This window comes from Nannobrachium achirus (genome assembly GCF_963921795.1).
Source record: "Nannobrachium achirus genome assembly, contig: SCAFFOLD_274, whole genome shotgun sequence".
In the NCBI taxonomy this organism is placed as follows: domain Eukaryota; kingdom Metazoa; phylum Chordata; class Actinopteri; order Myctophiformes; family Myctophidae; genus Nannobrachium; species Nannobrachium achirus.
Window position 1 is genome coordinate 1 of NW_027664879.1, and position 105,052 is coordinate 105,052.

The 105,052-nt window shown below is 41.8% G+C and overlaps 2 protein-coding genes across 2 annotated transcripts; both read left to right on the forward strand.

The window, feature by feature from the left end:
* Positions 1-4,592: 4,592 nt before the first annotated feature.
* LOC308280756 (NLR family CARD domain-containing protein 3-like) lies at positions 4,593-83,706 on the forward strand (the record flags this gene model as incomplete). Its single annotated transcript, XM_080755069.1, has 3 exons — positions 4,593-4,647; positions 5,679-7,431; positions 83,511-83,706. The coding sequence occupies 3 exons, from the start codon at positions 4,593-4,595 to the stop codon at positions 83,704-83,706; spliced, it is 2,004 nt and encodes a 667-aa protein (XP_080611195.1).
* LOC308280755 (NLR family CARD domain-containing protein 3-like) lies at positions 59,732-82,446 on the forward strand (the record flags this gene model as incomplete). The annotated part of the gene is made up of 4 exons (XM_080755068.1): positions 59,732-59,846; positions 60,973-61,038; positions 79,933-81,688; positions 82,248-82,446. The coding sequence occupies 4 exons, from the start codon at positions 59,732-59,734 to the stop codon at positions 82,444-82,446; spliced, it is 2,136 nt and encodes a 711-aa protein (XP_080611194.1).
* Positions 83,707-105,052: the final 21,346 nt, after the last annotated feature.

Below are 105,052 nucleotides of genomic sequence, written 5' to 3' on the forward strand. Positions count from 1 at the left end.
CTTTCCCTGTGGATCGTTAGGGTGAGGTTGCGCCACAGTGATGTGGACATCACGGATGTGGACATCAGGGATCTCCATATATGGGCATAAAAGGGATTTGTTCCCTTGGCATCACAGGGATCTCCATATCTCCATATGGGCATAAAAGGGATTTGTTTCCCCTGGCATCACAGGGATCTCTCTAACAGGGCATCATTAATATTGATGACATCAGGGAACTCCATATATGGGCATGAATGATGAAAGGGATTCTGTTAGTGTGACATCACAGCGAAGCCAGAACCTGATCAGATTCACAGCAGAAAACCCATAGTAAACGTGTACACGTCTACACGGACGCGAAGAAGCTATCACGTTTCTCATAGTAAACTGCAACCTTCGGTCGCTTATTTTGGGCGTGTTTAGCTATAGATTAAAAATCAAACCTCGGTTCGAAGTGAAGCGGTGAACTTTTATTCTATGTGTTCTAGAGTTATGAACTCTGTGATCTATACATCTACCGTATACAGTTATGGACTCTGTGATCTATTCATTCTTTATATATTCTGAATTCTACATTCTTTATATATTCTGAATGAATATATAAAGAATGGAGGGCTGAATTATCATGTGAAGCTTGACCAATCCTCAAAGTATCCATTCATCTGACCGGAAGGGACACTACACACATATTCTGGACGTACAGGACAGATAAAGCCTATTCATTCTAAACTGAAATGGCCATATATGGACATGGGACACACATTTTGCTTTTTGAAAAAGCCTATTCATTCTGGACTGATATTCTGGACGTACGGGACAGAAAAAAACCTGTTCATTCTGGCCTGGAGTGGACATACATTGTGGACATGAGGTGACATACATTGTGTTTTTGAAAAACCCTGTTCATTCTGGACTGAGATCACCATATATGGAAATTAAACACACATTTTGTTTTTGAAAAAACCTGTTCATTCTGAACTGAAATGACCATATATGGGCGTGGGACACACAAAGTCACTCATAGGAAGCAGCTTTCACCGCTTAAAACATGTAAAGCGAATCAAAATATAAAAAAGTGAAAATATATATAGGGCTGTGTGCTTGTAGATCTGCTATTTTCAACACTGTTGTGCGATGAAGTATAAAGTCATGGTTGTTAAAAAATATAATTTATATTTCAAAAATGCGCTTCTCAACTATTAAATTAAAAGAAATGTGATCGATAGAATAATAGAAATAATTTATAGTTGCAGCCCGAAAATGTTTAACGTTTGTAAGAATGTGAAATTAAATTAAACAGGACATTTCTCCATGACGAACAACATTTATTCTGTGCCTTTCTTTGTAAAATACTATTGTATATCTGTTGGATGCAGAGCTCTAATTTAGTATCACACCCAGAGAACTGCTTCTCAGTTGTTCATGGCAATTGCTGACTTGTGTTTTGTGTCTCTGTGTGGTTTGTATCTGTATGCGTGCGTGCGTGCGTACATGTACATGTACATGTACATGTTTGTATCCTAGGAATTCCACTAAGAACAAGAGTTGATCAGAAATCAAACGTGAACAGTGTTCTGGAACCTGGTATGTCTGTTTCTCTTCTGTTACAAGCTGTCTATTGTTAATTATGTTATTTTTACTATTTAAACACTTTCAGCAACCATTTTCAGTTTGCTTATCAATGTCCTACATTGAAACTTGTTTTATTTCAACTCCAAAATTATATGGGTTTTATTTAAATGTTTACAACCAAAAGTGTTATCTTATTTTGCTGTTATTATTTGATCAACAACATGTTAAACAGCAATATGTTAAACAAGGACACTGTACTACTGTCCTCTATGGTGTGAACAATAAACAATTCAGCAGTCATACAAACTCCTGACAACTCATGCAAGATACAGGCTAAACAAGACGTGTCATTTCATGATGATGACAATTGGAACTGGAACACTCTACAATTATAGATAAATGATCTTTGTGGGGTTCTCTCTTTTGTGTTACGACTGGTGTGAGTTGACCCAAACGCACAGCAAAGGAGGAGGCAGAAGGAGGTTGAAGCCCACCCGGGCGTGTTTATTAACAATGGAACACAGAGTTAATTCACAAGGGGGGCAAAAAGGGGAATTGGGCTCTGCGGCTGCTCCAACTCAGCACGGAACCCGGGAAACTGAGGAGGAGAGAAAAAGGCAGAGTCAATAATAATCCACAAGGAATAGCAGTGCACAGCAGCTACAAGGAGCAAAAACTGGCTATCTCTACTAAACTGGGAAAGCTAATAATGGCTGTCTACTTTACCAACCATGGACTGGTGAGGAACTGGCGCCGAGCTGCAAACAGGCCAGGCTCTTGTAGGCTCTGGAGGAGATGATTGCAGATGGCGACCAGGTGAGAAGATTGGCAACGGGAGACAGGTGTGCAGATGTCTGGGACTCAGAGGTCTGCTGTGACGTACTGTGCCACGAGAGGGTGCCACAGTGCCAAGTGAGGACCAGGACGTAACAGGACCCCCCCTCCAGGGATCGCCACCTGGCGATTGGCGAGGAACGTCGGGGTGTGCCCGGCGTTGGCGACGGCCCTTAGGACGGGAGGGAACCCGGGCAGGAGGATGCTCAGCCTGGGCGGAGATCGAGGCGGGCTGGAGGCAACAGACCTGGCAGGCGGCGCTCCAGCTGAGAATACGCCTAGAACTCCAGCAGACGTGGGGGGTGTGACGCTCCAACCAGGGTCTGCCCAGGATGAACGGAGTGCCCGGGGAGTGAGTGACGTAGGGGCGTATGGCCTCCACATGGTCTCCCGAGACAGTGAGGGTGAGGGGCTTGGTCCGGTGAGTGACAGGACCCATGGAGTGACCATTCAGCGCGAAGGCAGGGACAGGCCTCTGGAGCGCAGAGACAGGGATTCCCAACCTCAGAGCAAACTGGCGGTCAATAAAGCTCTCATCGGCCCCTGAGTCGATGAAAGCTGGAATAGTGAGCGACTGTCCCTCCCAGGTGAGTGTGGCAGGGAAACTGGCACGACTGGCAGTGAGGGGCTGGAGAGAAGTTAGGCGACTCACCCGAAAACCCCGACTGGGAGAAATTACGCCTCCTGGCGTCCAGGAAGGGGACACCTTGGAACGTAGAATTGGACAGGAGTGAACGGTGTGAGCTGAGTCAGCACAATACAAACAGAGCCTGTGTAGCCTGCGGTGCTTGCGCTCAGCCGGTGATAAGCGGCCCTTGGAAGTCACGCGGATTCGGCCCAGCTGCAGGCAGTCCTCTGTGGGACTGGAGACGGCAGATGGTTCTTGCTTGGGCCGAGTGAGACTGGTGGGGACTGAGGATATAGGCTTGGAAGCAACGTAATGCTGGGATGCCCTCTCACGCTTACGTTCACGGTGTCGCTCGTCAATGGAAATGGCGAGAGAGATGAGTTTGGACAGAGTGGGGGGTCTCTCTCTCTCGGCTAGGGCATCTTTCGTAGGCTCGCTCAAACCCCGGAGGAACGTGCTGAGAAGTGCAGGCTCGTTCCAATCACAACGGGCGGCGAGGATGCGGAACTCAGTGGCATAATCTGCTACAGAGCTGGAGCCCTGCTGAAGAGAAGAGAGAGCTGTGTCTGCGTCGTGCCCCTGGACGTCGTGGTCAAACACAGCCTTAAACTCCAAAACAAAGTCTTTGTAGTTCTGCATGTAGGCTGCAGACCCCTCTCGACTTGAAAAAACCCAGCGGCGCGCCCTACCGGTGGTCAGGTTTGTAATGTATGCTATGCGGGCGGGGGAGGTGGAATACATGCTAGGCTGGAGATCAAACACGTACTCACACTGCATGATGAACTCCCGGCAGAGAGAGAAAGTTCCGTCATAGGGAGCCGGGGCAGTAAGGTGGGGTTCCCGGCTGGGAGACGTAATCTGCACGGGAGCGGGACTCGGAGGAGGAGTGAGTTGAGCGTTGAGTGCGGCGACTCGTTTAGAGAGCTCCTCGACCAAGGAAGTGAGATGGTTAACCTGGGTGTGTTGTTGAGTGGCCTGGGACTGCTGGAATGTAGAAACCTCCCGGAGCTCCTGCTGTAGGCTCAAAACAGCAGCGGATGCCTCCGACAGCAGGCGGGAGTGTTGGTCCAAAACTTGTCCTTGGGCCTGAAGTGGAGTGAGAGATGGGCGCTTTTCCTCCATGCTGGCTGGGTCCAGGTGGCCAGTTCCTACTGTTACGACTGGTGTGAGTTGACCCAAACGCACAGCAAAGGAGGAGGCAGAAGGAGGTTGAAGCCCACCCGGGCGTGTTTATTAACAATGGAACACAGAGTTAATTCACAAGGGGGGCAAAAAGGGGAATTGGGCTCTGCGGCTGCTCCAACTCAGCACGGAACCCGGGAAACTGAGGAGGAGAGAAAAAGGCAGAGTCAATAATAATCCACAAGGAATAGCAGTGCACAGCAGCTACAAGGAGCAAAAACTGGCTATCTCTACTAAACTGGGAAAGCTAATAATGGCTGTCTACTTTACCAACCATGGACTGGTGAGGAACTGGCGCCGAGCTGCAAACAGGCCAGGCTCTTGTAGGCTCTGGAGGAGATGATTGCAGATGGCGACCAGGTGAGAAGATTGGCAACGGGAGACAGGTGTGCAGATGTCTGGGTCTCAGAGGTCTGCTGTGACGTACTGTGCCACGAGAGGGTGCCACAGTGCCAAGTGAGGACCAGGACGTAACATTTTGATTGGATAAAAGTACAATATTTTTTCTATTTTCAGTGGAAAATAGCAACTCTAAAAGCTCATAACACGTTGCCAAGAGACATGTTGTGAGCTTGTAGATCAGCTACTTTCTGTGAAGATATTTAGTTTAGAGTGAAAACGAGTGAGCCTACTATTGAGCCCTTGGGGAATCCCTAGTGATATTATAATATTAAATAATAATAATAATAATAATAATAGGAAGCCTGAATATTCAACTGTTGTTTAACTGTTGTTGTTTTTATTGTGAAAATACACAATCTACAAGCTCACAACGTGTAGCACTATGTTGTGAGCTTGCAGATACAGTATTTATATGAATTATAGGGCTCAAATGGTTCATCACTGTCAATTTATGATATAATCTGACATCAAATTGAAAACTTTAACATGGCTCTACAGCTATGGCAGCAGACACATGATACTCTTTAACATTTAAAGGACAACTTTAGGTTTTTTTTTACAACAAGGGTTCATATTTTAGATTGTAATTAAAGAATATAAAAGATGAGTGTTAAAATTATTTCATTTACTTCTTTCTATTGTTTTAGAGATTCTTATTTCAGTGGTTGGGGGCATGTGTACAAGTGGCTAAATATGTCATTTTACACAGAATAAGCCCATTCCCAAGATACAACGCAACCTTTCATGGTTGGATGTGACTTATGGGGGCTAGAAGTGTTACTGTAAATAGCAATAAAGAAACTGCTGGCTTATTGTGTCTAAAAAGACATATTTAGACAATTGTACGCATGCCCCCATGCGTATGCATGCCCCACATTTTAGCACGGTAAACACAATAAAACAATAGAACGAAGTAAATGAAAACACTCACTTTTTCTTTTCTCTAATTACAATCTAAAATATGAACCCTTGTAGTAAAAAAACTAAGTTGTCCTTTTATTGACCACTTCATCTCATTTGAGAAGCACATTTTCCATAACATGCACTTATTAATGGCCTCTGTTCTTTTGTCTTTTAGAAACTCCTGCAGCTCTGTGTCAACAACAACTTAAATCTGTTCTGAGGGAGAAGTTTCAGTATGTGATGGAGTGGATGACAAAAGGACAAACACTTCTGAATAACATCTTCACAGAGCTCGACATCACAGAGGGATGGACTGGACAGGTCAATCTGGAACATGAGGTCAGACAGATTGAAACACCATCCAGAACAGGAGAACTAATCAAATTAGAAGACATGTTTAAACCGTTACCTGGACAACATAAACCAATCAAAACAGTGATGACGAAGGGAGTGGCTGGCATTGGTAAAACAGTCTTAACTCAGAAGTACACTCTGGACTGGGCAGAAGACAAAGCCAACGAGAATATCCACTTCATCTTTCCATTCACTTTCCGAGAGCTGAATTTGATAATGAAGGAGAAGAAGGAATACAGCTTGGTGCAACTCATTCATCACTTTTTTGGTGAAACCAAGGAAGCAGGAATCTGCAATTTCCAAGAGTCTCAAGTTATGTTCATCTTTGATGGTCTGGATGAGATGAGGTTTCCTTTACACTTTGGGAACAATGAGATTTGGACTGATGAAACAAAGCCAACCTCAGTGGACGTGATACTGGCAAACCTCATCAGTGGACACCTGCTCCCCTCTGCTCGCATCTGGATAACCACACGACCTGCTGAAGCCACTCAGATCCCTAAGAAGTATGTTGACAAGGTGACAGAGGTGAGAGGATTTGCTGACTCCCAGAAAAAAGACTACTTCATGAAGAGATTCAGTAACAACAAAAACCAGGCCAGTACAATCTACTCGCACATTCAGACATCACGGAGCCTCCACATCATGTGCCACATCCCAGTCTTCTGTTTCATCATTGCTACAGTTCTGGAGGACATGTTGAAAACAGGGGTGAAAGAAACACTGCCAACGACCCTGACTAATATGTACCTCCAATTCATGTTGGTTCAGTTCAAACATACAAAGGACAAGTATCCTGGCAGTAGTCCAGCTAAGGTCATTCCGTCTCTGGCAAAACTAGCTTATAAACAACTGAAGAAAGGCAACCTGATCTTCTATGAAGCAGACCTGAAAGAGTGTGGCATTAATATCAGAGATGCAGCAGTGTACTCAGGAGTATTCACACAGATGTTTCAAGAGGTAAAGGGTGGGTGGGTCAAGGAAGAGGTGTTCTGCTTTGTCCATCTGAGCATTCAGGAGTTTCTGGCTGCTCTTTATGTCTTCATCAAAACTGGTGTCAACCATCTGTCAGAATCACCAACCACCATTCTGCCCAAACCTGGCACGAATAACTTCTACAAGAGTGCTGTAGACAAGGCCTCACAGAGTCCAGATGGACAATGGGACTTGTTCCTCCGTTTCCTGCTAGGCCTCTCAGTGGAAACCAATCAGACTCCCTTAAAAACACTGTTGGGACAAACCAGACGTATTCCACAGACCACACAGACCAATGAGAAAACAATCTCGTATATCAAGGAGAAGATCAGGGAGAATCCCTCTCCAGAGAGAAGCATCAATCTGTTCCACTGTCTGAATGAGATGAATGATCATTCTCTAGAGGAAGAAATCCAACAGTACCTGACCTCAGGAAGATTCTCTGAAGAACAACTCTCTCCTGCTCAGTGGTCAGCTCTGGTCTTCATATTGCTGTCATCAGGGAAGGAGCTGGACGTGTTTGACCTGAAGAAATACCAAGCTTCCGAGGAGGCTCTTCTTGGGCTGCTGCCAGTGATCAAAGCCTCCAAAAGAGCTCTGTAAGTAAACTGATAACTATAGATTTAATATAAGGCTGGGACTTTAACTGATTAATTGCCATTAATTAATTACAGAAAATTAACGCGATTAAAAAAATTACGCATTTTAATCGCACTTAGTTTTTGCACCCCAGAACCTTCAGTTTCGGGCATACCGATCACCAACCAAGAAGAGACAACAAATGCAAAGGGAGAAGTAGCCGATCAGAGCGCTTTGCATGGCCCAGTGGATGCGAAATTTAGATTAAAAAAACTCACTCGTTGATTCACTCGTACAACAAAATGTGTTTTACTTGAAAAAAATGCCATCAGGTATTATGATTATACTATAGTATATACTAATAGACACATGAAAACCAGAAAAAGTATAAAACTATGGCACCACCTCTTTAAGTCACATTGAATGTGACTATAACTAGATATGTATAACATATTCAGTGTCCGGGCATATCATACTATGCAAACATTCTATGGAAATAGCAGACCTCAGAAGTTTAACATACAGTATATTGATTTTATCTCTGATGTTTCTTCAGGCTGAGTGGCTGTAACCTGACAGAGAGATGTTGTGAGGACTTGTCATCAGCTCTCAGCTCCTCTGGTTTGAAAGAAATGGATCTAAGTAACAACGATCTGCACGATTCAGGCATTAAGAAACTCTGTGTTGGACTGGGGAGTCCACAACGTACACTGGAGACCCTCAGGTCAGTATTCATAAACCTGTTCAACAGATGACAGTTCTTCAGTAATTACACATGGAGCTTATAGCTGTATACATTTAATGTAGATAGATAGATACCTTTATTATCCCAAGGGGGAAAATCAGTTGCCCAGAGGCAGCACAGCAGTATAAGGTTATTTATAAAGTTACAGAGAAGTAGGAAGAAAAAAATTAAAGAAACAAGAACAGAGTACAGTAAAGAGCAAGGTACATCAAGAGAGTGAACGAATAATATATAAATATATATATACATAAAGTGTCCTAAGCACAACTATTAAAATAGTAGTGTCCAGTGACCATAGCAGTCAATGCTAGTTAGTGCAACTAGCAAAGACTAGTCTTTTGCATCAAAAAAGTACAGTTCCAAACAGGGCAGGAAATTCACGGCGGCCACGACGGCCATGGCCGTCGTTGCCCCTCTCTTTGGCCGTGTGCCCCTCGAAAAATGACATGCCCAAACGGCCACAGTGGCCGTGGTGCCCCGGCGCCCACAGCAGTCCATTAACTGCTTTTTACCGTTTTTTCCTCTGCGCGATTTTCCAGTCATTACGGTAACAGCAGTGCGTGGTTGGCTGAGCTCCTCACATGACCAGTAGTAGATTCCATTTACGCTCGTCGTAGCAGCATAATAGAGTAGCAGCCGCCGCATAGTGGAGCCGCCGGAGTCCCGCGACAGTGTTTATAACACAAAAACATCACCGGGCTAAACGGGAGTTACATCTAACGCAGCCTGTTGAATAAATCCGAATGTGCGAACGAATGCTTTCAAACGGAGCTCTGCTGAGCTCAGGACAACAACCAAAATGCAGCACTAAGGGAACCCAAAAGCTATTCTTTCCCCAAGAGGCTGAGCTGTCAGAAAGTACATTATTGTTGAGAAAGGATCACTCCGCGAACGGGAGGGAGGAGTTTGTGTGCGTGTGTGTGTGTGCGTGCGTGCGTGCGTGCACAACACATGGCCAGTGGTGGAAAAAGTACTCAAATGTTTTACTTAAGTAAAAGTATCAATAGCCTACTGCAATGTAGAAATACTCCGGTTGCAAGTAAAAGTCCTCAAATTCAAAATATACTTGAGTAAAAGTACAAAAGTATTGGTATCAAAATGTACTTAAAGTACCAAAAGTAAAAGTACAAAATGTTTGAAAATAGCAGATCTACAAGCTCACAACGCATAGTTATGCGACACATCTTGAGCTTATAGATCTGCTATTTTTTCTATAAGCTTGGTTATTTTCAAATAAGCCCCTAAATAGGGCTAAAGTGGTTCATGTATGTTTATTAATATTATAATTTATATATACAAAGTAACTGGCAGTGGTAACTAAAGGTTTCAAATAATTGTAGTGGAGTAAAAGTACAATATTTGGATCCGAGATGTAGTGGAGTAGAAGTAAGTGTTAGAAATACTCAAAATTACAATAAACAATGAAGTACAATACTTAAGTAAATGTACTTAGTTACTTTACACCACTGCACATGGCAAAACAGAAATAAACAGGTTCTTGATATTTATTTAATTGAAAGGTATTAAACCTTAACGTTTAAGCTAAATTAACTATGACTGTGGCGTGGACTTAAAATCATTGTTTTAATGATGGCCTTCCTGCCCTGGCACTTGGCCTTTGTGCCCTCAAAAATTTGACAACACCAAAGGCCAATTGGCCTTGCCCCTAAACTGACGAAATTCCAGGCCTGGTTCCAAAACAAAGTGCCCATAGCAGTCAATGTTAGTTAGTGCAACAAGTATCTCACTGTCATGAGCGCCGCTCCTACATCTGGCTTTGCCTGTATGTACGTATGTCCAGCCTCATCTCACATTGGCCAAGCTTCATGTGACGCTTAATGAAATGAACTAATAAATAGCCTTGTTCACTTCACACTGGGTGTGAATATTGTAGCCTCGGCAGGGAGACGAACCCTGACCCTGATATCCGATGGCATGTACGTTACCAGTCAGCCAAAGAACCAGGCTCACTAGCGAAGCAACGCACACACACACCATATAGCAGGGGTCGGCAATTAGCCCAATTCACGGCCCGCCCACTAAGCATCCCACGGGTGCTGAAGTCACATTTTGAAGGGGTAAATCCTACCATACCCTATGGAGTTAGCACAGAAATCGCAAATTTAATGCAATTTCCGAATAGTAAAGTATAAAATACGGCTAGCATGATCAAGAACACAAGATACTAAACGGCACAAAGCACTATAATTTACTTTACTGTTAGAAATAATGATTTGTTGGCTTTAAGTCCAGTATAGTTTCCCCTTCTAAATTGAAGTCAGCACCCGGGGAAAACTGAGAAACGGAAGTAGGTGGGCGGGCCGTGAATAAGGCTAATAGGCGGCCCGCAGGCCAAAATTGGCCCCCCAGTTTTTTTTTTTCTTTCTTTAACACATTGGCCGCCATTTTAACATTGACTGTATGGCTCTCCTGCCATTTTGTTTAATAAAAAAATTGATATATTTTTTTTATATTGACATTTTTCCTAAATTCTGTATTTTTTCGACAATGTCATACAGAACCTCAAATGAAACAGGACAAACTCTAGTCTCACCGAAAAATAAAATAAATAAATAAAAAGCTTTTTTTTCTATAGTTGCAGCCATCTCAAAATAGCCATTTTTGACCAAAATCCAGCTATAATTGAAAGAACTGGAGATATTGACCTTTTTGTGATTGATGGCTTTTCGAGCGAATAACTCAGTTGATATTTGTATTTATGGCGTCAGGCACTTATCAGATAAGTGTACTAATGTAATTATGTAATAGGAATTATTTGTAGAATTTTCTGTTTAGAAAAATGCAGAGAAAAATATTTTTATATGCTATGTCTGACCAAAAACAGCAAGTTCACATTGATATACTATTACTGCTACAGTATTCTACAAGTCTGCTACAAGTCACTTGGGGGCGCTGTCTCTCTGTTTCTGTGTGTAAATGCTAGTTGCGCTCTGTAGGCCTACAGGTGCACACACACACATTGACATCAAAGGGGGCATGAGTCTTTACAACCAGTAAGACTCCCTAATCGGGAGATAAGCGACCAACGGTCGCTTATCTCCACAAATATCACAACCTCCACCTCTCACGTCATACGGGTAGCCATAGTTACACCTGGAATGTTGAATCTCCATATATGGAGATAACCTACGCATCACACAAAGTCTGACCTCACCAGCCCATACTTGGGCATGGACGACTTATATCTCCATATACGGAGATGGCCATATATGGAGATACGATGACATCACAGAGTCCACAGCTGATGATGTGGCGTGATGTCATACAATACACAAACAAGCCCTATATAAAGGGGCAATTCTCACCAGGGAAGAGAGCATTGCCTGGAATGTTGAATCTCCATATATTGAGATAACCTACGCATCACACAAAGTCTGACCTCACCAGCCCATACTTGGGCATGGACGACTTATATCTCCATATACGGAGATGGCCATATATGGAGATACGATGACATCACAGAGTCCACAGCTGATGATGTGGCGTGATGTCATACAATAAACAAACAAGCCCTATATACTGATGCGATACGATGACATCACAGAGTCCACAGCTGATGATGTGGCGTGATGTCATACAATAAACAAACAAGCCCTATATACTGATGCGGAGATATGAGCAGGGCAAAGGTGTGACGTGTGACGTGTGACCGACCGACGGACGGCCGGTGGAGGTTTTCATAGTAAACTGCTCCCTGACGGTCGCAATAACACTTCTAGAATACACCTCTAGAATGGATTGCTATGACATTTGTTCAACAAGGTGATCAGCAATCTCTCAACACGTCGCTCTGCGACACTTTGAGAGCTTGTAGAGCTTGTAGATCTGCTATTTTCACATTCTAGCACATGTTAGAAAATGTCTCCCCCTGCCCCTAAAAAATCCTCTGCACTGCCCTGGCAAGAGCAGGGCAGACGCAGTTTGCTAACGAGGCGAGGCTGTAGTTGATCGATCGCTTGTTGGCTGTAGTTGATGCTTGTTTTGGTGGAGCGTGGGCCAGGGACCCCCACGCACACCTGGTTCCCTAAGTGTTGGCTGGAGACCAGGGGACCCCCTTTGTGAGACCCCATCGACAGGGACCACTTGTCCCAGCAACTGGATCATGTGAACTTTATGTAACAAATGATCGGCTTATTGATTGATTTTACAATGTTATGTAACTCCGCACTGCTCTGGGAGGTCGGCGAAGCGTTGGACCCGCGGACCCCTTATTGGTTCCGTTAGAAAGGCGACCAGGGACCCCCACCTTTGCAAAGGCGATCATGGCTTGTTTGTGGACTAAAGTTTGTGGACTAAATACCATTACAAAACTAATATTATAGCCTGGATATATGGATTATAACCCAGGGTGTGGATTCAAATCAACCATCATCATTATCAGGTACGTTTTAGAAGCATTTATATGGCGAATTGGCGATAATTGTGTGTTTTGTGTCTTGAGAGAGAGAGAGAGAGAGAGAGAGAGAGGCAGATCTCACTGATAGCACTGTTTTTTTATGGGACTGAACACCATCAGGGGTCCAACAGGGACCACTGAAACAGAGATATAGTGGTCCTGGAGGGAAGCACACACACACACACACACACACACACACACACACACACACACACACACACACACACACACACACACACACACACACACACACACACACACACACACAGCTGTTCTCACACTTTTTTTTCTTCTCTTTTTTTTTCCGGCAGCCAGCCTTTTGAGCTCAAATGCGTCTTTTGCCAGTTCACTGTGGGTTATGGGGAGATTTATACATTTGTATTGCAATTTATACATTATTACAGTATTTTTTTCAAACACACTTACTTTGATGTGTGATATTTTAGGTTCCCTTTAAGATAAAAGGCTCAGACTTTGTCACGGGCTGTGGAAGAATGTAATTAAACATTACATTATATAAAAGCAAATTCTCGGGACTATCGGGCCTGGCGGGGAACGACATTGGGATTTTCTCGGGACTATCGGGGGAGGCGGGGAATGAGTTAATACAACATCAGAGGGACAAGTCTCAGTCACATTATCACTATTATATCTGCTCCCTCTGCCCAACTAGAGAAACTATCCCCACTTAATGAAGAATAATTATTAGGCTACGTGTAGGCCTCCGCCTATTATCGTCCATGAAACATGACAGGCAGGCAGTATAACGGTTGGGAGGTGCGCTCGCTGCGCGCGCTCTCTCTTTCTTCCTCTCTCTCTCTCAAAAAGAAAAAGTCAGTGGACAGCACTAGTGCTGAAATAGCAAACAGGCAGTGTGGTATTAAATAAAAACACCAGTTCAGTAAATCAATCAAACGTTATCTTCACTTATATGAACTTCACTTAAAATGAAATAAAAAAAATAAAAGCTGAATCCACTTGATCATCGAGTGCTTGATCTCAGAAGCTCCTGAAACGACAGAGCACAGCATTGTGCGCAACATTAGGTATAAGAATTACTATGTGCTATTTATTAACTAAATTAAAACTACAATTAGGCTTTTTAATAACAGGTCAGGTTTAGTACTCACTTAGTGTGAAAAGTGGCATCTCCCGGCGGTCACGATTTTCATGTAATCTGGTGATATGGACGTCACTTTAATCCGCAGGCAGTTCTCCAGGTTTTTATCTGTCAATCGATTCCTCTCGTGCGTCTTTATTGCATTCATTGATGAAAAGGCCGACTCACAGACATAGGTGGAAGGGAACATTGTGAGCACATAAAATGCGAGTCTCTTGATGTTACTGTACTCTTTTGAGCATGCAACCCAAAATGCACTCTTGGACTCCGCATTCTTTAGTGCAGCGCTGACCAGGGAGCTTGTTTGGAAGTCAATTAATTCCATTTCCAATGCAGCCTCATCTAACGAGGGGATAATTTCTTTCACCTTGGAGGAGAAGTCGCCATCTGGTTTGTCGGTGAGCGGGTCACGTACAAAGGCAATGAGTTATTTTGGGATAAAGTAGTCATCAAACCTAGACGTGAAGTTGTCTCGTAGCTGCTTGATAAAGTCAGTCATCAGCTCTGTCACATGTCCCGGTCCCTGCTTTTTAAGTGTACTGAAATGAAGGAGCCTGCCAGAGGATATTTCTGTCTCTAACAACCCCAGCTTCGTCGTGAATGCCTCGAGCTTTTCAACCATATCCACGATGATTTTCTCCCTCCCCTGTAGCTGGAGGTTAAGCAGGTTTAGGTGGCCAAATATATCAGATAAGAATGCTACATTGGACATGACCGTTACGTCTCAGAGAAGGGCGAGGTGATCAGCTGCTGCTTTATTTTTGCTCAATTTAAGGAACGCTTTGACCTCTTCATTAAGTGAGCAGAAGCGCTCCAGTGCCTTTCCCTTGCTCAACCAGCGCACGTCATTGTGTATGAGCAGATCGTCGTGGGTGGCATCTTCGGACTCAGCCACTATAGTTTTCGGAAAAGGCGAGGCTGTGTGCTTGACGTGGCCCTGACAAAATTAATGACTTTCATCACTTTATCCATAACGCTCTTCAGCTCACCACTGAGCCTGGCACAGAGGACACTTTGGTGAATGAGACAATGCAGGGCATGCATCTTGGTGGCTTTCAACCTGCTAACTAGACCCCTGTGCCTTCCCACCATCGCGGGAGCTCCGTCGGTCACAATTAAGTTAACCCTCTCAAATGACAAAGAATGCAGCCTGAACAACTCCTCCAGTTTAGTAAATAAAACATCTGCAGTGGTGTGCCCTTCTAATGGGATGAGAGACAGCAGCTCTTCCTTGAACTCTTTTCCATCAAAATAGCGAACATAAACACACAACTGGGCTATATCTGTGTTGTCAGTGCTCTCATCAATAGCCATGGAAAAGTTATGCGCACGGCGGAGTCCATCGATAATTACATCCTCCACCGCGTCGGACAGAGCCTCGATGCGTCGCGTAGCGGACCTGGCAGACAGTGTCTGTCAGTTGTTTGACTGATGTAATGATACCATCCATAGACTTGTCGTCGGCAAGTTCTTCCAAAACTGTCACCATCATTTCCTTAAAAACCTCAGCGTCTGTGAAGGGCTTGTTGTGCTTGGCGAGCAACCACGACGCCTTTAGAGAAGCACTTGTGACTTTTTGTTGGGATGTGAGGCCTCGCACAAGGATCCTGGTGCTGTTTGCATATTCTTTTTTCAGTCTTTCAATTTCTTTCTTTCTTGCCTCGGTTTGTGGTGGGAAGCTGACTTTGAATGCGGCATGATTCCCATCGTGGTGCCGCCTAACATTAAATTCTTTGGAAACAGCTACTGTTCTTTTGCAGATCAGACACACAGGAGTTGCATTCACGAAAGCAGGTAAGATAAAAATATACTTTTCTGTCCATTCCTCTTTGAAAATGCGGTTTTCACTGTCCACTTTCCTCTTGAGACTTTTGGATAGGGCCATTGTTTCTCAGTCAGTGTGTTTGTTTTGCTTGACTAGCGGCAGGTGAAATGTTTCCTGCAATCAAGCAGACTGCAGCCCCCCATGTATTCTCACTCCAATACATACAGTTGTGTGTAACAATTAATCTAACTTGGTATAATTATTTGGCCTACATCTGGGCAGGCGTAATGTTAAACCATTAATAATGACACAGTAGCAAGTAGCCTAATATTAATGATTTTTTATTTTTTTGTAATCAAGTTTTTATCATAAATTTCGTTCTGGCCCCCCATGTAATGGCTTGGAAAAATATTGGCCCCAGGCCAAAATTAATTGCCGACCCCTGCCATATAGCATACAGTCGTCCCCTCTACCTGGAAGCGCGACCACGGCCAGGGGCTAAGCTCGACTGAAACCGGGGGGTCCGAGCGCGACTCATGGGGGGACTGTTGTTGACTACCAGGCTTAAGGTCTACAACGACCGAGGAACTGACAGAGCACCCGACAGTACCTATTTGTACCGCTGCCACCAATGTAGCCCTGGCCGGGAAGCCAGGGCGCTACCGGTCTGCCAAAGAGCCAGGCTCGCTAGGGAGCAACGCACATACCATATAGCGGCTATATGGTGTGAATGAATGAATGAATATTTTATTTCCGTGTCTGGACAATATTTGACCCATCCCATATGGGATTAACAGACACATCAAATACATACTGTACATGTAAACCAAAAACAGACATTCCAGTGCAAATTCCACCAACAGCTAAATACAAAGAATACAGTATCTCACAGAAATGAGTACCTTACAGAAGTGAGTACACCCCTCCCATCTCTGCAAACACTCAAACGTCTGCAGAGATGAGAGGGGTGCACCCACCCCTGCGATACACTACATCTCCATATGGCTGCACATAGCACAAAAGTCAACATTTAAATTCAACTATAGGTCAACCTTCTCCTCCTATCCCACGCTTTAAAGAGATATTCTGCAAAAGCAAATACATGATCAAAAAGAAATGTCATTAAGGCACCATTCTCATACTCTATTACGTTAATGGTGTGTGCGTTGCTGCTCCCTAGCAGCCCTAGTAGCTATATTATAGCCTACTAGGGCAGTCCCCGACTAAGAATTTGTATAGTCGACTATGATTGGCCGAAATTTGTTGATAGTCGAATGGTAGTCGAATAGCCCATTTTTTTTTTACTTTTTTTTTACAATGGCTTACAAACAACAGAAGTGAAACACTCATTTTAAATAGCATGTCTTCTTGACTTGACGTTCTTGTTTTAATAGATAACTCATTCATTATTTAAGCCAAAGGTTTATTATCATGGCTTTATATAAGAATAATAATCAGAATAATACAGCAATAACAACAATGAAATAATATCTCTAAAATAAATAAAGTAACAAAATAATATAAGGCTAATTAAAATCACCAAATACTAACATAAGTAGGCCTATAGCAGGTGTAAAGTTTATTCACTTTAAAATCAACCCGTGTGTCACACCAAAACACCCATGCAACTATTGGCGATATGCGGTGCGGTCACACATTTCTGAAGGCTCTGCCCGACACCAATATCTGTTTAACATCCATGCATGTGTAGTGATGCGCGGGAGCGGGGATTGAATCCGGGACTCCCACTCGCCAGTCCAACGCAAAACCAGTCGTGCTAATAGGGCTGAGCCCGATTAGCAGGGCTGTTGTCGCTGGTTCATGGCTGGTACTAACTGTGGGGGCTACAATCACCCCCCTGATCTTTTGGAGCGTGCCCTCGCGCTTCACACTTCACGCCGCGGACCGCCACACACGACGTGGACCTGTCCCTCACGCGAGGATATCACGCTCCTCATCCTGCCGACAACGCCAGATTGTAGTGATACGCGGAAGCGGGGATTGAACCCGGGACTCCCACTCGCCAGTCCAACGCACAACCAGTCGTGCTAATAGGGCTGAGCCCGATTAGCAGGACTGTTGTCGCTGGTTCATGGCTGTTACTAACTGTGGGGGCTACACATGCATCTGTCCACGAGACGCTGACAGAGAGACAAGCGTGTTTATCATCAGGAAACAATAGCGATTGGATTTTCAAAACCGTCACTCATCGGGGAGAAAGAGTTTCCGTGATGACAGTCAGTGATGTCAGTCATCTCCAAATTTGGTCACTGTTTCAGCATGCGGGTATTATCAGCGGGTATCATCAGTGACGTTTATTTTGGGCTCGCTGAAAGCTAGCACACGTATGTTATTGTCATTATTGTGGGCTCGCTGAAAGTCAGTCAGTCAGTCAGTGCAAGTTCTCCTCAAAACTTTGGCACCTTTCTACTCCTACACACTTACACCGAAAATCGATATTCAAACATCAATGTGTTCAGCTTACTATGGAGACGTTTGCTATTACTTTTTACAGCAATCGGCCAAAGGGTGGCGCTGTAGGAAGCCTTTGAAAGTACAAACTTTGAACAGGTATAGCTCATGCTCTGTTTGATGTACACTGTACAGCCATGAAACCTGGACACACACATGCGTCTCCTCATGCCAACATCTTTGACACTCTGGACTTTTGACCTATAGATTTCCAACCATTTTGAATTATATGAAATACAGTAAACATCTATCTCCTCCTGGGATTTTTTGCGTTACGCGCACGAAACCTTTTTCACATGAACTTTGGACCAATACGGTCAAACTGTCGGATTTCTTTTAAAGTGAAACGTTATTTTTATGAATATTGCAGTTTCATGCAAATTATTCATGCACTGTAAATCATCATAATGTGATGTTTCTTTAATAGAAACATAAAATGCAAACATTGATGTTATCACTACTGTTTCTTCAGGCTGAGTAGCTGTAACCTGACAGAGAGATGTTGTGAGGACTTATCATCAGTTCTCAGTTCCTCTGGTTTGAAAGAAATGGATCTAAGTAATAACGATCTGCATGATTCAGGCGTTAAGAAACTCTGTGTTGGACTGGGGAGTCCACACTGTACACTGGAAAACCTCAGGTGAGTATTCATGAACCTGTTCAATAGATCAGGGGTTCCCAAACTTTTTTGTCTCAGGGCACCGCATGAATATTTTTTTAATCCGAGGCACCCCTACATTATAATTCTCACTCCCAGCACCTTATATTTATAGCATATCGTCGTTGTCAGGTGGAAACCTTGTATGTCCAAAACCGTTTGTTTTGTATTTATCATCTATAAAATGTACTAAACTAGTGAAAACAGCAGATCTACAAGCACACAACGCCTTGCGATGTTGTGTGCTAGTAGATCTGCTGTTTTCACTAGTTTTGTGCGACAGTCTTGTATGATGAAGCAGGGCTTTGCTTTACCAAAAGACGTACACATGTGAAGACAATGGCTGTATTAATACACGACTAACGAGTTCGCACCATTTTTTTACATTATCATTAGATTTCTTTTTCATTAGCGTTAGCATTTTTAGCATTAGTTAGCATTAGTGTTTTTAGCATTAGCATTTCTAACATTAGCATTAAAATGTTTAGCATTAGCTAGCATTAGCATTTCTAAAATTTGCATTTTTAGCTTTAGCATTTTTGGCATTAGCTTTTTTAGCATTAACCTTTTTAGCATTAGCATTTGTTAGCATTATCATTAGCATTATCATTTTAAGCATTAGCACGTTTTAGCATTAGCATTTTTAGCATTAGCGTTTGTTAGCATTAACATGTGTTGACATTAGCATTAGCATTTTTAGCTTCACATTAGGGGAAGTAGCGGTTAGCATTAGCAGTTAGCCGTTAGGACTGTGGGACCACCCACCGAGTTTGAGACCAGTAACGTGTTGGGAAGTGGAGTTATAGTTGTTTAAAGCCCAGCCAATAGGAAGGCAGAGGGGGCAGGGTTAAACAATTACAGATCATTCCTATTGGCCATGTAATTACACACACCAAATTCCGAGACAGTACAATGCTGCAAACTGGCGTTATAGCTGTTTAAAGCTCAGCCAATAGGAAGACAGAGGGGGCGGGGCTTAATCAATTACAGCTCGTCTCTATTGGCCGGAAAAAGTCCAAAGTTGTGTGAGTGTTTTAAAGTTTAAATCACGTTGCTACTTGCTAAGCAAAAGTATGCCAGAGTAATGTGGCACCAAAGTTTTTTTTTCTTTTTTTTCTCTGAGTCCCCCATTCAAAGTAACTGCAATTTACGTCACCCCCGCAATATATATATAAAAACGTGCTGCTCGGTCAGGAATAGATTGCTATTACTTTTCTTGCCGAACCGTGTTACCATGGTGATGTAATCCGCAAAAAAACGACGCCCAAAAACCCCATTGACTTTGAATTGGGGAAAGCTGATACCTTGGCGCCACATAACTCTAGCATACTTTTGCCTAGCAACGTGATTTAAACTTTAAAACACTCACACAACTTTGGACTTTTTCCGGACAATAGGGATGAACTGTAATTGCTGAAGCCCCGCCCCCTCTGTCTTCCTATTTGCTGATCTTTATACAGCATAACTCCAGTTTGCAGCATGGTACCCTCTCGAAACTCTGTGTCTGGACTTATTACTTGAGCCCCGCCCCCTCTTATGCCCCACCCTGTTTTCCTATTGGCTGAGCTTTAAACAGCTATAACTCCTGTTTGCAGCATGGTAACGTCTCGAAACTTGGCGTGTGTACCTAGATGGCCAATAGAAATGATCTGTAATTGCTTAAGCCCCGCCCCTTCTGTCTTCCTATTGGCTGGGCTTTAAACATCCATAACTTTACTTCCCAACACGTTACTGGTCTCAAACTCGGTGGTTGGTCCCACAGTCCCAACGGCTAACCGCTAATGTTAACCGCTACTTCTGCTAATGCTAAAGCTAAAAATGCTAACGCTAATGAGAGAAATGCTGAAAATGCTAATGCTAATGTTAGAAATGTTAAAGTTATACCATGTAACTTTTTTTATAAAACAAATCTTAAAATTGTCCTAACTGTTAAATCGCTAAAGATTTAGAACACCCCCTCCGTTATTTTCAGCTTCTAAAGCCTTCTCTTTATATGTTTTCTATGATCCTGACCGGGCCCCGGTTTTCGCGGAAAAATTACGTCATCACACTACCGGCCAATCACAGCGAGGGTTATACACTGCCGGCCAATCACAGCGCATCTTGAAGTGTGGTCGCTATGGCGGCCATATTTGTAGTCGCCCGTGTGTCTCTATACTCAAAAGGTAACCTCGTCTACCAGGCAGGGTGAAGGAGTCCGTTTCTCCGGAATGCCTGAACGCACAGGAACCAGGGACCCCTCTAAAGATAGATCTCGGCGAGGTGGAGGCAGACGCGGGGCCCGCGGGGGCCGAAAAACGTCCGAAAGACGCGGACGCGACTGCGGTTTGCTATAGGGCTACTGACCACTAGTTGAGCATCTTACACAGTATAGCTTTAATGCTAATACTAAAAATGCTAATGCTAATGTTAGCTAATGTTAAAAATGCTAATGTTAAAAATGCTAATGCTAGCTAATGTTAAATATGCTAAAAATGCTAATGCTAGCTATGGGGTTGCACACACAGCGAGCTGCAGGCACACTTAAAATGTCTTCGATTTTTTCTTTTCTAGTTTAGTTTTATTCTTTTAAATAAAATTCCACTTAGTTTTAGTCACCATTTAGTCATCTGTTTTTAGTCGACTAAATATCATACGATATTAGTTAAATCTACAGTTGATTTAGACGACTAAAATGTATTTTGATGGCGCCATAATGACTGATTTTAGACTTGGTTGCATGCTTAAAATAGCCAATCTACAAGCTCCCAAAGTGTTGTGCTGGGACACGCGTGAGCTTGTAGATCTGCATTCCCACAACCTTTCTTGGTGTTGAGTTTCATAAGTTTAGACCATTGATTAATTAAAAAAAAAAAAAAGTATTTGTCTTGTTCCTGTATGAATTCCCCCTGTACTACAGACACTACCAATGGTACCATAACTCCTCCCAGCATCACCTTTGGGTGTAATTTGTATTGATCATGTTTTTGTATACATGTAGGCAGCAATGTAGTTCTAATTGCAAAAAGGAAAAGGTTGTTGGAGAATGTGTTTTTTCATTTAGTAATAATTCAAAAACATTGAATGGTTGGGAAGAAGGAAGCCCAATATTGGAAAAGTATTGTGCTCAGTCAGAACCTTGCCTACACAATATTACATGACAAAATATGTGTCATCAGTGAGTTATATTTGCTAGTTGTGATTACATCATCAACTAATTGCTATAATTTGATATGTAACCAAATGCGGTGCAATAGGCTGCCTACTGGGCAAAAGAAAAAACAATAACAATGTAAACAACTGTGTGTGTGTGTGTGTGTGTGTGTGTGTGTGTGTGTGTGTGTGTGTGTGTGTGTGTGTGTGTGTGGGTGTGTGTGTGTGTGTGTGTGTGTGTGTGTGTGTGTGTGTACACGCTAGGTTGTCAGGCTGCCTGATCACAGAGGAAGGCTGTTCGTATCTGGTCTCAGCTCTGAGATCCAACTCCCATCTCAAAGTATTGGACTTAGATTACAATCATCCAGGAGACACTGAGCAACTCTCTGCTCTACCACTGGAGACTCTCAGGTATGGAGAGAACTGCTGTCACTCAATGCAAATGTGTTCTAATTGCGATCGTAGGTCGCAGTTTAGTATGTGAACCGTCACAGCTTGACCGTATCTCTATATATGTGGATAAAAGGGATCTCCATTTATGGGCATAAAAGGCATTGTATCTATGATGTCAGACGACAGAATCCATACCGTTAAGACAGATGGCGCGACCTCGCTTTCCGCCCTTACTTAAAGCTCATCCGCACTGCACGCGAGTGACGCAACGTCCCGCGAAATACTGTCCACATATGGAGCGTCGGCCATTGCGTTGCGACGTAGCCTGAACCAATCAAATAAATAAATAATAATATAAAGTGTTTGGGGGGCAGGACATGGCCATTTACCTCTATGGACGTCGCCGCAAAACCTCGCTCTAATAGAGGCTCCGTGAGCCAAAAAACTGAGGGGTGGACGACATCGCTGCAGGACACGTTGTCGCTCGTGGTAGGTCAGGACGTCCTCATTGAAACACATGTATTTTAATGAGATTTCATCGCTCGCGTCGCATCGCGGGCAGTGCGGATGAACTGTTAGGCGTCTTACTGGTAGGTTTATAGTAGAGAAATCATACAGTGATGCTGTATAGCATTGTTTAATCTTTGATGGTGAAAATCATTATCAATTATTGTGCCATTAACAAATAGAATATGCAGGCCTCACATTGTCTCTCCTTCACCCCCAGTGTCAGCCATGGTGGAGAGAAGATGCTGAAACCAGGCTTGAGGAAGTGTAAGTGTGTATTCTGTTTTATTCATGAAATCAAAGCAGCACACATCCAGATATTTATTTTCATATACACAGCAGCATGTGATATTCTCTCATTGACATCCTACTGTGAATTAAGATGATAATAACCACAACTATGATACGTTGTTACTAACCAAAAATTATACAGAATCTTACTTCCTGAGTTTTTTTTTACAAATCACCAGCTTAGGATAGGACTTGCCTACTGTACCTGTGGTGTTCACATAGGAATCTAGAATTATACACTAAGGTTGATAATATATTCATCAAGATATTGACTACATACTGTAACCTCGCGTCACCAGGCTTTTCACTGCGGAGGAAAGGCTGGTATTCATTCTAAAAGTGAGCCATGTGATCTGGTTTAGAAAAAAATTAAAATAAAACAATTGTGTTGTGATGGTTGGTTCCAGTTGTCGTCACATTTCACTAGTGGTGCTACAAGTTAGAATAAAAGATGGACATATCAAACGATTATTATACTAAAAGAAACAATTATACCAAATTAACACTTTTGAACTAGGGGAATCATATTTTGAACTAGGGGAATCATAACATTTGTGCTGTGACTGTAAATAATATCACTGATGTAGTGGATGATAATTTGTCAAGTCATTGAGGGCAATAACCTAACTATTGTATTTCCCTCTAAATTTTATGTAGTATCTCTTTCCATCCAAGCTTTGTTGTAGGTGTTGAGTGCCTGCTAATATATCAAACAATCTGTAAATACTGTGGCTAACCAGAGCTGTTCTCAAACTAAAAAAATAAATGGAGTTATCTATCTGATCTATTATGCTCACATTTCGCATTGTGAAGCGTTGTGAGCTTGTAGATCTTTGGGGTCCAGCTTCTCCTTTTGACCCTTCATCCTGAAGTCAATGACCAACTCTTTGGTCTTGTCAACATTCAGGGATAGGTTATTCTTCTCGCACCACTGAGCCAGATTGTCTATTTCTCCCCTGTAGTCTGTCTCGTCGTTGTTCTTAATCAGGCCCAGCACAGTTGTATCATCCGCAAACTTAATCACCATGTTCGAACCATACTTGGCCTCACAATCCAGTGTGTAGAGGGAGTAGAGGAGGGGGCTCAGGACACAACCCTGGGGGGCTCCGGTGTTGATGGTCAGAGAAGTGGAGGTCATGGCACCCATCCTTACCACCTGACGTCGGTTCCTCAGGAAATCCAAAATCAGGTTACGTAGGAGGGGGTTAAGGTTTAATGTCCTGAGTTTTGTGTCCAGTATGGTGGGGACAATGGTGTTGAATGCAGAACTATAATCTATAAACAACATCCTCAGGTAGGAGTTTTTATTTTCCAGGCGAGTGACAGCTGTATGGAGAGTTGTGGCTATTGCATTCTCTGTTGATCTGTTCTTACGATGCGTATTGGTGCTTATCCAGGCCTGGCATCAAGCTGTCTTGAATTCGTTTTTGTATTAGCTTCTCATAACATTTGCTCACAATAGATGTGAGAGCCACAGGTCGCCAATCATTTAAGCTCAATATTTTGGACTTTTTTGGCACTGGTACAATAACAGCTGATTTAAAACAGGAGGGATAGACACCCGTGGCAAGAGAGAGGTTGAATATGTCCTTAAAGGTGATACACCATGAAATTTCACTTTTCCTATTTTAAAACCTTTTTTTGGTGTCCCACTAGCACCTTCTATCCTCACAAAGTCCCATTTCTGACCGTTGTGTCTTTCTCTGGTTTTGGGAAGGCGAAGGTTAAAAGCATCCCACGGGTTCTCAAAACAGGCTATCCAGATTTGCTGCCGTCGATGACGTCATCGACGTTTTTGGGACATAAACAATATGACATAAATACTTTTTAAATGCATGGTGTATCACCTTTAAAGACACCAGCCAATTGCTCTGCACACGTTTTAATCACTCTACCTGAAATATCATCTGGACCTGCTGCTTTCTTAATATTAATTATTTTAAACTCTTTACACACATCCCCTTCTGTGATGACCAGAGCACTGGGCAGGGCAACGGTGGTGGGGGCTCTTTGGGGCGGGGGGTCTGCATTTACCACATCAAAGCGTGCATAGAATTTATTTAACTCCTCCGGGAGGGATGCAGGGACATTGGCTGCATTTTTGGGCTTGCTTTTATAGTCTGTTATATTGTGCAGCCCCTGCCAGACACTGCGCGAGTTATTGTCGCTTAGCTGTGTCTCAATCTTATCTCTGTATTCATTTTTAGCCGCTCTAATCACGCAGCGCAAGTTATGCAGCTTTGCTCTTTTAATTTCGTCCTTGTCACCTGTAGCAAAAGCTGCGTCTCTTTCTACAAGTGGTGTGCGCACTTGGCTATTTAGCCATGGCTTTTGATTCGGGAATATTTCAATCGTGCATTTACTGACATAGCTTGTCACGGTGTCGCAAATTCATCAACATTGTTACCTGCTGATTCGCTGAACATCTTCCAGTCCATCTGTTCCAGACAGCTCTGGAGCTGTGCGCTCAATTCACACAGCAGAGTACGGACTTCACGGTGGGCGAAGTTCGTTTAAGCTTCTGTGTGTAGTTTGGCACCAGCAGTATAGCAGAGTGATCAGACCTTCCAAAGGGAGCGTGCAGTATGGACTTGTATGCCCCCCGGTGGGCCGTGTAATGCAATGATCCAACGTATTATTCGCTCTTGTTTTAACATCGATATGTTGATACAATTTGGGGAGTGTTTTACGCAAGGAAGCCTGGTTAAAATCTCCGGTTATAATTATAAGCCCCTCGGGCTGTTGATTCTCTGCATTGTTTATTATTTCATGCAGTACTCTGAGGGCTTTGTCTTTATCCGCGCTGGGCGGTATATAGACAGACATCATGGAGTTGGAACAACCTAAGTTCGGGAGGAGATATGGCCAAGCAGAGGACAATCAACCACTCTAACCAGCCACCGGTAACTCCACCCATGCCACCCTGTGCCAACCACTCACCCATCTCCTATCAGGCTGACAACTCCTCCTCCACCAATCACGGTGGTATATAAACCCAACTTGAAAAAATGGCGGCGTGCATAGTTTCCAGTAAACGCTGCACTACGTTCGTTTCAAGTTAAGCTCCACAGACAAACTTTTGAACACTCCCTTTCCCAAACAACACATTCTACACCTTCTATCGCGGAAACGTGTCGCGTCGGGCCGCTCAGTCGCGCGGCCGTGACGTCACACGGTCAGCGACTCGGTCAAGAGATGACGTCACCAGGCCGCCTCGGGGCTTCTCGACCTCCACCACTTTCACACGCCAGTCATTCCAGCAGTCTCCCCATCATGTCCAGTCCAGCTATCCATCAGCTACAGTAACAGCAGCCACAGCAACAGCAGTCACAGCAACAACATCGGCCAGTATTAATCAATCAGTATACCACACTCCTCTCATTCCATTTGTGCCCGATCCTCTACAGTCAGTTTCATTTGTTCCCACTTCATATGCTCCTCCCAAACCTGTCTCCTTCTCACTTGCTACAGCCACTCCAGCTCCTGTGCCCCCATCAACCTTGACACTCAATACCCCCATGGTTTCCTCCTCCCTCCGTCATCAGATCCTCCAAGGTATGGACATTGATCTCTCCTCCCTCGTCCGACCCACTGCAACAAACCTTCAACCCAGATCTGTCGAAGTGGGAGGAGTCTCCATAACCCTCCGTGAACTCACGCCATCTTCATCAACCATCCTCACCCCTACAGAGTTTGTACTGGCATTTTCCATTTTCCGTGACATCATCAGTTTCTCATACCCATCCCGCCGCCAGGATTTAGACGATTATCTATTCATTTGTATGGATTTGGAGGCACACTAGACTATTTCAACGCAACACAGCCACCTACTGGGGCGCACTCGACCTGGACCTGTACTGCAGGATATTTGCCGGAAAGTCAACCAATGCACGTAGCCTCTGTAATTGCCCCGCCCATCCCACCACTCAGTGTACTTTCATCGCACCCGCCCCCCCACTCCACAGCATTCCTCCAGCCCTGCAATTCCCCCTCTCTTCAGTGAGCCCAGCTTGCCCCCAACCAACACCAGCAACCAATATCCTGTAACCTCCCAGGCCAGAGACCGTCGCGGCCGCCCTCTTGTTTTTGTGGGCAACAAAATGTTATGTAACAACTTTAACGAGGGCGGTTGCGACCTCTTCTTATGCAAAATGCTTCATATTTGCACCTTCTGCACTGGTGCCCACTCCGGCATTACCTGTCCCCAGAAACAAAACGATACACCAGAACATCAACCATCCCTGTCGGCATCAACTTCACAAAACCAATAACAGCCTCTCCTCATCCTCATGCCCCCATCCTCATCTTCTCATGCCCCCTGAAACAAAACAAAACATCATAACATCAACCATCTACCTGTGCGGCACCAACTTCACAATCAATAACTGCCTCTCCTCATCCAACATCCTCAAGCCACCATACTACTCAACGACCACCAAAGGAACAAAATAAGACTTCCCCCCCACAACGCCTACCCCTCACCATCCAAATTCTAGCTAGGCGTGTCCACGTCCTACGCAGCGGCTACACAGATAGACACAGCGCTCCAAGCAATATCCCCCCTGGTTTCTTTTGGGGTTTTCTAAGATGCTCAGAGATTCACCTGGCTGACCTATTTCCTTATCTCGCTTTCATCATCTAACAACACCACTCCCATCTTCATCTTCTAACTCGACTCCTCAGCCCCTACAAGCCCCTCCTTAATTACACATACTCCCGACGTGCACAGCACGCTTCTCCTTCAGGCCCACTTTCCATCACCAACCACGGTTCTGTTGTCACCCGCTATGGTTCCATTCTCACCTACGACTGGTCCCCCCAACCGAAACTCTCCAGAACCTTCTCCAGTTACTCTTTCGGAATCGGAGCCACATCCACAGCATCAAGCAAGGGAGCTCCTGACCACTTCATACAAATCATCCGCCGCTCTTCCCAAGCCTACCACAGCTACATCCGTTCCAACTCCCCGGACCTCCATAACACCCAACTCTCCATGATCTCGTAATCCCACAATCCGATTCTTTTGGGGTCTCTCTACATACTTCAGCACGGACGCGTGCTCTTGACCCCTAAGCCAAAGTACCTGGGTCTGCGACCCCCTGGAACCTCCTCCCTCATGCCTGCCATCCTCCGTCCATGCTCCTGACCATCTAAGCTGCACACTACACGCTTGCGTGTGGTGATGACCTTCGATGATCATGCTAGCACCCCAAATGTCATTCTCGTGCCCATGGCCATCTAAGCTGCACACTACACGCTTGCGTGTGGTGCTGACCTTAGATGACCACGCACTCAGAGTGTCCTTTCACGCCCTTGGCCATCCAAGCTGCACACACCATGCTCGCATGGTGCGTGACCTTAGATGACCATGCTGGCACCCCCATGTCATCCATGCCCCGATGACCAAACTGGCACCTATGTCATTCATGCCCCGATGACCGTGCCGTCTTCCCCATGCTGTTCGGGCGTCTTAGCCATCTAAGCCGCACACAGCACGCTTGCGTGTTGTGATGTCCTTAGATGACTATTTCGCACTCAGCATCTTGGCCGTTTATGCTGCATGCCATGCGCCCATAAACGACCATACACCAAAAGCTAAATGTTATTCGTGCCACACACACACACACACACACACACACACACACACACACACACACACACACACACACACACACACACATGCATGATGAAGTTAGATTTGATTGTAAACTGATGCTGTATTGTCTCATGTTTTCCTCATCAGATATGTGTGAGCTCACACTGGATCCAAACACAGCATACAGAGAACTCTCTCTGTCTGAGGACAACAGGAAGGTGACACGTGTGGACGAGGAGCAGCCGTTTCCTGACCATCTAGACAGATTTACCTACTGGGCACAGGTTCTGTGTAGAGAGAGTCTGACAAGATGCTTTTACTGGGAGGTAGAGTGGAGTAGAAGGGTTTTTATAGCAGTGACATGCAGTGGAATCAAAAGAAGAGGAAGGAGTGTTGACTGCGAGTTAGGAGGCAATAACATGTCCTGGTGTCTGTATTGTAATGAGAACATGTATAGTGTCTTATACAATAAGAAGAAGACCTTCCTTCCTGTCCGTCACTCTGGCTCCAACAGAGTAGCAGTGTATGTAGACTGTCCCGCTGGCACTCTGTCCTTCTACATAGTGTCCTCTGACACACTGACACATCTGTACACCTTCCAGTGCAAGTTCACTGAACCACTCTATGCTGGGTTCAGGTGCGAGATGTCTGGTTCCTCAGTGTCTCTGTGTCAGATGTAGGAGGTTCAGTAACAGTGGCGGAGTCACGCGGTGGCTTTTGGTGCTAAAGCACCACTAGTTTCCGGACTAGCACCGGTAGTTTTCGGGGCTAGCAAAATCGGGAGAGAGGCGGTCAGACGGAGAAAAGTGTGATACCCAAGTGCAGTACTACTCCTAAACAACAGGAGGCGTCGGCATGCCCCGAGGCAATAAAAAGCAGAGAAGAAGATTTCAAATCCCTTGAAGAGAAGACGACGACTTGCACACAACACACACACACACACACACACAGATACACACCAACCATCCAAAAGTGAGTGTCACTCACTCACTGCATACCTGATTCCCTGCTCTCAATTGGGGCATAATTTACCTAAAGCGAGTGGGCGGGTTTATGAGCAACAACAGGAAGTGAACTGGGACCACTGCAACATGTTTGTGTGTTAAGAGAGAGAGGGGCTTTTCATCAATCTTTTTCCAAAAACTGGGACAAATGGATAAACAGGATAAAATATGCTACTCTGCTGTTGATTGTTGTCAACTGGTTTTGGAATCTAATTCTTCTGGATGGTGAGTACACTTGACTGCTGCTGCAGCAGCTTGCCTATGCCTAACTCTTTTCTTGATGTCAAAAGTTGTCCGCTGAGACAAATGTTACTTAAATCATCAGTTGTTTTGCTTAACCTAAGGGGTGGGTGGGGACTGGGAGACTGCTGGTGAATAGGGCAAAATGACTGCAAAACTTAAAAAATAAATTAATAAAACTGCGGTACACACAATATGCAGTAAACACACAGTCACACAAATACACATTCTTACAGTAAACACGCGTGCAAGCGTGCGCGCGCACACACACGCACACAAACAAACAAATACAAATATTAAACACATCGTTGCTGTGGGGTGGAAACCTTGTATGTCCAAAACCATCCTTTTTCTATGCGCTTGTAGATCTGCTATTTTCACTACCTTTGCGCGACACTATTGTATGATGAAGCTGGTCGTTAATTTACGAAAAAACATAAAAAGTTGAAATATTGAGATAAGATGTTTCTGCCCGACAACGACACACACACACACACACACACACACACACACACACACACACACACACACACACACACACACACACACACACACACACACACACACACACAAATTTAGTTTTAGTCAGTCTTTTGAATTAACTCACTGAACGCCATAAACGTACTATATGTCTTTGATCCTGAGTGCCATAAACGCACTTTACGTCTTTTTAATTAATCAAAAGTTTTATCTTTCATGACATAATTGTAATTTCAAAAAAATCGCTCTAGAAGTTAGCCGTGAGCCTCCGTGACCGGAGCGTCACGACCGATTTGACTGTAACACCGGTGAACACAGTCCGACGGGAAACCGGTATAACCGAACATTGGTTCCCGTCCACATTAGCGTTAGCTATACACGTTCGTTTATACACATCCCGTGCTTCCCAGACGAAGTATAGGTACTCATTCGAACTGTAAAAATGCCACCGTTCTATCGGTGCCATCCATTCAGCAATCAGAGCCCTTGATAGCGATCGCCAGGGCTCTGAAGTGTGTAGCATGCTAGCAAAAAGGCCTGGCCAAAATGTAAACAACTCGGCCCGGACCGGAAAAAAAAATGGACGTCTCTCTTCCTTCTTCTGTTTGTTGATCAGATAGTAGGAGACCACCACATGGTGGTTTTCAAAGGCCATTGCACTCCAGAGAACACACAGGCCCAACGACAGCATAAACGATGATGATCAAGACATCTTACACATGTTCTATTGAAGCCCAAATCTAATGATAGGATATATAAATATACATTTTTTCCTTTGTAAGAGGGGTATTGTGGCTTTCGATAGAAGCATAGATTTATATATGTAATTTAAGTACAAAATATGATTTTGGCCCCCATAAAAAGGTAAAATTTAACAAAATGGATGGCATCAGTTTTGTAGATTTTTAATAAAGGGTGGCATTCAGTGAGTTTTAAATTAGGGTACACACACACACACACACACACACACACACACACACACACACACACACACACACACACACACACACACACATAAACCAGGGTGAATATAATGAATTCAATGCAGAATAATTTACCATGAGTCATAGTGACTCATTTACAACATGAACATTGTATAGTTGAAATGTCAGGCAGGAAGTGATTATTGTTTTCAACAGCTGTTCATTTGACTCACAAAGACACCAGGATGTGATGTTTGTTGTATTTTATAATCTCACTTCTGTTGTATTGAGTCTCCTCTCCACTCACACAATTCCAAGTCATTATGTTGATTCCATGTCAGGTTTTCACTGCTCTTTAGTGAGGCTGTAGTTACGGTGCATTTTAACAGTGGGCGACAGCCAACCCTATTTTCCGGAAGTGTGTTATTTGTCCCTGGGACGCAACTACTACTGTCGATAGCAGGTGATGAGGTGATGGTCGAAAAGTGGGCGGAGGATCGTCGTCCAAAAACATTTCATCTATCGGGGACATTGTCCGGTGATGGCCAATAAAATTAATCTGTTGCTTTGTTTACCCAATTTAGGATACATGTACGCAGGAATGCGGGAACGCCTACTAGGAGATTTTTATCACCCAGAGTTGCTGGCTGTTGCCCGCTGTTAAAACGTATGGTTACAACTTGTGACTCTTAAATCTCCTCACTCCACTCCACTGATAATTTGCCCAAAAAAAAAACATTTTTGAGCATTTGTGACCCTTTTAATATTTAGACTTTGTAAATACAGTATGGTTCATATGGGCTTCAGAGTGTGAAGATTAACCCATGTTTAGTTTTGTTTCATATTTTCTCCTACTGTAATTACCAACCAGTGATGCACTGTGTTAATAGTACATTTATTATGTGACATTGTTGTTATGGTCTGTTGCTTTTTAAACTTTTTTACTTTTAATAATAAAAGAAAGATGATCTGATTCTATATCTGATGTTCTTCACTTTAGTATTAGTCTTGGTTTTAGATGTATTTTTCATTGAAGTCTCTGGGACAGTAGAGAGACATTCTTTGCTTAGGACTATTTTCACACAAGACCCATTGTGAAACTGGCATGAAAACCGTTGCTCATCAGGTTTGAACCACATTCATAGGTGGTTAAAAACACTCAACATCTCAGAACTACATAACTACAATACTGGTGGAATGGATTCCATCATGACCAATACAGTTATTTCATACACAGAGCTCTTCCCCTTCTGCCATAAAATAAACACCTAAACCATGTATACTGAGTTCACTGGTGTCCCCCGGGGCTCTATACTTTCCCTCAACACCAAATCTCTTGGCCAAAAATAGCAGTCCTACAAGGCAAAAGCCTGTAGACGGTTTGCCCCAGAATGTGGATGCTGGGGAAAGACTATTTAAGTGTAGAGGAACAACAACTTGAACTTTAATGTCCAATGATTCAGATTAAAGTGGTGGTGGTTTTGTCCCTTCAGCAATAAGCCACTGCGTTTATGATTTGAGGCATTTTGTACGAAACGGGCTCCTCCTGCAAACTTTGGAAGCCAATCTTAGCCAATCGGGATGGAATATGAAAAATCTTACAGATCCGTCTTGGTCACATGACTATAGAGGTGATGTGTACCGATTTGTGTGATGTCTGTAGGAGTAATATAAAAAATGTGTTTTGCATTGATTTTCACGATGTTATGCATGCAAAGTTTTATGCTGATTGGACCAACGGTGCCAAAAATTGGCGTCTCACAGACAGACGTTCACACACACACACACACACACACACACACACACACACACACACACACACACACACACACACTCACTGATGCACGGACAGACGGGCACGAAAGCTGTGAAAACACATAGTCTTGGTTATACCTTCGGCCTGGCGGAGACTAAAACAATCAGTATGAGTATTCAGTCTTGTCATTAGTAATGACTCAGAGATACACACTGAATGAACTGGCCCTTAAAGTCCCTGACAGATTGTTGGAGAATCAAAGGAACAATAGATTAATGGTCAAGGCCATAGATTTGTAATTTCAGGATTACAATATACAGTATAATGTCTGCCTGTGATCAAAGTAAGACACTCTAGATACAGGTTGTACATAATTATCAACTTACATAAATGTCTTTTGCAAATCACTCAGGCTGCATTAATGTGAGCTTCCACTGCAGTGCTACAGTAGTAGGCTACACTTAGTGGATTAATGCAGTGGAACATGAAATTAAATAACAGAAGATAAATGGATTTAGAACTGAAGTGGTAATAATAATATATTGAGTGGTAATATAGTGAACTGGTCCTGCTGTTCTACTGTAATGAGGGGAAAAGGGGGAAAAAACAAGTAATCTGAATACATTCTGGCACACGCACACACACACACACACACACACACACACACACACACACACACACACACACACACACACACACACACACTGCTTTCCTCTAGACACAGACCTGTTAAATAGCCTACAAAGGCCGTTCTTGTCTTTAGTGATATCGGTTTAACTTTTCTAATGACTTTGAGGTCGGGGGGCGGGGATTCTGTCATGAAGATTTGGCAGCTACCCCTGTAGTAACTCTGAGGACCCCCTAGAGGTCCTAGACCTCTCTGTTGAAGACCCCTGTTATAGGGTGTTTGTTGATCGCACAATAATGTCACTACCGGAGCCAGAGATGAATGATGAGGATGAGGACGAGGATGTGAAGTTTGGGCATTAGGCCTACCTGTTTAAAATGACCAAAATCTATTTACTTTGTTTTTCTAAAATATATAATGTTGTATACAGTATCTATCTAAAATATAGGCCTATAGTTGTTTTTCTACTTAAAATTGTTTTTAGAACTTCTGTAAACTAGGATTGTTACTGAAAACACTAGATTATCCACAATGTAAAAACAAAAATCCTTTGAGAAAAATGTAATTAGTTAGGTTACAGTCAGTGTCAGAGTGAGTCCAGCACAATGTAAGAAACTCCTGCTGGACTCTGGCAGGTCTCCTGCTGACCTTCATGTAAACCAAACAGATTCCCTGCTTCCAGTTTCACCTTTTAGATGTCTGTATAATATATTTGGTTACATTTGCATACTCTCAGATTTACAAATGGATACATGAACAGGTTTTACTGGTTGTCCTGTAGAAGCTCTCATACAATACATTTGTATAGAATCTAAAAGAAACGTATGTTTATTTATTATGGGAAAGTAGCCTATATTGTGTCAACGGCTCTTGCTGGAGAATACCAAGAAGGAAATAACACTGCTTTATCAGGCAAAAAGGAGAATGTACAAAAGTAATGATTTAATCCATAAGGTGAATAAAAACATGTAAAACAAATAGTTAGCCTATAGTGCCATTAGCCAAATGTGAAAACATGAAAGTAGAAGGGATTTGTTTGTTATGCTTTTAGTCTCTGCATTATGAGTCTATGGCACACAACTGTGTTCCTTTAGCTTACTGCATACTGCCACCTAGTGGCCTACATTCATTTCTCCAACTTACAGTGAAGTGCAGCAGAAAACAAACCAGCGCCACACCAACCTTTCTTAACAGTTGGCAACTTAACTGTTAAGAAAGCCAGGCCACCGTGTTGTTGTTGCTGTTTGGAGTTCATGGCGTCACCAGCTGTCCACAGAAGCGACCACAGGACATGCGGATGAGGAGAAAAAGAGGCCGGACTAGCCGCCGGAGTGAAGCCTCCAGCAGCCCCGCACAGAGAGCCTCGATCCCGGGCTGCGTTCTGCCCTTCTCCCCGTGCCCGTGGACAACCTGAAGCCCCTGGAACCACCCCAGACTCAAGGACCCCCTGAGAACCACCTCAAGGACCCCCTGGAACCACCTCAAGAACCCCTGGAACCACCTCATGGACGAAGGACCCCCTGAGAACCACCTCAAGGACCCCCTGGAAGTGGAACCATTCACCCCATGAGAAACGGTCTACACCATTACAGATAGATAGATAGATAGATAGATAGATAGATAGATAGATACCTTTATTATCCCAAGGGGGAAATTCAGTTATCCAGTTGTAGCACAGCAGTATACAGTTATTTACAAAGTTACAGAGACGTAAGAAAAAGATAGATAAGAGAAAAAAAAAGAAAAAGAAAAACAAGAGCAGGTATTTAAAAACATCTTTATTTGGACCAAATAAATAGGTTTTGTACTATACAGCTACAGTACCATGGTGTGCAGGCTTTATCCATTTTAGTCTCTTGGCACCCACCGGTCAATGTGTGTAGCCTAAGTTCCCTTTCAATTTGGGGGTCCTTGACAGTTTGAGAACCAGTGATTTAGAATTAGATTACCACACCACAGTATAAGGGCCGATGCATACTGCACTAAAGATATAAAGGTTTTAATTGTCACCATAAACTCATTATGTGTAGTAGTGAAATGTTGGTGTGGCAGAGAGAGACTGCCAGACTGTCCATGTGTGTTTTTACATAAAATGTAAAAACACAAGTGAGAGAAGAAACCCCAAACAGAGAACACCTTTCACCCTCCACTGTGATGTACCATAGACGAGGTGAGGTGAGTTGAAATGATTTGACACTTTAAGTGTTTACATTGTCTTGGTAACAGACAGTACTCAGAGAGGACAGGACTGCATCTGCATCCACTACGATTAATTAGAGACCAGGACATGTGTGTATTTAATTAGCATTGTCATATATTATTAACCCTTTGTCAGGTGTAATGTCAGTGTTGTGTAGATGCTCTATGAATTAAGTACAAAAGGACACCAATGTCTCTCTCTAACCATAGTAGACATTGTATGTGAACTGTACTGTCTTGTGCTTTTCCTATACAAACCGCTAATAAAGTATTCAATCAATCAAATGTGTTTTTTTTTTCTTCCTTTTAGTGAACCATCAACAACTTTAACATTTCTCCCTCCTCAGTCCTTTGAGGATGACTCCCTGTTTGATGAAGATGAAGAAGAGATGAAGGCTCCACTGCTGCAGGTGGGTTTCTCTGCATCCAAACTTTAATGTCACATAATTCACATAATTCATGTCCACAACATTATCAGCACATTTCTACCTGAAGCCTTCGTAACTTTATCGATAAAGACTCTCATCAGTGTCTGTCTAGTACGTTAATGTCTAGTCCTGTTTGTCTTGTTTTATTGATTACGATCTGTGGGGCAGACCTGTATACATTTCACTGCATTTTAGAATTAGAATTTTAGAAAAATAAAGGTTGATTGATTGATAATGGACTGTTGTCTATCTTCATTTTGTCTCTCTCCCCATAGAGTCCCCAGGCCAGCGATCCAGCCCCCATAGCGCCCCCTGTCTTTGAGGAATACCCGGCCAACTGGAGCCTGAATGCAAGTGTTCACCTCCCAGCTGCCGTTCAGTGGTGAATGAGGTATCTGGCTTTTTATATCTATGCTGCTACCTCACTGCAGGTCAGGACCCCCAAAGTGTCTCACGTGGCGTTAAAGTTCCCAGTCATTTGGATTCCATTATAGCAGCCAGCATGTCTTCTATGGAAGCTTGTTGCACAGTGAAAATAGTCCATCTACATGCTCTCAGTGTGTCTACAACGCACTGCAGGGGCATTCTGAAGTCACCATACAATCTACAAATTATGCAGAAGCGCTCAGTCATAACAAATCATAAACATTTAGCCTTCCCTTTTAATGATGTTCGTTCTCCTTGTGGTCAGATTTATACACAACGATTGCTTGATTGATTGAATACTTTATTATTTAAACCAAAGAAAGCACTATGGCTTGTTTACATTGGGGTTCTTTTAACATGAAAGTCTATAGACAGAGCTGCACCGGTGGATGACTGGATGATGCATTGACCATCTGAGAGACCCATGATGCATGTCTCTACATGTTGGTGTCTAAAATAAAGAACTAAAATAATGAGGTGACATGCAGAAAAGAGAGAGATAAGTCACCTTTGCCGTGTTTCTCAACCCCTGGTCCATGTCTCAGTATAGGGTCAACTAAATAGAATACTTTCTTATTTAAACCTTTTTCACCCCCAAAATGGCTTTTTACCCCCCTATCGATTATTCACCCCATGGAGACTTTTTTTAGTTTTTGTGGCATTCCTAAGCCAATAATTTGATTATTCCCACGCTTATGAGACACAAAGAGTCTCCTTGTGTCCACTAGTCTTTATTATTATTATCAAATTATTGACTTAGGAATGCGACAAAAAACTAAAAAATATCCATGAATCCAAGTCTCATGGGATGATTAATCGATAGAAAAAAGAAGTCATTTTGCAGAACTACTCTCTTAAATCTATGTTCTGTTTTTTACGATAGTTTTTTTGGTTGTCATAGTAACTTGATGTTTGCAGCTGTTGTAGTGATGTATGATTGGCTGGAAATTTACTACCCAGACGTGTGAAACAAGCAGTCAACCCTAGACCGTAAAAAATATGGATGGTTTCTAACAGAGCCAAAATGAAGCTTTTTTTTTGCCTTCGTATGGGTGCTGCCATCATTGTATTAATGGTACCCATGGAAGGCTATTGGCTGCCAACGGTCATGTGCAACCGCAGGGATATAATCAATGTTTATTTCAGACTCAGGTCCATATCACATAAAAAATTACAAACCACAATAAATACAGATAAAACCCCCAAAAATAAATACTTGGGATAAGCTGTCAAGCTTGCCGATAATAAAGCAGACGAAGAAGAAGGGGGGTTAGGGTTAGGGTGTAATAATTGGGTGCGTTGGTTGATTTTAAATACCTGTTGATTTTAAATACCTGTTTGTACTGTACTGTACTGTACTGTACTGTACTGTACTGTACTGTACTGTAAACAAGCCACAGTCAACTGGCTATAACTCTGTGGTGGACGAAACGTCACGATGCATAATAATCTATGATTTTTCAAAGGCATTGTGAAAACAGTCGGTCTTGCTGGCAAGGGCAGCTACAGAATATGCTTTAAATCTGTCAGTTAAAGTGTTAAAAGGGAATCATTATGGAACCAGAATGGTTAAAATCCTAAAGGATCCATTCCTGACCCAAGTCACCATCACAACAAACTGGGCCAGTGTCCGTCAACTTTTTCCATCACTATGGTAACCAGAGAAGCAGTTGCCATCTATCTATCTATAAATGCGACAAATCTCTGCGTGCGTGCGTGTCTGTCTGTCTGTAATCCGCGTATCTCGAGAACCGTTCGTCCCACCGGCTTCAGATTCGGCACGCGCGTTCCCCACCGCGGCGCGGAGTGCAGTGCCGGGCCTCGACCCGACCCGACGCGCGGTTTTCCCGAACCGGCGCAAAATGTTCTGAATCTCCTTATGCGGAGCTGATTGTTGACATCAGGCTGTTCCGGAGGAGATCGGCGCAAGCGCTGACTCATTGTGACATCACTTCATAAAAGGCTCTGAAATCACGTACACCACATGAGTCAATGGGCATAAATGGACACAGGCAAACAGATGGTCAAAACGGGTCCTATGACAACAGGTATAATGGGGTTTGCATTAAAGGGGGAACCGGCACTGTGTCTGCAACACAGTCGGAGGCACAAACAGATACAGAGATCTCCATAATGGGAATAAAGGGACACAGACAAACAGATACAGAGATCTCCATATATGGGCATAACATGGATGCAGACAGACAGATACAGATATCTCCATATATGAGCATAAATGGACACAGGCAAACAGATGGTCAATACGGGTCCTACAGAGATCTCCATTTATGGGCATAAAATGGATGCTTGGAGACAGATAACTCCATATATGGGCATAAATGGACACACGCAAATAGATGGTTGCACCATCACACAGTCCCTATCAGTAGCCTAACCTAATGAACCCCGGCCAATCCATGCCCAAACTAGGCTATACGTAAGGCGTGAGCTCTTTTTTCCACACCAAAATTATGTTTTATGGCCACAAAAGGATACTCGTGAACAGGGGTGTCGCACCAAATTCTGGGCCTTGTACAAGGATTCACGGTGGGACCCCATGAATGTTCAGGGGGAACTGGGAACACATTATTATGCGTTATTTTGTGCTTTAACTATTGAAAAATAGCAGATATATACAAGCTCACAGAGCGGCACCGAGTGTCACGCTGCGAGTTTGTAGATCTGATATTTTTGAGAAATTGTGAACATTTCAAATCCTTCCAAGGTTTTTTGAAAAAACTATGTTTCTATGTAAGTGGTGCTCAAACCTTTTCATGTGAAGGAATCCCAAAATGATATCTCAAAACCCCCCCAGAAGCAAAATTTGAGTTTCAATTTTTTGCTTAAACAAACAAACAAACAAACAAAAACATATATTTAAAGATTTGCACACATTTTCACGACTTTTCAAAAATAGCAGAGCCACAAGCTTGTATATCTGCTATTTTTCAATAGCTAAAGTATAACATAATTAAGGCCCCTCCACCTTGGGCCCTAGTTACTCAGTCCCACTTTCCGCCCCCTTGTGACGCCCCTGCTCGTGAATATCACTGTGCTGTACATGCACCTTAGCTTTACCAGCTGAGCCTCCATTAAAACCCCTGGACAAACAAAGTGCTGGTGGTTCTTGGTCTGCATACAGCCCCTGTTCATCAGAGCTTGGTGTATGTATGTAGTAAGCTGCAGTATCCCTTCTAGACCAGGAGAGGGCTCTGTGAAGCTGCTGGTATAGGTTTTCCATGCCTCTCTGCTAACTCTTCAGGAAGCAGAAGTAACAGACACACAGCCTTCAGCTCTTCTGTCTGTCCTCACAACGTTGCTGTGGACTTAAAAGACCTTTCAGGATTGTTTCTGCATTGTCTTGTGTGCAGGTTAAATAGGATGCTAAAGCTCTGCTACTGAGCTCTGATCCCAGCCAACAGACGGACACGGCTAGAACACAATAAATATACAGTACCTGACCCTGTGACACAATGACCCGCTGCCTCCCCTGCTTACAGATGGAACCTATACTAAGGCTTCCCAAAAATGTTCAGGCCATGACCCCCAAAATAATCATATATTTGAACTTAATTGGTGACCCCCCCACTGACTCTGATAAGCACTTGGAATTTTAGAGTGACCTTTTCTTCTGGGGGTCCCTAGGACAAAATATTGTGTGATGGGGGTCCTTCACATGACAAAGTTTGAGAACCACTGATATAGCAACATACGTTTTCCCGAAAACTGTTAGGATTTAGAAGACAATTGTAGAATCGGCCTATATCAGTGGCTCTCAAACTTTGTCATGTCAAGGACCCCCAAAATGATATGTATTCGGGCGTGGACCCCCATATCAAAATATATTTTCCAGGGACCCCCAGAAGCAAATATTTCAGTTAAAAATGTTCATTTGGGTCTTGCCTTAAGCTAGATGCAGAATAGATACACGCACGTGGGATACATCACCCTTCAAGGCAGTTTGCCAGGCATACAGAGCCTGCCCAGGAATGTGACCGTGAGTGTGTGTTGATTGAGGTATAATCCCTTATAATAAATGCTCACAATTCATGCTCTCAATGCCAAACCTTCCAGTCCTTCCAGAAAATGGCAACTCTCTGGCACTTGATATTGTATAAAGCATTCAAATGATACAGAGTATGAGACAGACAGAGAGACAGAGAGGGGGGGTGGGGTTCTAAAGAACGTCATCAGTGGAGCTCTCCTCCAGTGATGTCACCTAGCTCACAAAAACACATCACAGCCCTGAGTTAAGATCACAGAACAAGAAAGGCCTGATCATATATTCACATCTCTTTCTTTACCTGGGGTTCTAGTATCTATGAGGGGAGATGGTTCTGCACAATTGGATGAATAAAAACGTCTTAAATAAAAGCCAATCTTTCGGCCACATGACCTTCATCAGGCCAAACGCTTCACAATGAAACAAGTCCATAATATCAACATGTAATTAGCAATATGCAGTACTATTATGGATTACACATGTGACATGTTGTGTTGCCTAACGGGGAGATGTGGTTCAGCAAACTGTTTGTACAGGCTCATGCTTATTAATGCTATTCTATGTCTTCTTGATTGGCAGAATGTTTTGTCTGTATAAATGTTGCACATGGTTTTGGTAGGTAAACAAACAAACATACAAACAAACAAAGCCTTCCTGAATCCTATTACTGTATGTATCACTACTATGCTTTGTTAAGAAGTAAGCAGGGAGTGTTGGGCGGGAGGAGTAGACCCTAAGCATAACGGTGGGGGCGCGGGGGGCTGCAAGGGAAAGGAGGAGACACCGGCGAGCGAGCGGGAGCGAGGTAGAACGATGAATATCGATTCAACAAGCATTTACAGAAAAAGTGTACAACAGCGTATGATATTCTGTCAAATGTCATGTTTTCACAAAGACAAAGTTTCCATTCTGCAGTATCTTTTCCCTGTGGTCAATGTGTGATGCCACATGTACTGTGCTGTATTGTGCAACAACATTCTAACTTAACGCTGCTGTCAAAAACCCCTGGGAACATCCTGTTTTCTGTGTGTGTGTGTGTGTGTGTGTGTGTGTGTGTGTGTGTGTGTGTGTGTGTGTGTGTGTGTGTGTGTGTGTGTGTGTGTGTGTGTGTGTGTGTGTGTGTGTGTGTGTGTGTGTGTGTGTGTGTGTGTGTGTGTGTGTGTGTGTGTGTGTGTGTGTGTGTGTGTTTAATGCAAAAGTCTTCATAGTATGATGCCATGCAAGTATGTAACACTTCTAAAACACAGCCTCACAGCTAGTGAGAGGTATGAAGCCTGCTCTGAGGACATGGGTAAAACCATGCATCACGTGCACCCCAAAGTGTAAACTTGCTAGAGTAGGGGGGGGGGTTAAGAAAGCGTCATCCAGGGGGGGGGGGGTTAAGAAAGCGTCATCCATTAGAGCAGGCAGCTCTCATCCCCTAAATCCTGAATAGCAATTCTTTCCTTCCGGCCAACGGTTAGAGGCCTCTGCAACTAAAAACAATAGGCACAAATTCTCATTTATTACTAATTCCATTCGTGCCATCAATACTTTAAGCAGGAGGAGGTAGCCTGCTGTCCATACCAGGGACTTTAAGCTCGAAGATTTTCAGGACGGCAACGCCAGGCGGAGTAGGACTCAATCGCTGTAGCAGTCAAAATCGTTAGGCAAACAGCCATCGGCGACGGGTCTTTCAGCCCCTTTTACTGAACTCCTTGGTTCCCATGGCGACGCGTCTATGCAGCAGACGTTGTAGCCACTATGTGGAAAGGGAGCTTCTGGCGTTGTAGAGACAGCTGCGACTTAAAGTCGCTAATTATGGAGGTGGGAGGATGGTTGTTGGTACACTTATACTGTACTACAATTGCTTTTTTAGGATACTGTGACTATGTCTATGTCTATGATCTTGTTTGTGTATGTTTACTGTGTTTTTAGAGTTTTATCATCTGCTGTAACGTAAATTGCCCAGTTTGGGACACGCTAATAAACCTTGACCTTGATGTTGTCTTTATAGTCATGTGAATGTGTGAGCCTAGTAGGGATGGCCAAATGGAGATTTTTTCTTAACCGATAACCGAAAGGCCTTATCAGTTAATTAACCGTTAACCGTTAAGGAAATGTCTTCAAAAATGCGCTATTTTAGCGATTTAAAAAAGGAAAATACACCCGTTTTTCCCCATAATAAAGTGCCATATTTACACATTACAAACAATAAAACTAGGAGAAACAAGAATACAAATGTTTTCTAAAAGAAATGTGTTTTTGCAAAGAAACGGTGGCATTGAAATGATCAGTCTGTAATGTGATGGCTTTCGCCAAGCACGTGCGCACATACAGCAAAGGGGGCTGGAGCCCTTAACTTTTATCAACAGAATTGTCCACCAAAAGGCCATTCAGCCCATGCCTCTCTAACATTCTGTGCACTCCCTGGCTATCGCCTAACTAAACAGCCGCAGCGAGATGCTCGTATGTAGAACAATAACTTTCAATCGTAGACCTATAACTTTTGGAATGGTTGAATCGGCTAAACGTGATGTCCATTTCATTAATTTTCTTCTCTCTCGACCGTGTTTTGTGTGTGCTGATGCAGCGATCATTGAATTTGCGAGTCTGAGCTCAGCTTTGTTATTTTCCGCATATCCTACTCTGTAACCAAGACGACTTTAGCGTTCCTCACATCATCAACGTGTAACATTAGAAAGTTGTGTTTTAAGCTCTTCTTAAACGGGATTCAATGTGACGGGGTCTGTTTTGTAAAATCCAATCGACGACGGAGCATTTGTTGAATAAGTCAGCGTGTACGACTCGCGTCGCAGACTCGCAGTTGCGTGAATGCTCGATGTTACACAGACATTGGTGTCCCAGAAATGTGTGACCACAGCGCGTAGTTGCATGGTTGATGACTTGATGTTGCGTAGATATTGGTGTACGGGGCTTTTGGTGTGACACATGGGTTGATTTCCTTTTTCTTTTCTTTTTTATCGGTCAAAATTGACCGTTAGTGCTTACCGGTAACCAATTTCTTATCGGTTTAACGGTAACGGTTAGCCGTTGGCCATCCCTAGAGCCTAGTATACTCTACGTCACTTTTATCACATTCTAGTTTTGTAGATTTTCTCTCTGAAATGGTGCATCTCCCACGTTACTGGAAGTTTGTTTATCATTGACCACATTAACTAACCATGATGTTCACTGTTATTATTTGTAACATAACATCATAAATTGATTGCTAGATATTATAAACAATATATCATATCATGACACTTTCATTTAATATTTTACTTATTCTTATTGTCCATCCATCCTGTAGAATCCTAAGTGTTAATGTGACTCTGGAAGTGTAAACACGTAACCTAATGGACCCTTATGGGTTCTTTATACACTCCCAGACTTTTCTTTTTTTTAGATCTTTACTCTACCCCCCGTTTCTTTCCTTTGTGGGGTGAAAATGCAGTCTAATTCGTCTTCTGAATATACAGCATTTTACTTAAATGACAGTGCTGTGTTCTAGCTGTAACGCACGTATAAGGCGTCTGCTGTCGGAAATACAAATATGAATATCGTCTGCCCTCGTGAACCTTTCAAAGTAGCTTATTTGATAGGCATTACGCACTGGCGTCTTCCCTGGCCACACGAATAGCCACGGATCATAGATTATAGTATGCCCTCAAAAAAAGTATAGAACACACCACTGTTAAATGGTATACATCTACTGTGCTGGGAAAAGTACTCAAATGTTTTACTTAAGTAAAAGTATCAATACTGCAATGTAGAAATGCTCTGCTACAAGTTCAAGTCCAGAATTCAAAATGCACAGTAGGCCTACTTGAGTAAAAGTACAACAGTCAGTGTGCTGTGCAACGTTAAGTTTACTTATGAGTTATGACATGACACCACATCAAAATTAAATATTCTATTACTGATATAGTTCTTCAATCAGGATATTACAAACAATGTAAACAGAGATAAGAGGCCTCTGTCCGACAGCAACAATATTCTACATTGAAACACAAAATGAACACAATGTCTATTCTGACTTCATAAGTAGCTTCGTAACATTGCAGGCCATTTTGGAGAAAGAATGTAGTACATAAACTCTGTTAGTTAAAGTCAGAGCTGCATCCCTGAATTGGTCTGGAAAAACCCCTTTGCTAATTTTAGTTCCCTGCCTGCTAGATGTGTTGTGACATTATTTGTGTGTGTTAGGAGACACAATGCATGACTTAAAATATTGCTGACTAACAGTCATATCCTTCCTGTACGGTACACGGCATACCCTTCTTTCACTTCCTTTATTCTGGGCCTGCAGGAGTCTTGTGTCACGCTTTGCATTTTTTCAGAGTTTCTAAGTAACCTTCACTATCACTGTGCAATTTCTAGACTATTAGGCCCACATTTCCCATTTGTGTTTTGTGTTATTCCATTTGGCTGTTTTAACAACTTTTTGTTGTCACAATGTTATGCCTTTGGCTCAGACAACCTAAAATATTGTGTCTCTTTAAAGGCAACATAAAATCTGTCTAGAAATGTTTGTATTTTGTCACGGACCCCCATCTGAAAAGGTTTTGTGCCAGGGATCCCCAGAAGAGAAGATTATTATTAATATACTTTTAAGTTCAAGATTATTCAATATTTTCCAAACATAATACAATATTTTTTTGCATGGCACAAAGTGACACGCTGTGAGCTCGTAGATCTGCTATTTTTGAATAGCCAACATAATTACAATTATTGCAATGCTGTATTAACTGCTTTTTGCTGGGGACCCCCTGGAAACCCCCCAAAGGAAACCTGGGAGTCCCCAGACGCCACTTTGAGAACCACTGGTCTAGAAATGGTCTCTAACATTTCAAGCAGTGGGTTTTTACATGGTGGGGTTCATCACTCCTGATAAATGTAGGGGGTGGCATAGCTCAGGGGTAGAGATACCATTATTAGAGTATGAAGGGTTCTCGAAGGGTTCCCAGTTCGAATCCGGACTCCCCTGAGTTAATGTCGAAGACTCCTTGAGCAAGACTCTGAACCCCTAATTGCTCCTGGTGAGTAGGTTGGTGCCTTGCATGGTTTCCTCCACCACCTGTGTGTGTGAATGTAATGCACAATCTATGTAAAGCACCTTGGATAAAAGCGCTATATAAATGCACCATTTACCATTTAAATTAAGCACTTTGAAAATAGTCTTACTCATAACAGTAAAATACACATTCCCATTTCCTCCTGTACCCCCTGCAGTACATGGGTACACGTTTTCCCATTAACCAAAAAGTCGACAAGTCGACTGAGTCGACTTCATTACACAAGTCGACTCCCACCAGAAAAAGTAAAAAAAAAAAAAAAAAAAAATCCTATAGTATTTTTTTCTATCATTATTTTTGCTCCATGTGTGCATCTGTACAGCATTCAAACAGTAGTATTGCTTATTGTCAAGGACAGAATGATCCAATATTACAGTGCTCATTACATTTGGTATAACATGGTTCTATTGTGAAAATGGCAGATCTACATGCTCACAACGCCTTGCGACGGCTATTTTCACAATTTCTGCCTCTTTGACAATTTGGACAATGTTTAATTTGTCATTTTAGAGGTATTAAAAAGTCCTCAAATTGGCACTTTAGAAATGTGAAGATACCCACTTAAAATGTATAAAATAATTGGGTGGTCATGTGGGATGTGACGTCATCAAACGACAAAGTCGACTTCAACTCAACTTTTTACTGAGTCGAGTCGACTTGCAAAAATCACAAGTCGTTAATGCCCTAGTACATGTACCCCCATTTGAGAAACACTGACCTAGCTCACACAATGCATCACAGCCCTGATTTAAGATGACAGAACAAGAAAGGCCTGATCATATATTCACATCTTTATTTCTTTACCCGGGGTTCTAGTATCTGTGAGGGGAGATGGTTCTGCACAATTGGACGAATCAAAGTTTATTTAATGAAAGCCAAACTTTCTGCCACATGACCTTCATCAGGCAAATCAAGTCCATAATATAAACAAGCAATCAGCAATATTCAGTATGATTACATTCATAGATTACTCAAGTGACTGTGGTTCAGTAACAAGCTCATGCTTATTCAGTGCTATTCTAATGTCTTCTTGATTGGTATAATGTTTTGTCTGTATATTAGGGGTGTAACTATACTGTATATAGTAACTGCATCGAAATATCATTTTTAATTAAAGAATCGAAGTATATATATATATATATATATATATATATATATATATATATATATATATATTAAAACATCTAAAATCGAATTGTATCGTTTGATTTTGTATCGTATCGAATCGGTAGTGCAAATAATCGATTGTATCGATACTACCTACTTGTGCATTATATTTAGCATTTTTAAGAAGACATTTTTTAAATGAGGGGTTTAATTACTTTTCCTTTCCATATACACTGGTCTATCGATAAATGTGTGTAATCTCTGGGTTCATGTCAAGGTGCAGGTTTGTCCATATGTGTTCAAATACAGTACAATGTCCATGTTTTTGCTAGATAATTCTTATTTATATCCATGTTTCCCTTAAAAAACCTGCACTATCCACACCTTTCACATAGATTTAATTTCTTTGCTAAATAGTTACTATATTGATTTTAAATCATTGAATCGAATCGTATTGTATCGCCATGAATGAACCAATATCATCCATGTATCGTATCGTCAACCATGTATCGTGATATGTATCGAATCACTATTAAAATGTATAGTTACACCCCTCCTGTATATGAATGTGGTTTTGGTACAGTAGATAACAAACAAACACAAACAGATACAAACAGTGTTTCAAGCATACAATGTACAGACCAGTGTTTATCCAGCTCATGATGTGTTGCGTTGTGTTGCCGTTGTGTTGCATGCTCTCTCAACACACCATGTTATTGTTGTGGGGCGGCATAGCTCAGGGGTAGAGAAACCGTTATTAGAGCACGAAGGGTTCCCTAATGGTTCCCAGTTCGAATCCGGGCTCCCCCTGAGTTAATGTCGAAGGGTCCTTGGGCAAGACTCTGAACCCCACATTGCTCCCGGTGAGCTGGTTGGTGCCTTGCATGGTTTCCTCTGCCACCGGTGTATGAATGTGTGCGTGAATGGGTGAATGTAATGCACAATCTCTGTAAAGCGCTTTGGATAAAAGCGCTATATAAATGCACCATTTACCATTTATGTTATGGAGCATGGATGTCAATGTATCCAGGGGTCATCACCATACATTCTACAGACATACCTGAGCAGTTACCTATAGCCCTAAATGTATATAGGCCTAGTGGACATAGACCTATATAGCCCTAAATGTACAGTATATACATTTAGGGCTATAGACCTATAGTGAACTTAGACCTATAGCCCTAGATGTATACTGTAAAGGTCTGGTAGACTCCTAAATGTGCCATACACTGTAGTGTCTATGCCAATGAAACCTTGACATGTATCAAACATTTAACACTGACATGGACAAATCTGGCCAGGGACACATTTGTCTATCCATTTCTCTCTCTTATCTCAAACCAGAAACACAGGAGTTGTTGCTCTCAGCTCAGTGTAGCCTATAGCAAAGGTCACATCAGGACATTAACCTCATGTCATATGTTATATCATTATGTTTAGAGAGTTTGAGAAACACTGATAGCCTCCACAATGTATTGTGTGTTTTCACACCTTCTTTGCTGTTCTAAACAACAGTGTTATGTTTTGCCTTATTTCAGTCAGGATCAGATTATGGGTCAATGGGGCCAGACAGTGTCCAGGGGTTCTTGACTAGCAGGGAGTCGAACCCTGGGTTGTAAGACTCATCAACATGTTACTGTGCATGTTCATAGGATAACACTGGGGAGGAACTCAATGGGGAGAAAAAGGGGTAAAAAGAAAAAAAAGAAAGAAAGGATGAAGCTCAAATAATGCCCCATAACGTATGAAAGGACCCTCATATTAGAGTTCTCAAAGGGCCTAACTATTAAGGCCCGGCCCTACCCGGCCCGACCAGTTAGCATACATTTTAGGCCCTACCCTGCCCTAAATGTCAGGTCGGGTTCGGGTATGGTCGGGTTCTCATTACCATACCCTGGTAGAGTAATAGTAATAAAAAAAAAAAAATAAATAAAAAAAAAACGTTTTTCATTGAGCCCGAGGCTCTACCCGGCCCAACTAATTAGCATAAATGTTAGGCCCTACCCTACCCTAAATGTCCCTACCCTACGGCAGGGGTGTCCAAAGTGCGGTCCGGGGGCCAAATGTGTCCCAAGGATACATTTTATATGGCCTGCAGCTTCATTCCTAAATTGTATTATAAACGGCCTGCTAGCACCGTCAAACAAGAATATTTTCCCAGAGTATAATTTGCCAGGATTCCTTGTTCTCTGTTGTCTCATTCAGAACGGGTCAAAGAAAGGCTATTCTTTTGTATTTTTTACCTTCAATGTCTGGTTCCAGGCTGAGTTATTTGTGTTTTGTCCAGAGCACACATCTGACAAAAAGACTGTTGATATTAAATATTAAAGGACAACTCCGCCCTAAATCACTTCTAGGCTAATTTTCCTACTTATATTGATCCGAAATTACTGTCCATGGGGTCTATTAGGCACAAATGCTCCTATTGTCCAGTTTCCCCAGCAGAACCCAGCAGCTCTCATAGCATAGAGTGGAGCCTATTAAGCCTATCACTTTTACACTATTTGTTGTGGTCAAAAGTGATTTTATTTTTGGAGCTGTGTGCAGCTCCCTATACGTGGCTGTGTGGGTCTGTGTGTCTGTGTGTCTGTGTGTCCGTCCGTGTGTATGTAGCCTGAACTTCGGCGCGTAACTAGTGCCGCACCATTTACGCCACTCGCGCAATATATACATCAAAATGTGCGGCTCGGCCGGGAATGGTGTTCTATTACCTTTCGTTCCGATCCGCCTTACCATGCCGACGTAATCGGCAAAAAACGACGCTTAATTGTCCCCATTGACTTATAATGGGACAATGCAAGAAATCACTTTCAAGTATTTTTCTCTCGTAAACCATAGGAGCTACAGTTTCAAACCTCGGAGAGGAGATTCATAATGATTTTAAGAATGAATCGAAAAATAATTACATCACTCTGCCTCATGGTGGCGCTATAACGGCCCACTTTACGTTTTGCCCCGTAACTCTTGAACCGTAGATCGGAAAATTAAACTTATTTTTTCCCTGGATTCCTTGGGTCAAGACGCATCTCCCCATATAGGCCACGCCCATTTGCGCCAGGATAGATTTTCCGCCATCTTGAATTTTCTCCAAAACACACTTTTTGCTCCTTTTCCTACATATTTTCTTCAAATGTCACAAAAATCGGTACACATGATCCACACACACACACACACACACACACACACACACACACACACACACACACACACACACACACACACACAGCTCCACTTCACACGGGTGTGATTTTTCATGAATGTGTTACTAGTTGTCATTACAAACACATCCATGCCATCGTTGTCCCACAAAAGCCACCACACTCTGCGAAACAGATGTTATGCTTTTATGTGTTTTACCAAGTCCCGGAAAAGATGCCCTGTGATTGGCCAGTACAGTCACTTTGATTGGCAGTTGTGCCGAATGCTCACCCAAAAACATGATTTATGAGACTGTGGTGGCTTGTGTGGAGCAAACAAGGCATGGATGTGTTTGTAATGACTACTAGTAACACATTCATGAAAAAAGAAATCACTTTTGACCACACCAAATAGTGTAAAAGCGATAGGCTTATATGCTCCACTCTATGCTATGCGAGCTTCTGGGTTCTGCTGGGCAAACTGGACAACAGGAGCATTTCTGCCTAATAGACCCCATGGACAGTCTTTATGGATCAATATAAGTAGGAAAATGAGCCTAGAAGTGATTTAGGGCGGAGTTGTCCTTTAAGGATGATAGTTAAATAGAATTGTTTAAATGTGGTGCATGTACAGTATCTGACTTATTATGGTCCGACCAAAAGTAATATTTTTACTTCTACTCCATCCATCTTGGATCCAAATATTGTATACTTTTACTCCACCACATTTATTTGAAAACTATAGTTACTAGATTGATTATTATTTACAACATGTACATTAACCACTTCAGCCCTATATACATTTCGGCCTTATGAAAATAGCCGATCTACAAGCATGCAACACATTTTGAGCTTGTAGATCTGCTATTTTATAATATTTTAATATTTTCTAATATTGTTATAAATATGAAAACTTGTGAAATGGGACATTTTGCACAATTAGTACTCTCTACTTAAGAACGTTTTGATACTAATACTTTTGCACTTTTACTCAAGTACTGTAGATTTTGAATTCCGAAAAAAATAAAAGTTTGAGTACTTTTTCCACCACAGCGTGTGCATTGATTCAAGGGTTTGAGGTGCTGAATATATGGTCACCGTATCGTAAGGGCCCTTTGATGAGTATAGATGAGTATAGATGACAATGATGAATTGTCATGTTGGCTACATTGAATTATTTTTTTACGGCTGTAGTACAGTACTAGTGACTATAAGCTATACTGCAGAGAGAGAGGCAGAGAGAGAGAAAGAGTGTGCGTGCGTGTGTGTGTTTCCTGTTCTCTCTTGTATCGCCCATACCACCCTGCTGCTCCCCTTTTACAGCTGCACTGATTGAGTGAACGGGAGGCATACGTAATTTTTTTAACGCTTTAGAAAACTGAACCAAAATAAAAGGTTTATAACAATATATGACTATTGATTGAATTACTTCCAGAAAACCCTGGACTGTATGGCTACCAAAACAAATGTTTTACATATAATTTCACACTTTTTATTAGTAGCCTAGTAGTAGTTGCCGTAGACAACAACGGTAATCGTAACCTCCAGGGAGGAGATGGCGGGTCGCTTTGTCTCATATTTTTACTTCCAAGTCACTCTGTGGACTCTAAAGTCATGGATGGTGATTTATCTCTACATGTTATGGATCAACTGTTACAGCGCTTCTGTCACAGGTTGGTAAAGTAACCTTTAATTGAATTAGCTCCTTTCGGACTAGGAGAGGTTCCGAAAGGAGCTACCTTTTACAGCGCATCTGTCACTGGCATAACTTTGGTTCAACTGTATTGATATACACAAAGACGTATAAATATCTGGGCCTAACCTTAGATGAGCATATGAATGAACTTAAAGGTAGGTTTTCAAGTCTTAAAGGATTCAGCTGGTAGAGCTTTTGGGTCTGTTCTGAATTAGGTGAAAGCCTGTAAAGATTTAGGATATCATACACACACACACACACACACACACACACACACACACACACACACACACACACACACACACACACACACACACACACACACACACACACACAATTATATCAATCTTGTGTTTGTCCTGTCTCAGATTATGCTTCTGGTGTATATGAAAATGAAAATTCAAACTAAATTAAAAATAGAGCCATACGATCATTTCTTGGAGTCCATAAGCTTACGCCAGTTTTGGCTATTAGTGGAGATATGGGATGGATGCCTGTAAATATAGGACATAAAGGTGAGATGATGAGACTGTGGAATAGACTTGTTAAAATGCCTGACGACAGATTAACTAAAAAGATTTTTAACTGGGATATTTCAAATGGCTATCCCTGGGCCAACGAATATTTTATTTTTTTATGAATAATTCTTCATTCATTATTATTTAAATAGATTATATAGTAATATTCATGAATTGCAGAATTCTATGTTCCATAAATATAAAGAGAGTTGGTCTGTTGACTTATGGAGTAAACCAAAACTTAGAACATATCATCTTATTAAGAAGGATTATGGTCCTGAACCATATCTAAGAGTCAAAGGTTGTTTTGTGCCCAATTACATTCAGGGACCTTAGCATTGGCTTTGGAGACAGGTAGATTCATTGGGACTTCTGAGGAGGACAGAGTTTGTTTGTTGTGTGATTTGGAGGAAATTGAAAATGAGGTTCATTTCTTGTTTTATTGTCCATCCATTACATGATGAATTAAGACATAAATTATTTGGTAAAATGTATTTATTGTATTTAATGTATTTATGTATCTATTTGTGTTAACTTTTTTTGGTTGGACAATTATGAAAGACTTGAATTACTTTTTAGTAAAGGTATTTTCTTTTTGGCAGATTATGTGTGTAAGGCTTGGGAAAAAAGACAAAGTGTTTTGTATGTTTGTTTGTTTTTGTTTGTTTGTTTTACCTGTATACCTGTATGGTACTGATGAAATGATTTATATGTATGTGTCCTGTAAAGTCCATGTGGGCTGGGCACCTCTTTGGTGCACGACACGAAAATATATAAAGAAAAAAATTCAAGTCAAGACTTACGCATTACTAAAATTTGGTTGCCCTGCGTTAACTTCACAATAGGGAAACATGTATGAGAGGCCAATATAATTTGTGATTCAATCCGTATGCAGGGCAGTGCGTACTGCAGGTATGCGCTCGCCCTGTGCACGCGTATCAATGACTTGTGTACATGCCAGTGGAGAGAGACGGACAAAAGACGATACAAGCTTTACTTCCTTACCAGGGAGGTGCTGGGCCCCTGATTCAGCCCGGGAAAAAAGAGTTGGAGAGGCCCTCATTGCGCGCCATAGAGAGAGATCTCTCTCTATAGCGCTGCTGCTACTCAAAGATTTGTGACAAAGTGACAAGCCAGTGGGCCAATTACATGAGTTATATTTCGTCGTTGTCGGGTGGAAACTTTGTATGTCCTAAACCGTTTGTTTTGTACTTATCATTTAAAAAATGATTTAAACTAGTGAAAACAGCCGATCTATAAGCACACAACGCCATGCGGTGCGAGGCGTTGTGTGCTTGTAGATCTGCGGTTTTCACTACTTTTGTGCGACAGCCTTGTATGATGAAGCAGGGCTTTGCTTTGCGGAAAAAATCGACACATTTGAAACAAATTTTGTCCTAATGGCCGGCCTGGCCTGCCCCGGAATGAACTGGCCGTTCGGGAGTTGTCCCGCTTTTCCCAATGGCCAGCACATCCCTGTTCCTTACTAGCAACCAGGGCAGGAATTTCAGGGAGGCCATGAAGGCCATGGCCGTCGTTGCCCCTCAGTTTGGCCTTGTGCCCCTCAAACCAATGGCATGACCTGAGGCCACAGTGGTCGTACTCCAGCTACCTGTACCCCTATCCCTATAAACTTCTTTGCCTTTTTTTATATTTTGGAAATCATTTTAAAATACTTCAAATAGCCGATCTACATTGGCAGGGGTCATCAACATGTCTGTACACGGACAAACGTGTCTGTGGCACGGACATGGACAAGTCTGTGGCACATTTAGTATTTTGGTTATCATGTGTACATAATCTATCCTAAATATTCAATAATAATAATAATAATAATAATAAAGCATTTGTTTGAATTATTTTGGGGACTGGTAAAGTGTCAGGATGATTAATAAGTTGTGTTGTGTCACAAGACAAGACAGACAGAGAAGTAATGTTTGCTAATACTTGCCTGGTATACCTTACATCACACCACTTACGTCTTTCTCACGCACTCTTTCTCATGAGTTTGGCAAAAGACAAAAACAATATTTGTTGATGGGTCAATGAATTGCAAAAACTATGCCGTGATAGTGAAGAAAGGGAACTTGGAAAGACTCTTTCTGACCAACCACAAATCATTTGACTGCTAGAAGGAAGTGAAGCCTTACGTATTTGTGTACCATACTGTACATGGTGGAACTGGATGGAGCTCTGTCAAGTATTTGTCTCATCAGCAAGATGGTGAAGGAAGAGAACTTGCGGACAAACCACACATCATTTGACGAGACATTTCCAGCAGACAGAGAACTGAGAAAAAGAAATAAACTAAGGAACTGAAATTTCAACCATTTAGCCAAAAATGATACAGTATATATGTTCTTTTGTAAAATTATTGGACAGTTATTTTTTATGTCCGTGACAAAAATAAAATATTTATCAAAATGTCCATCACAAGCTGACATGTTGATGAACCCTGTACCGGTACATCGACATTGTGAGATCAGCTATTTGAAATATTCAAAAATGTTTTTCAAATGGTAAAAAAAAGGAAAGAAAGGTTTAGTGATATTGAACTAAACTAAACTGATATACCGGTATACATTTTTTAAGACCTCATCTTTAAACCAATGCAGTAAGTTTAACCCTTAAATTCAATTCAATTCAATTCATTATTTCAATGGACTAAAATCTTGTTTTATTTGATGGCCTTCCTGCCCTAGCATTTGGCCTTTGTGCCCTCAAAAAATGGACAACACCAAAGGCAAAGTGGCCTTGCCCCTAAAAAGACGAAATTCTAGGCCTGCTAGCAACAGTTCGTTTTCATTGGATTCGGGAGCTATGACGTCATTTTATGCGACTACACATTATTTTAAGAACAGTTTACACATCACTAGTTACGTTATGCCTTAAGCAGTCATGGTGCAGTGCAACACCCGTTAGTAACTTAGTTACAAACTAACTAGTAGTTACTAAGCCTCTACTAAGGACTTTACTCCCTAACTTAAGCCAGAATTTACGTTCTGGTGGTGCAACTGGCCCCTGGTGTGGTTAAAAACTCTTCCTCCTAGTAGTTTTCTTTTTTTTTGGGGGGGGGGGGGGGGGGGGGTCATGGCACCGTCTGATTACAGAATGACTCCAGTGTGCATCATCAACTAACTCAGTGTTTCATGTGGTTTTGTTTTAAGGACAACATCAGGTGATCGGGTCTTCTCAGGACATCCTGGTCAAAGTGGGGGATGAGGTGATCCTTCCATGTCGTGTTGAACCACCAGTCGACATGGGGACGAAGACAGTGGAGTGGTCCAGACCTGACCTGAAGCCCAACCTCATTCATCTCCTCCTAGATGGACATTTCAACCATGACCAAGACCTGAACCCGCTGTACAAAGATAGGACGTCTCTGTTTCCTTATCAACTTCATAATGGTAACATGTCACTGAAACTGTCCAGGGTGAGGCTCTCAGACAAGGGGACCTACAAGTGTTCTGCTCCACAACTGAACAGTTTCACTTTGATCCAGCTCCTTGTTGGTAGGTTTTATTGTCCTAGTGATGCTGAGACAAAAGAGTAACACTTCAACACAACATTTCACATCAAAGACCAACCCTGCACAGTATAGAGCAAGGACACAACCATTAATAAACCCCTCCCCCTCACACAACACTGTAACCTGTGTGGTGTTGTCAGGACCTAAACATTGGTAACTTCCTACCTGCCTGTTAAGAAAACCCTTAAATACCTGTATCACTCATATAGCATCACTTTATATTCCTCTATGGGCTATTTTAGTTAGTCCATATTATAAAATGAAACAACTTGTATGTTGTTATTATTGCATATATATAATAGACTACAGCAGCATTGTACAGTAAAGTACAACTTTACTCTTTCCATCCATGTAGATAAACTTCATTTTGCGACGCTGTCTTACCACCTGGGGAAAAAACCCAGCAGCCTCTACTGCCCTGGCATATTGTTAGAATTATTTAAATCAAGTAGCCTATATAGCTTCACTAGCTAGTGTGTCTTTGAGTAGCTCAGAACCAGTTTCATTGGAACGAACAGGGATACTAGTAACTCTGAAGTTCTCTCACCAGGTTCAAATGTTTTTCTTTTTCATCACAGACAATTTTGTCCATTCGCCTGACCCCACCACAGCTCCAGAAAGGAGCCGTTGGTTACAGAGATAATCTGCTTATTTCTATCGCTCGAAAATAAAACAAATTCTGTAAATATCTGTCGTACGTAATGCCAGTAGTTGCTACACAGTGTCAATTCCCACTGGGCGCCGCCATTATTGTGTACAAGCCGACACCAACACCCAGAAGTCTTGTGAGACAATTTCAAACGTGAGTTCAAAGTTAACAGCTTGCCTTGTACACAATTAGCCCTATTCACGGCCTGCCCACTCAGCAAATTTCTCAGCAACTTCCTGGTGCTGACGTCAGTTTAGAAGGGAAACTATAACAGAAATAGCAGGACTTAAAGCCAACAAATCATTATTTCGAACGGTAAAGTAAATTATAATGCTTTGTGCCTTTTACTATCTTGTGTTCTTGATCATGCTAGCCGTATTTTATACTTTACTATTAGGAAATTGCATTAAATTTGCGATTTCTGTGTTAACTCTATAGGCTTTTAGCAGGGTTTTACCCTTCAAAACGTGACTTCAGCACCATGGGGATGCTGAGTGGGCGGGCCGTGAATAGGGCTAATAACAGTGGCGGTCAGTGGGCATTGATTTATATATATATATTTTTTGAGCAGATTATCTCTGTAACCAACCGCTCCTTTCTGGAGCTTTTGTTCAGGTCGGGCGAATGGACAAGGTTGTCTGTTATGAAAAAGAAAAAGAAAAAAACACCTGGACCACTTTTTGGGGAGAAAACAACACCTTTAGGGCACGGTCAGACCAAAGTATGGCTGGCGGCTGATAAACTATTTTTGTGCTCAGCCCGCAAATTCTCCCTATAACCAACAACGCACCTGTCACTCACTTTCAGGACCCACTCTGTTCTGTAAGCAGTGTGTGTGTGTGTGTGTGTGTGTGTGTGTGTGTGTGTGTGTGTGTGTGTGTGTGTGTGTGTGTGTGTGTGTGTGTGTGTGTGTGTGTGTGTGTGTGTGTGTTTGTTCACTGCAAGTCTGTAACTCATCTCTTGTCTTGGCTTGCATCGCCCTCTAGTGACTTCTTTTGTCACTGTGTGTATGAAACCCTTGGGTGACAATCCAAAATTGAAGTTGTTTTGAGTGCAGTTTGACATTAGCTCCCCACTTCTCTGTAAAAGAAAGAAAAGAGAGAGAGATGCCGCCGATAATCGGCAATGGATCGTATAGGCTCGATATGGGTGTATTTTTTTAGTTTCCTTTGGAAACTCTGATCTCATAAAATACACCCATATCGATGAATTTACCTCTTGATTGGAAACTTTCCAATCAAGAGGTAAATTCACCGATCCGATCAATTACTTATTATACAATATACTGTACAGAAAAACAATCTTAAGGGCCTATTAGGCCTGTTGTTGATTCTGCTTTTAAATAAAAATGCTATTACCCAAGTAAGCTGAAATGTTATTGAATATAATTGAAAGAGAGTCACATGGTTTGTTTTTTTGCCTTGAAAATAATGAAGGGCAGACAATATTGCCACTGTGTGTGTGTGTGTGTGTGTGTGTTTTTTTTTTTTTTTTTTTTTTTATATATTTTTTAAATAAATAATAATATTGCCCCACTTGATCGGATCAGTGATTGGTATCGGGTGATCAAACTTAGGTGATCGGTGATCGGTTCCAAAAACCCTGATCGACCCATCTCTAGCGCGTATACGTGTGTGCCTGTATAACCTCGTACTCCTAGTGAGCAAATAGAATGTAGCTGCAGGAGGAGGCAGTTTACGAGCAGTACGAGGCTGTGCCTGTGGTTCACATTCAAATATAAATATTATAACTATATACACTGTAGAGATTGTGGTTTTATTTATTGTCTCCACCAGGCCGAAGGCATGAGGGGACTATGTTTTGCACCCTGTCCGTCCGTCCGTCCGTCCGTCCGTCCGTCCGTCCGTACGTCCGTACGTACGTACATACATACGTACGTACATACGTACGTACGTCCGCGTGTCTGTCTGTCCGTGCGTCCGTGCGTCTGTTACCAGCTAATCTGGGCACCGTTGGCCCGGTCTCTGCCAAACTGTGCACACACACTCCCTGCTAATTCAGAACCTCTGCCCCACATTTTTCATATGGGGTCGATTTTTGCTAAATTAAGTTTTGGACAGTACTCCATCTCTATTCCTCATATCTCTACAGTCATGTGATCGACATGGATCTGTCCATATTCCATCCTGCACATTCTCACTAGATCAAGCAACAAATGTCACCCTTTTCACATTGGCCTGTTACTAGCGCCACCAGCAGGTCGACTTTTGCCAAACGCATTTTTGGAGAAAAAAAAATCCTGCATTCAGCGTCAGATCGCCGTTAAAAGCAGAAGAAAACATGGCACCCTTTACACAATGGCCTATATAGTGCCACCAGCAGGCCACAATAACATACAGTACCTGACCTGGCGGTGCTCGGAAGAGCACTGCTTCTATTTTTTTTTTTTTTTTGCTTTAGTCTGATGCTTATTTCATTCTACTTTATGTTTTTAATGATTGATTCAACTATAACTTGACTGGAATTTTTTTCTCCACACAGACCCACAAGATGTGATCTACAGACCATTGGGAGGAGTCCTTGAATTACTTCCAGATACCAGCTCTGTTACTGAACCCATCACTGGCATCCTGTGGAAACATGGCCCCAATAAGGTAGCAGAATGGGATGAGGTCCTCGGTCCTGATGTGGATTACTACCTTACATATATAAACCGTACAGAGTTGAATAAAGATACTGGAAGGTTGGTCGTCAACAACATTACCAGAGAAGACAGTGGAGTATATTCTGTGTTGGTAAACGGTCGACTGCAGCGCAAGACTTACAAGGTTAACGTGATCAGTAAGTATGAATTGTGTCCTGTGAAGGATGAATGTTTTGGCTTGTGTTTTAAAATGCACATAAATATTTTATTTGAATGGTTGTGAGTTAATCGAAGGATCATGTTTAGTCTTTAGTCTCTTACTTCTTACTGTGATGCAGAACATAATCAGTGCTGTGTCAGTTCAACTATTTCACCTTAAATAGTAAAACCTTTTTTGTGTCAATTTTACTCTGTAGGTACTGTAACCAGCTCACTCTGTAGTCTTTTCTTCTTCTTATACTATGTTTCCGTAAAACCAAAGTGCAGTAACTACTGTACATTTCCCAAAGGTCAAATTAACCTTCATGATTTTGGGGCATAAGCAATTACCTCAAGATCAGATATACAATTAATGTAATATCACTTATATGCCGATATCTTATTTGGCTGACCAGTTGAAACATTTTAAACCCTTTTATCAGTTACCTCACCAGCAATTCTGAGCTGTGTTCATTCATTGTTTTTTTGTTGTTGTTTTTTTAACAGAGAACCCAAAACCACAAGTGGCTATCGTGGGTACTTGTACATCTAGCTCTACCAGCTGCACACTGGAATGTGTAGGGAAGAGCAGAGATCCAGTTCCGGTCACCTATCGCTGGAAGAAAGATGAAGGAGAATGGATGGTGTCTGACTCTGGACCCAACTCTGCACAGCTGAACATCACCAACGATGAGGAAGGGAAGAAGGTCAAAGAGTTCTTTTGTGAAAAGAAGACCCCAGTCAGTGTGGAGCAGAGTCATGCCATTACAAATCCGTTTTATAAAAGTATGTTGTTTACTCCACAATGTGTAGAAATGGATCCACTGTGTTACAGGGACAACACTGATATTTTAACTATTATTATTACTAATACAGAATTCAGAGTTCAAATATGGATATACAAGGTTACTGCCTGACAGCAAGAATATATAATATATAAATATATAAGATTAATTATACGAGAACTAAGTGTTGAGGCATTACATTTATGGTTCTATTGTGAAAATAGCATTTAGATTCGCTATTTGACATTTTAGAGGTATTAAAAAGTCCTTAAATTGTCACTTTAGAAATGTAAAATGGTAAATGCTTCTAATCCAAAGCGCTTTACATAGATTGTGCATTACATTCACCCATTCACACACACATTCATACACCGGTGGCGGAGGAAGCCATGCAAGGCACCAACCTACTCACCGGGAGCAATTTGGGGTTCAGAGTCTTGCCCAAGGACCCTTCGACATTAACTCAGGGGGAGCCCGGATTCGAACTGGGAACCCTTCGGGATTTATACCCTTTGTGCTCTAATACCAGTTTCTCTACCCCTGAGCTATGCCGCCCTATGTAGCAGGGAATTGTGTAGCTACCCTCTATACACTTAAACTTTATGTTGGTTTGTTTACTGTTGAGTGAGAAAACAATGTTGCACATTATTAATGACATCTCCCCCACTATTTAAACAAATGGCATTGTCAACAAAATGTAAAATATGTATTTATTATTCTTGAATTAAAAGCAAATTCAACTCAGTAATGTAATTGTTTATTTTGTCTCCTAAGAACCTGAACCTGAACCTGTGAAAGAGACACCTGTGACACCTGTGGGAGGGATTGTTGGAGGCATTGTTGCTGTAATCCTTGCAGTGGGTTTGATGCTGGCTGTGAAATATCGTGGTAAGTTTCTCTACTGATTACAACATTACACATAAAATACAACATGCTTACAAAGTTACTACTCAGCTGCTGCATGCAGTGTCAAATATGTTTGTGTGTGTGTGTGTGTGTGTGTGTGTGTGTGTGTGTGTGTGTGTGTGTGTGTGTGTGTGTGTGTGTGTGTAAACATGCACGTGAAACTTAATATCACTGTTTGAATTCCATCTCAGATCGTATAAAGAAGAGGTTTTCTTCACGTGGGTCTGAGCGTGTGCCTGTGGATGATCCTGAAGAAGGTGAGTGAGAGAACTTTATTTGTGTAGTTGGTGATGTGACTTGGTCTGGAGTTGAACCTCCAACTAATGTATAATAATAATTATTATATAATAGAAAAAAAGCATTTTGCACATCTATTGAATTGTAAAGGTGAGTAGGAGTTATGAACTTGAAAAGAGAGAAAAAAAAATACAAAAAACAAGGGGAGTCCCATACACTGTCTTCACTTACAGCGGTTCATTCAACCTAGATTTTACCATTTACTGCATTGCAACAAATGGAATACAGTTAAACTTGCCGTTAATGGCTCCGCTCTTGGGATCCACCCTAAATTTGACCTTAGCATCATGCTAGCAAAATCAGGCAACACTAAGCAACCCCCCCCCCCCCCCCCCCCATAGGTAGAGCAGGCCTACGCAATACATTGACAGTTTTAATTTTATCAGCACACAAAAAATATAGTATTTGAGCCCATATGCCAGCCTCTGGTCAATAGATGGAGGCTGGGGTGGAGGAGGCTGCTAGAGCAGCAGCAGGAATGTGGCAAGCAGCAACAGAAGCAGAGATCAGTAAATGGAGAAGCCATATTTAAAGGAGCTCTGATTGGAGTGTAGATAGTGGCTGCTTTGGCAATGACCAGCATACAGTAGCTGTGATTGGACAGTAGGCTGATTATAAACAATCAGCAGACTGACAGGCAGCCTATTACAGCCGAGGCGTGTATGACTTCTGTGCCCTGCATGAACTAACACTATGCTTCATAATAAAGATTTTGAACAGCCACAGCAAAACATCTAAAATGACACAGATATTCCCCTGGTTTTAATGGGTTACAAAACCTACAAAACCTACAAAACCTTTACCACCACAGCCCGTTCACTGGTCGAAAGACTGGTCGCCCCATCTGGGCGGTATGGTGAAGAATTTGTTAAAAAATTCTACAAAAAACTGGGCGTCAAAAAAGACAGCTTTAAACTTTCCACAGTGACAACTGATGAAGTGTTTAAAAAATTGAGCGCCCTACCTCAGCACAAGGCCACTGGCCTTGATAAAATCCCAGCTAGATTTCTCAGAGATTCAGCCGCCACCATTGCTCCAATCATTACCCACATAATTAACCTTTCCATCGAACAGGGTCATGTCCCCCAGGACTTCAAACTAGCAAAAGTAACCCCCCTGCACAAAAAAGGTAGCAAACTAGACCCTGGAAACTACCGCCCCGTTTCCATTCTTAGCTCCATATCCAAAGTCATGGAGAAAATAGTCTACGAACAGATTGCAAGATATCTCGATGAGAATAATCTGATTTACGAGTTCCAATCTGGATTCAGAAAATCCCATTCCACTGACACATGCCTTCTCTATTTGACTGACCAAATCAAACGCGAAGCGGATCAGGACAAATATAGTGGCATGGTCATGATGGACCTCCAGAAGGCATTTGACACCGTGGATCATGCTATTCTGATTGAGAAACTAAAAGCCATCGGTCTTGACAGCGCAGCAGTGAGCTGGATGCAATCTTACCTGGTGGGGAGGGAACAGGTGGTGGAGATTAACGGAACCCTGTCCCCCCCCCTCCCAGTAAGCTGTGGTGTTCCTCAAGGTAGCATACTGGGACCTCTGTTGTTCCTAATATACGTGAACGACATGGCATCTGCTTGCGACTGCAACCTGTTCCTGTTCGCGGATGACTCGGCTCTCCTAGTCTCGGGCAAGGACCACTTGCAGGTTGAAAAGACACTTAACTCTGAACTGAGTAAGATCTGCACATGGCTTAACGACAACAAATTATCAATTCACCTGGGAAAAACCGAGTCCATCCTCTTTGGATCAAATCATAACCTCAAAAAGGTAGATGACTTCACAATCAAAGTGGGTGACAAGGTCATAACACGAAAAAACGAAATCTCTTACTTAGGATGTATCCTTGAAGCTAATCTTTCCAGCGAAAAGATGACTTCAAAAGTAATACAAAAAATCAACCAACGAACTCGTTTCCTACAGAGGATCGCCCCAATGGTCAACTTTAACACACTGAAGACCATAGCTGGTGCAATAATCCAGCCCCTCTTTGACTACGGAGTCCACGTATGGTATCGTGACGCCCCACAAGCCCTTAAAACTAAACTTCAAACAGCCCAAAATAAACTAATTAGGGTCCTGCTTAACCTTCCCTATCAGACTCACCTCACCGCTACTCACCAGTTAAGAGTGGGGTGGCTCAGAGTAGATGACAGAGTACAGCAACTTGCAATGGGCCTGGTGTACAAGATACACTACACCACTATGATACCCAAGTACCTGTCAAAATACTTTATAAACGTTAAGGATGTCCATAATTACAACACCAGAGGCAGTGCCACAGATCACGTTCAACCCAGAGTCAACTCAAAGAAAGGGTCGAACTCCTTCTTCTGCTATACCACAAAAATGTGGAATGCCTTACCGAAGGCCATAAAGGAGTGTGGATCACTAGCATCCTTTAAAATTGCCCTGAAAAGCCACTTACAGGCAGCAGCCGTTCGCAACTGGTAAAAAAACCTAGCCCAACCCTACCCTCCCTGCCCCTTCCTTGTATATACTTGTATACTTGTATATTCCTTGTATATACTTACTGTTTGTTTTAGATTTACTGTATATTCCTTGTATATACTTACTGTTTGTTTAGATTTACTGTTTTCTTTTTTTCCCCTTTTTCTTTACATATCTACTGCATAGTACTGTGTTCTATTTGTCTGTCATTCAATGTTATATGAGATACTTAAATGGTTTCCTGTTGAAATAAGCTTAGTCTTTTCATGGATCTCCTTTTAGTAGACCTTGTACCAGTGAACTGTACCGTCATGAATCTGTACATTTTCCTATGCAAACTTCTAATAAAGCCTTCAATCAATCAATCAATCAATCAATCAAAAGTTAAACCAACTTTGCTGGGAAGACATTTGCTGTGTAGGACTCCCATAATAATATTTATAAAACATTATTGTCTTGTAAAAATAATAATAGTATCCATAGGGATGAGCATAACAACCATAACACATGATACTGTATGTGTTTGTTCATAATGAACCTACAATCATCAGGGATTATTGTTCTTGCTGACTGTGACAACTGGCAGAGTTGCTATAAAGTGAGAATACTTAATGTTGTAGAGCTGCGACTATCCATTATTTTCTCAGCGATTATCATTTACTTCTTTATTAATCCATTAATCAAGAAACGTTATGTATCAACAAAACGATTAACAATGTGCATTACTTTATACTTCGTAACACAATGGTGTTGTGTAAAAATAGTGAAAATAGCAGATCTACAAGCTCATAACACTAGCCCTGAATGACCATAAGAGGTCTGTAACTCTGAGAGTGCATTGGAACCATTTGTACACTCTCAGAGTTATGGGGGTCCTTGCACTTAAAACGTTTGAGCACCACTAGTACTAGTTCATAGTACATTTATGTGCCGTAGTAGTCAGTCAGTGTGTGTGTGTGTGTGTGTGTGTGTGTGTGTGTGTGTGTGTGTGTGTGTGTGTGTGTGTGTGTGTGTGTGTGTGTGTGTGTGTGTGTGTGTGTGTGTGTGCTCAGACCTCCACATAGCTGGTCAGCTATAAGGACATTTCTCCATGAGGAACAACATTTATTCTGTGTCTTTCTTTGTAAAATACACTTGTATTTCTGTTGGATGGAGAGCTCTAATTTAGCATCACCCCCAGAGATCACACCCTCAGATATCCATGGCAACTGAAATGTTTTTTGTGTACATGTTTGTATTCTAGGAATTCCCCTAACACCAGTCGTGAACATCGGTCTAGCACCTGCTATGTGTGTTTCTCTTCTGTTACAACCTGTCTATTGTTTATTATTATGTTATTATTTGAACTGATACTTAAACAGTTTCAGCAACCGTTTTCAGTTTGCTTATCTTTGATTTATTTCAAATTCACAATAAAATGGGTATTATTTTAAAGTTATACCATGGAACCTATTTTATAAAACAAATCTTAAAATGGTCCTAACTGTTAAATCGCTAAAGTTTTAGAACCCCCACTCCGTTATTTTCAGCTTCAAAAGCCTTCTCTTTATATGTTTTCTATGAGCCGTGAGGGGGGGAGAATTTCGCGGCAAAATGACGTTGTCATACTACCGGCCAATCACAGCGAGGGTTATACACTGCCGGCCAATCACAGCGCATCTTGGAGTGGGGTCACTAGGGCTGCCATATTTGTAGTCTCCCGTGTGTCTCTATACTCGGGTGCACGGTGAAGCATGGGTGAAGGAGTGTATCTCCGGAATGGCTGAACGCACAGGAACCAGACTCCCCTCAAAAGATAGATCTCGGCAAGGTGGAGGCAGACGCGGGGGTGTGAGAACCGAAAAACAGACGAAAGACGCGGACGCGACCGAGGTTTGCTATAGAGCTACTGACCACAAGTTGAGCAACTTACACAGTATAGCTTTAACAAGTACACTGTACTGCTATCCTCCATTGTGTGGAAAACAAACAATTCAGAACAGACAAACTCTTGACAACTCCTGAAACTCATGCAGGATACAGGATAAACAAATACATGTCATGATGCTGAATTGTCATGAAGTTCATGATGATGAAAGGTCTTTATGCATACACATGCCCCCTACTGGGCAACACAGGTATTGGGATGCTTCCCCACTCCCTGTCTCATCTGGAGCAATGATAGTGAATGTACAGTCATCATATTGTAGCAAATAGAACAGTGTAAACTACAGTGTTTGATTATTTCATATCATCTTCATTTATATTTTGTATTATTTGTGTGTCGACGTTTACATGATGCCATGAGTTCAAAATGTATTTTGAAAAACGGGAGGACAGCTCTCCAACATACTGCGTCTCAGTGATAGTGTAGGCTGCAGTTCTCAGTTTCCACTTTCCACCAGTGGTGAAAAAGGTACTCATATTATTTATTTGAGGTAGGTATATTCAGTGATTGTATTTCATTCAAATAAAAATACAATTGGTATATTTTCCATTCATTCTCCTCACTAGAATGTGTGCTGCTGACCATATAAGGACTTCTACCATGGCCCGTGTTACGAGCATAGCTAGATTCGATTTTCAGAGGTGGCCAGCCAGTCCTCGACAAATCAGGGTAGAGTATTTCCGTAGTTATGTTATGTTATGATGATTAGTTATGATGGTCAAAATAAAAGTTTTGAGAACCACAGTCGCTCTGCATTAATAACGTCTGCTAAATGCCTAGATTGTAAACTACTGAACTCATAAAATGCCACAGTCTGGTAGTAAATCAGTATCATACATATCCTGAAGCTGGAGACATAGGCCTACCGATATTCAGTGATTGGGTCTAATGATCAAAACGAGGACATTATAATGCTGCAAAAACTCTATAAAAAAATAAACATTTCCACGCTGTAAGGCCATTAAGGGACAAGATGACCCCCGGCCACTTTCATTATCACTGAATACACCTTTAAGTAAAAGTATCAATACTGATCAGTACTCTGTTACAAATATAAGTACGGAATTCAAAATTTAAAAAGTTATAAGTTTTAAAGGTATGAAAGTGTAGTGAGCGAGCTTGTAGATGATAGGCTATTTCCAAGTAGAAACTTAACAACAGTGTTAAGGGTTTATGTGAAACTATTTAAACATTACAGTATATACTAGGCTACTGCTGGTCTACTGCCCTGGTTGATAGGCTACCTATTGCATCATGTATACTGCGGTGGTTCTGAAAGTGGGGTCCGGGGACCCCCAGGTCAGATGTCCTTGAGGTGGTTCCCAGATAAATGATGGATAGCCTAGGCCCTAGCGACCAAATAGGACCCTTATGTGGTTCAGAAGTTCTAGTGAACAACGGGTGAAGTGAACCGCGATGATTCTTCCATTGTTGCAGTTCTCTTGTGAGTAAAGTGTTTGCTGAAGACTCGGGTAAAGTTGTCTCTTCAGATATTCTCTTCTCCTAGCTGTTCTTTGTCTTTTGGAATCTGTGGAACGTGGAAACTGAAAACCGAGTCTGTACAGAAGTGGTACAAGCCTAAAAAACAAACACTGCAAGTAAATGTTCCATAGTGTCGTAGTAAGGGGCTTTGCTCAAAGACACAATTCTTAACCGTTGTGTTTTTTTCCATTTGCTGCATGATTAAAACGCATTGGATTTGGTGTGCAATGCTGTGTGTAAACCGCACTGCGGATCCGAAAAAGAGTTACAGTTACATTGCAGAAATAAGTTATAATGTTTTAAAACCTACATAAACCACTTTAGTCTTATTTAATACCGTGGCTATTTGAAAATAGCAGATCTACATGTCTGATAGACCTGCTATTTTCAAACATTTTTTACAGTACTTGTAGGCTACTTTACTTTACTATTTCTACATTGCAGTATTGATACTTTTACTATTCTCTTTTACTAAATTCTCAGGAACAAAATGCACTGCCGCAGCCACTTGCCGCACAGCAAATTCAGAGCCGGTGTGCAAGAGGTCATTGAGAACTAGAAAATATTGTTCCTTCGAAACAATTGTGGGCTCACTTCAAGCCAGAAAACAATGGCTATAAAAGTACAAAATGTCAAGATCGCAGGCAGTGCTCTCTTTGACGTTACTGACGTTTGATCCATTTTGTTCCAAAAATGTGTTGACCCGCTGGTGGCGCTATAACAGGCCAATGTGAGAAGGGTGGTATCTGTTCCTTGACCTATTGGGAATGTGCTTGCAAGATTTCACGCACATTGCAGGCTGTGTTCATGATTTGAGGTGTTTTTGGCTTTGGCCACTTTATCGCTGCTTGCAGCTATATTTATTATTATTATTATTATCTTTTGTGTGTGTGCACTTCATAGGCACATTAGATAAAGGTCCTTAGGTCCTTAACGGGTTTAAGCGTTTCACAAACTGCTCAAAATGATATAGCGCCCCCCTTTGGCCAATTGGAGTAAGATTGGTTTTAGTGATATTTGGACTAACACTCTGTCTACATCTTTGCCAAATGCCATGAACATGTTACTTTGCATGTATGATTTAGAGGCAGAAGAATAATTTGCATAAAACTGCAATATTCATTGAATTATTAAAAAAGCATGTTTCAATAAAAAAAAAAATCCGATCTGACAGATCTTTAGATATTGGTCCAAAGTTCATGTAAAAAAAAGTTTTGTGTACGTAACGCAAACATTCCAGAATAAAAGCGGGTTTAAGCATTTTACAAACTGCTCAAAATGGCGGAAAATCTAAGGGCGGAGCTTACTTAACAAAGACACAAATGTCTTCTGCAAAGCACGCGTGTAAGCAAGTTGCATGTCTTCAAACGAAACGAGTCATGACTTATGCCCGTTTGAAGTTTGAATTTTCAAACGCTTCCTATAGCGCCCCCCCCCTTTGGCCAATGGGAGTTTCTCACAGTGACGTCACGTCGTCGTTCTGCTTTACGGCAGCTCGGATTGAGGTGATAAAAGGGCTGCCTCTATCTCTACACAATAGAGCCACCACAAGCCTACAACTACTCGTTTTAAGGTAAAGTTTGTTATGCTACTGTTAGCTGTTTGTCATCATGTTCTCTTGTTAATGTTAAGTCTTTTTTCATTATGGAAATTGCCTTAGATTGGGGAGAGGGGCGGAAAAAAACATGACATTAGGTGCTAATAGCTACCTGCCTGTCTGTTTACATAGGGTTAGGCACAACTTCCCACAAGTCTGGTGACAGAAAACAATTTATTTACATGATGACAGAAGAAAGTTAAAGACAAAGTCACCACTCATCAGTAGATAGCCATTATATTACCAAGTGTTAATCCTCTGTAACACAGTGTGTCCGTTTATATCAAGGTATAATCACTCACCATACCTCCACCATAACTTTGACTCTTGGTTTCTAAATCTAATCTTTTCCCACATAGATCAATCATTTTGGTAATTATTCTTTTCAAATATAGTTCACATTGTCCCTTATGTCCATCAGCTGCAAATGAGCTTCAGTGAAATAGGCCTACACAAAATTGATAGCTATCCCAGTTTGTTCAATACATAACTCAACATTATTTCAAGGCTACATTTTAAACCACTAGGTCTACTTGGTTTTATACTGTGTTGTTGTGGACATTTTTTATAGAATACAAGTTAAGTGGGCAATAAGCCAGGCCATATCTATTGTTGTGTTAACTAGCCTACTTTAACTACCATCGATTTGTCATTATTGACTACATAGGCTGATAACCATAATTTATAGGCTCATCTTGCTCCCCCTAGAATAGATGAGCTTCAAATAAATGATACATAGCCCATTTGTCTGATCTGAAAGATGCCATTATGTTTTGACAGTGGCAAGTTAGCCAACCCTGTTTGAACATTGCATTGACACTTTTAAAATGTTCATAAATGAACATGCAACCATCTTCAACATTCATGCTTTCCATTTAATATACACATGATTATTGCATTTGTTTTATTTATTTAATAATGTTTTGTTTTAGGGCCAACTCAGATGCGTGGTAGATGCAAAGTGGACCTCCATGGGGATGTGAGAGGACCTTCACGAGGGATGTGGAAGCACCATGATCTTCTGGCACACAGCATCTGAAAAGGATAACCTTGCTGTACCTAGATCAGCTCCATAGCAGCTATGGATCACTTGTGTCAAGTCTGCTAAACCAGATTAAACAAGGAGCATTTGTTAAACCTTGGGAGAAACAAAGATGTTGACAGCATCATTGCTCTCATAGTGTATTGTTTTTATTGAATATTTATTACACTAGAGAAAAAGCATGTCCATGTTGTGAAGAATAACCATAACAACAGGCATCATATACACATGCATGTGTGCACCCAGCTAACCCCAAACCTGCAAATAATTGATTTTCTTTTGAACAACTGAAAATTAAATATTCATCTGTTGTATTTTGCATGAAGGTGAGGGTAAATAGTTTTTCTTGAAACAAAATGTTTGCTTTGTCCTCAACCTGTGAAACTTTAAGGGAACAATAACGTTTCTAAACTGCAGCTTTATTTTTCTTTACACTAAGTTATAAAATGATACCTCAAGATGGACAACTTAAGGCATCCATGTACATTTTAGAAGTGATCAAGATTCTGTCACATTGAGTGGACCATCTGTACATATTCTCCCATAACTGAATGGTACTGTAATTAGTCAGTTTTGCATCAAGCTGGTGCATGACCGGGGTAAAACCATCTTCGACTCCCAAATAGTCTGTGGCCCCAGGGCAAAACAAGGACCGTTTGGTTGAGATTCTCGCAAATTCGCCAAATTTGGCACAGATGTTGTCCATAACATACTTAATCATTTTAACTCATTTACCGCCCCTCCCGATAGTCCCGAGAAAATTCCAATGTCCTTCTCTGCCAGGCCCGATAGTCCTGAGAATTAGCTTTTATATAATGTAATGTTAATTAACCCCCTCCCTCTGCCCATGACAAAGTTTGAGCCTTCTGTCATAAAGGGAACCAAAAATATCACACATCAAAGTAAGTGTGTTTGAAAAAAAGACTGTAATAATGTATAAATTGCAATACAAATGTATAAATCTCCCCATAACGCACAGTGAACTGGCATTTGAGCACACAAGGCTGGCAGCCGAAAAAAAAAGAGAAGAAAAAAAGTGTTAGAACAACTGTGTTTGTGTGTGTGTGTGTGTGTGTGTGTGTGTATGTGTGTGTGTGTGTGTGTGTGTGTGTGTGTGTATGTGTATGTGTGTGTGTATGTGTGTGTGTGTGTGTGTGTGTGTGTGTGTGTGTGTGTGTGTGTGTGTGTGTGTGTGTGTGTGTGTGGTCCACGGACCACTGTATGTCTGTTTCAGTAGTCCCCCTGATCAGCACATATAGGCTACGTTCAGTCCCATAAAGAAACAGTGCTATCAGAGATCTGCCTCTCTCTCTCTCTCTCAAGACACAAAAAACACAATTATCGCCAATTCGCCATATAAATGCTCCCTAAACATACCTGAGAATGCTGATGGTTGATTAGAATCCACACCATGGTTTATAATCCATATATCCAGGCTGTAATATATTGTTTTGTAATGGTATGTTAGTCCACAAGCAGGCCATGGGCGCCAGGCGGTCCTTTGCAAAGGGGGGGTCCCTGGTCGCCTTTCTAACGGAACCAATAGGGGGTCCGCGGGCCCAACGCTTCGCAGACCTCCGCAGAGCAGTGGGAACACGATAATCAACTGTTACACAACGTTGTAAAATCAATCAATAAACCGCCCGATCATTTGTTACATAAAGTTCACACGACACGATCCAGTTGTCAGAGACAAGTGAAGTGGTCCCTGGCGATGCGATCTCACGAAGGGGTCCATCCTCTCACTACCCTGGTCTCCAGCCAACACTTCTCAGGGAACCAGGCGGCGGTCCGTGGACCACCGCTCCCCCCAAAAAACAAGTGATCAACTACTGTCGATGAAGCCTCGTTAGCAAAGACGCACCAGAGGCTGTTGAGCAGGGCGTGCAGAGGATGTTTTAGGGGCAGGGGGAGACATTTTTCTAACATGTCCTAGAATGTGAAAATAGCAGATCTACAAGCTCTACAAGCTCTCAATGTGTCACAGAGCGATGTGTTGAGCTTGTAGAGCTTGTAGATCTGCTATTTTCACATTCTAGGACATGTTAGAAAAAAGACTCATGCCCCCTTTGATGTCTATTTGTGTGTGTGCACCTGTACAGAGCAAAAACCAGCCGAGACCAACCAGCAGACACAGAGACAGAGAGAAAGCGCCCCCAAGTGGGGGCTCACATAATACTCACAGAAATACTGCAATATAGTATGTGAAGTTTTTTGGTCAGACATATAGCCAATAAAAATATTTTTCTCTGCATTTTTCTAAACAGAAAATTCTAAACAAAAATCCTATTACATAATTAAATTAGTACACTTATCTGATAATGCCTGAAGCCATAAAGACAAATATCAAGTGAGTTATCCACTGGAAAACAGATCATTCACAAAAAGGTCAATAACTCAAATTATTTTGAATTTCCACCTGCATTTTGAAAAAACAAGGGGTTTGAAATGGCTAAAACTCTAGATTGCTACATCGTACACACATTTTGGAGAGACTAGAGGATGTCCTCTTTTATTTCAGGCACTCTATGACATTTTCGTGCAAACAGGGAATTTAGGAAAAATGTATAAATATGAAGAAAATGCTTAAACAAAATGGCAGGAGAGCCTACAGTGAATGTTAAGATGGCGGTCAATGTGTTAAGATGGGTGCCAAGATGGGCCCCCCATGGTACTGCCGTATTGCGCAATCCAATTGGGCTCCCATTGACTTTCTATACAGGAGGAAAATACCCAGAAAAATATTTTTTTTCTGTGTATTTAAGGAGGATCTGAGGGGTCTAACTAGAGGTTTGTCATGATGCTGAATCCATTGCAGGCATTTGTTTTGCACAAAATACATTCTGTGGGCTAGAAATGGTCTCAGAAAACAATACACGTATGGGTGAGTATTCATGTTAGTCGGAGGCCTTAGGGTTTTTTTTTTCTCGTGCTAATCAGTCTAAAAGTTCAAAATTTTGCACAGATTTTTTGCTCAGGGCAATTTTGCTCAGGGCATGCTCTAATGATTTAGCTAGGGCGCCCGAGTCTGCGACATTCGGGGTCGCCACAGCACCCAAAAAACTCTGAAAAGTGATGACTCATCACTTTTCATCACTAAAGTCGATGGGAGCCCAACTTGATTTGGCCGCTGTGGCGACCCCGAATGTCGCAGACTCGGGCGCCCTAGCTAAATCATTAGAGCATGCCCTGAGCTACTGTACATCTGTGCAAAATGTTGAACTTTTAGACTGATTAGCATGAGAAAAAAAAAAAACCCTAAGGCCTCCGACTAACATGAATACTCACCCATACGTGTATTGTATTGTATGTATTGAATCTGAACCAGAATATCCCTGGGGCCACAGACTAAAAGTGCTTTACTGTTCCCAGCACAGCATGATGTGCTCTTCAGCTCCACAAGAGCATATCTTGAATGATGTGTAACCTGTTAAGAGAAATAACAATGTGTGTGTTTTGCTGTATATATACATAGATGTTTAATTAACGTTGCTAACTCACAGCTGCCATAGGGAGAGACTTTAACATACTGGTTATCTTTCACATATCAAGCAAATGTATGATTTATTTTATCTATTTGAGACTATTAGGGGGAATGGGGGATTACGTTGTGGTGATATAATTATCAGCCTATTCAGTTAATAATGACCAGATGATGTCAGTTTCTAAGTAATTAACCATGTTAACATAACAAAAGATATGGCCCAGACTTGAATATTGCCCACTCAACTTGTATTACATAGAAATGTCCACAACAGCATACAGTATAAAACCCAGTATGCATAGCCTAGTGGATTCACCTCTGTTAAATCATATGTACACACTTAAAAGTTAAAAAGGCTTAACACTTGGTATTATAATTTACTGATGAGTGGTGATTTTGTCTTTAACTTTCGACTGTCATCATGTAAATAAATCGTTTTCTGTCACCAGACTTGTGGCTCATATGTAAACAGGCAGGCAGCATGTAGCATTATTAGCACCTAATGCCATGTTTTTCTCCCCCTCTCCCCAATCTAAGGCTACTTCCAAAATGAAAAAAGACTGTTAACATTAACAATAGAACATGATGACAAACAGCTAACAGTAGCATAACAAACTTTACCTTAAAAACGAGTAGTTGTAGGCTTGTGGTGGCTCTATTGTGTAGAGATAGAGGCAGCCCTGTTATCACCTCAAATCGCGCACTGCCGTAAAGCAGAACGACGCGGTGACGTCATGTGAGAAGGAGGAATTGGAATAAGATTGGTTTCAGTGATATTTTGACTAACCCTCTACATCTTTGCCAAATGCCATGAACGTGTAACTTTGCATGTATGATTTTGAGGCAAAAGAATAATTTGCATAAAAGTGCAATATTCAGTGAATTATTAAAAAATGTTTCACTTTAAAACTGCTCAAAATGGCGGAAAATCTAAGGGCGGAGCTTACTTAACAAAGACACAGATGTCTTCCGCTTGAGTCAAGACACGTGTGTAAGCAAGTTGCATGTCTTCAAACAAAACGAGGCATGACTTATGCCCCTTTAAAGTTTGAGTTTTCAAACGCTTCGTATAGCGCCCCCCTTTGGCCAATTGGAGTAAGATTGCTTTCAGTGATATTTGGACTAACCCTCTACATATTTGCCAAATGCCATGAACGTGTCACTTTGCATGTATGATTTAGAGGCAGAAGAATAATTTGCATAAAACTGCAATATACAGTGAATTATTAAAAAATAATGCTTCACTTTAAAAGAAATCCGACCAGACACGTATTGGTCCAAAGTTCATGTGAAAAAAGTTTTGTGCGCGTAATGCAAAAATCCCAGGAGGAGATAGATTTTTATTTTTTTTCATATAATTCAAAATTCTGGGGGATCTTAAGGTCAGAGGTTAAAAGTCAGAGCGTAAAAGTTGTTCGGCATGAGGAGACGCACACGTGTATACAGGTTTCATGGCTGTACTTAAAACATAGCATGATCTATACCTGTTCAAAGTTCGCACTTTCGAAGGCTTCCTACAGCGCCACCATTTGGCCGATTGGAATAAAATTGGTTTCAGTGATACTTTGACTAACCCTCTACATCTTTGCCAAATGCCATGAACGTGTAACTGTGCATGTATGATTTAGAGGCAGAAGAATAATTTGCATAAAACCGCAATATTTATTGAATTATTAAAAAATAATCTTTCGCTTTAAAAGAAATCCGATCAGACAGTTTGACCGTATTGGTCCAAAGTTCATGTGAAAAAAGTTTTGTGCGCGTTATGCAAAAATCCCAGGAGGAGATAGATTTGTACTGTTTTTCATATAATTCCAAATTGTGGGAGACCTAAAGGTCAGAGGTCAAAAGTTAGAGGGTAAAAGTTGTTCGGCATGAGGAGACGCATACGTGTATACAGGTTTCATGGCTTTACCTCAAACACAGCATGAGCTATACCTGTTCAAAGTTCGCACTTTCGAAGGCTTCCTACAGCGCCACCATTTGGCCGATTGCTGTATAAAATAATAGCACACGTCGCCACTGTAGGCTGAACACATTGATGTTTTTATTTTCATTTTCTCACTAAGTATGTAGGAGTAGAAAGGTGCCAAAGTATTGAGGAGAACTTACTAGATAAATAAACTAGAAAATGTGCAATTTGGGAAATTGCGAGTGTGGTTGCTCGCCCCGCCCCCCTCCCACGAGTTTTGCAAGACGATTATGTTGTCACGTCGCTCCCGAGATCGTTTGTGTTTCGTTTTGAGAGGGTTGTTCCCCCTGAAAAACGCGTTTTGGCCTGAAACGGTTACGTTTTGTGCGTTTTTGGCGCCCCCTAAGGGTCGAAGTGGAAATGCTTTTGGGGATTTGTTGAATATCCCACCCGCAACTTGTGGTTTAAATTTGGTGTTGACTGGATGTTTCGTTTATGATTTATGGCTATTTTTGGCAAAACGGGCCCCTCTCGCTAACTTCGGAAGCGTGTTCCGGACGAACGGTATGGACTATCGAAATATCGCTTGAATATGTTTATCGCGTGGGTTCAGAGATCTTGTGTACCGATTTTTGTGACATTTGGAGAAAATATGTGGGAAAAGGAGCAAAAAGTGTGTTTTGAAGAAAATTCAAAATGGTGGAAAATCTATCCTGACGCAAATGGGCGTGGCCTATATGGGGAGATGCGTCATGACCCAAGGAATCCAGGGAAAAAATAATTTTTATTTTCCGACCTACGGTTCAAGAGTTACAGGCCGAAACGTAAGGTGGGCTGTTATAGCGCCACCATGAGGCCAAGTGATGTATTTATTTTTTCAATAATCCTTGCCATAATTATGAATCTCCTCTCCAAGTTTTGAAACTGTAGCTCCTATGGTTTGCGAGAGAAAAATATTTGAATGTGAGTTTTTGCATTTTCCCATTCAAGTCAATGGGGAAAATTAATTCACTAATAAATTCATATCAATTAAACGATACAACTTTTCTCTTAGCAAAATATAAGCACTCGATTCCCGATGAAACCGGTCGATTTGACATATGGCGCGAGTGTGTGGCGCAAAAACTGTGGGCTGTGAAACGCGCCGAAAAAAAGTTTATCTAGAAGAATAAAGAATAAAGAATAAAGTTTCCCTAGAACTATAGTGTGTTGCCCTGTAAGGGCAACCACACTAACTAGAAAATGTGCAATTTGTGAAATTGCGATTGTGGTTGCCCGCCCCGCCCCGGCGCGAGTCGTGGGGATGCGCTGCCGGGACCCTGAGCAAAACGCGGGGGTCCGAGGGAGACGACGTCGGGACGGATAGCGCGGGGGCCGTGCGACGCGCGATTAGAAAAGGTGCCGGTCGGATCCTGCGTTCCTGAAGTAAGGATATGGTTTCTTGTTTTTAAGAAATAGGCTCCTCCCACGAGTTCCGCAAGGCGATTACGTTGTCGCGTCGCTCCCGAGATCGTTTGTGTTTCGTTTTGAGAGGGTCGTTCCCCCTGAAAAACGTGTTTTGGCACGAAACGGTTACGTTTAGCGCGTTTGTGGCGCCCCCTAAGGGTCGAAGTGGAAATGCTTTTGGGGATTTGTTGAATATCCCACCCGCAACTTGTGGTTAAAATTTTGTGTTGACTGGATGTTTCGTTTGTGATTTATGGCTGATTTTTGTGAAACGGGCCCCTCCCGCTAAATTTGGAAGCCTGTTACGGACGAACGGTATGGACTATCGAAATATCGCTTGAATATGTTTATCGCATGGGTCCAGAGATCATCTGTACCGATTTTTGTGACATTTGGAGAAAATATGTGGGAAAAGGAGCAAAAAGTGTGTTTTGAAGAAAATGCAAAATGGCGGAAAATCTATCGTGACGCAAATGGGCGTGGCCTATGTGGGGAGATGCATCATGACCCAAGGAATCCAGGGAAAAAATAATTTTAATTTTCCGACCTACGGTTCAAGAGTTACAGGCCAAAACGTAAAGTGGGCTGTTATAGCGCCACCATGAGGCCGACTGACGAAATTATTTTTCAATTAATCCTTGAAACCATTATGAATCTCCTCTCCAAGTTTTGAAACTGTAGCCCCTATGGTTTGCGAGAGAAAAATTATTGAATGCGGGTTTTTGCATTTTCCCATTCAAGTCAATGGGAAAAATTAATTCACTAATAAATTAATATCAATTAAACGATACAACTTTTCTCTTAGCGAAATAATAGCACACGATTCCCGATGAAGCCAGTCGATTTGACATATGGCGCGAGTGTGTGGCGCAAAAACTCTGGGCGGTGAAACACGCCGAAAAAAGTCTTATCTAGAAGAATAAATAAAGAAAGAATAAAGTTTCCCTAGGACTATAGTGTGTTGCCCTGTTAGGGCAACCACACTAATAATGACAATATCTAAAGTGTGCTCGCCTTACAGGCGAGCCCACAATAAGTGGCCTTTTGCCACTTCGTGGCCTTGGCCACTAACTAGTAATGATGAAGTCCAATATCAATGAGTGGCCTTTTGGCCACTTCGTGGCCCTTGGCCACTAATAATAATTTATTCATAATTGATCCCTACTTTGGGCGTGTTGGACTATAGATTAAAAATGTAAAGCAAATCAAAACATAAAATTGAAAGAAGGGCTGTGTGCTTGTATATCTGCTATTTTCAACACTGTTGTGCGATGAAGTATAAAGTAATGGTTGTTAAAAAATATAATTTATATTTCAAAAATGTGCTTCTCGACTATGAGATTAAAATAAATTAGATCGAAATGTTTATTTCATAACTTGACTGTAAGAATGTGAAATGAAATAATATTTTCCTCTACTGATGACATGTTTATAGGACTGGTCCTGTGCTCAGACCTTCACATGGAGACTGGTTCTGCATCATTTAGGGGCTTTGGACACAGGACTGTTGTGTTTTTTTCTGTTTGCTGCTTGATTAAAATGCATTGGATTTGGTGTGCAACGCTGTGCGGAATCCACACTGCGGATCCGAAAAGGAGTCATAAAAGGAGTCAATGAGTTTTTACCGCATACGACAAGACGCACAAATCTAACTGGGTTCAGGGGAAAAAACGAACTGCCGCAGCCACCTGCCGCATGGCAAATTCGGAACCGGTGTGCATGAGGTCATAAGTGACGTTTCCATAAAGCGCATTAACAGCTTATTTGTTTTTATGGAAACACTTCAAAATGCGAATAAACTTTCATTATCCGCAAAAAAGATTATCCGCTTGGAGGAGGAGGATTTTGAGGCTTTGTTGAATAAACTAAATGCGCATTTGTGAATGGAAACGGGTCAGACAATAAATGCGAATAGATTTCTGGGTACATATCGTCCTCCAACTTAACACTTTCCCCTGCCGCTTAACGTCCATTGTATAGTGTTTATAGCCCACAAAACAAACCGGTTGTTTGTTACACACGGAGTGACACGAACCATGTGTAATTTCCTCCCGTTTTCACCTCCTGGAGTCGAGCCATCCGTGGCTAACCCGTCCTCGTCACACGGTGTTGCGTGCCAAAGTGGCTGATCTACAAGCTCACAGCAGCTCGCATCCGCGTCTCCGCGCCGTGCTGTGTGCTTGCAGATCGGCCACCTTCCAGAGGACGCTGAAACTTGCAGGATGAGCACTCTGTCAACCCATGCGACCGTCGCTAATTCGAATGACACCCGCAAATGGAAACGGGCTTAATTTGCTTAGTCTTAATATGCAAATCTGATAATTTGCTTCCCTAATTCGAATAAGTTTATGGAAACATGGCTTATAGAGACTCATTGATTTCTTCTTTGTCCGTTTTTTCAGAAAAACTTTGTGTCTTTCTTTGTAAAATACTCTTGTATTTCTGTTGGATGCAGAGCTCTAGTTTAGCATCACACGCAGAGAACATACTCTCAGTTGTTCATGGCAACATGTTTTTTGTCTGTCTCTGTGCGTGGTTTGTATTTGTATGTGTGCATGCATGCGTGCGTGCGTGCGTGCGTGTGTGTGTGTACATGTTTATATTCTAGGAATTCCCCTAGCATCAAACGTGAACATCGTTCTAGCACCTGGTATGTCTGTTTCTCTTCTGTTACAACCTGTCTATTGTTTATTATTATGTTATTATTACAGTTTCAGCAACCGTTTTCACTTTGCTTATCTTTGTTTTATTTAAAATCCACAATAACATGGGTTTTATTTAAAAGTTTACTTCCAAAAGTGTTATCTTATTTTGCTGTTATTATTTTATCATCAACAACAACAACATGACAGTGTACTGCTGTCCTCCATTGTGTGGACAATAAACAATTCAGCAGTCAGACAAACTCTCGACAACTCCAGACAACTCATGCAGGATACAGGATAAACAAATACATTTCATGATGATGAATTGTCATGACGTTTATGATGATGACAATTGGAACTGGAACACTAAACAATTATAGATACATTATCTTTGTGTGGCTCTCTTGATTGGATAAAAGTATATATGGGAGTAGTTATTTTTTGTTTCTATTGATTACTCATGCCATGGAGACTTGAGGTCAATACTATATATATATATATATATATATATATACTGTATCAATCAATCAATCAATCACTCAATCTGGAATGTATTAACTGTGGTTGTTGTTTTTATAGCGAAAATACACGACCTACAAGCTCACAACGTGTAGCACCACGTTGTGAGCTTGCAGATATTTATAGTATGACAAATTATATAGGGTTCAAGTGGTTCATCATTGTCAATTTATTATATAATCTGACATCGAATTGAAGACTTTAACATAGCTCTGCAGCTACGGCAGCAGACATGTGATCCTCTTTAACTTTTAAATGACCAAGACCTCTCATTTTAGAAGCATGTTTACATGTACTTATTGATGCCCTCTGTTTTGTCCTTTAGAAGCTGTTGATTGGCAAAAACAACTTAAGTCTATTCTTAGTGAGAAGTTTCAGTTTGTGTTGGAGTGGACAAAAGGACAAACACTTCTGAATGAGATCTACACAGAGCTCTACGTCACAGAGGGGACTGGACAGGTCAATCTGGAACATGAGTTCAGACAAATTGAAGCAGCATCCAGGAAACCAGCCAGACCAGAAACACCAATCAATTTAGAAGACATCTTTAAACCGTTACCTGGAAAAGATAAACCAATCAGATTAGTGATGACGAAGGGAGTGGCTGGCATTGGTAAAACAGTCTCAACTCAGAAGTACACGCTGGACTGGGCAGAAGACAAAGCCAACCATGATATCCACTTCATCTTTCCATTCACTTTCCGAGAGCTGACTTTGAAGAGGGAGAAGAATTACAGCTTGGTGGAACTTCTTCATGACTTTTTTGGTGTAACCACCAACGAAGCCGTTATCTGCAGTTTAACTGCTTCATCCCAAGTTGTCTTCATCCTTGATGGTTTAGATGAGTGGAGGAATTCCCTATTTGCGAACAATGAAATCTGTACTGATGTCACAAAGCAAACTTCACTGGACGTGCTCCTAACAAACCTCATTAATGGAAACCTGCTTCCTTCCGCTCGCATCTGGATAACCACACGACCTGCAGCAGCCCCTTTGATCCCTAGAGACTATGTTGACAGGTTGACAGAGGTGAGAGGGTTTGCTGACCCCCAGAAGGAGCAGTTCTTCATGAAGAGATTCAGTGATGATGAGGACCAGGCCAAAACAGTCATTGAACACATCAAGAAGTCACGATGCCTCCACATCATGTGTCACATCCCAGTCTTCTGTTGGATCATCGCTGCAGTTGTCCAGGACATGTGGAAAACAGTGAAGCAGCGAACATTGCCAACGACCCTGACTAATATGTACCTCCACTTTATGGAGGTCCAGACCAAACACAGGGAGGACAAGTATCATGACAAAAGGAATCCAGAGGAGGCCATGCTGTCTCTGGGAAAACTGGCTTTTGAACAGCTCAAGAAAGGTAACCTAATCTTCACTCAAGCGGACATGGAAGATAGTGGCATTGATATCAACGATGCAGCACTGTACTCAGGCGTGTTCACACTGATGTTTAAAGAGTTAGAAAGAGGGTGGATTCATATAAAGATGTTCTGCTTTGTCCATCTGAGCATTCAGGAGTTTCTGGCTGCTCTTTATGTCTTTGTCTCATTCATCAAAACTGGTGTCAACCTTCTGTCAGAACCACAAACAACCTCCATGCTACCCAACCCTGACATGAATCACCTCTACCAGAGTGCTGTAGACAAGGCCATACAGAGTCCAGATGGACACTGGGACTTGTTCCTCCGTTTCCTGCTGGGCCTCTCAGTTGAAACCAACCAGACTCTCTTAAAAACACTGTTGGGACAAACAGGAAGTATGTCACAGACCAATGAGAAAACAATCAGTTATATCAAGGAGAAGATCAGGGAGAATCCCTCTCCAGAAAGAAGCATCAATCTGTTCCACTGTCTGAATGAGATGAATGATCATTCTCTAGAGAGGGAGATCCAATTGTGCCTGACCTCAGGAAAACTCTCCGAAAGACAACTCTCTGCTGCTCAGTGGTCAGCTCTGGTCTTCATATTGCTGTCATCAGGGGAGGAGCTGGACGTGTTTGACTTGAAGAAATACCAAGCTTCAGAGAAGGCTCTTCTGGGGCTGCTGCCAGTGATCAAAGTCTCCAATAGAGCTCTGTAAGTGAAAATTTAATATATTACATAATCTTTCTGTTATACTGTAGATAAGAAACTACACACATTTAACTATTAATAAACCCTATATACTTTGTTAATTAGAAAAGAACAGATCTACCAGCTCACAATGCACATGCTTGTGATGAAGAACATGAGCAAAGTGATACGAAAATGAGTAAAACTACAACATTGCATCAGCATGACACAATTTAATTCAAGTCATGATTTAACCCATTATATCATTCTGACTTTGACTTCATTTGTGACCTTTACTGTTGAGCTAATTGACCAAAACAAAGATATTGAGAGGCGTATCCTGAAAAATATAAGTAATACAATTAATTTTGTTGTTTTTGTTTTTTTTAAGTCACATTGAATTTGACTAATAACTAGATGTGTAACATAATGAAGCCTAGTGTCCGGGCATATCATACTAGGCAAGATCTCTGAAGTTTGCAATGCTTTGCAATGCGTTGCATTGTGAACTTTTCATGAAATGTTTATCTTACAGAAAAAATACAATATTAACATATTGATTTAATCTCTGATGTTTCTTCAGGCTGAGTGGATGTAGCCTGACAGAGAGATGTTGTGAGGACTTATCATTAGCTCTCAGCTCCTCTGGTTTGAAAGAAATGGATCTAAGTAACAACGATCTGCACGATTCAGGCGTTAAGAAACTCTGTGTTGGACTGGGGAGTTCAGACTGTACACTGGAGACCCTCAGGTCAGTATTCATGAACCTGTTCAACAGATGACAATTTTTCAGTAATTACACATGGAGCTTATAGCTGGATACATTTAATTTTAATCCTTGAGCAGTGCCAACCGCTCCTACATCTGGCTTTGCCTGTATGTACATATGTCCAGCGTCTTGTATATCTTGCACCATCCCACATCAGCCAAGCTTCATGTGACGCTTAATGAAATTAACTCATAAATAGCCTCGTTCACTTCACACTGGGTGTGAATATTATAATTTTGTTATGTGAAAGAAAATACAATACAATGTAACTTTAAGTCCTATAGCACAGTGTTTCTCTACATGTACCCCTAGGGGTACACAGGGGTACTGCAGGGGGTACGTGAGAAAAACTAGAAAATGGGAATGTCTTTTACTGTTATGATTAATGATAAAACATTGACAGAGTTGCTCATTTCTAAACCAAATTACATCAATAACGTGACTAGTAGTAACTGTTATTGAATAGAAAGCAATGTTTATTTGCCATTATGCAGTTTTATTTTGAACGTATCGGCATTGGAACTGGACTTTTGATGTAAAGTTTGCTGCAGTCAGAGGAAGGGGGTACTTCGGAAATCAGTGTAAGGGGGTAAAGCAGTCAAAAAAGATTGATAACCACTGCCATAGCAAATAACAAATGGTAGGAGTAAAATATCTACTACATCTACTAGTTTATCGTTTATTTTTGCGTTTTTTGAAAAAACGATTCCTTGGCCATGCCGTGGTTGTCGTGTACTGGGGTGAAAGTATTGGCTCGTAGGATAGTAGGATTTAAGACGTATCAGTGATGTCAGTCATTTCCAAATTTGGGCGCTGTTTCAGCATGCAGGTATATCAGATTTGGGCACCGTTTATTGTCTCCACCAGCCAAAGGCATGGGGAGACTATGTTTTCGCCCCTGTCCGTCCGTACGTACGTACGTGTGTCTGTGTGTGCGTCCGTCCATCTGTTAACAGCTAATCTCCGGCGCCGTTGGCTTGGTCTCGGCCACTGTATGCACTGTAAATCATCATAATGTCATGTTTCTTTAATAGAAACATAAAAGTGTTATAGGCCTAATCACTACTGTTTCTTCAGGCTGAGTGGCTGTAACCTGACAGAGAGATGTTGTGAGGACTTATCAGCTCTCAGCTCCTCTGGTTTGAAAGAAATGGATCTAAGTAACAACGATCTGCACGATTCAGGCGTTAAGAAACTCTGTGTTGGACTGGAGAGTCCACACTGTACACTGGAGACCCTCAGGTCAGTATTCATGAACCTGTTCAACAGATGATAATTTGGAGTAATTACACATGGAGCTTATCCTAATTACTTTTCATTTTTGTGTGTTGGGAGGGGGGGACACAGACAATGGCTATAATATATACATGTAATACTAGTAAGACGCCTCAGGGTGACAAGCGACCTCTAAAGGGTGAGGTCGCACCATGTCTTGGCCATCTGGCCAGTGATGTATATCGGACCAGTTACTCATATATGGAGACCCCTGGTACCCATATATGGAGATCCATGTACTGTATATGGAGATATGCTGTGAGAGCCCAAACATGATTACTCAGTTATTCGTTATTAGAGCTGTGAACGGATATTCTATATTCGAATATTCCTTAGAATGTTTACAATAAAAGAATATTCGAAAGTAAAATATTGAGCTTCAAATTAATTTATATTTAATTAAAACAAATCTGTCGCACTTTTCGCGAGATTCTGGGCGCATCTAACGTTAAAAGGTGGCTGGTCTCGCGAGGCAGAAGTCTCCATTCGCGCTGCAAAAGTGGGCTGATCTATAAGTCCACAATGCGTCGCTGATCCAATACGTTGTGGGCTTGTAGATTAAGGGTGCATGTTTAGCGACACCGACATACAGCGAAGAATAAACCTCCAGCTACTTAACTTTCCCTTCACACTGACCGTCCGTCCTCCGCCTAGCAGACACAGTGCTTTGCCTCTTGAGTTAAACGTGCTCACGTTTAATCACACAATGTAACTTTAATTGATTCAGAATGATAACGAGTCAAGCTGAAACGAGCGACTCATTTGGTAGTGACGGGAAGGCAGACAACGAGACTTCTCCACCGAAAACACAATGTAAAAAAGCATGGATTTTCTTCACTCACGAGCCTGCACGCAGCCACGTTCACGGTAAAACTCCCTCCGTCACACTACTCTTGTAGACCTCATTTGGTTCAAACCAAAACATAATCCATTGGTGTGATTATAATTGCTCGTTTCATGTCGTGGCTGTTCCAACTTCCATCACAGCTGCTATGACGCTCGATGATGCGCTTGCTTTTACCAAAGCCAGGCACGTGCACACAGACATCAAACAGGGCTTGAGCCCCTGCCCTTTTAAGAGAGAATTGTCCACCAAAACAAAAGGCCCTTTTAGAAATGTCAGCCCCTGCCTCTCTTAGGATTCTCTGCACTTCCCTGGCCAACGCGGACCTGCACGACCACCAGTAAAGCGTTAGAAGCGACTGTCTAGAATAAACAGCTTCAGGTTTGGGGGCTCGCGTCTCGCGAACGTCGCCTAATACAAGTCTATTCATATGCATATAGGCTTGTTTCTTTGTTAAAACGCGCGACCCAAGAAAACGGCAACAATGGCTGTATTGGTGTGAATATAACATGTAAAAAAAAAGCTCCGAAGCTCCGAAGTGCGAATGCTTCGAATTTCTCTACTTATTCGAATATTCGAATTTATTCAAATCAATGGTGGATTTTAAACCAAATATTCAAATGCCATTTTTGGCAAATTTTGACAGGCCTATTCGTTATGTGAAGTCCTATGATGTCTATGACTTCTGACATCATACATACAATCCCATTTATGCCCAATCATTAGAGTTCTCAATTTCGGCCCGAACCCGACCCTACCCGACCCGACCCGACATTTTCGGGCCGGGCCGGGCTCAAAATGTATGCTAATTAGTCGGGTCGGGCCGAGCCTCAGGTTCAGTAAAAAAAAAGAGAGAAAAAAAAAAAAAAAAAAAGTTCATTTTTTTTTCATATTTAATAAAGATAAAGAACCTGGCGCTGACTGGCGTTTCACTCGCTTATTTACTATGTGACCGTACGAGCACTCGGAGCAGCACACCACTGGCAGCAGACGAGGCAGAGTAGAGTGAGTGAGAGACAGAGAGCCGCAGTCAGCGATGCTGGCAGCATGTTGCTAATAATAGCACGCTGGTGTTGCGCACCAAAACACCATTCAATCTGCAAACCCACTGAAGTCTGCTTTGCATCACGATCTGACTTGTTTAGAACTTGCAGATCAGTGCATCTCTTATCCAGGCCAGCCAGGCCCAGGGTCATAAATCAGCGACAGCAGCAGCTATACGATGGTGGGGTTACAACAGGTCGACTCCTAATTTGTCCGAAACGAAACGAAAGAAAGTGGAGGAGAGAGAGACTCACTGAGAGTTGAGTGACAGAGGCGGCACATGCAGAGCAGACAGATGCATGCGTTGCACCGTGTGAACAAGATGAGGAGGATTAAGGATTAAACTTTTCTTCATGAGAGAACATGCTAACATTGCCGAACCAAAAGTGGAAAGGTAGGCTAATCTCACTCTCTCAGCCTACTACTCGCTATAATAACACATGGTACGGTCACCGCGGTGGCGGCGTGGCGCCACCAGGAGGCGTTTTTAAATGTGTTTATTTTCCTTCACTCGGGCTTTTTAGGGCTTCGGGCTTAAAATGATGAAACTAGTTAGGGTCGGGCCGGGCCTCGGGCCGACCCTGTCGGGCTCAGTTAGGGCCGGGCCTTAATTTTCAGGCCCGTTGAGAACTCTACCAATCATACATACAATCCCATTTATGCCCATACATGGAGAACGGTGGAGGACCATCTGTAGAACCAGCCACACAGATATGGGCTGTCTTTGCCATCTGTCCTGGCCATATATGGATTCTGCTAGTGTGATATGTGGTCGATGTGGCCTCCATATAAGGGCATTCCCATATGAAGTCCTGTTAGATATGGGCTTAATATTGATGACATCAGGGAACTCCATATATGGGCATAAAAGGGATTCTGTTAGAGTGGTTCCCCTGACATCACAGTGATGTCAGAGTGTGATGTCAGAGCGGCAAACCCATTCTGTTAGAGTCGTTCCCCTGACGTCACAGTGATGTCAGAGCGTGATGTCAGAGTGGCAAACCCATAGACCGTAGAAAAGTGTACACTTCCAGACAGACAGATGGAGACATGATGTGCCGTTTCACATGCAACCTTCCATCATACATGCAATAAAGAAGGTCTGGGAGAATCAAGCATATTCAGATTTCTGTCAAGCTGTCAAATACAAAGACAACTTGTTGAGTAATTTTGATTTTGACAGCAAATCTTGATGGTTTTAGTTGACTAGTCTGGTTTTAGTTGACTAAATATCATACAATACTAGTTAAATATACGGTTGATTTAGACGACTAAAATGTATTTTGATGGCATCATAATGCCTGATTTTAGACTGGGTTGCATGCTGAAAATAGCCAATCTACAAGCTCACAAAGCGTCGTGCTGGGACACATTGTGAGCGTGTAGATCTATCCGCATTACCACAACATTTCTTTTAGTTCTACAACACTGTTGTTGAGTTTAAACCATTGATTAATTAAAAAGAAAAAGTTTGTCCTTTTCCTATGTGAAAGCCCCCCTTTACTACAGACACTACCATGCCTCCTCCCAGCATCACTTTTGGGTGTAATTTGTATTGATCATGTATTTGTATACATGTAGGCAGCAATGTATTTTTAATTGCAAAAAGGAAAAGGTTGTTGGAGAATGTGAAATACAGTGTTTTTTCATTTAGTAATTGTTATGTGTGGAAACATTGGTTTGAATTAATGTTTTATAGGCAAGGCAGAGCAGTATAAACAAGTTTGTTCCCACCTCCTATCTCACAATAAAAACATTGAATGGTTGGGAAGAAGGAAGTGGTACAGGCTTAAAAATAAATTAGCCCAATATTGGAAAAGTATTGTGCTCAGTAATATTTCTATGATAAATGGTACATGTATTTGGGACAACAGAGAGCTTGCTTTGATCACTTGCAGAGTGATTTTATGAATGACATAAACACTGACAGACAATCAAAACCATTTAATAGAAGAACATGTGGGATGCACAGAATGCACCCTCGGAATGACATCAGTGAGTTATACCGGTATGTGCTAGTTGTCATTATATCAGGTATAGATATAGCCTACAACTAATTGCCATAATTTGATATGTAACCAAATGCTTTGCAATAGGCTGCATACTGGGCAAAATGTGGGGCAAAAGAAAAAACAATAACAATATAAACTGTACAACGTGTGTGTGTGTGTGTGTGTGTGTGTGTGTGTGTGTGTGTGTGTGTGTGTGTGTGTGTGTGTGTGTGTGTGTGTGTGTGTGTGTGTGTGTGTGTGTGTGTGTGTGTGCGTGCGTGCGTGCGTGCGTGCGTGCGTGCGTGCGTGCGTGCGTGCGTGCGTGCGTGCGTGCGTGCGTGCGTGCGTGCGTACTCTGTAGGTTGTCAGGATGTCAGGTCACAGAGGAAGGCTGTTCGTATCTGGTCTCAGCTCTGAGATCCAACTCCCATCTCAAAGTACTGGACTTAAATTACAATCACCCTGGAGACACTGAGCAACTCTCTGCTCTACTGGAGAATCTCAGGTATGGAGAGACCTGCTGTCATGCAAATGTGTTCTAGTTGGTTTAGAAATAATTCTGTGATGCTGTATAGCATTGTTTAATCTTTAATGGTGAAAATCATTATCAGTCATTGCTCCATTATCAAATATAATATGCAGGCCTCACATTGTCTCTCCTTCACCCCCAGTATCGACCATTGTGGAGAGTGCAGGCTGAAACCAGGCTTGAGGAAATGTAAGTGTGTATTCTGTTTTATTCATGAAATCAAAGCAGCACACATCCAGATATTTAGATGAACAGCTCATATACACTGCATCAGGTGACATTCAATCATTCACATCCTACTGTGAATTAAGATGATAATAACCACAACTATGATACTTTGTTATTAACCAAAATTATACAGAATCTTACTTCCAGAGATTTGTTACAAATCACCAACTTAGGATAGGGGTGAACCCTGCCTACCTGTGGTGTCCACACAGGATTCTAGAATTATACACTAAGGTTGATAATATATTCATCAAGATCAGTGTTGGGACTAACGCGTTACAAAGTAATTAGTTACTGTAACACCGTTCTTTTTTCCAGTAACGAGTACTCGTTCTTTTTTAAATTCAGTAACGTCGTTACCGTTACTACAGCTGCGTTCTTTCGTTCTTTTAGCGTTACTCAGTCTTTTTTTTTATGCAGACAAAATGAGCTGCAGCCTGTAGGCTACTGAATTGTGCTGCTGCAGAGTGCAGACACCCGACACCCACCCACCACTGGCCGAGTGAGCCACACTGTGTCACAAGGCAGAGAGGAGGGGAGACACCGACACAAAATGCCAGAGCCGCGCTGAGACACGCACTGGGCATGTTTGTGCTTACCAACAGACTAGTGCAGACATACAGACTGCAAACATGACTACAGAAGATAGAGGTAGAATATGATAGAATGCAATCACTTACAGTAGATGACTTTTCCCTTCCACTGCGTGCAGTGCACAGCTGTGCGTTATTGATGAGATGATTGACAAAGTCTTGTAAATCCATGCATGTGTCCCATCGACCTACAGTATTATAATTATATAACTCTAGTCCCTACTTGCGGTCAAATCTGTTGTCAGGCTCATCAAACCGTGATTTTTGTTGTTAGAGAAAGAAAGCCACAGAAAGAAAACTTCCTGTGGTCTTAAAGTAATTAATTTTGCCTCAAGTTTTTTGCTTGTAAGGCATTGTATTTCATAAATGGAAAATATGATTATTTACTGTTTTTTTGTAGACTACATTACTTGCAAATTAAAAAATAAATGTCAACATTATTGCGACCGAAGGTCACATATACTCTGAAAAACCGTGTCACTTGAGTGTCCTTCCTTCCTTCCGTAACCTCTGTGATGTCAGTGTGATGTCAGCGAGTTGTGACATCACTTCCTGTACGGGGCGGCTACACGAAATGTGGATAACACTATATATGGAGATAGTCCAGTCCATCATGTCATATGGGACTACCATCATAGACAGTAGCCAAAAGAGAAGGATACACAAGACTAAGAAAGACAAAAAAAGGAGGAGGAGGATAAAGATACCAAAAGGAGAGAGAAGAAAGGGTGGATGAGGTACAATGTGTCTCAGAAAAGAAAAGGAGGTGGCAACGGGGGCGGCTAGATTAAGTTATTAGGCCTGGATCCGACTTTAAGTCGACGCACAGGATTCCAGAAGTGTAGCGCTTATTCGCTCTTGTATCAAACTGGTACTCGAAACGTTCTTAGAATTGAATATATATTTTCTAAAGTAAATATGGGGGCGGCTGTGAAAAAAAGAGAAGAATAAAAAAGAAAAAAAGGAGGAGGAGGATAAAGATACCAAAAAGAGAGAGAAAAAAGGGTGGATGAGGTACAATGTGCGGTATCCTCCTTGTCAAGCTCGACGTTGGTCATTTGGACCTATACATGGAGAAATGGAGCGAACCTGTTTGGCCTAAACATGGAGATGTGGTACAGAATGACTCATATATGGGCATAAAAAGTATGTCATGTGACATCACTTCCTGTACAGACAGTCAGACAGACAGCCATTGACTCCGGCCTAACAATGGCTACTGTCTATGACGGTAGTCCCATATGACATGATGGACTGGACTATCTCCAATATAGTGTTCTCCACATCTCCATGTTTAGGCCCTATCGCTCACACCCTAGGTGGGGTTGGCGATAGGGCCTTTCTGTGTGGAGTTTGCATGTTCTCCCCGTGTCTCCTAGGGTTGATACCCTCACAAAAACATGAACAAACTCACCCCAGAATGATAACAACTAGAATCGTCAGAGAAACGCTGTGGTTGGCCAGATAGTCAAGAATTGGCGCGACCTCGCCCTTTAGGGCGAGGTCGCATGTCACCCTGAGGTCGCATTCCACCCTCAGGTGTCTTACTAGTTTAGTAAGTAATTCTATGAATAGGTCTACATTATAAATAAAATCAAAGAAATTCCATAAATTAGAACACAAATATTTAAGAAATAGTGAAAATAGCTGATCTACAAGCTCACAACGCATCGCAAAGCAATGCATTGTGAGCTTGTAGATCTGCTGTTTTCACTAGTTTGGGTCATGGACAAATGTCTAATTTCTCTTTTGGATTAAAAGCTATAAAGTTTAACCAGGCTATAAGGTCATTACTAAAAATTACTATACTAAAAAATAAAAAAATAACTAAAAAGTTACTTTTCACAGTAACGCATTACTTTTTTGTGTGAGTAATCAGTAAAGTAACTGAGTTACTTTTTAAATGAAGTAACTAGTAACGGTAACAAGTTACTATTTTTCAGTAACTTGCCCAACACTGATCAAGATATTGACTACATAACCTCTCATCACCAGGCTTTTCACCGTGGAGGAAAGGCTGGTATTCATTCTAAAACTGAGCCATGTGATCCGGTTTAGAAAAAAAGGAAAAAGAAAACAATTGTGTTCTGATGGTTGGTTACAGTTGGTGTCACATTTCACTAGTCGCACTACAAGTTAGAATAAAAGATGGACATATCAAACGATTATTATACTAAAAGAAACAAGAAACCAAAATAACACATTTTGAACTAGGGGAATCATAAAATGTGTGCTTTGACTGTAAATAATATCACTGATGTAGTGGATGATATTGTCAAGTCATTGAGGGCAATAGCCTACCCTCCCTCTAAAATATTATGCAGTATCTCTTTCCATCCAAGCTTTGTTGTAGGTGTTGAGTTTCTTCTATATAAAACAATCTGTAAATACTGTGGCTAACCAGAGCTGCTCTAGAACAGTTGTTCTCAATCTAAAAAAATAAATGTAGTTATAAGTACCGTAATTACATTTCTTTTCCAAGATAATTTGAAAATAGCTGATCTACATATGCTCACATTTCGCATTGTGACGCGTTGTGAGCTTGTAGATCTGCTATTTTAAAGTAGCCAATGTATATAGGTTTTAACTGGTTACATTGATTTTCATGCTAAACAAAGTTTGCTGGGGACCCTCTGGAACCCCCTCAAAGACCCCTATGGGTCCCCAGACGCCAGTTTGACAACCACTGTTCTAGAGCATTGTAAAGAACTGGGCAGAGCCGCAACCTGGAACCTAAGCACAATGGTGGGGGCGAAGATTTACTATTCTGTCCATAACAGCACTTAACTCGGTATATAACGGCGCTGAGTCGGCTCATGAGTCATGGCTCATGGTCCCCTGAGACGGCGCGCCTCTTTCCTTGCAGCCCCCGGCCCCCGCGCCCCCACCGTCACGCTTAAGGTCATTGGGAAAAACGTGGATGCGGCAGAGCCATGGGCAGTCCTTTTATGAGGAGGAGGAGGGACTAGGACAGGTGGGTGGTCTTGTAGGAGGAGGTGGAGGGACTGGTTTAGGTGGGTGGTGTTAAGATCTTCCTCCTTGTATAATCATAGTACCTGATGATCATGTTTTAATGGAAAAAATAAGCTGTGTTGCAAATGGGTTATTTCACACGCTCTTGTTTATTTTGATTGGTTCAATATTTATAAAACACACAGACAGACAGGACCATTATCACTTTCTTTTTCTTAAAGATATTGTTTCTGACTTTATTGATAGTAGTCTTGCGTAGCCAGACAACTATTCCACAATCTCCGAATGCTATATAGAGTCTGGAACTACTCCTCCTGAACGGCGAGTATAATGGAAGCTGGCATTTTCATTCATGAAAATATATTTTAAATTTTTATTTATTCTACGCAGCAAGCTAAATATGCTTAGATGATTTTTATGTATATTAGGATAATGTGCGCGATGTTAAAAACGGAAGTGAGGAGGAGGCTTCACTTCCGCTTCAACCGGGTACTCATCATAAGAGTTTCTGTCTCCCAGACTGTATGACGGGAGCATTTGCAAATCGTGGGAGTCAACAGCCTGGCCATGCGAGACTAATAGTACAGTAAATAGACAGGAAACAGGGAGAGAGACGCAGAGTCATAGTGAAGTAACGGTTGTCGGAATCAGAAACTCACAACACACTGTCAGACATCAGAACCTATCTGGTATGCGCCTGGACCGCTAGGTCAGCAGGCGCACTCACTATTTTCACTTTCATTAATTTTCTAAATTGTGGAAATAGTTGATCGACAAGCTCACAACGCATCACAATGTGGCGCCTTGCAGTGATGTTAAGTTTTCAATGTAATGGATCCCGGGATCCAAGGGTGGTCTTTCAGATGGGCCCCAGGGACATTTTATCAGTCCTACAAAATTGTGATATGTTAATTTTTATTTTATTTGTATTGTATTTTATTATTATTTTGTACAATTTTTTTACCTTTTTTTACCCCTAAAGTGAAGCCTGGAACAGCCGCCATGTGACAATGGTAAATATTATGATTTCGTACAATGGCAATGCCTCACCAACAGAAACTCTGTGGAAATAAATTACCTTAGGCCAACACACGCCACGAGCTGACGACACACGCGTCAACAGTGAACGAATTACAAAGGACTTTGATTTTAAGGAGTAGTTCACCCCCAAAATGACTTCCTTTCTATTGATTACTTGAGTTCAATAATATTTCTTTGTATTTGTCACATTCCTAAGATGATAATTTGATTACAATAAATGTACCCCCATTGATTCCGGATGGGGACCCAAATGTATTTGGGTCCCCATCGGGAATCAATGGGGGTAAATTTACTATAATAAAGTCAGCTTAGGTGGTTCGGGCATCCAGTACGGATGCCTCCCAAGCGACCTAGACCAAGGAAGGTCCTCGATGTACGTCCCACTGGGAGGAGACCCTGTGGTAGACCAAAGACCAGATGGAAGGATTATATCTCAACACTGGCCTGGGAACGCCTCGGTATACTCCCGGAGGGGGTGGAGGAATTGCTCAGCATTGTGAACTCTGGAAATCTCAGTTACCTGTTACCCTTGCGACCCCATTCCAGATAAGCGGTTAAAGATGGATGGATGGAGAAACATGGATTTACAAGACTCATTATTAATGTCAGAATGCACCGCTGTGGAGAGTCGAGACTCCACATGCAGCTCTGTGAGCTGGTGCAGCGAAATGACCGATCAGTGGACAGTTAAAGACAGTTACTGCAAGTGATCCCATTCTATCATATTGTACCTTAGTGGAGCTCTCTGTAGTCGTGTTTGCAGTCTCTAGTCTGCACGTACTGTAGGTTGGGTTCCCTCACTGCACTGTGTAGGATGGACTGCCGTAAACATCAAAGACTATTATTTTGGTTGACAACTTGACATGCATCCCATGGACCCCGTGACACTGACATGAATGCGTCCGTTCTAAATAAGCTACGCAGGCCACCGAGAATCTCTGGCCTTGTGAGCTTATAGATCTGATATTTTAACTACTTTTGTGCTGCACCTGTTTAACGAGGCGTTAATTCACAAAAAAATTATGAAATATGGAGATCGGTTTCTGCCCGAGCAGTGACTCACACACACACTCACACACACTTGTGTGCGCGCACACACGCACGCATGCACGCACGCACGCACACACACACACACACACACACACACACACACACACACACACACACACACACACACACACACACACACACACATTGTGAGGAAGTTATATTTGATTGTAAACTGATGCTTTTATTGTGTCATGTTTTCCTCATCAGATGTGTGTGAACTCACACTGGATCCAAACACAGCACACAGACAACTCTCTATGACTGAGAGAAGGGAGGTGAAACATGAAAAGTGGGTGCAGCCGTTTCCTGACCATCCAGAAAAATTTGACACCATGCCACAGGTTCTGTGTACAGAGAGTCTGACTGGACGCTGTTACTGGGAGGTAGAGTGCAGTGGAAATAGTGGTATAGCAGTGACACACAAAGGAATCAACAGGAGAGGAGATGAGAACTGTATGTTAGGATCCAATAACATGTCCTGGTGTCTGTATTGTGATGATGATAACAACAGTTATATTGTCTGTTACAATAATAAGAAGACAGCCCTCCCTGTCGGTCCCTCTGGCTCCTACAGAGTAGCAGTTTATGTAGACCACACTGCTGGCACTCTGTCTTTCTACAGTGTGTCCTCTGACACACTGACACACCTGTACACCTACCAGTGCAAGTTCACTGAACCACTCTGTGCTGGGTTCAGTTTGGCGTTTAATGCCTCAGTGTCTCTGTGTCAGATGTAGGAGAAACACACACACACACACACACACGTTTGTATGCATGCATTACGGGGACCAACCACAAACGCACACACGCACGCATGTATGCATGCATTACGGGGACCAACCGGGGACCAAGTCCTTGAAAGAAAGTCCACCATATGGGCTGACTTGAAGCCAACGTCATTGTATGCAAATATCTGACCTGTGATTGGCTAGTAGTGTGTGAATCTCTCATTCTCCCATTCTCTCACACACTCAACGGCGCATGCTGACACTCACACACAAACTGCAGTACCAACTATCGTCTGATGGGGGCTGTCCCCACTGTTGTGTGTGTGTGTCATATGACATGAAAACGCGAATTGAGGGACTTGCTTAAAAAAAACACCAGACACTTCAGCAACACTGCCCCCTATCTTCCTGAATGATAACATTATGGGGACCTACGATTTTGTCCCCACTGTGTCAGACGTCCCCAGCATGTGAGTGTGTGAACATGCGTATGGTCCCCATAAGTATAGCTAGACAAACGCACACACACACACACACACACACACACACACACACACACACACACACACACACACACACACACACACACACACACACACACATATTGTTGCTGTGGGGTGGAAACCTTGTATGTCCAAAACCATCCTTTTTTATTTGAGCTTGTAGATCTGTTTTCACTACTTTTGCGCGACACTCTTGTATGATGAAGCTGGATGTTAATTTACGAAAAACATAAAAAGTTGCAATATTAAGATAAGAGGTTTCTGCCCGACAACAATGACACACACACACACACACGGACGCACGTACGCACGCACACACACCAGTGTTGATTTTGACAGCAATTTTTATTTTAGTCAGTCTTTTGAATTAAATTACATTTACATTTACATTTGGGTTGTGAGCTTGTAGATCTGCTATTTTTAGAGCGAAACACCCTAGCGCAACCAAACATAAAATGAAATTTCTACTGGATCTCTTCTCCACTAGTCCCTCCCTAACATTTTATTCTAGTTTTTATTTGTTGACGAAATTGTCAGTATATTCAGTCTTAGTTTTAGTCATCATAGTTTAGTTTTTCTTTAACTTTTGTCAGTGAAAAAGGGTAGTCGATGAACATTTTTCGTCATAGTTTTAGTCAACCAAATCAACACAAACACACACACACACACACACACACACACACACACACACACACACACACACACACACACACACACACAAACCGAGAAACCAGGGTGAATATAATGAATTCAGGCTGTTGCCTGCTGTTAAAATGTACTGTATGGTTATAACGTGTGACTCTTAAATCTCCTCACTCCACTCCACTGATAATTTGCCAAAAAAACTTTTTTTGAGCATTTGTGAACCTGTTAATATTTAAACTTTGTAAATACAGTATGGTATGGTTCATATGGGCTTCAGAGTGTGAAGATTAACCCATGTTTAATTTTGTTTCAGTTTTCTCATACTGTAATTACCAACCAGTGATGCATTTTTTTAATAGTACATTTATTATGTGACATTGTTGTTATGGTCTGTTGGTTTTTTACTTTTAATAATAAAATAAAGATGATCTGATTATATATCTTATTTATTAGTCTTGGTTTTAGACGTCTTTTTCATTGAAGTCTCTGGGACAGTAGAGAGATTTTTCTCTGCTTAGGACTATTTTCACTCGTGAAAGCTGTTGCTCAGGAAGTTAAAATGATTCAAATCAGAGTTCTAAAGATGTGTCTCAGTCTGGAAGCTTTGATATAAAAATGTCATTTATGTCACTCACAACAACTAACAAACAGTCCCTTGCCTACAGATCCTGTTTTCAAGGTCAGATGTCTGATTATAGATATTAATATATTCCACAGACAACAAATCACACTAGACTTATCTAGTTGTGAAATCAGTTTTAATAAAGAGTTCCCTGGAGAGGATTATAAGGCCAGAACACATTAAACTGGTATCATGATTGCTTTGGTGTAGAAACATCTCACTTCCAACACCACTGAAAATGGACCAAATTCTCAACATGTCAGAACACTACAATACCACTCAAAATGGTGGAATGGTTTCCATCATGAGTGATACAGTTATTTCATACAAAGAGCTCTTCCCCTTCTGCCATAAAATAAACACTTAAACCCAGTATACTGAGTTGACTGGTGTCCCCCAGGGCTCTATAATAGTTCTACTAGTATTTCCCTCAACACCAAATCTCTTTGCCAAAAATAGCAGACCTACAAGGCAAAAGCTTGTAGACTGTTTGCCCCAGAATGTGGAAGCTGGGGAAAGACTTAAAGGTCTTTCTGAGTGTAGAGGAAAAACAACTTGAACTTTAATGTCAAATGATTCAGATCAAAGTGGTGGTGGTTGTGTCGCTCCAGCAATCAGGCGCTGCGTATATGATTTGAGGAAATGTGATCAAACGGGCCCCTCCTGCAAACTTTGGAAGCCAATCACAATCAGAATGGAATATGAAAATTCATATAGAGCCGTATTTGTCACATGATTATAGAAGTAATATGTACCGATTTGTGTGATGTTTGGACAAATCTGTAGGAATAATATAAATAAATGTGTTTTGCTAAAATCTGCATGATCTTATGCATGCAAAGTTTTATGCTGATTGTTGCTGAAAATTGGCGGCTCACGGACGGATGGACACACACACGCACGCGCACGCACGCACGCACGCACGCACGCACACACGCACGCACACACACACACACACACACACACACACACACACACACACACACACACACACACACACAAACAGACTGATGCACAGACGGACAGGCGCGAAAGCTGCGGAAACACATTGTCTCGGCTATGCCTTCGGCCTGGCGGAGACAAAAATAATCAGTATGAGTATTTAGTCTTGTTATTAGTAGTGACACAGAGATACACACTGAATGAACTGGCCCGTAAAGGCCCTGACAGATTGTTGGAGAATCAAAGGTACAATAGATTAATGGTCTTCTTGTTCCTCCCAAGGACGGTTAGAAAGTGTGAGCTTGAAAGCAGAATGTACCTTCGTTCATAGTGCTTTGTGTGTGTCAGGTGTCAGGACTTGCTGTCATGCAAAAACATGATTTATGACTTATGACACTATTTTTTTACAGCAAAATTTTATTAGTGGCCAAGGCCACGAAGTGGCAAATGGCCACTTATTGATATTGGACTTCAGCACTATTATTATTATTCCGCCACTTTTTCTCTAGCGGCTAGACCGTGCAGTCGCTATTTACGAAACTCGGCAGTATGGCAGAGGACTATGCCAAACGGCTAAAACACGAAGCTCGCAACAATCGGCCAAAGGGTGGCGCTGTAGGAAGCCTTTGAAAAATGCCAACTTTGAACTGGTGTAGCTCATGCCCTGTTTCAGGTGCAGCAATGAAACCTGTATACACTTATGCGTCTCCTCATGCCGAACAACTTTTACACTCTGACTTTTGACCTCTGACCTTTACTTCTCCCACAATTTTGAATTATATGAAAAACAGTAAAAATGTATCTCCTCCTGGGATTTTCGCGTAACGTGCGCGAAACTTTATTTACATGAACTTTGGACCAATACGGTCTGAGAAGTTAGGCGGATTTTCTTTAAAGCGAAACATTATTTTTTAATAATTCACTCAATGTTGTAGTTATATGCAAATTATTCTTCTGCCTCTAAATCATACATGCAAAGTGACACGTTCATGGCATTTGGCAAATATGTAGAGGGTTAGTCCAAATATCACTGAAAGCAATCTTACTCCAATTGGCCAAAGGGGGGCGCTATACGAAGCGTTTGAAAACTCAAACTTTAAAGGGGCATAAGTCATGCCTCGTTTCGTTTGAAGACATGCAACTTGCTTACACGCGTGCCTTGACTCAAGCGGAAGACATCTGTGTCTTTGTTAAGTAAGCTCCGCCCTTAGATTTTCCGCCATTTTGAGCAGTTCGTAAAACGCTTAAGCCTGCTTTTATTCCGGATTTTTCGCATCACGTGCACGGAACTTTTTTTACATGAACTTTGGACCAATATCTAAAGATCTGTCGGATCGGATTTTTTTAAAATTGAAACATGCTTTTTTAATAATTCAATGCATATTGCGGTTTTATGCAAATTATTCTTCTGCTTCTAAAACAAACATTTAAAGTAATATTTTCTCACTGTGAAGAGCTGTGCATACTTCACCTGGTAAGGCCTTTGTCTATCCTTCCAGAGGTCCCCTGTTCAAGCCTTACCTCATGCATTTAAAATGCATTTCACAAAATGTTGCCGTGAAAACCCTGGTATTGCAACCAAACATGGCAACCCAACCAAACATGGCAACCCTATTAAGCAAGAGAGTATAAATAACGGTTGAGGTGAGGCCACTTCCTCCTCACTCAGTTTGTTTGGAAGCCGCATGCTGTTGGATGCTGCTCCCTTCTGCGCCCATCTACTCAGCGGTGAGTTGTGGCTTGGTTGGTTAGTTTTGCTAAAGTGTGTTGAAATGTGTCTGCTAGTTGTTTGGTGATTTAGCAAAAAGGCTAACTTTAACATGGGATTTAACATGGAACACAAGCTCAAACCGATTATTTTATTAGACAAAATGGAGAACAGTACAAGTATAGTCAATACAATAGTAATTGTAACCCAGGGTTCAGATTGTATATTTTCATTTTATTTTTAAATGGAATGTTTTCTTCATTTCCACATGCAATGTTTTGGTCCCGGTCAGGGGCGTCACACCAAATTCTGGGCCCTGGGTACAAGGATTCACAGCGGGCCCCCCATGAATGTTAACTATTGAAAAATAGCAGATATACATGAAGCTCACAGTGCGGCACAACACGATTTAAAAGTGGGCACATGTAAACACCAGATCGGATTGCAGCTTGTAGATCTGCTATTTTTGAAAAAAATGTGAAGATGTGTGCAAGAAACATATGTTTCCATGTCAGTGATGCTCAAACTTTTTCATGTGAAGGACCCCCAAAATTATATGTATTTAGCCACGGACCCCCATCTCAAAATATTTAGTTCCAGGGACACCCCAGAAGCAAAATTTGAGTTACAAATGTTCGCTTAAAAAAAACATATATTCAAAGATTTGCACACATTTTCACGACTTTTCAAAAATAGCAGATCTACAAGCTCGCAGCGCGGCACCGACGTGCTGTGAGCTTGTATATCTGCTATTTTTCAATAGCTAAAGTTACTAGGGCCCCTCCAACTTGGGCCCTAGTAACTCAGTCCCACTTTCCTACCCCTTGTGACGCCCCTGGTCCCGGTCCCCAAGTCACAATCAGTCACACAGCTGCGCAGCAATTGACAATCATCACCACACCCAGTATAAAACCGTCAGTCTGCAGTTTGCTCAGTGAGGTGCACATCACTGGAGCTGCTGCAGATCTGTACTGTTCATTATTTCAACAACTATTCCTATTTCTAACAGTTTTAATTCATTCATTCAGTTTAATTCATTCACCTCAGCTCACCTCACCTCATTTTTCTCTCCCTCCCCCACCTAGGCTGGCTGGAAGATAAATTGGTAAGTGAACATGTGGCTCAGAAATGTTTGTTTCTGGTTTTGGGATTGGAATGTAAAAAGATTCATTTCGGGAATGTAATTATTGCTTTTAGATAAGCTGCTAAGTTGATTATTGATGTGTTTTGAGTTTAATGGCAAGCTTGTAGATCAGCAGATTTGTCGACTTTATTTTGTTTTAAGCTTGTAGATCGGCTGATTAGTTGATTTTTTTAGTTTTAGTTTTTTTGCCTGTGAACTGAATCTAATTGTTTGGTTTTCAGAAAAACGACATTTCCCAGAATGCAGCAGCTAAGATGGTTGCTTGTTGGGCGTCGGCCGATTGAATCCATCTGAACAGTTTGAGCAAAACACTGCTGAGTTGAGGAGGCTGTGTGCTGCTCTGTTAACCGGTAAGACTGTTTGCTTGTGTTTTGTATGGTCTCTTTTACCGTTTTACTGTGTTATTTTGGTTCTATGGTTTACAGTGAGAATGTGTTTTATATTGTCAGGAGTGTTTAGTTGTGGATGATTGCCTGTGTCCACTATTGTTTGGGGTGTGGCCTCATCTCTTTCTTTAATGTAAGCATTTAACTAAAGAGATGTGAGTATTATTGCGACTGTTAGGTCGCAGTTACTATCGAAACCTCCACCGGCTGTCACTCTGTCCGTGTGACATCATACTTTTGCCCTATTCATATCTCCGCTACCATTGCCCCTATCCATGCCAAACTTTGCACACACTCCTTGGCTGCCTGATTTCTCATATGGCCCTCCAGCGCCACCATGAGGCCGATTCTTGCAAAACATTTTTCAACACTGCTCCTACAGATTTTGGCCTAAAATCACGCAAATTGGATGGCAAATCACAACCTCCAAATCAGCAGATCTGTTGACTTTATTTTGTTTTAACCTTGTAGATCGGCTGATTAGTTTTTTTTTTTTTTTTTTTTTTTATCCAGGCCCTGTTTTTTGCATGTGAACTAAATCTAACTGATGGCTTTGTTTGGTTTTCAGAAAAACTACTTTTCCCAGAATGCAGCAGCTAAGATGGCTGCTTGTTGCAATCAGTTTGATTTGTCAGCACCTGGCCGCAACACAGCTTCTCCGAGTCAGGCAATCCAAATGTTTTTGCTCTTAACCACCGAGCTCTGCTTCACTGTGTAGCTGGCTCTCGAAGGGACTCTTCCATCGAGCAGTAAGCAAAACTCCACTATGTTCTCCTCTGTCGCACATTTGCTCTGTATTTTGCCACATTGCTAATGGTGGTTCTATCTGTTCCCATTGTAGGCAAATTAGGAGCTGCATCTGAATCTTGGAAGAGAAATGGCATGTGTTAATGGAAGCAACGGCATACTGTGAAACATGTGTTTCGAATGTAACCCCTGTTTGTTAAGTTCTGGAAAGAAGCATATTTTGAGTTAAAAGCCCGGTTTTGGGAAGAACTTTATTTCATGTTTTAGGGGAACGCCCCATTGAATAAAACAACGCTTATTGCGTTTTCACCTTGAGAACTGTTTCCGTGTGCTGGTTTGGGTTCAGACTTCACAATACTTAATGTTTAAAAACTTTATTTGAAGACGTTTACTACTTGAATTATTTGAAAACATTGTGATTTAAAAGACATGCCTGAAAATGGCTAGGTTGTTAACCCTCTGTTTTGAAGGTTTACAACCTGATGACCAACTCTTCAACAAAGACAACTAATGAAAAAGTTGGAAAATAAAGATATTGAGTTAAAACCTTGAGGAGTTCTTTGGAACTATTTTATGTCTGTTGCATATAGTCTTTTGCATACATGTTGTGTAGAGGTCAATTTGTGCTTTTACCAATAACTATGCCGATTAGTGTAAAATCGGCAGAGTCTCTGTCATTTATAGCGCCACCAGAAGGCCGAAAACGCATTCTTCGATATTACTCCTTCAGATTTTATCCGATAATCACACAAATGGGCACACAGTATCTCTACAGTGATGTAATCATGACGGATTTGTCCAATATCATATTCTATCTAATTGGCTAACATTGAATTCTAAGGTTTGCAGGATTGCTCCTTTTTGAACAAAATGTCTCAAACGCAGCCTGCTATTTGTGTGAGATTTTGCACGCACATTCCCACTAGGCCAAGGAACAGATGCCACCCTTCTCACATTGGCCTGTTATAGCGCCACCAGCGGGTCAATTTTTGCAAAACCCATTTTTGAACAAAATGCCTCAAATCCCGCATGCAGCGTCCGATTGCCGTGAAAGGCCCAAGAACACGTGGTACCCTTTTGACTTTGGCCTATTATAGTCACCACTAGGCCAAAAAAAAAAACACCTGACCTGCCGGAGACCTGTTCGGAAGAACACTGCTTCTAGTTTTTCTTTGATTTCTTCTTTGCTTTCCCTTGATGCTTTTTTGCTTTCCTGCTTTTTCTGCCTTGGCCACTTTATCGCTGCTTGCAGCTATATTTTAGTTTAAGTCATTAGTCTTTTGAATACATTTTCATTAGTTTTAGTCATCTAAAATGTTTTAGTTTTAGTCTAGTTTTAGAATCTGCCCTCATAGATAAAATTCTAGTTTGGTGTGACAGACACCTCACAGTCCTTTTATTGGAACACAACCACTAACACTCAACATTCACAAACACCAGGTGTTACTATACAATAGCTGTGGTTTCTATGAAGCAAATAAACAGGAAAAAATATGTGTGACCATACAAGGATGAAATGTTGTTGCTCAAATTGGCCACAAGGTGACTCTCTAACACCACGATGGGTGCAGTATCATTATACAGTTGGCAGGACTGATTCAAAACAGGAATATTTGTCACAACACAACAAAGACAGACTAATTGCAATGGATGTCAATGCAACACAGAAATATGGACCTAAACTATGGACGATTACTGGATGTAGTGGAGTAGTCTATTAACATATTAAGGGAGCACAAAGATGAGAGTCTTCTGTGTTGAATGAAGAACAGATCTACCGGTATATGAGTCGTCTTGTGTTCCACACTGATCTACAAGCCATCAAGGTGTGGCCATGCAACACATTGTTGTCTAGCAGTGAGATCTCCACTGTGCAGGGAGGCTCAAAGCCAGCTCTGTGCCCGGCAGGAGAGCTCACAGGCAGGGAGGAGAAGTACACACTGACTCCATGCTCATCTCTGGCAGCTTGTTTTGTAAATGATCTGTACATTTTAGTTAACAAATAGACCATGCAGTTGATCTGTCTTGATTCATTTAACATATCGCCGCTTTTATTTGTACTACCTTTGTGTAACGCTGTAGAATGAAGTAGGATACCAATTAAAACATAAGAAGTGACAATATGGAGCCGTATCTGCCCTACAGCAACGATATACAACTTTGTGGAGATACTCACATAAAATAAGTTTTGATATTGTTCAAATGTTGTTTATTGAATGGATCTCCATTAGCTGACGGCGGTGTAACAGCTAATCTTCCTGGGGTCCGATAGGATAAGAAAACATGAATACATATAGTGAAATACTAGAACAACAAATTAACAAATTGTACAAAATTACAATGCATAATACACATTTAACAACATTTATGAACATCCCGGTCATGTGGTCAGCCGCAACATGAGTGTCTTTAAAGCATTCTTAAAAGATAAGATACATAAATGAGATTAATGTCAGATCCATGATATTGATCGATAAATAGTCTGGTAGGAATAGCCTGCAGATTGTTGTAGTGTTGTTGGTTTTTATTCAGAATGTTTTGAGGGTTTGCACAGGGCTCTACATCTGGTATGGGCTCGTCCTCTCAGATTCTGAGCTGGGACAGAAAAGAATATCCTGGGAACTCAGATTAATCGATAAATAACTGTGTGTTTGAGGTGATTGGTTCAGGAAGAGAATGAGGAGCACTCGTCAAAAAGAAGTTCAAAAATATATTCTTCTTGGGTGCACAGTTCGGGCAAACAATGAACTTAGAACAAGGACACCAGCACTTTAGAAGGAGTTCTTCATGTTTATTGAAGGGTTTCCCCCCAGCAGCAGCAAACAAATGGACGTTTCAGCCCACAGAGGCCTTCCTCAGCTGGTAACTGAGGAGATTGGTTCTTGGGGCAGGAAGTGTTAATTTACCCAGGCTGGCATTCCTGGTGTAATAATTGCGTGCGTTGGTTGATTTTAAATCCTCTTTGTACTGTACTGTACTGTAAACAAGCCACAGTCAACTGGCTATAACTCTGTGATGGACATATCGTCACAATGCATAATAATCTATGATTTTTCAAAGGCATTGTGAAAACAGTCGGTCTTGCTGGCAAGGGCAGCTACAGAATATGCTTTAAATCTGTCAGTTAAAGAGTTAAGACGGAATCATTATGGAACGGTTAAAATCCTAGTGGATCCATTCCTGACCCTAGTCATCACAACAAACTGGGTTAGGGTCTGTCAACTTTCTCCATCACTATGGTAACCAGAGAAGCAGATGCCATCTCCTTAAATGGGATGTGATGCACCATCACAGTCACACAGTCCCTCTCAGTAGCCTAACCTAATGAACCCCGGCCAATCCAATGCCCAAACTAGGCTACGTAAGGCGAGAGCTCTACGCTTTTCCACACCAAAATTATGTTTTATGGCCTCAAAATGATACTCGTGAATATCACGGTGGGCATGCACCTTAGCTTTACCTGCTGAGCCTCCATTAAAGCCCCTGGACAAACAAAGTGCCGGTGGTTCTTGGTCTGCATATGTCCATCAGAGCTTGATGTATACGCTGCTGTATCCCTTCTAGACCAGGAGAGGGCTCTATGAAGCTGCTGTTACAGGTTTTCCGTGCCTCTGCTAACTCTTCAG